Below are 111,385 nucleotides of genomic sequence, written 5' to 3'. Positions count from 1 at the left end.
GTAGTCCAAATGCAAGCCTTCAGGGGTGATTGACATGTTGTTTTGTTTAGTGATATAGCTATAATAATAATAAAAGTAATGCTAATTTTTGCGCCTAGAATCCAACGCGATGCTGTTCTCTGGCGTTATTATTACCCTGACGGAATTGTACTTTCAAAGCTGCTTCTAAGCGCTCAGCGCGCGACCGTATAGGTCCGTACATCCGCTTTTCAGGTACCCATTTTAAACAGCTGGGTGGACTGAGTGCAATGTGGACGAAGTGCCTTGCCCAGGGACACAACACAGTATGAGACCCAGGTCACAAATTTGGGTGTCTCCATCGGGATTCGAACCCGAGCCTTTGGCGTGAGAGGCCAGCATGCTAACCACTACACCACTGTGCTATGAGTGACATATCTAATGATATGGCATTATACATCAAACTGATTCAAAGTGACCCTATAGCTAGCTCTCCATAGGGCTTCCATGACAGTATGTGGAGCAATACAGCCAATATAAACAAAGGATAAACATGCAAATAGAAATATCTTTTTATGTTTTTTATATCAAAATGTCATGGCAAGTATTTTTCTGAATATATGAGACTCATAAAAAACAGATGAATTTGAAAAACATGCAATATCTTGAATGAATTGTAAAAGATGTGACAGTACTTGGCTGGTTGCAAGAACTCAAGGTAGGAGACTGTTCTGGTGCATGACTGGCTTCATACAACTGGCCCACATGGGCACAATGTGTGAAGCCCATTTCTGGTGTCCCCCGCCGTGATGTTGCTGGAATATTGCTAAAAGCGGCGTAAAACCAAACTCAGTCAGTCAGTCATACAACTGGGGCAGTGGGGTAGCCCAGTGGTTAAAGCGTTCGCTCATCACACTGAAGGCGCAGGTTCGATTCCCCACATGGGTACAATGTGTGAAGCCTGTTTCTGATGTCACCAGCCGTGGTATTGCTTGAATATTGCTAAAAACCCAACTCACTCACACATACAACCGATGAATAGTAGACACTGACTTTCTCTTTGGCACTGGTAAGATCATGCCTAAAGCTAGTTATTCTATACAGTGCCTGGATTTCTGTTGTGCTGTGCAGAGCTCTATGGTTTGGTTTGAGAATTAAAAGATATATGAACAAAAGATATGACGAAGTGTTTCGTGCTGAACCATCAACATCCTAGTCTATTTGGGATCATACCTTCTCAGTTTTGTTTTAAACATATTTTATTCATTAAAAGGATTGGGCACTAGTTATCCAACTTAGAAAAGCCCTCTCCAGATAATTACACAATTCATCTAACAACAAATTACACAAGTGACAGACATAGGCTAGGATATGTACAACAGATGTTAACTGAGAAAGCAATTTGTTTGAGAGATATACATATGTACATATTTGAAAACATTCTGGTTTTCAGTGATTGAGAGACAGACCTGCATTGCCATGTAAGATAAGATTAATATCAATCAGTGTTCTATTTTTGACAATATGTTCTAAAGATTTTAACAGTTTATGTCTTTGAATAGTATACAATGGACATTCAAGGAAGTATACTATTCAAATACCTTCTCAGTGATGTACAGGTGCTAGTACTTTTTTGAGTCCCATCCAGGTTTCAAACCCACATTGTCAGGGTCAGGCACCTAATTGCCAATTTACAAAGTTAATGATCCAACCTGCTCTGCCAGCCATGATGGCTTCCTGGTCTCAACACAAAGAGTGTTAGAATTCTTGGTAGTTTTGTGTTGTATAATGTTTGTGCAAGTGTAGAGATGGATCATTTGGTTTCTATTAATCAAGTTTAACTTTCTTTTTGTTACACAGGACATCAGGTTATAGATATTTTCAAAATTAGTGACAGATCAAAATTTTAGAGTTTGTAATTGTGGTTGTGCACTTATCAACATGTACAGATTCATATTAAAAAACATGGACCTAACAAAATTGTTGTATTGTCAACATCAAACATGATCAAGGATTAAATTGTATTAAAATGTACCATTTCATTGTGAAATGGCTGACTGATCATTGCATTCACCTTCCATCAAGAGTTGACCGCCTCCGTGGTGTAGTGGTTAGAGCGTCCGCCCGAAGAGCGGAAGGTCGCGGGTTCGATCCCCGGCCACGTCATACCAAAAGACGTTAAAATATGGTACTTGTTGGTCCCTGCCTGGCGCTCGGCATTAATGGGTACAACAAGGACTGGTCAGCTCGGGAGTCAGTATAATGTGTCTGAGTGGGGTATTCATGCTTCACTGCGGCATGGTATCTCAGTGAGCTAGCACTATAAAACCAGCCTAAGTCTGGGCTAGTACAAGCAGCCGCACATACACATACACACGCATGCACGTCGTCATATGAGCGAAATATTCTCAAGCACGACGTTAAAACCCAATTCACCTCGCCTCACCCATCAAGAGTTACTTCCCTTTTATCAGTAATTTGAGATGACCATCAAGTGATCAACATGTTCATTGGTGTGTCAGCCATGATTGTCCTACTGTTGGGAATCAGAAAAAACCCAGCTAACCATTTGTCCATATAGAGCATTTTTCTAAGTATTCTTCATGTAAACATATTAAGTACTGCAGTAATAGAATTTGAATGTTATATTTTCATGTCCCCTTCAGCACCAAAGGCATCTGCCAACAGTTTATCGTCTTTACATTCAATGTTGTTATCGGCCACAAATTCATTAGCTGAACTGAATGCATGATTTTATTATTTGGTTTGAATGGATCAGCTAATTGATTGGAACAAAGTGTCACCAGTTTTATGTTTACCATGTTTAGAGTTAAACATCCAACATGAAATTTCTCAATTCTATCTGTGGTTTGAACATTTTCTTTATGTTATATAAGCATGATAAGCAAATTTAGTATGGCTAAGCTAACATGTCTTATCAGACCAATAAAATATACATTTGGGTCCTCTCAACCATCAGTTTGACAAACACGTCAAACCCATTTTTATTTATTTAACAAGAGCATCTCATTTCACTTGTAGTTCACTGCCAGTAGGACTTCAACAAGGTAGCCTGCCTGCCATTGGACTGAATTCATCGATCACAACTCGTTTTTTGTCGGTCAGTCGGTAAGTTTCCTGTCTGATGTTTATATTTATAGTTTATTTTTAACAAGTCACAAATTTAGATTTTATTTTCATTTCAGATATATGGAAGCATGCGAATTTATGTCATCCATTTGTTGTGTTTAGCTGTTTAGTTGTATATGATTGTTGATAAGCTGTCAGTCTGTTTTGTATACTGGTAACATGTGACTACCATTATAACTTTAATCTAAATATTACAGTATTATGATGATGAAGTCAGTAGATAAGGGAAGAATGAAAAATTAATTTGTTTGAAAACTGAAAACTTGTAGTAGCTTACTCGTCACAGTGGATGTAATTGACGTGTAGATTAACATGCCATCTGGGCTCATGTTAACAAAATGGTAATTTGTATTTCTATTAAATAGCTGTTAAGTCATCCTCGATAATCTCCAGGGTGTACGTTCCGATAAATCTCCACTATACCCTGGATAGATCTAAGGCTCGAGCCGATGATTTTATTACCTCCCTTGGTTGGCTTTTTATCCAGGTGTCTACGCTGGGATGTTGAGCGTACCAATCACAACTCACTTTCGCTTTTTAAATTATCTAACCGATTAAACTTGGCAACACAATAATATATTGTTGCAGAAGTACTCTGAAAGAGGTAGGAGTTCTTGCATATTTTTTTTTAAGGTTTTAGACCTGTCAATTTGTCTGTATGTTTTTTCCCCCAAATCTGAGTCGCACTGCGAACAAACTTTCGCGGCTGCGACCGCTATCTTTGTTGATAGTGGCATGCTCGGTTGTAACAGTGGCTTATCTGATTGGCTACCGTGAGAATGCGGAGCCAGCAAAGGGAGGTAATAAAATCATCGGCTCGAGCCTTAGATGCATCCAGGGTATAGTGGAGATTTATCGGAACGTATACCCTGGAGATTATCGAGGATGCTGTTGAGTATGTGGAAATGTAATTTTATTTGCAGGTTTTGCTCTATAATTGAAAAATATTTTTAATCATAACTAATTTACAACACTTTGGTGTATTATCGGATACATTTTATGCATCTTGCTATTTCCATCATGAAAACACTGTGTTGGCAAGTGATCTTGTCCAGCTACAATAAATGTGACTTTTATCAAAACAAACAATATACAAATCAATGTCACTTCATTTCAAGGAGTGAGAGGATGCAACGTGATGTGAATGGAAGGTGTTAGTATCGGAGGGACACTTGCTTTTGTAGCAATTAATGTCAATATTATTGAATGACATTTTGAGTAAAATTAATAAACTACATTAACAATGAGATGATGTACGAAGGTTGGTGGTTCGGCTTATGTACCAGACATACCATTTGATACTGATTTTAAGGGTCAAGTTTGGACCTTGTCTTATCTATGAGATCTGCTTATCTACAGTCATATATGATAAGCTATTGTGATGATATTCTGTTTTGATTTACACACATAATACACAACAGTGCATCTTTGTTCAGGGGATGCTTCTGTTGATCACTGGATTGTCTGGTCCAGACTTGATTATTTACAGGCTGCCGTCATATAGCTGGAATATTGCTGAGTGCTGCGTTAAACAACCAAACCAAACCTAAAATATGTTGAAAACATTTTAGTCATCCTTGCATGAAAATGTCACCACTCACCAGTGACGTAAAATGTGTTGACATTTTTTTTTCACTTTCAGAGCTACAGATAACTTTTTGGGTCATTGAGTTATGTACGTGCGTGTGTTCATCTCAGTTGGGTATACTAATTTTCCTTTGAGTAACCAAATAAATTGTACCCACCTCACTCAAACTCAATTGGGTATTTTGTCATTTTCCATTAATTGTAAAAATATAACAAAGTTTAAATGTTGGTTTACGTGTTTGTTGTTTATATTTGATCAGTAATATGAGAAACGATATGAAAGAGTTCATGCGCGCTGAAATAGAACCTCTCAATATGCCTTAACATTTATGTGTGTACGCATGTAAGATCAAATGTATTGAGTATTTACAAAAAATAAAGCGTACATGTACGCAATAGACGTAATAGGAATTGAGTTTTCATATAAATATTTGCGTAATTTACGCAGATACGCCACTTATCTGTTCCTCTGCACTTTTAATCTTTTTTCAAAGTTACCTCTTTAAAATGTATCAGTAATTGATCCATACTTAGCTACCTGTTGTCCATCTCTATCATCTGAAACCCAGCCCTTGTTAACTGAAAATTGCTTCTAGCTTATGGAGGCTTTACTGGTAGGGCATAAATAGGTTAGGCGTCTCTGACATAAGTATTTATATCTCTCTTGTCTGTCCTGATTACCTTCTCAACATCATGGCAATACAGGGTCATCACTTGTCTCGGAGGTTAATGTTTCTTCATGTTTTGTGATGAGTTGTGTCCCTTGGTTGCCAACTATCATCATTCTCACTTGGAAGAAAAGTGTGGAAGATTGTCAGGAAATCTATACTTGTCTGCTATAAATGTTTGGATTCCAGAAAAAGGTACTGCTTGGTAGCTCAAAATTGTTAGAACACACAAGGATTCCAGTTTTAGTTAATTTGAAAGCTGATTTGTTAATCTGTGTCTAACATTACTAGGGGTCCTGAAGAAATTAAAGTTTGTTACCATAGTGGTAATCTGGGATTCCACCAACTCTTCCCTTTTAATATTGGTAATATGACATGGTTTACTTGACTTTTATGTTTAATTTTGAACACTGTTGGTTATGATATACTGTGTTTTTGCAAGAGACTGATGGTATCAGGATATTTATGTAAAAGGTTTGAAAACATCTGGGGTATATTTTAAGTGACAGTCATTGACCTAAAAAATACACCAATCAGAAACCATGTGTATGATGGCATTTTGAGTTTGTTACTTCAGAAATTAAGTGTGTTGTCGTGTAAACGTTAATTGACTACATCGCAGACACTTTATTTTGGGTAGGGGGCGGCGGGTAGCCTAGTGGTTGAAGCAATTGCTCGTCAGACTGAAGACCCTGGTTCGATTTCCTGGATACAATGTGTGAATCCCATTTTTGGTGTACCCTGTCGTGATTTTGCTGGAGTATTGCTAACAGTGATGTAAAACCATGCTCACTTACTATTTTGGGTAGTATGACCAGTTGTAAGAGTATTTATTGTCAGAAGCTACTGTGACTTACATTCCTCTCGGATATCTTCAGGGGATAATTATGAACTGTGTCCAAAGTTAATGATAAGTGGAGGAGTTTGGTCACAGGTCATTTCATCTGTGACAACTGGTATATTAAGACAGAAAGTGAAGTAAAATATCAACCCAAAACTGAAGCTGCATATGGTTTTGATTCATCATGTGTCACCATACCCAGACTATTTGCTTGTAATGTTAAGCATTGGCTTGTTTGGTCAAGATACAGTATTTACAGTAGAAATGACACACCTGAGAAGATCCGTGTTAAAATTGGTCTTCAGAAATGCTTGTAATTAGAGGCAAGTTACGAGGAAGGGTGGTCAGACTCACTTACTTGGTTAAAGCATGTCATCATATCCAATATCAGTGCTCATGATTTCAATCACTGGATTGTCTAGTCCAGACTGGATTATTTACAGACTGCTGTCATATAGCTGGACAAATGCTGAGTGCAGCGTAAACAATAAACAAACAAGGGAACAGAATGGACAATCATCAAAAATGCCAAACAATTCAGAAGTGTAGCATCAACTTACATTGCAGCTCTCAGGAATTGACCAAAACCTGCTCAGACCCAATGTGGTTTCAAGGCTGCAGGAAATGTCATTAAAAATTCCAAAATTTGAATGTAATTTGTAAATTTTCTGAATTCTTGTAAAAATACCTATGAATTTATGAAAATAGAACTTCTTTCTAAAAAGAATTCTATATTTTGAGCAATATAATGTTGTCCTTCCTACCTACCTGCAACTGACAGTTAGTTTAGAGAGCTTCATAAATCCTCAGTTTCACATTGTCAGATAGTTATGAAAATGATCGGCCAGGTCTGGAATGGAATTCCAGTACGAGGGGACTATGTCAGCTCCAGATAAGATTTAGCTCATGTGGGTACTGTACCCACTGTATTTTTTGGGAGTGGGTATTATGAATGTTGAGTGGGTATTTCATTTTCCGTTACCCACTGCTTTCAAATATGTGCGTATTTGCTGTCAGTCATTTTACTCACCTAAGTATTATGTCATTGAGTAAGTTTACTAAGCAGGTATGTTCTGCCTTATGTCAGACCTAATCAAAACCAACTTAAATATAATGGAAATGATTTCATTAAAAAATCACCCATCCTATACTGACAGTACAACACTAGTCCTATACTAACAGTACAACTTTATAGCAATCGATGTCTTTTTCATTACGCAAGCGATTTTTATAAATATATTCTGTATGCATTTGTTTTAAACTTTTTGCGTATCTGCCTATATATTATAAATGCGTAATTGGTACACAACAATTATTTTTCAATGCGTAAATGGAAATTTTCTATGCATATTTTACCCGGATACGCAGCTTATCTGGGCCTCTGCTATGTTGCTTGGAAATGTAAAATCGTTTGGCTTTCTTTCATGTCTAAATGAGCTGGGGCAATCTGAACCACTTTTATACAATACATTGTATTCTAATAGCCATGTTATTGTCAGAAGTCAATTGAAATAGCCATTTTCAGTGTAAACATGGATAAGGAAGGACCATGTTGAAATACTGAAAACCATCAAGCTTATCACATCCTTATCCCGTACTGCAGAAACAGACGTGATCTTTAGCACTATCTTGATTTTATTCAAGTGAGAGGTACAGAAATATAATGGAAGAAAAAGGTGGATGGCAGTCCCTGCTGATTGAGTGAGCCAGAGAGTAGGGGAAACCAGCCTGTTCTTTTGAACACATGTGGTTTCTTTCATATTTACCAGCTCCAATTACTGGGGTATGTGTTTTGCCCGGCCTCAGATGTATAGAAAACAAACAAAGCTTCTGCCAAGAATTTCTTTTCTTTCATGAATATCATTGGAGGTGAGCTGGTCAGCGGGGTTTAATGCAGGTTTTGTTTGGAAGATATATTAGTAAAGTGTTTTCTGCTGTGGTTCTGCGTGGAACATGTCGTGGAACATGTCGAGGTACACTCAGTGTTGTGTTATGAAGTGTCATTTAGGTGAAATCTTTGACACATTTTTAGATCATTGTTCAGAACTCCAGTGATCTGGATAAAACTTAACAGAACATAGGTACATTACTTGGGGACAGTATCAGAGACAATGCAACAACTCACTCAACGTTAGAAATTAGTGTTTCAGTTAACCCTGAAAATGATCTACACAGTTGTCATTTATGTAATAGTGGAAGTCCACAGATTTGTATGAAGCAATAAGATGAAATGAGAATCAGTTAATTTTGTTTGATATATTTCATAGGTGCCCATGAGGATAATAATGTTTCATTGAAGTGTCAATATAATGGGAAAATGGACACATTGTAGAAGATTAACCTTCTGAGCATGCACAAGTATAATCAACCAATGGTCTCTGAAATCATCTGCATTAAAAATGTAAAAAGTTTCCTTTGCTTTCCATGACAATTATTTTAGGTGGTAATTTATCCAGTGTTCATCTGTGTAGACGATAAAGTTGTTAAGTCTTCTTGTTGAGGCATTATGTTGTCATGGTAAAGACACAGGATCTGTTGCCCTCATGAGTGCTGTTTGCTGATGGCTATTATCAGTGCCCCCCACAATGTCATATGGCTGGAATATTGCTGAAAGTAGTAAACATACCTACATAACCCAACTCACTCATCCACTTTCTTGTAGACTATTTTGAGCAGCCCCATGAATAGAAACTGCTTCAGGTTTTTCTTAAATTGGCAGCCGTCACTGGTAATTTTTCTTACGACTGCAAAGCAAAGGTTATTGACATCAGTGGTAATTCGTCCATCAACATCTTTGAATGCTTCTGGCTAATTTTCTTATATAACATTAAACCATCAAAGGTGATGCAATTATCATATAATTTGATACATAAACACATTCTCCAGGATGGGGTCTTTTCATAATAAAGATTTATGCTACAGTAAGTCTGAGGTCAAGGTCACCTTTAAACCTTTTATGAATGCACAGTGCCTTTCAGAAAGTGTTAAATGTGCAACATGTTATAACTAGGTTTACTCTGAGACCTGAAAAAGTACTGGAATCTGTACTTTACAGAGAAAGGGTAATCCCAGATATTACATATAATGCTTTCAACATCTTGTAAAACATGACCATGTCATTGTCAGCTACAGTTTCCTCTCTAGAGATCCGGGTTAGAATTGGTCTTCAGCAACCCATGCTTGTCGTAAGAGGAGACTAATGGGATTGGGTGACTGGACTCGCTGACTTGCTTGACACATGTCATCGTATCCCATTTGTGTAGATAGATGCTTATGCTCATGCTGTTGATCACTGGATTGTCTGAACCAATCTAGAGATTTGCTACTGCATGCTTGCATATAAGTTTATAAATCTTGTTTCAATTAATGCTTTGTCTGTCCAAAGTTGTCAGTGAGTGAGGGACCCAACTATTTCCTTGGTTTGTTTTTTTTAATTACTGTTAGTATGAATAAGTCATGACATACCCTTTCCAAGTCTGTACTGTTTGTCGTTCTTTGCAGTTCTTTATTCTGATGGTTTGATCTTATTTGGTTTGTAGAGGTTCAGCATTGTAGCATGCTTTCCAGTATTTGTCATATATTTAAAGAAAGACTCAGTCTTTAACGAACTTAAGAACCCAAGGCTGATGTTTTCGAAATAAATTCCAAATACAGGCATCCCTCGCCATAACGCGGGTCTTGGGGTCCATGGATGACCCCCCGCGTTATTAGACACCCGCGTTATAAGTAACGATTACATAACGCGGAACAAAGGCCAAGTAAAATCGTATTTTGCCATGGACATAACAAAAATGCTATTTCGTGTATTGTGCCCAGTCAAAACTATATCGTATTGTTTGAGGTGAAAAAAACAACTTTGTAAATAAAAAATAGATGTATGTACATGAAACTTGCAATCAAACACCACAAGACATGATAATTCAATTGTTGTTCCTGTCATGCTACCTGTTATTCAACTAAGCCGGAAATAGCAATCAGCTGGGCACACATCAATGTTTTGGTCCAATGTACCGGTGATTCATTTAAAAACGATCCGAAATATAACATCCAAGAATTGCTATTCCATTATCAGAATAATTGATATGTAAAGCAGTTATTCTAACAGAGATCTTATATATTGCTATCGTATAAGAATAATGCATGTTTTCTACGAACATATTTAACATAATAATAAGCATTGCTAAGCACTTTGGGTTACCTGGCTGGATACATTTTACGTAGGAGACAGTTTGACAAGTCACCGCTGACTACCCGCGGTACGTGCCACTTTGATTGTAAAAACAAAATGTTGGCAATTAATTGTCACATATGACTTCAACGAGTCAATAACGCGGGTCTTGGGGTCAATGGATGACAAGGCTGTAATCTGATCGTGATTGCTGAGAAAAATGTGAAATTGGTGCTATCGCGGTAGGCGCGAAAAACGGACCCTCACGAATGTGGTAAGCGGGTGTTGTATGGAATGAGGTAATGCCATTTCACTCACAGTTTCTCCGTTGTTATTGTAAACAGTTTTAATGAATGAAAATGGGATTGAATTTAATCAAATAAAATGTGTTTTCTGACATCATACATTCTCGGATGGTCCGTGTATACCCGCAAGAATTACGCTGATTGTGTTGCATCATAGCAAACGTTGTAAGTACTTTCGGCTGATAATCGACATGTCTTTATGATAAAGTTATTACGATGTTTAAGCTGTTCATCAATTATTATTGAAAAAGACCCTGCATGTTTTAAGCATCTGAAAAAACATGGATATATACGATAAACACTGTTAATTGCAATCCGCACTGAATTTAGCTAAGATACATAGCGTTCACTGACATGTTTATGTCAGTGAACGCTATGTATCTTAGCAACACTGAATTTCACTAGTTTACCACGTGATTAACCAGAGCTCAACAGCGGATTTGTTGATGTGCTATTTTCGATCACGTGAATATGTGTGATCACTGGGCAACTTTTTTTTATGGGAGCCACGGATTACCCCGCGGTTTAACCGAATCCGCGGTATCGCGAAGAGCGTTATTGCGAGGGATGACTGTATTAAGATTTAATGTTTTCACATGACAGCATTAATCTTCATTATGGACCAGTCTGACTAACAGTCACATGAAGGGCAATGGAATTGCCTGGTGGTTAAAGCATTTGTTTTCATGCTGAAGACCCGGGTTCTATTCCTCACATGGGTAAAATGTGTGAAGCTCCTTTCTCTTGTCCTCCGCCTTGATATTGCTACAGTAGTGGCATAAAATTACACTCACTCACTAACAGTCACACAAAGAGTGAGTGAGTTTAGTTTTACGCCACACTCATCAATATTCCAGCTATATGGCAGGGGTCTGTAAATAATCGAGTCTGGACCAGACAGTCCAGTGATCAACAGCATGAGCATCGATCTGCGCAATTGGGAACCGATGATGTGTCAACCAAGCTAGCGAGGTTGACCACCCAATCCTGTTAGTCGCCTCTTACGACAAGCATGGGTTACTGAAGATCATTTCTAACCCGGACCTTCATGGGTCAGTCACACAAAGAAGAAGAATTTAGTGTAAAATTTGAAAATTGACAAATGTTTAAACTGTAATTTTATCTTATGTTTTGATTACTGTTAATGAATACCTTTAAATGGGTTTTACGTGATGCACAATTGAGCATCCTGTCTGCACAAAATTAGGAAATGGATGCAGAAAAATCCAAATACCACATCCGGAGAGACACACAAAATACATACAGCGCATCAAGAGTAGTTACCTGTGTCTCATCAGTCACGTGACTGTCTACGTGATCACTGATTCATTCCAGGCTCTGAAGTCATTATCTGAACGTACCATTTCAATACTTTACAGGACTCTCATATTACTGACAATGACCTGTAAAACGTATTGATGGGGGCCCCTGGACTCCCACTTTTGTAAGTCAAGGTACAACCCTGCTAAAACAATATGTTCGAACAATTTTAGCTGCACATCACCTTTTGGGCAATAAACTCCCATGCCTTATCTTACATTTCTAGTATTATCCATTTGTTCCATTGTGTATTGAAATTGCGAGTAGAGATTGTCTTGAAAACAGAAACATAATAAACTGTTTATGAAAAATGTAAACTTGTCTCCTTGGAGAGCATATATCTTTTAAGCACTAAGAAACAGAAACATGGAAATAGAAAATTGCTGCATTACAGATGTGTAAACTGTTCTGAACTACTGCCAGGGAGATCTTATCTGTTTCTTCAAAGCATTGGCGACCTGCACAGGATATGGATTCAAATTATGCTTGGAAAATATCACAATTAATGGGAATCCTCCTCCTAATATATACAGTAAAATTGATCAGTAAAATAATGAACTACCAAAATACCTGTTGGTTGTTTGAGTTCGGAGAATATGGAGGGCTGCTTTCGAGGTAAGATGGGTGTAGAATGTCTAAATGTGTTTAACAAATGTGTGTGATGTACCGGTATGTATTACAGTACTGCCACTGATGTTGGTTGAATGTTGGAAGCAGGAGAGAATGTTTGAGTTTGGTGAAATGTAGGGCTCCACAGGCTGTTGTGGCAATGTATCATAGATGTGTGTGTTGAAGGGAAAGAGGGTCCCCAGGCTGTTGTGGCAATGTATCATAGATGTGTGTGTTCAAGGAAAAGAGGGTCCCCAGGCTGTTGTGGCAATGTATCATAGATGTGTGTGTTGAAGGGAAAGAGGGTCCCCAGGCTGTTGTGGCAATGTATCATAGATGTGTGTGTTGAAGGGAAAAGAGGGTCCCCCAGGCTGTTGTGGCAATGTATCATAGATGTGTGTGATGAAGGAAAAGAGGGTCCCCAGGCTGTTGTGGCAATGTATCATAGATGTGTGTGTTGAAGGGAAAGAGGGTCCCCAGGCTGTTGTGGCAATGTATCATGTAGATGTGTGTGTTGAAGGAAAGAGGGTCCCCAGGCTGTTGTGGCAATGTATCGTAGATGTGTGTGTTGAAGGGAAAAGAGGGTCCCCAGGCTGTTGTGGCAATGTATCATAGATGTGTGTGTTGAAGGAAAGGGGTCCCCAGGCTGTTGTGGCAATGTATCATAGATGTGTGTGTTGAAGGGAAAGAGGGTCCCCAGGCTGTTGTGGCAATGTATCATAGATGTGTGTGTTGAATGTGTGGGAAAGAGGGTCCCCAGGCTGTTGTGGCAATGTATCATAGATGTGTGTGTTGAAGGGAAAGAGGGTCCCCAGGCTGTTGTGGCAATGTATCATAGATGTGTGTGTTCAAGGGAAAGAGGGTCCCCAGGCTGTTGTGGCAATGTATCGTAGATGTGTGTGTTCAAGGGAAAGAGGGTCCCCAGGCTGTTGTGGCAATGTATCATAGATGTGTGTGTTTGAAAGGCAAGAGGGTCCCCAGGCTGTTGTGGCAATGTATCATAGATGTGTGTGTTGAAGGGCAAGAGGGTCCCCAGGCTGTTGTGGTAATGTATCATAGATGTGTGTGTTGAAAGGCAAGGGGTCCCCAGGCTGTTGTGGCAATGTATCATAGATGTGTGTGTTGAAAGGCAAGGGGTCCCCAGGCTGTTGTGGCAAAATACAAGCTAGTGTGCACTTTTATGGAAGGCTACACAGGGGTTGGTTACAGACTGAATGGAAGATGGGAGGTAGTGCCACAGAGTAGTGCTTGTATGAGGGAGTTAGAGAGTTGTTGGTCTCAAACTGAAGTGAAGGTGGGGTGCTGTCAGACAGGTGTGACTGTGTGTGTGAGTGAGTGAATTGGCTTTTACGCCACTTTTAGCAATATTCCAGCAATATTACAATGGGCGACACCGGAAATGGGGGCTGTGTGTGCCATGTGGAAAGATGTATTGTCAAACTTGGGGGAAGAAGTGAGAAGGAAGGATGGTTAAGCAAGACAGTACGACTGTCAGTGAGGTTTGGCAGTTTTGCCTCGGACCATGAGAAGGTTGTCATATGGGGCAGATAGTGCTGCACACTGGTGATGCATGAGTGAGGTACATGGCTGTATGCTAACTGTCAGACTGCAGGCAATGTGAAATTAGAAGTGCCACTGACTGATGTAGTAGCGTTTGAATACAAGGGGAAAATAGGGTTGTAGGAAAAACGGTCGTTCTTGCCGTCTTTCCACAGTGTGTAGTAGCGTCCTGCCATTGTTTGAGTGATCTAACAAGTGTTGAGGTTCTCTGTGGGCGCTTCTTCCTGAAACACCCAAATTAGAATCAAAAGATGAGAGATATGTACTGTGTATCCTGGCACTAGGCATAGGTAGTTCCTTGTGTTCCTTTGAAGATTTTTAGCATTGTTTAATGGCAACAAGGCCATTTGCTTGTTTTTGTTCACCACCAAACAGTCATGAAGATTACAGCTGAAGTGACTCATAAACATTCATGGCATGCTTTATACGAAAGATGGTCATTAATCTCAGTTTTTTGGACTCATGTTCTATTTTCTGCTAAATAATTTATCATCAAGCTGAACTAGTGCAGACAGAGTTATTCCCCTTTGATTACCTGTGAAAGATGTTTGGTATTTTCTCATAATCAGCTAATCTGAGACAGGCCAAGCAGTAGAGCATGACAGGAAGGGTATGGTTCCAGTTGTGCTGAGTTTATGTAGCAGGTTTCATGGTTACAGAACTGGTAATGAATGTAGGTGAACATTATGCAGCATGCGGTATAGACCATGCAGACTTGCAGTGAAACGTTTATTACCTGAAAGATTTGTGTGTAGTTGTAAAGCACCACTCAGCAATATTCTGTCCAATTATGACAGCCTGTAAATAAACAAATCTGGATTAGACATGCTTGATGTTTTTAACGGTAAAGCAATCTATTCAGGTACAATGATTTGCTATCACTTAATCACAAGGCTTGACCACCCTATCCATTATCCTCTTTTTATGACAATCATAGGTTAGTGTCCAGTTCTAACCCAGAATTTCCACTGAAGACTCATGCAAACTGCACCAGCCAGATGACTGCTTTTAGTTCTTGGATTAGCACAGTGGTTAAAGCTCTGTCTTGTTATGCTGAACTTGGTTTCATTCCCCACTTTGGTACAATGAAAGGCAGGGACTTACAGGACGAAATTCCTGCATTCTATACACATAGAAATTGACAATGGACGCAACAAAATATATTAGTGCGTCCACAGGGACTTTTTGTAAAATTTCCAATCAAGTGACAATACATTATCACTGAGTTGCTACTAGCTGGGTTATGGTATTATCTGCAATTTAATTACTGTAACAATGTGATGATCATGATACAGTATTAATAATAATATTTACGTGTCTGGCACCCCCAGTTTGTTGTCCAGGACCCTGAAAATTATGAGTATGAGTCCCAGGGACCCTCAAATACAGGGCCCCGTTCCTCAAAGCGATCGTAGCGCGTTAAGGTGATCGTAACTCCCATACTTTAACATAGACTTACGACTGTCGTAGCGCTACGATCGCTTTGAGGAACGGGGCCCAGGACTCCATGTAAATCCCTGGAAAGGAGCCCATTTCTAGTCGTCCCTGCTGTGATGCTACTGGAATATTGCTAAAAGTGGTGTTACTAACAAAACAATTATTTTGTATCAATGCGATGAAGTAATGGGGTGGTCAAGTATCCTTCTCCCTTTCACCCCCCCTCCCTCCAAGTCAATGGAATCCTATCTTCTTGTACAAAGTTTTATCCCTTTTGCATTTGGGGCATGATAGAAACCTATGATCACTGGTTCGAATCCCAATGGCTAATATTGTGGTTTGCCAGGACCACACTTGGCTCGTACAAACACTTTGACATATACTGGACAAAAATAGTCGGGGATATATGTAAATTGTGAAATTATAAATAATGAATATTCATTGACACACTGACGAAATAAAACTCATTCTGAGTCTGTACTTACAATGTTTATTAATGCAAACTTGTTCTCGTCACAATATGGCTTGAATAATGCCTATGTGACGTAAAGCCCAACTCAACCCAACCCACTGACAAAATATCAATCATAAAAATACCAACATCGCTAACTTTGTTTGTCCAGTTTATATGCTCCCACACCACGTCTGACACACTCTTACATGGCAGAAATGTTGCTCAGTTATAATTCATGTTCCCTTGTGGAATGTTTAAAAATAATGCTATTCCTTCATTCTACTCAACAGAAATTGATACTGCTGGAATATTGCTCAAAGTGGCGTAAAACTAAACTCACTCATTCACTTTTAAGACCGCCTCCGTGGTGTAGTGGATAGAGTGTCCGCCCAGAGAGCGGAAGGTCGCGGGTTCAATCCCCGACCGCGTCATACCAAAAGACGTTAAAATATGGTACTTGTTGGTCCCTGCCTGGCGTTCGGCATTAATGGGTACAACAAGGACTGGTCGGCTCGGAGTCAGTATAATGTGTCTGAGTGGGGTATTCCTGCTTCACTGCGGTATGTTATCTCCGTGGGCTAGCACTATAAAACCAGCTTAAGTCTGGGCTAGTACAAGCAGCCGCACATACACATGACACACGCATGCACGTCGTCATATGAGCGAAATATTCTCAAGCACGACATAAAACCCAATTTCACCTCACCTCACCTCACTTTTAAGACCTTTTCAGTGTTATATTTCATATATAATTATCATGCATGTAACAAAGCCATCAATACAAATGGTTGTGAACTTTTAAGAATTTGTGATGAGTTATCAGTTAGGATTGTCTTTCCTAGTTCAGGACAATCCTTCATTGGCTGTTGTTTTCAAGATGTTTGCCCACTCTACTGACACAGATTCACACATGCTGCTTTGTTTCCAGGTTGATCCGAGAACTGAGACAAGACCAGTGGTGAGTTAATTTTACATTTGATCACACGTACAGGATCTATCAGTATGTGTGTATGTATATATATAATAATGTACAGAATGCTGTGTCTTAAACTCCAAGGTTTTCTATAAATGTGACTGTTGTTGTTCAACAATGTTGTAACCCGTGAAGATCCGGGTTAGAATTGGTCATCAGTAACTCATGCTTGTCGTAAGAGGCGACTAATGGGATCAGGTGGTCAGGCTTGCTGACTTGGTTGACTCATGCCATCGTATCCCAGTTGCGGAGAACGATGCTCATGCATCATCAGTGGATCGTCTGGTCCAGACTCAATTATTTACAGACCACTGCCATATAGCTGGAATATTGCTGAGTGAGGCATTAATAAATGTGTTGTGTATATACAATGAAACCTTTTTAGTCGGGACGCTCATAATTGGGACATCCTGCGAATATGGAAACCTTGTTATGTGGAAACACATGTTAATGTACAAATTCCATATTAATGTAGAAATCCTATTTATTTGTTGAAGCCCAGACTTTTGACTTTTGGACAATGACTGCTGAAAATGTATACATTCACACGAATTGTTATTGCTTCATTTCCATGTCTCATCACCTACTCTAAATCCATCTGTCAGTTTGTGACATGACTACTTGAAATGTTTCTTTTGGAATTCTACAGTTGCAATTTTCAATGTAATAATCTCGTGATCAGAGTTTTTCAGTTGTGAATTGGTATCAGTGCTATCACATTCAAGACAAGTTTGAGTTCCATGTCATGATGCTTATGTTTTGACCTGCACATGTGTAATATGTTTACAACAGTTCATTATTCAAGATTTCCTCAAAGGTATAAACAAAATGCTGGTGAATATGCAGGTCGGCATGTCTTAGAAGTGCATCCCAGATTTACCCACATTATAGATCTTGGTTTCTGTGAAACAATGCCGGTGTGTGTGGGTGAAATATCTTGGAACTGCTCCACTTTTTGCTTTCATCCCACATCAAGCTGAAACGCTGTGGTGTTACCAACATACTGTTCAAAGCGGCATTAAACCTACACACTTGCTAACTCTACCTGTGTAGCACCAGTGGTATGAGTTCCTCGTTCGTCTTATTACGTGCGTAGTCCGGGCTGTTTTATATGTGGGACAGTTGTTACATGTTGCATCTCGGCAATACCCTCCCACCTTGAATCAATAAAGATCTACAACTCTGGTGCTATGTCTTCAATCAAGGTGGCGAGGGGGGAGGCAGGAGAAACATCAGGAGGAGGGGTAAAGACAGGAGCAGGGGGTGAAGACTGGAGGAAGGCGGTGAAGACAGTAGTAGGGGGTGAAGACAGGAGGAGGGGGTGAAGCCAGGAGGAGGGTGAAGACAGTAGGAGGGGGTGATGATTGGAGGAAGGGTAGGGAATGAAGACTATTGGGGTTGAGGTAGAAGAGGATCAGTAGGCCAGACAAGAGTTGATTGTTGGGGAGACATCAGTGGGAGACAGAATGGTGGTATAGGTGGGAGAAAGTGGTATGTTTGTGTGCTGGGTGGGAGGTTAGGGGTTGAGTGGTTTGTGGTATATGATTTGGGAGGTGGTGCTGGAGGATGGATGGGGAAGTCAAGGTGAGATTGAAGCATGTGCTCAGTCAATCACAGTCTGTTCCTCTCAGGGATACTTCACAACAAAGCATTAGCATGTTGGCAAATGAGGATGTGAATGAAAAATGAGGATATGAACCCTCACATGCATGTGAGCTATGCACTAAGGAGCCCTCACACAAGCAGACATGGTCTTAAATCCATTGCCTCAAGACATGGAGATATCTGTACAGTCGGATGTCTTGTTTTGTCATCTGATCCTAATCTTAACACAAGTATCTTACTTGATAAACATTCTTATTTCATAATATACCATTTAAAAAAAGTAGGGGATATTCCATTTTGCGAGCATACCACTAGCCAATACCAATGCATATGAGAAAAAGTAATATGTATCCATACAGATCTAAAAAAGAACAATTCCTAAGAATTTTCACAAACAGAAATCCTGAAACAATTTCCAAAACATGTCACCATCTTTACAACTTTAAATGAATTCTGTATATTACCATAGTCTCCTCATATATTATTTACATGTCATTATACCACATGATTTCTAACAATTGTTATAATGTACATCTTTTATGTGTGAAATGTATCTGTATTTCTTGTACCTGCTGTGTTTATATTTGTAGTTTGTAGAATATTGCCACTGTTTCTTCATGGAATGCTATGCAATAAATATTTTATCATTTCCAAAGGAATGGAATAAATTGTCACATTTTTCCTTAATTTTTCTTTATCATCTGTTTCCCCCTTGGCTTCAGAATTTGCATCTTATCAATCTTGTAAATCCAATATCCCCAACTTTTTTTTAATGGTATATTTTTATGTTTCAAAGATGTATGGAAATTAGCCATATGAGTCAACTTGATTTTGAAGTTACCTTAAGTGTCTTCTACAACTGGAAAGGGGCAGTGGGGTAGTCTAGTGGTTAAAGTGTTCGCTCGTCACGCCGAAGACCCAGGTTCGAATCCCCACATGGGTACAATGAGTGAAGCCCATTTCTGGTGTCTCCCGCCGTGATATTGCTAAAAGCGGCATAAAACCAAACTCAGTCAGTCAGTCTACAACTGGAAAGGCAGTATTTAAAACTTTTAGTGTGGTAATGTAGCTACTGGTTTTGGAATTGTCCTCTCAGTTTAATATGTTCGGTGACAGTGATATACACCGCTCAAAAGAAGATGAACTTTAAGAACACCTGATTCCTTCATATCAGTGTAGTTAATCTGTCATGGATGGTGTGAGTGAGTGAGTGAATATGGTTTTACGTGGCTTTTAGCAATATTCCAGCAATATCACGGCAAGGGACACCAGAAATGGGCTTCACCCATTGTACCCATATGGGGAATCGAACCTGTGTTTTAGGTTTGACAAGCTGATGCTTTCACCACTAGGCTACCCCACCGCCCTTCAAGGCTGGTGTGTATTGCAACATAAACATTTCAAATTAAGGGTGTTCTTTAACTTGTTAGTGGTGTATATGGGACAATATTCTGAACAGTTCTTACTTGCTGTTGTGATGTAGATTTTACAAGGTGTTAATCCATTCATAAGCACTGCATTTTTGCAGTGAAGCTTTTCAGTGTTCTTTTTTGTGCAGTAATATATGTGTCAAGATATGTTTTCCACATTTATGATGTGATAGCAAGCACAAGTTATGTTTAAAAACCTGTTTGAATATTGAATGAATCACACCTAAAATATTTGTAGTAAATAATGCTGACAGATACATAATTTAAAGTTAGAAGTTTGGGTAATTTTATGACTTTGTGTGGATACCAAGATGGCTGGCATGCATCAAAACATTATTTTTCCTGAAGTTTCCATGGAAGATGTAAAATCCTGAACATGAAATGATCACAAAACAAGCTCAGATACTTCTTTTAGCCATTAATTATTTACTCACATGTTGTTACTAACATCGAGTGTTGATAGTTTTCTTAGGGTAATCTGTATGTTTTACTCTCTTGGGTTCAGTCAGGTTTTTTACCTCAATGAGAAGGCATTTGGAAAAACAGAATTCTGCTTGAAATGCTGTTTCAGGTGTCTTTTAGTTTATATCTCAGGGCTCGAGTTAGTGCTTTGTTACTTGCACTGGTGCAACCCAATATTACAAAGTGCAACTTAGTTATTAGTCTTACTTGCACCAGATGCTTTGAATAATTCAATAGCATATTTTTTTGTTTACATATTGCAAAAAAAGCAGTGCAACTGGAATTTGGCTGGTGCAACTAGGTTTTTATCTCAGGTTGCTCCTGGTGCAAGTAGGTTAACATATCTTAAATCGAGCCCTATATCTATTTGTGTGCTGCCCCAAATGTGTAACATGGAGCATAAACTCACAACAGTGATATATATTTAACAATCAGTGAGATGTAGCATCTTTTTCATGCATTATTCATAACACTGGAGTTCATGTATGCACGATATCTGCACTCGATCAGTAAATATAGATCTGTAAGAAATACAGGTACGCAAGGTAAAGGGAATACTTTGAGTAATTACGCAGTGATGTTAATCTATTTTATTATAATTTTTTATGTGTATTTTAGTGATCAACCCAAATTGATATGGTTACAGTGATTTATTTGTGCATTTTACTCAACTATGCAGTTTTACAACAGAAGCGATGACAAAAACTTCAATATGAAACCATGTGATGAAGAACATGAACTTCTGTTCAAGTCCACACAAGCCCTTAATTTCGTTTTGATCATGATAAGTATGTTATCTAGGGTAGGGACTACTAACTTAATAATGTGTGATGTAAGTACCATATTTTGTTAGATCCCGAAATCCTTGACACTGTAACACTAGCAGCCGTATGAAAGAGCAGGCAAGTGTTACTTTCCCCACTGTTTCATGGTTCATAGTTAGTGTTCGAGAAATTAGGCTACACGTTCCGAGAAGAAAGATAGAGATAAAGCCTGTGTCTGTTGTCTTGTTAGATCATGCACTTACTCTTTCTACCTAAAAATAGTCCTGTCTCTACAGTATTTACTGCAAGACCAGGAAAACTGGGCTCGATTAGTGACTGATGTATTGTTGCTGAGTAAGCAGAATTGTTTATTTGCACCTATAGCCCTTGCTGGACAATAAATCATATGGACAGTTTGTTTGTTTCCGATTATTCTAGTCAGCAACTGTGGTTAATCACTCAGTATCAGATTTGCCCAGTTTTTACCTGATTCAGGGCAATCTATTGTCCAGTGTGAAACTGTGTTGTCTGCAGGCCTCTTAGACAAAAGGGGTCCACAGACCTATTTGATCCTGAGTGACTGGCAGATGATACCTGGATCATAAAGGTCACTATGATCCTCAGTGTCATAAAGTGGTTTTCAGACATCTATGATCCTGAACTCTTTGATCCAAGTGTCTTCTGCAGGGTCTGATCCTCCATTGACCTAGGGGCGGTGGGGTAGCCTAATGGTTAAAGCGTTGGCTCGTCACGCCGAAGACCCGGGTTCGAATCCCCACATGGGTACAATGAGAGAAGCCCATTTCTGGTGTCACCCCGCCATGATATTGCTGGAATATTGCTAAAAGCGGCGTAAAACCAAACTCAGTCAGTCAGTCAGTCCATTGACCTCTTTGATCCTGAGTTGTGATAGACCTCTATGATTCAGGGATGATCTGCAGACCTCTATAATCCCCAATTGTCTTCAGACCTCTATGATCAAAGTGTCATCTGTGGACTCTTTGATACAGGGATAGTCTACAGACTCCATGATCTCTGTTGGTCTGCACACTCTATGATCCCACAGGACACCTTGATCCAGAGGCAGTCTGCAGCCGTCCACGAACCAGGGGTGGTCAACAGACATCAATGATCTAGGGATTGTCTACAGACCCTTATGATCATGGGATTGTCCACACACATCTATGATCCAGGGGTGGTCTGCAGACCTTTATTATCCAGGGGTGGTCCTGAGGGTCTGTTATTCAGGGTTGGAATCATGTATTCACATGACAGTCAAGGACAGTTGAGAAGGGCAGTCTTATTCAAAAGCACATAACCTGTGTTTCAAAACATTTTGGGGGGCGGTTGGGTAGCCTAATGGTTAAAGCGTTGGCTCGTCACGCAGAAGGCCCGGGTTCGAATCCCCACATGGGTACAATGTGTGAAGCCCGTTTCTGGTGTCCCCTGCCGTGATGTTGCTGGAATATTGCTAAAAGCGGCGTAAAACCAAACTCAGTCAGTCAGTCAGTCAGTCTAAACATTTTTGCACCAAGAGTCCCAAGAAATGTTGTTCTCAATAAATAACGTTAGACGTCAAAACACTTCCAGGCAGTAATTTATGGGTGCCTGGAAATCTGGGCAACAATAAACAATGCATTTTCATATTTATGTGAATTGTCAGAGCTGTGAAGTAACAGCTACAGTTCCATGACTGAAACACATAACAAACCAAGGGAGTCAGTAACATCAGGTTAGTTACGATTCTTATTGCATTAGAAGGGTTGTGTTCAGACACCAGTCTCATCCAGGGAATTGGTTGTGGCACCGGTTGAATGTGATTGATGTGGCACTTATCTTGGATTTTAACCACTTGTCTGAAGGATGTCAATACAAACCGCAGTTCTTTTTTTCATACATTACATGATACAGCTTATGTAAATGAGTCTGTTGGCAACTGGAGCATGATGGCATTATAGTGTACACCGTTATCCCTGATTTAAAATATTTGGCTGGTGCTGTTAAGACATGATTTTGACAGTCATGGTTAAACTGCATGCAGTTGTTATCAGGTATTCCTGGGGCAAGAAACTCTTCTGTGTCTTGTGAGATATGTCCTCAACAAATATGATGTTGTATAGAGATTAGTTATATAGCAGAAAGAAACACATCAACAGTGGCACCTTTTGCCCTGTATGATGTAATTAAACATTTTAGAGATCTGGGTTAGAGTGAGTATGGTTTTACGCGGCTTTTAGCAATATTCCAGCAATGTCACGGCGGGTGACACCAGAAATTGGCTTCACACATTGTACCCATCTGGGTTAGAATTGGTCTTCAGCAACCTGTGCTTGGAAAAGGACTAACGGTTTGGGTGGTCAGGTTTGATAGCACGGTTGATGCATGTCACTGTATCCTAGTTGTAAAGATCAATGCTCATGTCAACAACTGGATCGTGTGGTCTAGGCTTGATCATATATTGATCCCCATTATATTGCTGGAATATTGCTGAGTATCTTGTTTAACAAAAATCTTGATTGAATAATGAAGAAATAACATCACATGGTCAAGAAATATCATGACATGGTCATAATATGTAGAACAAGTAAGAAGATCCTGATGGGTAAGAACAAATTTTCAGATAGATAATGTGTAAACTTCAGAGAGGCAGGTGTACCGATGAGGCAATGTGTGTCTTAGGTAGGTTGTTAGTGTTTGGGACCAACAAGGTAGTGGTGTGAAGTCTGCCAGGGTGACAGGATTGGCCACCAGGGTTGGGGTAGACAGCAACGGAGGGAACCACTTGTCGTAGAAGTGATCGGGACATGAAGCACATCTAGTAAACACTCACCTAACAAACACTTGTAGTTTCGTCCACTCCTTCCTTCTCAAACACACTATGTTTGCTGGCGTGGCAGTCTGTCAACAAAAACAAACAAGCTAAATGGTGTTAGGCCTGACTCTCGATAGGGAAATGTTAAATTTTTGGGGGTATAATTTTATAGACTTGCTTAGAGCTGAAGCATCAATACCATCTTTTTGGTTTGTTCTCCAGGGTGCTGTGTTCAAAACAACCTTAGCACTAAGACTACCTTAAGTCTAGGATAAGGTATGGCAGTAACGGTCACCTTAGTACTAAGATCACTTTGTACAACAGCGTCCTGGTGTCCTTAAAGTGTGGTTTACAATGTGGGTAAAGAGAATACATATTGCTTACATGTGTTCTGGAAGAAAACATTTGTTTTGCTTTCTGAGTTACTTTGAATACTTTTTTTTTTCTCAAGTGACAGTTGAGTTGAAGGTTGACATTAATGAAATTAAAACACACTTAAATTTAACATTTATAGCAACGTAATCCAATTGACACTTAGAGGACAGGGAAAAGTTTCTTGTCAACATAGTCTATGGTGACTATCAAAGTTTAGCATTAGTCAGAGGGGAAACAACAGCATACACTGGTGTGTATCGATGCAGTCATGCTCATCAAATACCTGAAATGCTGACAATTTTTTTTGAGAAAGATATGAGGGGTTATTACAAAGACTAATACTGTTTTGTAAGTCAGTATTTGAAAATTCGAATTAATTTCAATTTGACATTTCATTAATCATATTAAAAATTAATGAGGGACCCTAGATCAAACTAGTCATCAGAAAACCACAAAGATCTAAGGACCACTGTTTATTTCACCCCAAGCCAGTGTTGCCAAACCATGCATGACATACTTCAGCTTGAAAAAAACATGAAGGGTTATTACCAAGACAAATACTAGTTTGTAAGTCTGTATTTGAAAATGAAGAATGAATTTCAGCTTGACATTTCATCAATAGTATTACAAAGTATTTAGGGACTAAGAAAGTCATCAGAAAACCACAAAGACCTAAGAATGATAGGTTTTTTTTACCCCAGCCAGTGTTACTGAACCATGCAGCTTGTCTTATCAGGTCGGTGTGGCAGTAGTAGCTCTAATCCTCTGCTATGACAGCAGAGTCAGCCTTCCATCCTCCACTCTGGCATCTGTTTACAGGTAGCAGGCACTTCCAACTAACACAGCATGCATAAGGAGGACCAGTCAAACATTTTACTCTCTTCGGGACATGTGACATAGATTTGTGTTAAACAATATGTCTGCCTTCAGAGGCCATCTTGAAGATTAGAGCTGTTCACTGATGAGCTCCCCTAACATTTATTTCAAGATTTCCAACATTTGATATCAGCTGTTTGTCTACAAATTATACAACTGTACATTAGTTGTACGTTTTCTGTCCTTAGCCCTGTTGTTCTCTGAAACTTTCAGCTAATTGCCTCTGATGTAAACATGTTGTGTAACTTTGTCAGGACTAATTGGTGGTGTCTTTATGGTGTTGAAACTGGATTCATCATTGTTAGAATCACGACTGAAAGTCATTAAGCTGATTTTATATCTGGAAAAAATACTAGTTTGAAAGTTGACAATTGAAGAAAGGGCATGTCTAATTCAGCTGTTTTACGAAGTGCGTCTGCTCACACTGCTAATTTCCGCAAGGCACCAATTGCAGATTGTCTCTACCACTAAAAGAAAGATTTCAGAGAGATTAGCTTTTCCGCACATAATATTCATGTTTTTGTAGGTATAGCAAAACAAATGTCTTTACTGCTCAAAATCAAGGGTGACAGTCATGCGAGAGAATAATTTTCTTTAGGTGAGAATCTTGTACCAAGGAAATATTTATGGGTATCCCTGACTCTCAATAACCCGTTATTTCCCATGGAGTTATTACACAGTTATTGTTGATAATATTGTTAAAGAAGAAATCTGTTCCCTCACAGGGATCCATTGAATGTTTAAAAATCTCATTTGAACCGGTAAAATGTACTTATCTATATCAGTCATCCCATTCATTACAATTGGGTCTGGTATTCATGTAGTGTTCCTGTATGTGTTGGGATGACTCGGATCCAGGCAGTTGGTTGTGTTTATGCTAACTGGAACATGTAGAATGTTTGTGTGGAAGTAACACCCTTGTGGTATCACTGATGGACACTAGTTAGATTAGATTCACTTTGTAGGAGAGATTACTCTGCTATAAATGACATTGTTAGTAGAATGAAGACCACCCATGTATCCATGGTAGCTGTTGGATGGATATAGAGTAAGGTGAAACAGTCTCTGTGAGGAAATAATAGCTTGTCCAGCTTGAAGTTCATAAAGTATCTAGCATTGCAAGTCCCTCTTTGCGATCTGGGTCTGAATGGTCTTCAGTAGACTTGCACAAGTCTCTAAGGTAAAAATTAATAGTTTAAATGATAATTTCTAAATAATATTAAATAAGAGACCAGGGTACTGTCCGCTAATCTAGACTTGCCTCACTGAAGGAAGGAATTACTATACATCCATGGGCTCAGCATTCAGTATAGCCTTGGAGCAAGGCTAGGTCTTTAGCAACCTCTGTTTGTCCTAAGACTCGACTAATGTTGGGTGGTGGGGTAGCCTAGTGGTTAAAGCGTTGGCTCGTCACGCCGAAGACCCGGGTTCGAATCCCCACATGGGTACAATGTGTGAAGCCAATTTCTGGTGTCCCCGGCCATGATGTTGCTGGAATATTGCTAAAAGCAGCGTAAAACCAAACTCAGTCAGTCAGTCAGTCAGTCAGTCGACTGATGTTATCTTGGTCAGGCTCTGTGACTTAGTTGATGCACATAGCGGTATCCCAGTTGCGCAGGGTTATGCTCATGTTGTCATCCTCTTGTATCCCAGACTCAGTTATTATCAGATCATTGCCAAGTTTCTGGAATATTGTTGTGTGTTAAACAACAACCAAACCAATTTGTTCTAGAATCAGGATAGACCAGTTTCATAGGGTTAGGCTCAGCCATTCCTGGGTCTGAATCCCAGTTTCTCCTCATCAGTAGTGTCATTTTCATCCCAGCGGGTTTCACCAGAGCGGTATGTACCCTACAACCACATCACTGGCATGCTGTTGTGCAGAGATTATAATATGGTTCCATGCGTTAAACTTACTTAACTGTTTTTCATTCGAAATAGGGGCGGCGGGGTAGCCTAGTGGTTAAAGCATTCGCTCGTCACTCCGAAGACCCGGGTTTGATTCCCCCATGGGCACAATGTGTGAAGCCCATTTCTGGTGTCCCCCACCGTGATATTGCTGGAATATTGCTAAGTGCCGCGTTAAACCATACTCACTCACTCACTCAATTCATTTGAAATAATCCACTGAATTAGAATGCAGTCAGTTTATGCAGATTTATCAAATGCATTTAGTTAGAGCTTACTGCTACCAAGGGCAACGAAACTGATAAAGCTTTAAGTCTTTGAAATAGCCTTCGTTCACTGAAAATAGATGGTTGTCTTAATAAAATATAGAAATGACTGATTTACATACACACATGAAATGTAATTCTTATAAGTTACAGGGCCCCATTTGTCAAGCATGCCAAAGCTTTGAAGGTTAAACATGGCAGGGAAGATTCCAGCCAGCACTCCTAATGAAATGCTTTGTTTTTCTAGCCAACTGAATTTACCACGAAGCTGTAGCCTTTCCGAAGGTGATCCTTTTCCATTCTACCCAGCAAGTGACATTATGTATAGCTTCCTCCTAAACCCAGAGCTGCTCAGCAAAAAGGCCAATAAGCCAGTTTTTGAAAAATTAATTATCCCTCCTATTTACCTATTCGCCACCCAGCTGCAATGGGTGATTTGTCTGTCAGCACAAAGATCTGTAGGTGGTATTTACCACAGGGGATATTGATGTGCTGGCGCTTGCAGGCGTTAGCTCACAGATATTTTGATTGCTATTCCATACCTTCGAAGCAAGTTAACCACTTGATAAGTTTGGTCCTGCCTTGATTAGAATATTGGTTTGCCCTGACGCCTGATGAAATCGAGGTGTTTATTACCAACGGGAGAGGTGTGTGGACCAGCGATATATGAACTTCTACTGCAGGTTTTGGCATAATGTGCAACCGATTTCGTCTATTTTTAGTTTGGAAAAACATGTGCATGTGGGATGATGGGTATTTGGCTGATACGGAACGGTATTCTGCAACAACTTTGTCATATTTGATGCAGGGAAAATAGGATTTTTTGTTGATTTATTGCACCAGTGCCATGCTTCTATACTAGACTATTTATCTCAGAGTCGTTATCACAACACTGTTGATCTTGGTACCTGGATGCTCTCAGAGCTAAAACCCACCACAGATCATTACAGCTGTCAGAAAGGTGCTATGATGGAGACTTGAGGAAAAATTGTGGATAAACGAAAAACCAGGTTTTTGTCCTGTCATATCTTGATGACTCTGTGTGATAAGGTATCGCTTTGTGATACTCACGTGACCTTGCATAAGATAAGTTTGTGAGGTAATGGTATAGCCTAGTGGTTAAAGTGGTTGCGTAGGGCCAGGTTTGATTCCCTATAGGGGGGACAAGGCATAAAATCCATTTCAGATGTTGCCAGTATGATATTGCTGGAATATTGGTTGAAGCAGTGTTAAGCCTAACTCACTCACACACTCACTCACTCACTCACTCGGGTTTGTTGAAAGTGTTCTGTTTGCCTTGACAAAGAACTCTTAAATGTACCAGAAAAATATCAGGGATATAATCATCTTTATATCATGGCTTGTAACAGATATGCTGCATCCTATTTGACATGTTGTTTATGTTGATGAAGTATGTGTTAAGGAATATATTGTGTTTGCACCTGATTAGGTGATTATGCAAAGGATGTTTAGTTAATTGTACATCTTTTCTGTTTTGTGATAGCATGGCTAATTGTGTATCTGTGAGTCAGTTGTTTTTTTAAAGAAACATATAAATAATATCTGCTTTGGATCTAGTTATGAGATACACTTGTTGCCACATACCTGTAATTAGTTTGTAGGCCTTCATCTTGAGGTAAACAGTTGCATAAGGAAGTTATATAATCATATGAGTGCAAAGTGTTTATGCAAAGCTGAAAATTCCTGTGTGACACAAACGAAGGTTTATCACCTAAGACAAAGAGCATGTTAGGGATTCACACAATAGATGAATAGCAGAGGAAATGTCGTCATGTGGTTCTCATTAGGACAATGATAGCAGCAACCAGGCATGTTTGTAAGTGCATAAACAAGATACCAGGTTAGGACCAACCATTGATATTCTGGGGGGTTCTTGGGATTTTATCATAAAATATGTATCGTCATATTAATTGAGTAGAAAAATACCCATGCTTCAGACTGATAAAAAATGTGGGATATTTTCTGCTACTGAACACAAAAGTTTTAATGAAAAAAATATTTCTTATTTTTTCCATGGATGATGAAGAAATGTCGTGGGTACTAACAAATTTCCTCGGGCCCTCATCCCTAGATTATCAAATGGTCTGTCCCGCAACAAGATTAAGAATCTAGGTGCTTTAATGTACATGAAATGATTCAGGAGATAAACTTTATTGAGAAATGCAAGTCACGAATTGTAATTGGAATCGATGATGCCAAATTTTCCAGGCATCAAGTACTTCATGGCATTTGGAACCTGTAAACTTTGTAAAATACAAAAGATATCCGTGATTTTCTTAAGCATGCTCTCTCGGCATGAATTCTTAAATCCCATTTAAAAATATTTCTCAACCGAGCAGTGAATCCCACCCTTCCATTCATTTTTGAATGTTGTATTGTTCATTTCCTTTTATCAACAATATAATACATGTAGTTCAAACTCTAGTGACCGCCTCCGTGGTGTAGTGGTTAGAGCGTCCGCCCGAAGAGCGGAAGGTCGCGGGTTCAATCCCCGACCGCGTCATACCAAAAGACGTTAAAATATGGTACTTGTTGGTCCCTGCCTGGCTCTCGGCATTAATGGGTACAGCAATGACTGGTCGGCTCGGAGTCAGTATAATGTGTCTGAGTGGGGTATTCCTGCTTCACTGCGGCATGGTATCTCAGTGAGCTAGCACTATAAAACCAGCTTAAATCTGGGCTAGTACAAGCAGCCGCACATACACACGCATGCACGTCGTCATACGAGCGAAATATTCTCAAGCACGACGTAAAACCCAATTTCACCTCACCTCACCTCACCTCAAACTCTAGTGTGTGAATGACAGAGTCAGGGAGTTATTAGGACTGCATTATATCTTTCTGCCCCCAACCTGTTTATGTAGCATTGCTTCATGTACCCCAAATATGAGTATCTAATTTGAAAATATAATGGAAATTTGTTATTTTTCATGACATACATCCCCAGCCCTGTTTAATAGATTACCAGTCCCAAAGACATCCCTTGTGAGTGTCAGTCTGTGTTTCATGAATAAGTTGAGTTGTAAATATACGTCTGCTTCTCCAGAAAAAGTTTTATTTGTCATGTAGTCTACCTTACACTAGTAACTGTTTTCAGCTTATAGTAAGTCTAACCGTCTGTGAGAGAAGTGCAGTGTATGAAGGATAGTGGTTGACCTCCTTCATTGGTTCATTCTTGCTCAAGACAGGGAGATGCCAGATCTTGTGCTGCCCTTTGATGTGGTAGCAATCAGCTCCTCCAGTTGTGGAGAGCTTGACAAGGCCTACCTGTAACAGCATTGATCAAATGGCACTCTGCACACACCCCTTGTGTCTTAAACTACCAGCCTGATGGAAAACAGCCTGCCTAGATTGTTGCAGTCATAACATATTAAATTTGTGAGAACCTTTGATGGTATAAAATGACACTGGTTTACTGTAATATTTATGGACAAATTAGATAAGTAGCGCGTAAACTGTTGTTTCTTGTCTAGTTATGGGGAGGAATGTGTTGTGTGGTTACTGTCTGTGTTCAGGAAAGTAGTTTTACTTCCTTTAAAAGTGTGGAAGTAGAATATATGGATAAAAAGTGCAAGTCTCTCCGAGTTGAAAAATACCAGATCCAAAGATAAAAGCATTTTGTTCCTTCTAACGTAACAGCAATGACAAAGAAACCTTTCTGAACAAAAATGGCTGACAGAAATTTTTAAAAGTAGTGATGACAGATGAATCATTTGTTACATGAAGTTTAGAAATTCTGTCTTAGTTTTATTGTGCCCAAACCTGTTTAACCATACTACATTTATGACACGCTCTGTCACACAATTACACATTTCTTGATTGTAAGGTTGTGGAAATATACAGGACAGTATACACAATAGCTTCATGTGTCAGGTGGGGCAGTAGGGTAGCCTCATGGTTCAGGTGTTCGTCACATCAATGATCCGGGTTTGATTCCCCACATGGGCACAACAGTGTGAAGCCCTTTTCTGGTGTCCCCCGCTGTGGTATTGCTAAAGGCAGCGTAAAATTAAACTCATTCACTCACTCATGTGTCATGTTGTCATGGTAAAAGCTGTATTCCTTTTTTCTAATGATTTTAGGCATAGCAAAGAAATATTATTTCGTCTTAAGTCTTTCACCAGTGCTTACGTCTACCTTCTTTATCTTTCAAAATCATTAATTTTGTGTTGCTGGTTGAAAAAGAAGGTTGGTAGTATGTTTCATTATTTTTTCAAAACATGAGATACAAACATGACACGTAACATTCTAAAAGCAGGAGTAACATTTTTTCCTCAGCCTATTTTGAGAAACATTTAATCTCACTTAGCTGATACTATGAATGGGTTACATCACAGTGTTTCAGCCATGTTACAATTTGCCCTGACTTCACCATGTCCATGCATCATCCAGAGCGGTGGCGTCCAATTTGTAGAATTCTGGAGGAAGTATTTGGCAATAATGTCAAAACATTAACTACTCCAATAAACACGGTAAATCAAAGTAAATAGCTTACTGCCACAGTTGAGCCTCAGGAAAACATTGCACTCTTTCATTAATCTTCCTGTCACTTCTCCTAGAGCGTTATGCCTTTCCATTAAATCAGTATCGGGTCATGTGAGACGCAAGGGTTGTGGACATGGGTAAAGAAAGTATGTGTGTAGAGTATTCATTGCCATCTATACTAACTCTGCATTCACCTGATGAAGGAGCAGGAATAGGCTCTGAAACGGTGTATAAGGAATAACAAAGAAGTTGTTATCCATAAAAACGTGTCATGTATTCTTCTAAATGCCTTTCAAGAATGCCATCTATACTACTCAAAGTTAACGACTACCCAATTCTTTCATTTTATGATTCAGTATATTTTAGCTAAATCGGTTCATAGTCGGTGCTGCATAGTAACTACCAGTCACTACCAGTCACTACCAGTCACTACCACGACAACAATTTATTGGAGATTACCACTACCTACTTCACATAACTTAATTATTCCCAAGTACCAAGTCCCTGAACCACATTATTTCCCCTACTGCCTAGCCCTCCTTGCAATGCAAAATTAAGCAAATCTAGATTTCGTAAGGTCTGAATTTTCATTTCACTGGGACTCCTTTTCAGTTAAATGAGATTATTTGTTACTGTCAAAATTATATATATTCAGAGACTAAGCGTTAGTCTACCAAGTACCAACCGGCAAAGAAAAATGCCTTCTTTCTTGACAAGGAGATACATTTTCTTACACACCAGTCAACAACTACTGTACACAGATACCTTGCACAGCTGAAAAAAATTAATAAAATAAACAAAATTCTGCTTGCTAAAAGTTAAAAGATAACTTTGCAATCTAATAATGAATTTATTGTGGACTTCTAGTACCCATTTTTGGAGATACACCTCCAATGATTACTAATTCATCTTCAGGCTACTTGTCAACAATTTAATGTTTTCTATAGAGCATTGTTTCTGAAGTGTGAATAAGTGGCCCTTTGTGTGTAATACATTCAACTCCTGTGACTTAGGAGCCTTGCACAGATTACACTGTTGGCAAGCAAAACTGTAACCTTTTGGATTACCTTTCTTCAACCAGCCATGTTTTATTCTCCATTTTCTGTTTATTTTCCTGTCTATTAGTTCCCTTGCCTCTATATTTGACACATATAACAAAATATTGTCACCCTTTTGTTTGAAATCTAATCCGTACCATTCGTCTTTGGTGTACAATATTTTTGACCATGTTCCTGCTGGTGGCCCTTGCTGCTCATTATTATCATGAGAGCCAGCACAGCATGAGGTCATGGCAAGGTCTCTGTGAACTGTTGAAAGATGGCGTCTGCTCCTGCATGTAGCAGTCTGCACACTCATCACAGCGGGGTGGTCATGAATATTGCCTCCATGATGGACACTGGAGGTTTACAAATTTATGGCATTGAGGACAAACATAGTTTCTCTGATTTCTGTTTTCTTTGGAAGAAGCGTTAATGACTTTGCAGAGAAATGTGACCCTCATTTTCAAGTAAATGAGCTGCATTTCTCGATACTCTTTCCCTCCCTCTGTCTTTGGTACCGTTCACTTTTTGCCTTTGTAGTTTGTTGTTGTGTTATTTCTTGAAGTGTTCATCTCGGTGCAGCTTTCTTACATACCTACATGTCCTTGGCCTGTCAAACTTGCAATTGCACTGCTGGCAGACATGTTAAGTATCATCACAGATACATCCATATATTCCCAACTCCAGTGGACTTTATGCTGATGTTATCAATTGAACAATGTATTTTGGATTAATACCTCTGTACTCTTTCATGTGGACAAGCTTTATTGAAAATGAGGGTAGTGCTTGTGTCCGGAGCAGTAATCCAAAACTTTACTCATGAAACTAGCTTTACAGATCAGTTTTTTGGTGAATTGAAAGTTTCCAAAATACTTGACAACATTATTTTTGTCTTGATTGAACTGAAGGTATCCAATGGCAGTATGTCATAAGGGGGATATAACTAGCCAAACACCACTTCCTAATTGGACCAAATTGCAGGAAATGTCACCTGACGACTCTTGTTGATATGAAGACACCATTGTGACACCAGATAATCTGAACAAGGAACATGCCAGAAACATTTGTGTATTTTTCCAATATTTTGATAAAGTCGATATATTAGAGACAATAGTGCTATAAGAACGTAATAAATTTACTTCCGCAGTTAACATCACCGCAATAATGGTTTGGTAAAAGTTAGTTTAGAAATGTGCTGAATGTAAGGTAAGAACAGGTAAGCTTTGATTAGAGGCAAGTCTTGACTGTTCAAACACTGTGTCCAACATGCCGTATTTGTGTATTACCAGGCAAATTAGCAAATGACTTGAGACCCAACAATAAAGTGTTGACATGTCTGTTCTCAGTTTAGCTTTGGTGCACAAGCAACGTATTGGCTGCCAATGTTTGGTTTGATGAACACGACATTTTGGCTAATGAGACGCAAGCAAATTTGTTTAGTTGTCTTCTGGAAATGAGGTTGTAATGTCCCGGTATAGGAGTCGGCAGTGGGGAAGAAAGCACATGTCAATATTTTGTCGTGAGGAAGAGTGACCTTTGAGGTCACACGTTCAGTTTCCTGTTGATTTCTTTGCAACGTTTACTAGTAGAAATAAGATTTACTTTCTTATGTGTTTTGCTTCATGCAAGTCCAGAAGAGACTGACATTGGATTGTATATACTGAGTGCCCTTGGCAGTCAAACTGGGAGAATATTGGTGTTTTGTTTTTGATTGGATTTTTTATTTTAAAGTTTTATTTTGGGTCATTTTAACATTTTTACACAGATGATGAAACTAAACATTGATGGCTTTTTATGTTTATTATTGACATGTTATCAATAACAAACAAGCCACCTTGAGAAAGCCATCACATCAGTTATAATAAAATAAACTGAGAAATTTTAATTCATATTTGTAAATTTGTACTGACAAGTAGGTGTAGATTAATCCCTTGTGCAGTGTTTCCTGGGATCCTCCAGACTGGCTGATGGTGTTTCAATCCTGACGCTCCCTGTAACATTGGGGTGATGACAAGGAGCCCAGTACATTCAAACATACAAGTGTAACATGTTTTCAGTGAGAGGTCATTTGAAATATATTTTCTAAAGTCAGACAGACATTATTTGGCTTGTCATTACACAATGTCAAGTTTTGTTTTGCATCAAGTATGTTGTCAGTTTTGTTTTGTGAAGATTTACAATGTGTTTCTTTAAAAGTTAGTCTGTCACCTGATTCTGTATATTTGTAGTTAATGTCCATTTGAAAAATATACCAGCTTGGTATATTCTTGAAAGCTTTTTAATTTCCTAAGATTAATTAATTATCTAAACACTTTAATTTGATTGGCTTAAAATTGCAGTCTACTTTATATTCCTTGTTGTGATTGGCTGTAGGTGTTGAGGGTTGAGGAGTGTGCCAGTCTATTTTTAGCTGGGCATCTGATTAATGGAGACCACATGGTGTGTGCGAGAGAGCAGAGCGGCAGCACTGCTGGCTACCTCTGACAGTCAGACAGAGAGGAGCATCTACACATTCCACTGCTACTGCAGCTAGACTGGTGCTTGCTGGTTGCAGGTCCTCTCCCCCACACACCATACTGACAAACTAGCACTGCAGAATAGCCGGAGCTGCCTTACTTTTATACATACACCGGCTCAGTAGTGTTGGGATACACCTCCTCCGCACCCTCCTCTCATTGGCTGACAGTGACGACAGTCCTCTCAGGGCAGCCCGACCATCTCAGCAGCTGTAGCAGTCAGCTGTGGACTGCCCATCGGGATAGTACTGTGTTCAGCATCCATGTGTTATACAAGCGACTAGCCTCACCGGCTTGTCCCCACCGCCCTGGACAACCTGGGTTATGGTACTGTAAGCTGGCCAGTGCTAGTAGCCTGCTGCTGCTACTGCTGCAGGACAGTTCACGCTGTCACCCAGGACACCTTCCACCATTCAGGCGGCGTCCACGGCAGGCAAGTCGTCACAGCAGCGACGGCGACGGCAACAACAACGACGAAAGGACACTGCTAAAAGTCTGGCTGCTGCTACAACCGTCAGTAAAAACATGGCCTGTCTTGTCCAGAATACGTCTAATGTGGGTGAGTGGATCCTTCAGGCCGGCTACTGGCTTGCTACATATCACTTTTCACAACATTCCTAATGGCTTCTGGAGGTGAAGCTGACTTCCTCTGCTCTGCTCATCTTCATCCCGTACATCTGTCCATGTCCGTCTGCAGTGTTACAACACAACTTCTTTAATATTTTACTTCTAATTTCATATCACTTACTACATATGTGTACCAAGTGATAGGGATGTCAGTGATTGGAAGTTTCAGTATCAACATATCCCCCAAAATGTTTTCTGATGTATTGTGTCAATAATAGCAGGATATTACAGACTGTATTTCTAAGAGAAGAATATATGTGTTTTCTTGTGACAAAGTTTAAGATTGTTATTAATATTTTATGATTACCATGTTTCTTTAACATATGCCTTTGCAAACATGTCAGGAGGCACATTGAATCAATATGTTGATATGATATTTATTGCATAGCTATCCATGGAGAAACAATGGCAATATTCCATAAACTACAAATATATGCACATTAGGTACAAAACCACACATATATATTACACAAACAGCTGAGGTTCATATTGGTTGAAGTTGATATTTTAATATTCAGGGAATTTCTTATTTGAACAAAAAGTCATTATTCTAACATTCGAAGTTGTCTTATTGATCATCACTAGATTTGTATGACACATATAAAGATCTTATTCAAATATGAATAATGACACAACATATAAAACTGCATGTCATGCATAAGTTCATCTGTATTTGCCATGCTTGTCTCACAAACAGCAGGGATTTTTAAAGAAAGTTTTAACCTAGTAAACTGAAGTAATAAAAATGTGCCTGTTTGCAAAGCACCGAGGAACATGACACTCTCCAGCTGTTGCACGAGTTGTCCGAGACGATGGAGTTGCTACTGCTTCAGTAGATAACCTGTAATATTTAGGGGGAGTTACGCAGGTTTATCACCTCCCCCACCCAAGGGAGATGATGCTGTGTGCTTACTATTCATTATGCCTCTATCTGCTGTTTATAATGTCATCTTCACATCATAAACACAGAAGTATTGGGACGGGTCTCGCTGAGTGATGAATGAGAAAGATGCTCTGCTTCATAAATCAGATACGGGTTCAAATGGTGAAAACATTATTTTTCCCTAGTGAATATAGAGTTATGTCAGTTTGATGTGTATAGATGGTAGGATATGGTGCACCTTGTATCAAGTGTAGAAGAAAAGTAAAGAAATGTTTAGATTAATGACTAGGAAGAGTCTTCCTGTTTCCATCATTTCTACCATAATTCATTTGCTCTTGTATATAAGTGGTATCTTTCATCACATGGACGTAACTACAGTGATGCACTAGGATTGCAAATGATGAGATTTATATTTGGTGTGATGTAATCTTATTTACACTGTCTGAAAGAATACAGTGAATCCAATACAACATTGTTTTTCTCCATCTTACATCTTGTAATCTGTTTTACTGGATAGTCAAGATAGGATATTCTTGTATTATGTATTATCAAAATATGTACAGGAGTAGACTGGAAGTTTTCGACGAGTACTGTACATTTTTGTCTGTCATTTCCGTAGAGACATTGGTAGTAGCTACCAGACACTGGGTATTAGTGGCTTGGTTCTGCTGACTAGCATGGGTTTTGAAAAAAGGCTGCTTGGAGCTTGATCATGACAGGATTCCTATACTTATTTCATGGATAGTTAGGTTTTGAAGTGAGCATGTCTGTTTGATGGTACCTTTGAAATTACTATAATTGTTTTTAAGAACATATCATAAATGATGTGGGTTTTTTGGAAGGGAAGCACATACTTGGCACCTAGTCAGCTTTTGGAGGGCTACGTATGTGTGCTTTGATTTATCATGAGTTCCAGAGAAAGGAATGGTACTATGTTTTATCTGTCGGCAATGTCAAGACCACTCTGACATCACTGGAAGGCTTCCACAGACAGTATCATTAAACCAGAGTTTATGATTAAGATTCATCTGCATTAGGAGTTGCTTTTTGTGACTACCAATTAACAGATTCAGGAGCCATCAATCATGTGGATATGTTTTTGTGGTCACTAATGCATTCATGTTCCTGCTCCGGTTCAAACTGGATGTGTCAAGGAGAAGGATTCAGTTTCATGCAGTTTGTGTTGAAAGCGTTGAAAAAAATGGTTTGATTATTCCGACTCTGGTTCCAGAGTAAACCCTGGCTTGCTCCCTTTGTGAAAACCTATGCATTACTAGTGCCAAGTTGATGTAAATGGGGTCAAACTTTATCACAGTGTTCAATGTATTTATCCTAAAACAACCTCGACATGACACGCGACAGAGATCATCCATCTTCTGACGTTTAGTTTTTATGCCAGCAAGGATGTCTTCCACATTCATGTTCTGGTTCATACTCCAAATGTCAAGACTTCACTTTCACCAGTTTTCAGTTTTAAAAAATGTTATCTCTCTGTAACGGATCAGCTGAAGGGGAAGATGACATATGTAAGCAAATCCTGGATGAACGTGACACACTTGCAGGGAAGGGATCTGGCCATGATAGTTTTACCAGGGAGAAGGCTGGGAGATGAGATCAACTGGGGACAGGGTGTAACGCACACGCACAAAAACACATGCACATGCATTACATGCACTGGCAGAAGAATCACTGGTCCCTTAATACAGATGCAGGGTGAAGTCATTTCGTCCAAACAAAGGCAATTTGGTGATGTTTCTGTCAAAGAATGTCTTCAGTATGTGAAATTTGACTGATTCTGTGATGTATTGATGTATAAAGCTTTACTTTATTATGTGTTGATGTTTCAAATTTTACTTTTGCATTTGTTGTAGCAAATTCTGCTTTTGGGATGAGAAATGTTACAAATAAATGATAAGGATAGTTTAAAATAATTTATAGAATATATTTGTGGTGGAGACTGAGCAAGCAGTATTCATGGTCAATAACGTTCTCTTTAAGTGTTCGTCAGGTTTTACATGTGTGTTATCAAATTTTGCTTTGGTACAGGATAATATTACAAGTTCTACTAGCACATTTTGATGAGATGATAAGTCAAGTGTTACGTCTTGGTTTGTAGTGTCAAGCATTTCCATAATGGTGCATTTTAAACAATCATTTTTTACATAAAGCACTTTTTTATTTACCATTTTGTCCATATGTTCCTATATCCATACTGTTTATAAGAATGCTATATTTATAAAAATCGGTTTGTTTAGAAAACAAGAATTTCCATAAGTTTACTGCAGCATTTGAGAATTAAATTTAAAAGTTACCTTTTTTAAATAAATCTTCTAAAATTAACTCCAATTCAAGCAAAAGGTTTAATGTTTATTTGAATGAATCATATTTCAAATAACACACAAACAACAGTCATTGCAATGTGTTGATAATGATTGCCTAAGAACAAGCTGTGGTTATATCACAGTATAGCTTGTGGAGAATCAGTCGTGACAGCCCCACCAGCTTGACACAGATGGAGTAATGACTGAGCATCACATGTCAAAGCTCGTATTACACACAAACCAATCAGCTGATAACACAGAATGAAACTCTTGATTCCACAGAACCTGGTTACACACATGCTTCAACTCTATGACTGTATGATATGATGTGTGGGTTATAGACACAATGTGTGTGTGTGTGTGTGTGTTTCGCAGGCAGCTGTGCATGTGAGCAAGAAGATAACCCTTGAAACAAAACACACTAATATTAGACTGCAATCATCTATGTTTTGAAATGGATACTGCTTCCATTCAGATTACTACTGCTCTTTCTCTCCGTAACTACAGGAGTTTATCAGGGCTTCAACAGTGGGTTTGTGTGCTGGGGGAGGTTGTGATGACTTCTAGCGGGTAGTAAAGGCAGGATTGGCTCATTTAGCAGCCTTCTAAACATAGCAGTTCAGATTTAATCAAATCTCACTCACCTCAGTCACATTACATCGTCGGGATCAATCCAGGAAATCTAATTTGGCAGCAAAAGTTTTGTTACTGCATCTTATAAAATAAAAAATAATCATTAAAAATTTTGTCATGGGTTGGCGGAGTTTATCTGACCGACTTTCCTGGAGGGTTATTCTTTGTTAAAGGGAGCGAGAATATGGCTTTGTGCTGTTTTTGGCAGTCTTGTGATAAAATATCATTCAGTTTAATGTGGTATTGGGAAGCTTGCATTATTTGAATGAATTTCTTTGTTCACACTTGTCAAGAGTTGAAACTACTAAAGTCATAACACAGTTGGGTGTGTTATTGGGTGTTCTGGTGTGTTATCACCATTGAATACTGGTCCAGGAATTGTATCTTCTATAATCGTGATGACAAGCTGGGATGTATTACTGGGTGTGTTATTGTGTGTTCTGGTGTGTTATTACCATTGAATACTGGTCCAGGAATTGTATCTTCTATGATCGTGATGACAGGCTGGGATGTATTACTGGGTGTGTCTTTAAGTTATCTGTATGTAGGTAGTTGTTAACATTGGTCCAGGAAATGTTGGAACTCCCCATGCCAGGGTCAGCTGTGTTACCGGAGGTTGTTACTGGAGGATGTTTTGACCACTCCTGACCAGAAGGACATCCACAAGTCAGCTGCACAGTTTACTACTCACAGCCTCATTAATTAACATGGCTGCTTGATTGGTTTCTGTGGATTATGTTCTCCCTGTGCTTTGATCTCTGTTCCTGGTCTAATCTGAGGGCATGGGACTTCTGGGGTGGGAGGGGGGGAGGATGGGCTCTCCTGGTGGGAGAGGGTGGGGGGCCTTCTGAAGCTCCTGGGTTGGGAGGAAGGGTGGGGGGAGTTAATGCCAATACAGGATGTATGGACAAGGTTAAGTGTTCTGTGTTAGTGGAACAGTTTAAGAGTGACCAAAAGAAATGAGTACAATTGCAGCTGTCCTTGTGAAACCAGATGGTTGAAGGAGAGTTTTGTGAGTATTAGATGAAGTGCCGTTAGAGCTATCTGTAATGGTGGGAAACAGAAGGTGTTTCTTTCCAGGGGATACTTAAGAAATTTTTGCTATTATATCTGTGATTCAGTTTTCTGAAGGGATAGTGAGAATTGGAGTCATTTATCGTTATTCTTGCATGTTGTCAGAGGCTCATTCTGAGAAGTAGCAGTGTCGTAGCGGTAGAGATGGTGTGAAGATAATAAGAAGGAAATACAAAAATTTTCCTGTTGAAATTTCACAAACACAGTCTTCTTATTCCGGCTTATGTCATTATGCATGATTGTAAGTAATTTGAACAAGAAGGAAATGAATAGCACTAATTAACTCTTTCAATATTGTTGGTGGCAAGAGCATCTAGTCACTGCAGTCCACAAAACTAGCCTTGGCTAAATTATGTATAATTTTATTAATCTACCAGTCATATGACAGAGTTATTAAATCTGTCACAATCTGTGTATTTAGTTTCAATATACCATATTTTATCAATAGATTTATAAAATTATTAATTTCCAGCAATGTTATTGATACAATTGGGCAGGGACATATTAAAGATTACGTTTAAAAAAGTGTCCTTTGAAGGCAATTTCATTGGAATTTATTTGCAATTTACGACTATGATAGTATCTGTGGTGAGGTTATTGTATTCTTGTTTATGTTCAGATCTCTCTACCGTGCTGAACACAGGATGAATCTTTGCACATCATTCATGTAAACTTTCAAAAACGGATGTACTTTTTAGCATTTTGTCATGTTACTGAGCTTAAAATCACATTTCTGGGGAAATATGTGGTGAAACGCACTTACAGTATCACTTCACAATGAAAATAAAGAAAAATACTTCAGTGAATGTTATGTAATTTTAAATTTTCTGAAAATTACCTTAATTTCCTCTTCCTTGTTGCTTTATCTGTATGTTATGTGTGTGTGTATGTATTAGCATAAATTGTTTATTAAATATAAGTTAAATAAAGGTTAAATGTGTTGTATAAATAATGCAATAAACATGGCTTTCCTTATATATAAACAGTAGGATTAGACCTTTCGATTTGTGACTTACAGTAGACAAAATCTTTAACAAGCCTGATAATTTCTATTATTAAATGTAGGCTTCATCTCTTATCCAAAGTCTCTGGGAGCTCAGGGTGATAGCAGTTAAAAGCTTCTGGTTGGCTGGTGTTGAAAGGGTTAACAGAATAGGTCGGCAGTAACAGAGTACTGTTGACAATGAATGACAAACGGCCTTGTTTCAGTCAGAGAGAGACTTGTTGATAGTCCTTGTAGGAGACACAGCTTATATTGATGATGTAAGTAGATGCAAACACGTTACTCTTACTCAGTAAAGATGTGATAATTACTGATGCTGATTTGAAGTTGCACACAAGAAAAGGTGGTTACTTCTATAAATATCTTGAGAACTGATACATGCGATGTGTGATATGTTACCTACTGTGTTTATATTTGTGGTTTATAGAATATTGCCACTGTTCCTTCATGGAATGCTATGCAATAAATATCTTATCTTTTGACTTGTTTTGACAAACACTATTGGATCATGCTGATGCAACATGCAATATTGCATTATATAACCCAGACATTACACAGAGTGAAACATGATTACCAGTGCAATTATAGCCAATCCTTAGGCTTGATGTCTGTGATAATATTCATTAGTAAAGTATGTAGGATAAGATGATCTGGTTGATAATGTCCTGAATGACATGGACAAAAACTGTAGAATGTTAATATTGTGCCATGGTGTTTCTTTCATCATACTGCAGAGGTGATATTTGGTGTGTATTGAGTGAAAACTGATGTTTATGGAGGAATAATTGGATCATTGGAAATTATGTTTGGCCATATGGTGTTAGCATTGAGAGCTTGGTGAAGTATTTGAAGTGACAGGGTCAGTGATAGTAATTGACAAACCATATGGTCAGTGTACAGTTTGATAATTGGACATGATGACCCAGCTGTAAGGTGTTGATACTCAAGCTGGTGAAGCATGTCTTTGAACTGGATGGGTCAGGGACCAGGAAATAGGTATTTAACGAAATAAATATTTAATTTGGTGGAAGTTATTTAAGTAACAAGTTTAATTATTTAAAACTTTTCTTAATCTGAATTTTTCAGTTTTATTGAGAAACTAAAAACAGGATGTGATTTAAATAGGTTATTTTGATTTCATGTTTGACGGAATGGCATTAATTTCACGTATGTTCAGTGTGATGTCAACTGTTTAACTCATTATGCACTCTAATTAATCCTGCCTCACTCACTCACTCCTTCATTCACTAAATAGAACATTTTGCTGGTCAGCAGAAGTGAGATAGGTACAAGATGGCCGCCAGTGACTTCCTTCAGGAAGGATGAAGCCATCTGCTGATTCCACCAGATAAAACATCCTGTTCTCTGTGTCAATTGATCAGAGAGTCCATTCCACTTACAGCCAGTTGTCTCTTCCACAGAGGAAGACATGGGGACATTTATAACATACTTTAAATTTCCTTCAACCATTAAATAGTTGTCAGAAACTCTTACAAGCATTTGACTCATCAAGGTCGTATACTGAACAAAATAAGCATCATTTAATGCCACATCAAATATAAAAGTCTTTGGCTCTCTATGGTTTGCTCACTGCAGAATTTGTCTAATTTGGTTTTAATTGTTTTTATTTGTTAATCATTTCAATACTAGTTATGAGACGTGCTAAATGTTTACTAACTGTGATATCAGTCATAAACACATTTACCATGAGGAAAGACATCAGTATATAGCTCCCACACTCCCAAGATTAACAACATGAAGGAAGATAGAGTGTGATACTGTGTTGCAACAGGACGTGAGTCAGTGTCATGTAGTTAGATAGTGTATGTGGGTAATGTGGTTATGAATGACTAAATGTACAAAGATAACCAAGATACACAAACTGACACTCATGAACAGCGATGCTGATACGACATACACATGACGTCCGCGTTCACATTTCGTAAGAAACGCACACTGTGTACCTGCTTAAGTTTATGGATTGTTGACTGCAGACATAACTTGACCTTTGTGAACAAAGTTCCGCATTCTAACTCTGAAGTGTAAAAGGTTTCGACCAGTTATTAACTCAACTGTGTTGTAATTTGTGATTTCTTGGTTGAAGCACAGTAACTACATGATAAAGTAAGTGCACTGATTAATATTAGTCAGATGGTTGGCTGTGGCGTAGTGTATCACGAAGGTAGGCTGATGGCCACAGGAGAGCTAGGTTGTGATGTTCTCCTACTGGTAGTGTTGATTAACAGCACACATGATGCTGTAACTACTATACCTCACATCTGAGGCATTAGTAGCTGCCCGGGCTGATTCATGTCAGAACTTAATGGCCAGGACATGCTGGCATGTACTTGAGTGCACCTGTCACCATACAGGATTTCTGGTTCCTTCCTACAAAGCAGTCGTAGGTACGATGATCTTAAGTCTGTGTTGGTAGTGAATGGGAGTTGTTACAGTTAAACACTTTGATCCCTCAGTGTAACAACTCAAATGCAGGTAACCTAATCTATCTGTCTCGAGGTGTCGTAGTCGTAGGTACGATTATATATGTCTGTGTTGGTAGTGTCTGGGTGTCGTTACAATTAAACACTTAGATCCTCTGTGGAAGGAGACCTATGATTACGGTACACATTCTAATCCACTGTACATGGGGAGCTAGGTATCAGTGTTTCCTCTGTCACACATATGCTAATCTATATCTTGCTCTGTCACTGTAACACTGACATTTGACCGCCTCCGTGGTGTAGTGGTTAGAGCGTCCACCCGGAGAGCGGAAGGTCGCGGGTTCGATACCCGACCACGTCATACTAGAGACGTTAAAATATGGTACTTATTGGTCCCTGCCTGGCGCTCGACATTAATGGGTACAACAAGGACTGGTCGGCTCGGAGTCAGTATAATGTGTCTGAGTTGGGAATTCATGCTTCACTGCGGCATGGTGGGCTAGCACTATAAAACCAGCTTAAGTCTGGGCTAGTACAAGCAGCCGCACTTACACATACATACGCATGCACATCGTCATATGAGCGAAATATTCTCAAGCACGACGTTAAACCCAATTTCACCTCACCTCACACAGACATTTCCTCACAAACACTGCATACAGGAATAAGGACATGATAATACACTTAGATATGGAAGTAGAAGTTTGCCCTATCAGTATATGAATATGTACGACGAATTTGTTAACAGAGTACTTACAGTTGTCTAACTATGTTTAGTTTGGTCTAATGTATGCTGGTGTATGTTAGTTTCACACCAATGTGAAATACTATGGATCAGACAACATTTCCAAATAATTATTTTCAGAATGCTCCAAGTTCTTTACTTCTTCAGCCTGTACTCCCATATCAGTCTGACAGGCTCTGATATAACCAAAATACTGTACAGTGCATCATCCTCACTCACTCACCCACTCACTCACTCACTCACTCACTCACAACTCACTCACAACTCACTCACTCACTCACTCCACCAACCAACATCTGGACACTTCAGATCCCAATCACAAGTCTATTAGTATATTACAAGGCAACCTACTGTATTGCTATGAAACATTACACTGTTGTGTCTCAGTCTTTTATCTACATCATCCCCAAGTACCACTGGAAGCCCATCAGGGCTGTAAGCACTTCGCCTGCTAGCCTGGAGTCAGCCAGTGCATGTGGATATTGCCCAGATGGTATAGCATAAGATGAGGCAGGAAATTAACATGAGGCTCTGAATCTGATTATCATGCTCCTGTGCCAGGCATGGCTTCTGTGTTGTGACTCCATTCTCAGTTTCCTGTTTAAACTTCGCATAGCTGTGATGTTTGTTTTTGATAAGCAAAGCAGTGTGTGTTCAGCAAGGTGAAATATCTACACAGCATTGTTGTATATTCAGCATAAGAAAAGTGTCTTTGTTCAGTGGGTTATGTAAATACGCTGGTGAAAGGTTAATTGAAGAAGTGGGGATGGGATATTATTAATAACTGATACGAAGCTGGTGTTGATGAAAATGTACTCACTCACTTACTCACTCGTAAGAGGCGACTAACAGGATCAGGTGGTCACTCTCGCTGACTTGGTTGACACGTCATCACTTCCCAATTGCGTAGATCGATGCTCATGCTGTTGATCATTATTTACAGACCATCACCATATAGCTGGAATATTGCCGAGTACGGCATAAAACTAAACTCACTCACTCCTCTCTCTCTGCATTGCCATACATTTTGACTTAAGAACTTTTGGGCTAACATGGATATTCTGAAGCCGGTTAATGGTTTTGATTTGATGCCTTTCCAATCACTTGTACCTACTTACAAAAATGGTAATGAATGGAAACTTGATCTCGTCACTATATGGCTGGAATAATGCCGATGTGACGTAAAGCCCAACTCAACTCATATCAACTTGTACGTACAATGGTTAGCTGAAGAGTGTAATGGCAAATATGTCTGTGGCAGCATCCAATCCTCACCATCACAGTGAGTGAACATGTAAAGAAATATAGCATATGGGTATATGGTGTTTATATCACATAGCTCTCATAAACAGATAAGATGTTTCATGCGCAAAAAAGAAGGCTAACTTTTTACATTCCTCACCAGACTTAAAAAACATGATTGAGCACAGCGCCTGTTATTGTGTACATATGGGGGGGGAATATGACTGGGATAGGTCAGTCTACGTCAGATAGCATCAGCTGGTGGGGTAGAGGAGGGAGGGGGGTGATCAGAGAGCTGGGGAGGGGTTTAAGGATGGCCTCTATCAGTGGACTCCAGCTGTCCTCCCTATCTCACTATACCCCAGTGCCCACTTCACTAAATTCAAGGCAGGTTTGCAATGAGCTGTTGCTGCTGATGAATGAACTGGTTCTTTGTTTACGAGCCCTAGCAGGAACTAGAGCTCCTGTGTCCATGTTGAGAGATTGCTCCCCTCCTACACACCTGGAGGATCACAGGTCACATTGATTAAATTTTGTGTAATTTTTTCCAAGAAAATCTATCTAAGATGATGAATGTTTTATGTACAAAAAATTGCAAACGACTGTTTGGAGTAGAGTTTGTTTACAGCACTCATATAGAGATAAGCTTGATAAATCATATGAATAAACAGGTGTAAAAACAAAGATAATATTGAAATTCAGTTACGGAAGTAGGAATGCACCTAAGAACATGAAAAAGTCACTCCACCCATAATCTCCTAAAATCTCATCACAACTAAAACGAATATTTTTTCTGGCTACAGTTCACTGTAATGAATAAATAAATAAGGCAGTGGATATAAATGTTTTGTTACCAGCATGATGAAATGTTTATTTTATCTAATTAGTCATCAGTGAAATATAAAACCATTTGTAGCATCATGTAAGCTGTAGGGACCTGCAGATTCATGATGATGTAACTGTGTCTGGTGATGGTCTCACCAGCTCCACCCTGGAGCAGTGGCAACTGCTGGAGGTTCTCATGGTGGCACATCAGGTGGTCTTGGCACATGCTGGTTTTACTCATTCCTTATCATTTGCACATGCATTATCGTTATTTGTTATTTCTGTGATGTACTTAATGATTTGTGGCGATATGGCTTTTTGTTTCTTCCTTCGGTTATGTTTTGATCGGAATGGCCTCCTTGTGGAGAAAGATTCATCACAAAGTTCAACTGATAAACAGCAGAAATGTTTTGAAGAGAAAATTTTAAGAGTCTTTGTCTGTGCCCAGACACATTTGAGTTTCCTTTAATGAGGAAACAGCAGACGCATCAAAGTGTCTGACCACGTTGAATAAAGATCAGTGTCATGGTCTGCTTGAAGTACAAGATCTAGGCACCATGGGACATGTTCTACATTCAGTGTTTGGATATCCAAGTGTTTGACCTGAGCGGGCAGGATCCCCTAAACAGATGGACATTGGTGTGTAGTAAGATGCCAGTCCAGATGTTTGGTAAGGTCATCCTTCTGTTGTGCAAACTCCAACCGAGGATCAAGGTGTTCCTAAAACTGGGAAAGGTCAGCCAGGATCTGGCAAGACTACTGATTGTTGTCTGGCTGAAAGGTTAGCAACAGCCAGTGGGTAGATAGACTTGCCGTTACCTACACCTTTGTGTTTGGGAAGAATGCCTCCCAAGTTCCATGTTGTCCGTTTCCAGGTCAGCAGGCTATTTGTGCTGGGTCTTGTTTGTCCAGGTCCAGATGCAGATGTGGATCTCGGGGAAAACATGTACTTTTCCACCAGATAGTTTCAGTTGTTCCATCTCTTGCATGTCTCCTACACTTCAAATGTCAACGCATGCTCTTCCAGGAAAATAGGTCATGTGTATTCGGGTAAATGAAACCAAATGCATACCAACCTTTAGGTTCACACCGGTAGGTAGGTATCAGCATGACTTACTTTCAAACAACAGAAGAAACCAATTTTGCAGACATATCTCTACAGAAGATACTCCAGCAAATACTGAGGATGACCTGGACTTATGCTTAATCACTAAAAATAAAAAAAGTTTGATATGAAACAAACTCCATTTATATGGTGTCTGTGCGAGATAGGATATTCAGGACCAAATCTGATAAAAATCATCATTGCCTTCATATATGGCTATAGGTACAATGTATGAAGCCCATTTCTGGTGTCCCCCACCGTGATTCTGCTGGAATATTGCTTAAAGAGGTGTAAAACCATAGTCACTCACTACTGTTACATGGTAATGGACAGAAGTTGAAGTGAGATATTTGGGTGTGGGAGAAACCTAGTGGTTAAAGAATGGGCTCATCAAACCATTGAACCTGTTTGATAACCCACAGGGGGTACAATTACTCCATTCTACCATGACATATGCACCATGAATAAAACGCGTTTTAAATATGCACTCATTACCCTTGCGTAGTGTTTTGACACTACGCGCAGTGAACCGGCTCTCAGAAGTGGTTATTAAAAAATTTTCACTTCTAATTTTTTAGTAACAGCCAATCAAAAACGAACATACTTAAATGTCATGGTAGAATTTAAGATCCATGTTTCTGGTGACCCTGCTTTTACTGATATACATAGGAACGAGAAAACCCACCACCGACCTTTGTTTGATGCATGATATAATTTGTAAACCCATTCATGTTCCCCTGTGTAGCAGTGTTTCAGATATAATCCTAAGGCTGTATCAAAACCTCACTCGCACTCCGAAAGCAGCTCCTTGTGGAACTGTTCTGATGATGCTGGTCTTTTATCTGTTCGTTTTTACATTTATATTCTTTACGTCAAACTATGTTTTTATGAACGGATTTTAATTTTAGATGCATCCTGAAAAAGAGAAACAAGATTAAGAATGAATTTGATTTGCATTGGTTGCCTTCAAATAGCTGCCATTTGATCAGGGATTATATGTTTTATATAAACTCAGTGACACATTAAGTCTCTCAACCTTTGGAATTTCCAAATGGCAGCTATATATACATGTACAGAAAAGTATGATCACGTTCATCAGATAGTGGCCGATAAGATTGCACTTAGCCGTAACATTAGTAAGATAGCTGTATGATTACACACAACATGACTAACGGGGAAGACGGTGTGCCTGCATGGAGGAATGTGTGTAGGAAGAAGATGGCCAGGCAGGAATATACAGGAATGTATACACACATCGGCTGGAGTCGTACATGCAGGTGGAACTCGCCCTCAAGCCCGTGACATTTATAACTGAAATATAGCTAATAAGTTGCAGCCAGATTGCCTATGATTTGCTGGAGCTGTATTTCAATTACCTATATCCAGGTTGACTTCTAGTATTCTGTGTACACACACCTTCAAGCTGTGGTGGCAGGCGATTAGAAGTTGAGAAGCGTACATGCTTCTCAGTCAGGAGACATGATAGTTTTCCTGTTGCTGTTTATCTTCAAAGCAAAAAAAAAATGTTTTGAAATTTTGTTAAAAAGTTTGAAGGCTTGGAGTAATTCATGGTCTTATGTTTCCGTTAATTTACTGAATGTCTTAGGGGATGACATAAGAGCACAGAAGTAAACTGGGGAAAATATCATCTTGCACTTATTTCCACTGTACAGATGATTCATATGTCAAGTTAATTGATATTTGCTGTTTCTGTGTTGAACTCGTGTTTGTGAGACATGTATAGTTAGAATCTTGCTGCTGAAAATAGATGAACAGGAATAACGTCTTACATCAGTCATGGTTCATTTGCGTCTGTTAGTTCAAAACAAGGAGCCCATAGAACATAATGCATTCCTCTGACAGAAGATGCGTGAGCTGGTAGCTGGGGTATTGGACACTACACGCGTCCTGCTCCTGCAGCCATTCCTCGGCTGCATGGTTCAGGGAGAATATTGTTTTTTGTGGCAGCAATGGTACACTAAGTGCTGTTCATTGGAAGGTGCTATGTTGGCGGATACCATGAAATTGCATCTCAGCCATCTGTAAGTTGTCTGCCATGAAAACATAAGCGCATTCACAACAAACAGGAAATGTTTGTCATAGTAAGGGCTGTAATTACTGGCTGCTGACCACCAGACTGGCCATCCCAACTGACCCACAGCCTCTCAATCGGCCACAGCTGGTGGCCAGCCATCAACAGCGTCCATGTGTACCAGTGGTGGCCAGCCATCAACAATATCACTGTATAGAGATGGACAGCCATCAACAGTGTCCCTGCATAGAGATGGACAGCCATCAACAATGTCCCAAATATAAGATAGACAGTCATCAACAGCGTCCATGTGTACCAGTGGTGGCCAGCCATCAACAATATCACTGTATAGAGATGGACAGTCATAAACAGTGTCCCTGCATAGAGATGGACAACCATGAACAGTGTTGCTGTATACAGGGTGGCAGCCATCCCTGTATATAAGATAGATAGTCATCAACAGTGTATATAAGATGGACAGCCATTAACTGCATTGCTGTATACAGGGTGGACAGTAGTCTGTCTCACAGTCCCTGAACCACATTAATTTCCCTACTGCCAAGCCCTCTCTGCTGTGCTAAAGCCCTAAATAAAGCAAGTCTAGATTTCCTAAGGTTCTGAATCTCTGGTCTCCCTAGGGCTCCTTTTCAATATAAATGGGCTTGTTTGTTACTATCAAAATTATATATATTCAGAGACTAAGCCTTAGTCTAGGTGGACAGATGTGAACAGCTCAATGGCACATTTTTTTAACAGAAGTAACAGAAACTTTACTTAATTCAGAATAGGACTTGAGGATAAGTTCTTTTTCTTTCAGAAGTATAATTCATAAAGTTATTGATACAATCCATATATATATGGTGCACATGATGCAAGGTAACTACTTCCTTCAGCCACTCCTTGTCAGTGAAAGTGTCCTGTAGTCCCTCAGCGTCTGTGGAAGCAGGTAATGAGGCCCAGCAGCCAGTGTTAGTCACTCTGCAGGCTTGTTAGATCCCCAAGATAACACCAACTGGCCAAATGGTCAAGTAATAACCTGGAAGGGAAATGAGCCTTCTTGAATGCTAGTCATGCCGGAGATGGGAGGTGGTGGGTCTGGACATTGTTGTACTAACCCTAACCATGCACGCTCACAGAGAAGTATTCTTGCTCTGAGGGACAGCTTGATCCTTGATGGAGACAAAGATGTGTTGTCTTTCACCACAACAAATAGCCCCCTAATTTTTAGATAGACATCAAGAAGTCTGTACCAAGTCTTTATCAGAAACTACTGTGGGCCTGGTTAGAAACTCTTAAAAGTGCCACTGCTTTAACACAGAAAGCTCATAGAACATTGACAGACAGACAATCAGTAATAGGTCCCTGGACCAAAGTACTGACATTCTTGGATAACAGATGGTTCGCCCAAATGGGGTTTGTGGTCATGATTGATGTAGTGATGAAAATAACAATATCTGTAGCTCAAAGTAAATATGCCCACAATAACATCATTTGCTCCAAAGGATCATTTACTCAAAAACCCCACAATTCGTGGAAGTCCTGCAATAGTTCGTGGAAATCATTCTGCTCAAAGAAGTCTATTTCGAAACCTTGAAACAATCCTTCTGTGCTTCATCTTCTGACATGGGTTTTTCTCATGCATATCTCAGCTTATGTGTACTGATGAGGAGAAGAAGAAAGTTTGATGAGTGACTCTGAACATTTAGATGCTTAGGGCTGATGGTGGTTGGATTAGCATTGCTTCTAACTGTGGCGGAACAAGCCATGTTACCATCTGATATGACTGAATGTGTGGTAAAGTCTTACCTTGTAATGTTGGCTTGTGCCAAGAGGTATCGCGAGATCAATGAATGCTAAGTGTGGGACTAATCGGTGGCTGATTACAGCCGGCATGGCATCCTCCCCTGTGTGTATTGGCACCTCCAGCACCGTCGGAACACAAGACAGAAGAAACCAGCCATGGAAACACACACACAAATGCTATTAAAATGCTTTTGGAACACTTTCAGAGTCTTAAAAAGTGAAGGCATTAACATTTATAAACTCTTAATGAGCATGTCTTACTTATTAGTACTTTGGTCTGATTGATTGTCACATCTTTCGGCAGCTTGGTGATGGAGGGAGCTAAGTAGGTACTGCTGTTCACTGTACAGATTTACCTCCCTTGATAATGGGTTTGAATCCCGATCCTCCAAGATTTTGATTCTAGCTTTGTCAGCACCGTGCCCATGCTGCTTGGTTTCACCAATGTGGTGAATGGCAGTCCTCTATCACTTTGGGCTTTACTCTGCCATCAAGCTGGTATATTTACACTGATATTACTGGAATTATCTTCCAAGAGTATCAAACCGTACTCACTCATGTCATTAGTCTACACATATGTTTGTAATAGTGAAGGTTTAAGAGCAGAATTGGTCCAATCATTGTCAGTTGAGACAGGAGGTGGGGTTTTGAAGTTTGCGTGATGCTTAGGTTGACTTGTGTGTCATTATAACCCAGATGTTGTGTTCATGCTATCATGAAGTAATAATTAATGATGAATTTTGTATAGTCACTGTCCAAGCTGAAGAATAAAAGCCACTGTGATTTTAACCTCTTGACTAAAGCCGAAGACAACATGGCATAATTACCTCTTTTCTATTAAGATTACCTTATTCTGGTCCATATACTAAGCTGAAAATGTGGGACTGCAGGGTAGAATATTGTTAATTCATTCTGTGGAGAGTAGGACCCCTTGGAAATTAGATGACCTCTGTTGGCATTGCTATAAACTTAGCAACCTGTAACAGCATAGCACTCCACTACATATATTAGAAAAGTCATTTCAGAAGCCTAGTGGTAAAAGTGTTGCTTACTACACCTGGTATTGATGCTTTCAAAGGATGCAGTTTCTGATGTCACTTGTAAATACCTTCTTTGAGAACAGCATGGATACGAGCAGCAGAAATCCTACTTATTTACCGACTGTATGATATATACTCTTAATCATGGTAAAGAGATGCCTGTGTCTGGAGTGCTCATCTCAAACCAAGGCATGGCAGTTACATCAAAATACACATACTGGAGATGACCAGGGATGGCTTAAATATGCCTGTGGGTATTTGCTAGCTGGCTGGCCAGTGCTGGTGACGACAGCTCCAGATGTTCCAGAGGACAAGATAGATGTCAGATACATTACAGGAACTTTTCGAATGCAACACAGTAATTGTATCACACAACATGTTTACTTTGAAATTCTGACTCCTTGATAATGTCTGCAAATATCATGTCCCCCTGCGCGGGAGGTGTAAACACGCTGCTTCTTAGCCTTGCTGCTCTTCCTGACTCGGATCTCATAAACTTCACAGAAGGAATCTGGGTGGGTTATCAATGTGCTCTTTGAAATTATGGTACACAGAATTGCAAATATCAGTGGTATTGTCAGTTCCAGGTTTGATGCATTTCATGGTTTTGCATTCTGTTGTTGATGTTGAAATATCAAAGGCTTGTTGTTGAAAAACATGATGTGTTTGGAAAAGATCACTTGATAGACATTTATTTCCAACTTTCACAGATTAGAGGAATTATTTTGGATCTGGTTCCAGTGGCATTATCAGCTTGTTGTTTCTTTTCTACTGGGGACAAGTTGCCAATATTATCAAATATTTGTGCGTGTTTTTTGTTTTCTTTTTTTGTCAGCAGTGACTGTTTATGTGAGTCACTTGGGGAACTGAGGTTATGTAGATACATCTGAAAGATTTTAATGGCTTAATGTTTTCAGACTTTGGACGCTAATGTATCATTGCACACAAACACACACATGCATGGGCACGCACGCATGCACACACATGCACGCGGGCACACGCACACACTAACACACACACTGCTTGGGTTTCAGTCACACAGTTTGTCCTCTCCAAGCCATTTCTCTGGCTATGTTTACCTTCTGTTTTCAAGATATGAATTTAAGTAATCATACATAATCGTAAGAAGTCTGTTTGCCTGATACAACAGGAAAATCTCCATAACAGTGAGTACCTTCTTAAAGTCCCTTCAGTACCATGTCAGGTACAATACAAATTATGAACTGTAGTCGTAAGAAGTTTGTTTGCCTGATACAACAGGAAAATCTCATAACAGTAGAAACCTTCATAAAGTCTGTCAGGTACAATACAAATTATGAACTGTAGTCAACATTTACTGATCAGCCTTTGCTTGCACTGCCATGATATTGCTGGAATATTGCTAAAAGCAGCGTAAAACTGAACTCACTCGCTCACTTTGCTTGCCTGACTGGCCTAGATGAGTACCCAAACTGACTCTCATGCATGTATCAGTTCATTAATTAGAAGACCTGATGACGTGTGAGAGGATGGGCTTACACAGAGTAACGTACAGTATGGACTCCAGGTGACATACAAGTGTTCTCCCTCAGGAAGCATGTGTAACACTATATTGCAGCCTGGCATCAGTCTTGCCTTCATCTCCTGGAACGTGGGTATCTTCAGTTTCAAGACAAGACACAGGGATAGAATTAACCCAGAAAGTCAACTTGCCTGAATACTTTGAACACAAACACTCCCCCAAAATACTTGAAATTCTACTAACCCTTTTGATGCTCTTTGCATTGAAAAAAACCCCTGGTCTGGGCTAGTTTCTATCCATTTCACAGTGACTGGTTGTTCAGAATTGCATGCTTCAGTGTTAATCATCAGGGATTTCTTCCAACATTGAGTTAACATGCCATTATAAAACTGAAAAGCTTGTAAACTAACAAAGCAACACATTATCCAACTATGAGTTTCTAGAAATCTTTACAATGAAATCTATCATGCAGAAGAAAGTTTAATGATTTGAACATAAAGCTTCCTCCAGTTTATGTTTCCATTCGAAAATGTTCATATACACATATTCAAGATGCACAAGAGAGATTTAGTGCTTTGAATCACATAGGTTTCCTTCAATACATTTTAACATTCATAGATGTTCATGTAGACATGATATTCATCATGCTGAAGGGGCTGAGTCTGGTGGTTAAAACATTTGTTCATCACACGGAAGGGGTATGCCACTTGCCACATAGGTAACATTTTTGAAACCCATTTCTGGTGTTTAGGCAGTGACTATTGCTGAAATATGCCATCTCTCTCACTCACTCACTCACTCACTCACCCTCACTCACTCACTCACTCACTCACTCACTCACCTTTGTTCACAGTGACCTGACAGAAGTGCTGCTTGTCCCACGTGGACAGATGTAGACAGGCTAGGCATCAGTGTTTTAGTACAGTATTACTATCGTTCGGATCTGGTTCTCATTTATTCCCTAATTATGATCACCTGGAGTTTGAGATGAACAACATTCGTCACCTATAAGCTCTGTGAGGCTAGCACCTCGCCCAGGAGCATTTTTAGTCCCCAAACCCCTTGATACTTTAGATAGCCTGCTTCCTCACCTGGGTTCCACAGACTCCTGTCATCCTACTAGTGGGTCTACACTGAATGAATTCCCTTAACTAATACCTCAGTATCTGTTTCTGTTTGGTAAAGGTGCCCAGGTACAAATTTCTGTTTGTTGTCTTTAACGAAATCCCTATGTTTTGTGGTTGGCCCTGTAATGAATCAGCCATGGTTTATTATCCTGAAAGAATGTGTCATAGCTGCTTCATAAAACCAAACATACAAACCATGGAATATTATGATTTTTTTTTGTAATAAGTGGATGAAAGTAAACAGTTCTTGACATGTGTGATTGTGCCACTTTTGGCAGGTCTGTCTAATGAAGGTTTTGTTTGTAGTTTTGATGAAGATAAACAATTATGAACACCATATTTCTTCTCTAAGATGCCAAGCCTCCAGTAGACATTGGACTCTAATTAATGCAAGGTCAAATGCTGTCCAAAAAACATGAAAGCCATGTCTCTAATAGTAGTAAGATATGCTGGGGATTAGTAATGGACGTTTCCTGCATATTTATACTTTGTAGAATTTGGGATTCGGAAGTTCGTAAGTTGTCACTATGTCTGCATTAAACAGAATAGATGCTGGGCCTCTTACAGACATCTGGGGCCCGTACCACAAAGCGATCGTAGCGCTAAGATGATCGTAACTCCCATACTTTAACCTAGACTTATGACTCGCGTAGCGCTACGATTGCTTTGTGAAACGGGCCCCTGGTTATTGTTTTTTGTTTTGTTTGTTTGTTGTTTAATGCCGCAGTGGGCAGTATTCCAGCTATAAGGCTCTGGGTGCCGTTGTTCAAAACAACCTTAGCGCGCTAAGACTACCTTAAGTCTATGTTAAGGTATGGGAGTTACGGTCACCTTAGCCCTAAGATCGCTTTGTACAACGGCACCCTGGTCTGTAAATAATCGAGTCTGGACCAGACAATCCAGCAATCAACGTAATCAGCATCGATTGGGATATGCTGACATGTGTGAACCCAATCCCATTAGTCACCTTTTACAACAAGTATTGGTTGTTGAAGACCAGTTCTAACCCATCTGGTTAATGTAGATAGAATTAAAAAGTAGATACCTGTCCGTCTAAATCAAGGTAATAGAGTAACTGCTGTGTCAGCATTATATGTATCCTGTTCTGTTCAGACAGACTTGAACAACAGGATCTTATAGTGTCAGTATGACCCCAAAACCATGTAAACAGCAAAATATAACATAAATGTTGTGTCCGTGAACGTGTGATGAGTCAGATTTCATGTTTAACATCCTTATGTCTTTTTGTGAAATATTCAACTGGGGATATTTTTCATTGTTACAGGAAGAAAACATGTCAGCTTTGAAGACGTCAACGATATTCAGTGAAATGTATTCTTACCCAAATATACTTGAAACGTGACTCTTGACCTTTGATTCAATCTTGAAAGCTGATTAATGGTTGTCTCCAATATTAGGGCATGTGAAAATAGAGATATTTAAAATGTTTTATTTATTTTCAGATTCAAGTAGCGGGGCAAGTTGGTCCCCCCTGTACGGGGGCAGGTCCAAACTTGACAAGGACGCTATCCAGATAATCCATTGCATCTATTGCAAGGACTGCCGAATGGAGAAACTGGCTGCTGAAAGAGCAAAACAAGCTGGGGCGGGGACATCTACGGACCAAGACCCACCCACACAATTACCTTCCAGCCCTCACACCTTGCTGGACGAGATCTCTCTTCAGCAGACCATGGATAAAAACAAAGAATGTAAGTCATTTACAAAACATGTGATATGACTGTTTTGGTTTTGCCCAGATGGTGATGTAGGATATGCTACATAAGTGAAGAATAACCCAATTCTTTAATAATACCGAGGGGTGGTAGGGTAGCCTAGCAGTTAAAGCATTTGCTTGTCACGCTAAGAACCAAGTTCTATTCCCCAAATGGGTACAATGTGTGAAGCTCTTTTCTGGTGTCGACTGCTGTGATATTGCTGGAATATTGCTAAAAGTGGCATGAAACCATACTCACTCATTCATAATACCGTAGTAATGCTGTCGTTAATCTGTCATGGCATGACAACTTTATAATAGTAATATGAAAGACAGGTGTCATGTTGGCTCTAGTTTTCTTCTTGTGAGAATACAGAGGCCCAGATAAGCTGTGTATCCGGGTAAAATAAGCATAGAATTACGCTTTGAAAAATAATTGTTGCGTACCAATTATGCATTTAAAATGTTAGATATCCAGAAAGTTTAAAACAAATGCGTACGAAATATATTTTTAAAAAATCGCTTGCGTAATGAAAAAAGACATTGATTGCTATCAAGTTGTACTGTTAGTATAGGACAAGTGTTGTACTGTCAGTATAGGATGAGTGATTTTTTATGACATCATTTCCATTATATTTAAGTTGGTTTTGATTAGGTATGACATAAGGCAGAACATACCTGCTTAGTAAACTTACTCAATGGCATATACTTAGGTGAGTAAAATGACTGAAATACGCACATATTTGAAAGCAGTGGGTAACGGAAAAAGAAATACCCACTCAACATTTTTAATACCCACTCCAAAAAAATACAGTGGGTACAGTACCCACATGAGCTAAATCTTATCTGGTGCTCTGAGAATATGTGTCTGAGAGATAGTCTTCCATAGTAATTTATCATACAATGGATAGTGTTCTCGGCAGGATAAGGCCAACGGATATTTTTGGTATCAGTTGGGGTCATATACGGATATCGATGCAAATTAGTGAGGTCATATGCAAATTTCAGGGACTACTTTCACAGCGTAAACAAACATGGCGTCAAGGGTCGGCGGTCGTGACCGGATTGACGGCCGTGGTTACGGTAGTGTCAGTGCTTTGATCCCAGAAAATTCATGCCTGGTTATGATAGATGGAGTATATTTCAAAGCGAAGATAGAAATTCATAGGCTTACGAAGATACCAACATCAGTTGCCCGACCGACTGTCAGTGTCAGCGAGAGAACGGCATGAATCCAGGTGCACAATGTCTCATGAACATTAAAGCGTATTTTGTTGTTAAAAAGGTTAATTGAAGGTTTCTGAAGTTCCACGCGAGTTTGTTGTTATTTTTCAAACGTAAGCAAACATTTGTTGACAACAATACGTGCTTTAGCAATAAAGCTTACTGGGAACTAGATGACCTAACGCAGTCAGCTGAGTGATCAGGAGAAAATTATGTCACCCGGGCTTGTGACGTAACATATTACTCCGCACATATTTGTGACGTCATAGACATTCCACGAAGTTTAGTTTCATGATTTGTTGCATTTGAAAACACTTTTTTTTTAAATTATAAAGCAAAAATGACGTATGATAAATAGGTTATCACACTCGTGTGTTTTGGGATGGTTAATATCCTGCAATAGGAATAAACACTATGTATTTAGCTTGCCAAGGCTTGCGAAATACAATGTTTATTCCTAATGCAGGATATTAACAATCCCAAAACACACTCGTATGATAACCTATATATACCAGCAAAATGGCAGCAAAACCTTGCCAATCCTGTTCAGGATAGTCCTTCTTATGGTGTACAAAAGTTGTTAGACTTTCATGCCTCGTGAATGATAATGGCAGCTCCTGCTTGTTAAGACCATCCCTCCTTGCCAGGGACTGTTGAGGCCCAGTGGGAAGTGTGTTTGTCAGACACTCACAAAGCCTGGGTTTGATTGGAAACATGGCTACAATATGTGAAACCCATTACTGGTGTTCCATGCTGTGGAATTACTGAAGCAAATTTTTGTACTCTTCTTGATCTCCCACTTCCTCACCCTGTTACTTGAGGGAGACAATGTGACAGTCAGGAGCTGACATTACCTACTGTGGGTTACATTTATTTTTTAGTAGATTGATAATAAATCATTAATACTGCGCAAGCCTCATACTTATACAAGTGTCGATTTATACAGAAACTACGCAGCACAGTTCCCCATAACAACTTCCCCGCCTATCTGCCTCAGGCAAGTAATGTGCTCCACAGAAAAGATGTTTTTAGGTTTTATTGAAAGGCTTAAAAGTTTTGAGATTATCTGATTTGTATGGAAGATTATTCTGCAGGTGATTGCCATTGTTACCGAAAGATTAGCTTAAAATATAGCCTTCTTTTATTTTCAAGATATTGAATTTGCTTGACATCTCTCTAAGTAATAATGGGGGCAGTGGGGTAGTCTAATGGTTAAAGCGTCCACACATCAAGCTGAAGACCTGAGTTCGATTCCCCACATGGGTACAAGGTGTGAAGCCCATTTTTCTGGTGTCCCCAGTCGTGATATTGCTGGAATATTGCTAAAAGTGGCGTAAAACCATACTCACTCACTCACACTTCTAAGTAATAATGATATAGGTTTTTATTGTTTTTTAAAACTTTGGTCTGTCATCTGTTTCAAGTGCTATTATAGAGCCTCAATGAAACCAAAACAGCTGAGCCAGCAATAAACGTTCTATATTTATCCAACCACAAGCTGATCGGTACATTGTTTTGTACCAAATATCTGTCATTCTCTTCATGTTTCCTCTGCCACTGAACTGGCTCCTACCGGTACGGAGACTGACTCCAATACTGACAAAAGTATGTGTCCTACACTACAGTCATTGAACATAGATATCAGTCAGGTAGCACTGTCTCAGACGTTTTTGCAGAATAGCAGAAATATTCACAGCTTTATTTGAGAACAAAGATTAGAAAACATTAGTCTGATGTTAAAACCGATCAAATATGTGTACTGCAATGTAGATTATAAACTCTCACCCTATGGTGATTCTTGGACGAATAAGACCACCTCCGTGGTGTAGTGGTTAGAGCGTCCACCCGGAGTGCGGAAGGTCGCGGGTTCAATCCCCGACCACATCATACCAAAAGACATTAAAATATGGAACTTGTTGGTCCCTGCCTGGCGCTCGGCATTAATGGGTACAACAAGGACTGGTCAGCTCGGAGTCAGTATAATGTGTCTGAGTGGGGTATTCCTGCTTCACTGCGGCATATCTCAGTGGGCTAGCACTATAAAACCAGCTTCATTCTGGGCTAGTACAAGCAGCCGCACATACACATACACACGCATGCACGTCGTCATATGAGCGAAATATTCTCAAGCATGACGTTAAACCCAATTTCACCTCACCTCACTTGGACGAATAAGACAAAAGCCATCTCATGCCAATTATCTACTGGTTGCAGTGTTGACCATTGGCCCATCAACCACTGGTTTTGTCTGGTTGAGACTGGATTATCTATGGACATTAACTGCTGTGTTTACAGCGCCATTTAAACATTCATTTACACCCTCCCTTGCTCTAATCTCCCAGAAAAGCATTCTAGATATCAGGTTGTAATAAAAACTCTGTCAGGAGTGGGAAAAAAATAATTTGATTTATTTAAACCTGAGCCGTCTTTCACCATAAGACTGATAATCATAGGAGTTCCACTGGGACATGATTCTGATGCTAATCTTATCATAATTACCAAGCTTTTTTTCATTTCTGAAAGTATTCTGTTTGTCAAATAGCTCCATTTTGTCTAACAAGCTTTATGAAGGTGAAAAAACCTGGCATGATGTTGTGTGGGTAGTAGGTTCCCCCTGAGTGGGTCGCTATCAGGTGACGAAATTCTAGCTGACCCTAGACAGGGGTGCTACACTCTATACTATCTCCTACCACCATTATCAGTGGCCCTTTCTCCTTCTGTCCACTGCTCCCCTTCAGTATCCAGTCTTGCCGTATCCTCACAGAAAGTGCCAACACAGCACCAACTTATGTTGTGTAGCAGTTAATTTGTACCTCTGTTCATTGGCAGCAAGGGAATCCTTCGGGATGCTCAGCCTACATAGATCTGTGGTTCTGGCTTGGTGCCAGCTGTATACTGAGGAATGCAGAACGAATGCATGAACAAGGAGGAGGGCTCGGTGCCAGGTTTTTTTCACTGAACACTTTACCAGATGGTGCTGCAAGTGTTTCACTGATCTAGTACCTGTGTGGATGGCCCAAGGTGAGATAGGGAACACTGCCAACTGATGATGAAATCACCGGCCTCTTCCTCATGGCTGGCCAGTTAGTCCGGTTCAGAACCACTGTCAACACACCAACACTCTTTTTGTCTGCTTACACCTGTTCGACTTAGTACATATGATTCTTTCAGACTGGAACTATTGCCAAGTCTGTGACCTTGTGTAAGAACATACTAATAGATTTGCCCTAGATATCCTGGCCTTGGAATACCACTTCCTGGAGCCCTCCTCATCTATGAGAACTGTTGCAGGATACAATGAAGTGTGAAATGGAAAGAAGTTCCTATCATATGCCCCTTTAGTCCACATAAATAGTATATTGCCCATGAATTACCTGTGATAATTGTGAAAGCAGCATGAATGGAGTCCAATTAAGTAAAAATGGAGGATCACTTTACCTTCAAAGAAATGTGAAATTTATGCTACGTTAGAAATACATGAGTATTTTGGGTACTGGTATCTAAACTCAAGATCAACTTTTTCATTAGGAAAGTGTTTTTAGATTTGATAGTCCAAGTTTTCGCAGCCGCCATATGAACTCATGACTCCTGGCCAGATAATAGGCTGCTGAAAGCTTTCATGTCTGATTCAGTGTGGGGTCAGATATCTTAATTGCAGAGATGTTGTTAGACATCATGCCTCATTAAACCAATTACTGCTGTTAGGAAACTACCCACTTCAGACTTCTCCAAGGCTGTCTGAGTGGTCATCAGCCTGCTCCATATACCAGAACACATTCTCGGTTCTGGTCATATCAAGTGAATGCTCATCTTGTACAAGTGTTCTGTCCCCAGAGCTTTTCCCTAATGCTTTCAAGATGGTTATGATGGCTAGAATTCCTCTCCTGTTCTGGACAAACAGGTCTGTCATGCCAAGATAAGGTTCTGTCATGCTAAGATAAGGTTTAGTCATGATATGCACTATCTGTCCTTGCCTGGATTGTCATGCCATGACTCCTGTCTGTTATCCTGAAATGGATCTGTTGCTACCTCGATAGGCTTATGTCATGCCATAAAGAAAATCTGATACTGCCATGGCACAGTTCTCTTGAACTGTGAATGTCACGCATTGGTGAAATCATTTCACTGTCATGGCATGGATCTGTTGAACCATGAATGTCATGAGGTGTTGAAAATGGTAACTACATCTGCCACTGATGTGTTTTAAAACATGTTTAATCATATCCCTGTATCATATATGGTTTGAGGATGCACACTTTCTCTGTTGTCTGAGGTCACACAATTTGTTGTGCAAAGTTGGATCCTATGAGCAGGCCAGAAACCTGAGATTGTGAGTTTGAATCCCAGTTTGCCCAAATTATGTTTCCAGGGTATTTAACCCTATATCCATGCTCATGGGTTTCACCAACGTACGGGGAGGTGGGGTAGCCTAGTGGTTAAAGCGTTGGCTCGTCATGCCGAAGACCCGGGTTCGAATCCCCACATGGGTACAATGTGTGAAGCCCATTTCTGGTGTCCCCCGCCGTGATGTTGCTGGAATATTGCTAAAAGCGGCGTAAAACCAAACTCAGTCAGTCAGTCCCCAACGTACATTACATCAGGCTCTCCTCTCACATCAAGCTGAAGTGCCATGATATAACCGGGATACTGTTCCAAGAAGCTTGTAACCCAGTTCTTTCACGGTCATATGGTTTGAATTGGCAGGGTATCTGCTGAAAGAGCCAATGAAAATGTTTTGATCAGTCTTGAGCATTTAGACTTATAGTCTAATAGTTTATCACAGCAGTAATGAGAACACTTGCAAAAAAACAGTCTTAGGACTTTCAAGAAAAAATGTTTCTTTGAATTAGAATGATTTAAGACAGATTTATTTCAGTAATAGGCAATAGTAGTTATAGAGCAATGTGTATTTATATAGGAGGCGAAATCTTTGGGTGATGAGAATGGTAGACAATTTGTACTTTAAGTAGCGCTAAGTATATCTGATGTATTGTGAAGTGAACTGTGTACAGTACAGTGTCTTGAGATTTGTACGACTCGTGAAGGTCCGGGTTAGAATATTGAATATTATCAGTAACCCATGCTTGTCGTAAGAGGCGATTAACAGGATTGGGTGGTCAGGCTTGCTGCCTTGGTTGACACATGTCATTGTATCCTGATCGATGCTCACTGGATTGTCTGTCCCGGATTTGATTATTTCAGACCGCCGCCATATAGCTGGAATATTGCTGAGTGCAGCGTAAAACTAATAAACTCACTCACTCACAGGCAGTGTGTAGAGATGTATACTATGTGTAGGGAAGTGTACAATACTGAGATGTGTAAGCTGTGTACAGACATGTGTACAGACAGATGTTGACATATGTCCAGGAGAACAGCCCGAGACTATGTGGGGAATGTATCTTCTCCTCCATGCTGCTGGGACTGACTCAGTTGTTGACTCTACTGGTAGGTAGTGACATAGCTCAGCTCCCCCAACAACAGCTGAGGAAACGGCTTGGAGGTGGTACAGCCTCCATCAAAAGATATGCCGGATATATAAGTGAATTAAGCCAGTGATTCAGGAGAGCCAATCAGCTGAGTTGAGTGATTGAGGCAGATGGACCCAGTATCTGGACCATCTTCCCCATGCCGCACTGTTATGCTAGATATGTACCACTCATCTCTGTATTAACCAACCCTGAGGCCTGACATAGCAGCTTGTCAAACAGATTACAATTAGAGGAAGACACATCTATCATGGCCAAGAAACTTGGACAATAGCATATCCTGTTCCCGGTTGGCCTATGTTGTTGTAATAAATTTAAAATATTTATCTTGTAACATCTTTAGAAATTAGAATCACTTCTCCCAAAGCAGACAATGCATTTAGTCATGCATTTTCATATTTTAATTGTGCCTACCCTTATGGCCGAGTGGATAGGGTCTGGCCATAGAGCAGAAGATCCAAGGTTTGATCACTATTGGCATTATACCGAAAGATGTTAAAACATGGTAATTGTTGTTTCCTTGCCTGGCTCTAGGAATGAAGAGGATAATTGTTGGGATAAAACAAAGGCTGGTTGGCTTGGACAGCGTGTGAACTTTTAGTAATGTTGTTTGTCAAACAGCCTCCAGTCATTTTTTGGTTACATTCAGGGGTACATATCGATACATATTGCACTGTTAGAGTCATAGTATGATATGTATCATGATACACAAAATGCTGTTTTTACCTGAAATTCTCCAGCTGATCGCATCTGTACATTGTTGAATGTTGTACAACCTGGTTGTGTTTAATGGTGTGATCATGAATGTCCATGAATACTCATTAGCGAGTTCAGTATGAAATCTGTGCCATCTGGAATAAAAGTAGGTTTCACACCTGTGGCCATTTCTCTTGCTTATGACAGCAGTCGTCATGCCCGATGCAGCCATCAGAATCAGACCATGGACATGAGCATCTGATTGGAAGTTGCATGAAATGAGGTTATTATTTCTACTTGTAATGTGAATAGTACCATGAATAACATATTCTTTTTATCTGTTTCAGCATTGAAAAGAAAGCTTATGTTACGGAGGTCGGTCAATGAACTGGTCGACAGGGGAATATATCCACGTAAGTTGATGTTCAATTTAGTTCTGACAATAATAAGGCCGTGTAGGTTACGAGGGGCTATCAAAAGGTTTTGAGCCTAAAATACTTCTGATATGTGCATGATAAAGATAACTGTATGATATTGAAGAATGGTTTATATCCATAAATGTAATATTGACATGCACGTGTTGCTAGTTTCCTGTCACATGACATCTAATCACATATACCCCTATTGAAACCGCTGAAATGGATAAGCTTGAGTACAGAGTAGTCATAAAGTGTTTGGTCCTTGAGGTCCTCGATTGACTGTATATACTGCCATATAGTTACAGAGGCTCTGTATATACTGCCCAATGCCATATAGTTCAGAGGCCCAGTGTCATATAGTTTCAGAGTCCCTGTATATACTGCCCAGTGCTATATAGATATAGAGGCCCTGTATATACTGCCCAGTGCCATATAGTTTCAGAGGCCCTGTATATACTGCCCAGTGCCATATAGTTACAGAGGCTCTGTATATACTGCACAATGCCATATAGTTCAGAGGCCCAGTGTCATATAGTTTCAGAGTCCCTGTATATACTGCCCAGTGCTATATAGATATAGAGGCCCTGTATATACTGCCCAGTGCCATATAGATACAGAGGCCCTGTATATACTGCCCAGTGCCATATAGATACAGAGGCCCTGTATATACTGCCCGGTGCCATATAGATACAGAGGCCCTGTATATACTGCCCGGTGCCATATAGATACAGAGGCCCTGTATATACTGCCCGGTGCCATATAGATACAGAGGCCCTGTATATACTGCCCAGTGCCATATAGATACAGAGGCCCTGTATATACTGCTCGGTGCCATATAGATACAGAGGCCCTGTATATACTGCCCGGTGCCATATAGATACAGAGGCCCTGTATATACTGCCCAGTGCCATATAGATACAGAGGCCCTGTATATACTGCCCGGTGCCATATAGATACAGAGGCCCTGTATAGACTGCCCGGTGCCATATAGATACAGAGGCCCTGTATAAACTGCCCAGTGTCTATAGATACAGAGGCCCTGTATATACTGCCCAGTGCCATATAGATACAGAGGCCCTGTATACACTGCCCAGTGTCTATAGATACAGAGGCCCTGTATATACTGCCCAGTGCCATATAGATACAGAGGCCCTGTATACACTGCCCAGTGTCTATAGATACAGAGGCCCTGTATATACTGCCCAGTGCCATATAGTTACAGAGGCATGGTATATACTGCCCAGTGTCTATAGATACAGAGGCATGGTATATACTGCCCAGTGCCATATAGATACAGAGGCATGGTATATACTGCTCAGCGTCTATAGATACAGAGGCATGGTATATACTGCTCAGCGTCTATAGATACAGAGGCCCTGTATAAACTGCCCAGTGTCTATAGATACAGAGGCATGGTATATACTGCCCAGTGCCATATAGTTCCAGGAATGAGGGAATTGTCTTCATGGCCACTGGCAGGAATGTAGACACATCACTCCATTTTCTACAGGGCAGCTGATGAGGACCAGGAATTCAGTGCAGCTTTGAACTCCAAGTGCTTGAGATGAAACGAAAACAGACATTAATTATCTAGGGACAGAAAAACACTGATTACAACCCTGAATGAGAGGCATGCAAGAGATAAGGATACTTATTATTGTGCTTCTTCTCAGCAGTGATGGGAAGCAGTATCTATATGTCAACACCTGTATAACCAGCCATATTGCAGGTCACCTGCACTTCAATAAACCCTCTTCTAATGCAAGGAGAAGCATTCAAGATAACATTTATCTTCTAGGTGATATTGAGATCTCAATTATAATGTGTGTCTTCAGCACTTTTTCTAAGATAAGGTTCAGCATCCCTTGAAGTTCAAGGCAGAATTGATTCCAAACGGTGTTAGAGATTTACGGGGATAAACGGGATACATACTAAGTCGGACATGATTTTACTGCAACTTATTTATTATATGATTTATTTTTTGAGTTCCATCACTGATCTGATACATCAGTTCAGAAGTGTTGTTTATTTATTGTTGCAGGTGGGGCAGATCTTTCTGTTTAATTTTCTTATGATTAGAAAGCTGTTTGTTTTGTGGGGAAAATACAGAGAGGGAAGTCCCCGGACCATGGAGAAGGTCTAAAAAAAATAATCTAACAGTAGTGTAGAATGACTTGACAAGTCCAGATTGGGGTGATATTACGTATTCTTCTCTGGGCTATGGGGGCTATGGGGTATATAAACTTTCAATTTAGTTATGACTTAAAAATAATATATTTGAAATTGTTTTTTTGTGTGCTGAAAGATTGTTTTTCAATTAGATTGATGATCGGGTTTAACTTGAATATTAGTTATTATTGGAGTGAGGCATGTTGTGCAGGGGCTGCATTGAGAGTGACCCTTAGCAATTACATGTTAAACAATGGCTATGATAAGTATCCCCCATACTGATTCCATGTTGTGTGAAGGTTATAATGAGAGTGTCTCATTTTAATTACTTGTTAGACAAAGACTGCAATGAGTGCCCCTATTTATTACCTTGTTTGAAGGCTACGATGAGTGCACTTATCGCATTGAACCCATGTTGTACAAAGGCGTTATGAACATTATACAAGGGCTACGATGAGATTGACCCATATTAATTATTTGAGTGAAAGCTTTGATATGAGTGTCCAGTTTGTTACTTTTTATATGAGAGTGATGCTTTCAAACTGAAGGTTGTACGAAGTCTATAATCAGAGTAACAGTATCGAGTTCCATGTCCAAAGGCTGTTGATGGCGTGGTGACTTACGCTGTACTTTGTGTTACAGCACTGAAAACCCCTCCTGCATACGCTGAACAGAGGAAGCAGTTGGAAAGGGCAAAGGTAAGCTTCAGCATTAATCAGGAAGCGTCCAACATGCACATACACACAAGCAGCTGATGAGGCGTGGGAGGATACACGCTGTCACCTACATTATCATGCGCTAGAACACTCTCTGAAGTCAAAGCTGCATTAAATACATTTATTGGTACTGCCAACTCAGCTTAGTGCAATGAAGCTTGAACCTGTCACCTTTATAGGAGGGGGGAGGGAATGGTGCCCATTAAGTTTTCAAGAGGCTTGTATGTTTGTATTGATACAGCTAGCAGGAAATTAGCATGGCACACGTCAAGGTGATAAGTATCTCATATCGTTCTTGAAACTAGACGGAAAAAATATTTATGGAAATGGAAACTCACTTACTTGAAATTCATTCCTTTAATCCCTTTCCTGACTACAGGAAAACATTACCATGGAAACAGACAGTTGCACAGGTGCTGTGATGAAATGCAGCTGCATTAACCCTTTATCCCTGCACTAGCTGACAGCATACTTTTCTGACTGCCACATGGGCATTGTCAGCACATGAAGTGTCAAGTCAGTGCACATAGACACGAACATGAACAGGTTGGGGTTGCAGTGTGGTCTTTATTCAGGGCTTCTAAGTGCTCGGTTGGAGACTGCAACATTCATGCCGTAAGATAAACAAACATGGAGAGCATTGAGGCCATGCCGGCAGATAGTAATGTGACCATCAGAGACAGGGCTACATCTACCTGCATCCCTGGTTTCTTCTTCACGGAACACAGAGTCAATGCTCTAAGATAAATAATCAGGTCTGCATTCTTTTAAACACACTTGTGGCATCAAATTTGCATCTGCTCTGATGAGGCCGTTTTGGATGGCACTGTACAGCTACTTGTATCATAGCCTGCGTTTGAAGGTGGTAGTCTGAGCCTGGCCCTCTCACAGCTGTATAATGTCAACACTGGTTGTTTTAACCAGGGATTCTTGTTTACTGCACTCAATGGAAAGATGGGCCCTAAATGTTGAATAATGTTCACGGGTGTTTGTTTATTGAGCTTGTCCATATTGCTTTGTGATGAGAGATAACTTTAATATCCTTGCTAGATCTGGTGGAATATGACTGATGTGATATCACAACAAATATGGCTACCTGTGAAAACATGGCTCATGCACAGGCAGCTACACAATACAAAGGCAAAGCCGGTTTGCCAGGATATGGCTCATCTTCTTCGTCTTCTGGTTTGCTATCACTGGCTATCATCATGGTACACACCTCCTGGTGGACTGCTTGTTGAGGGAGGCTTGTCCAGATGGCATTTACAAATGTTACTGACAAGAAATAACTCAGATCCCTGTACATGTCAGTGGGAGTCATTTTTCTGGCATACCGCAGCGAGGAAGGGACATAATGTATTGCATAATGATGTTTTCAGTCAAATTTGTTTGCTTCCATGAAACTGTTTATGTACAAGAAGTAATGGAGAAACCATGATAATCCAAGATTTTGATTCCAATGTGTCGATTTAATTCTTGATTCTTCTCTCACAATCATCAGATTTAAGCGATATCTTTGACTTATACTTTGTAAAAGTTAATGGTTTTTTCTCTATAATTTCCATAATTATCAATAGTTGTGTCAGTTTTGGTTGCTCAAAATTGTCAGGATGGTCAGTAAATACCTGGCTTAAAATGAACTTCAACTATGTGATCATATCTTCATTAGGAATTTGGGTCACGTGTTACTCTTCTCTTTCTTGACCTTGAGTAGTCAAAGTTTGAATATTTGTCTTGGAAGTTGTATGTTGTGTTCAGGGCGATGGGTAGCCTAATGGTTAAAGTGTTTGCTTGTCATGCCAAAGACCCGGCTTCATACTACAGTAAACTAAGTTAATAACTCAAAGGGTCCACTATGTTTGTAACATCAACGATTAGTCTGCCAAGACCTGGTTACATACAGGCTGCCATGATAGAGCTGGAATGTTCATGTTATTATTCCAAGAATGTCTTCTAAGATTACAAAATGCATGTTACTGGGAATGTGTCATGAAATTAGAGCATGTTTTTGCATCTTTAATCAATGGATACATGCTCATTAGCTTCATTTAAGCTGGTATTAATTTAGGAAGTGCATACACTCTTAACATATAATTGCATAATAGAGATAATTTGCAGATCATCCAGCATGTGAGTAAGGTAGACAGTCCCACCGGGGGTTGTAGTAATGGAGTTTACATACCAAGGCACTACCTCCTTAGGTTCACACACTTAATTAGGTGGCGTGACTTCTCTGTGTACACCAACCTTTAATAAATGGTCGCTCAGCCTTTGAAGTTCACGCACCCACCTTCCGTTTGCTCCTTCTTCGGACACTGTTTTTCAGGAGTGAGGAATAGCAGGAACTATTTGTTTGGAGATCTGGTGCCAGTCAATGATTTCAGTGATTACCCGGACAGTAGACTACCTGAACTGGAATCTCAACCTATCTGGGGATCTTTAAGTGTAACAGCTGGCCATATCTTGTTTATTTGTGGTCACAGATTATCTTGGTGAAATTACCATTCAGTGAGCTTTTGTAATTAAAGTGTATTTTTTCTTCAGAAAATGTGTTTATTGACAGTAAATGAGATAATAATTACCCTGTGTCAAGATAGACCCACTCTTTCTCTAAGTTAAAAATGATTTTATCAAAATCAAAGTAGACAAGAAATCTGTTTTTGAAAAATGTGATATACAAGTTATCATTATAATGTCATAAGGTGTTTCGAGAGGCGACCAACACACTCTCACAATTATGGTAATGCTTTTATAATTCAATTTCATGTTAGTGATCAGTGAAATTATGCAGCAGGCTGTTCCTGCAGTGAAAGTCAGAACTTCTGTCTGCGATGTTCTCCAGAACACACGGAACTATCGCTGCCATTATGTGGCATGCAAGTGGAAGATAACAAATTGTTTTTGGCATTAGTTCAGCATGTGCCAGAACTACAGACATTACTTTAAGTGAATGTAGAGATTCCCAACCATAATGCTACTTGACTTTGGTGAGGGTGAAAGGTGATGTATTAAATACATTTCCTGGTTCTACTCGAGATTGGCATTCTATACATACACACTTGTAGGTGAAAACATGGTCAATACTTTTAGGAGAGCAGAATAGTTGTCATAAGTAATGGATGGGCAATTCTGTCCATGTTTTTTTCATAGTGCAGACTTGATTTCAACATTCATTTACTTCCTTTTTGACCTGGATCTCCATATTGCCATGAAAATCTGAAAATTGTTGATTTAATGTTACTTTAGCATTCAAGCATGACTTTGGAAATTATTGAAATCTAATTAAGCTGTGGTTAATTAGAGGTAACTAATTACTTTCACATGCCTGCTTACCTGCCAACATTTAACTTTAACAAGATTGTTTTTCAAAACCCTGACTGCATTTTAAGGGTAGAAGGCAGTTTCAAATACTGATTAATCTTTGATTTTTTAAAACTCCAAAACCTTCAGAAAAATAGAAAATTGTTTTAATTTATGATTGGAATAACAGGAAACAGTGTTTTTAAATTTCCCCCTTTAAGAGTTTTTTTTATGCTATTAGTTTGTAAGTTAGAGTGACATAGAGAAAATGATTAGTTTCCCTAATGCTAAGTTTAATTGGTCTCTCACATGCTGGGCGGTGGGGTAGCCTAGTGGGTCAAGCATTAGCTCGTCATGCCAAAGAGATGGGTTCGATTCCCCACATGGGTACAATGTGTGAAGCCCTTTTCTGATGTCCCCCGCTGTGATATTGCTGGAATATTGCTAAAAGTGGTGTAAAATCATACTCACTCGCTCTCACATGCTTGTATTATGAGACGACTGGAGTTTGGATTCATGGTCACAATGACCTGGCTCATGACATTACTCTTCCCTGTGGATGTTGTCTTAGTTTGACTTTCCCAGACTTGACTATTTACAGACTGATATGAGTTGTGCTGTAGTCACTTACTCACTTTCACTGAGTGGGATGGTACAGTAGCCTAATGGTTAAAGCATTCAATTTGGGTTCAATTCCACACATGGGCACATTTTCTGGTGTCCCCGCTGTGATATTGCTGGAATATTGCTAAAAGCGGCATAAAACCTCACTCACTCACTCACTCACTCACTCACTCACTCACTCACTCACTCACTCACTCACTCACTCCACTCACTCACTCACTCTCACTCTCTCTCTCACTCACTCACTCACTCACTCACTCACTCACTCACTCACTCACTCACTCACTCACTCACTCCAACCAGTTATTTCTGCAACTAAATTTTGTAAACACAGTAGTCCTTCCAGGTATTGCAACCACAAAAAATCGTTCAAAGGATGTGTAGTATGTTCAGAACAAATAATATGCCTGTCTCACCCCAAGTGGGAGGACATGCTCCTATGGCATGCTGGTATGATGGTAGTTATGCATGAAAGTGGGGGCAGGTTTGCCAGGATTAGGTGCTGCACAGATTGACATTAACTGATAGTAGTTTCAAGGGTCAGTTATAGGTCATTGACCTTATAACCAGGCCATGAAGGGGAAAAGATGTTGAGAACACAGTGTAGAATTTATGTGTTTTGTTAATAAGAATGGATTTGTTTTTTAAGGAACTGAAGCCTGTTACCTTTTCTTACATGGTTTGTGACATTGAGCATTTTCCAACTCATTTCTCCTGAACCAAGTTAAAATCTATCCTAATGCTACTTTAGACATGTGTTTCATTAGCCTTGCAGTGTAGTTAAATATTTAAGTGTTTTGAAATGGTCTGGATGTTGCTATGGAGGTAATTCCAATCTGAAAAACATTGAAGTATTGGTGAAATGGTTTTATATCTGTGGTTCTCTGCTCACTGTCTAGCTGAGTGTTTTAACATGGTGGTGCATGTGGATCCAAATCTGGTACACACAAATTAGACCAGTGCTCTTGGACATGTGAGTCAGACCAGTGCTATAGGGCATGTGAATCAGACCAGTGCCCTACTAAATGTGAATCAGACCAGTGTCCTTTGGACATGTGAATCAGACCAGAGCTATAGGGCATGGGAATCAGACCAATACCCTACTAAATGTGAATCAGACCAGTGCCCTACTATACATGTGAATCAGACCAATGCACTAGGACATGGGAATCAGACCAATACCCTACTACATGTGATTCAGACCAGTGCCCTACTACATGTTAATCAGATGAAAGCCCAAGGACATGTGAAACGGATGAAAGCCCAAGGACATGTGAATCAGAGCTGTTGTACATCTATATCTATGCAGTGATCCAGTACCCTTGAATGTGCTCTTCAGACAAAATGGAAATCTTTCTGTGCAATATAAATATTTACATTTGTTAATGCATCATTCTTTTCTTTTTTCCTTGTTATTTTTTTACATAGGTTGAAAAACACCATTACATATTTTTGATGCAATGTAAATATACATGTAGTAAACCTAATACCTGATAGAAGTAAGCTTGGTATGATACCATCACAGTAGTAGGCTCATGTTCCGCAGCATTACACATATGCTGGAAACATGGACCCAAGGGCTCTCTGATGCCAAGATATGCTTTAACCCTCCCGATTTGTTTAGAAATTAGGTGCATGTTTATCCAAGAATAATTTTGAACGATCTGTATTTGTGTAGGCAGATGTTTTGCATTGCAAGAGCATGTGGTCATGAGTCGAACACTTAGATGACTTGACCTACCTCTTGAAGGAACTAAAGCAGTTCTTATGGAAGCACTTCTACGCTTGATTATCTAGACATAAACTGTCATATGAAGAGTCCAAATGAGATTGTGTGGAAGCGAAGAAGAATATCACTGCCATCTTGTAATGTTTCAGGATGGAACATTGTACACGTTGCTACCACTTGCATTTCAAATGTTTTTTTCAAGTGTCGGTTTCAAGTTTTTGATATTTATCTCTTGAATAGGGCTACACACCTGAAGAAGATTTTAAAATGCTTAATGTTGATGCCATGTGAGTTTGAAGTGTGTCTATGCTTGACATGGCTAACATGGTTTTGTGAAGCAGGCATGATCAATCCCATTGGAGTCCAGTGAGTAGTATCTCATCTGGAATGAGTGTTGTGGTACTTGTGAGATTGGATGGGACTTGCCCCGAGGGATGTCTCCCCCTCCCCTTGCCCTACAGCGGTGTATGTGTCTATGAAGTTACATCACGCCTAAAGCTGAAGCAGCTGATGCCATGTTGCTGTCAGGGTTAATTTTTCATACCGGCTAAATGTTCTGTGACTGACAGAAGTTGAATACAGATACTGATGTAATGGAGAATGTGAGGGCCAACTGTTGGAGCTCCCTGAGGCCAAGCTAACAGGCAGTCATGGTCTACCAGTGTTGCAGAGAGGGGCTGGTATCTCTGCCCCCCAGGTGTAACAACTATGCATCTCTGGTGGTTGCAGCAGTGGGTAGGGTGGATGTACTGTCAGAGGCGAGCTTGTATCACTGTCCCCAACTGTGCATCTCTGCTGGTTGCGGCAGTGGGTAGGGTGGATGTACTATCAGAGGCGAGCTTGTATCGCTGTCCCTAGGTGTAACAACTGTGCATCTCTGCTGGTTGCAGCAGTGGGTACCGGTAGTATTGATGTGCTATCGGAGCATAGCCTGTATCACTGTCCCCAGGTGTAGATCACTACTGGTTGCAGTAGAGGGTGAAGGTGATGTAGCTATGCTGCAGCATTGGAGAGGAGAGGAATCTTTGTCCTGGGTTTCAACAGTGCATCTTGTATATGCCTCTTGGCGCATTTCACTGTTTGTGTCACATTGATGCACACTCTCCTACCCAGAGTTCCACGCGGCAAGCCAGCATAGTACCTCTGCCACAGGCCAGAAAAATGTGACGATTCGTCACATCTTGCAATGTCCATTCAATATAATGAACAGATTTCTTTTACTCTTTTATTTTTGACGAGTCTACACATCTAACTAAACATCTTTAAAAGAATGGTTTAGTTTCACTGAGAAAATATCCAAAAACATGTAACACTATTTCGATTTGCATAGCGATCCTTTGTTTACATAGGTTGTATGGCTCCACGTGCTCATCGATGCCGACGGAGAGCAAACGATGCAGCCAGTTTGATATCTAAATATGTACTGTCATAGACCTAACTGTCGCAGTTAGAATATATATGTAACAATGTAAAACATTATGAAGAGAGCGCTGAAAAGCTTTCCTGAGTCCAGTCTCTTCTTATTATGAATATGCGCGTTTGATTACAAACAAGAGAAAAGTCCGGTCACGTGATATGCAAATTAGCCTGTGGCAGTGATGTTATGTTAAGTCATCGCTGTGCCGGAGTGTGATTGATGCAGAGGGTGCCTTGCTACCCATCGATGGTCTTATATCACTACCTGGGTGCCAACTGGGTAGACTGTCTCACTCCTCCTGACACCTACTAACACAGGCTTACAGTTACTGGTTTACTAGTCACAAGTTTTCAGCTGTGTCGGATTAATCTCTATGTTAAACCAATCAGGTTGTCTGTAACACAAGTAAACATGGCATACTAAATATGTCAACAGGTTTTTACAGAAATAAACTTGTAAAAAAGGTTTGTTGTAGCGGTCTTTTAAAAATCTTTCCCTTTCTGGAGAGTTGGGTAGTATTAGATATGGGTGGTTTTGTTTGTAGGGGTAGAGGTTATGTTAATGGGTAGGGATAGTGTGATAATAGGTAGAGGATTTGTGGTATTCGTGGGTCTGTGGTGTTGGGGCGGTGGGGTAGCCTAGTGGTAAAGGCTTTCGCTCGTCATGCCGAAGACCCGGGTTTAGTTCTCCACATGGGCACAATGTGTGAAGCCCATTTCTGGTGTACCCTGCTGTGATATTGCTGGAATATTGCTAAAAGCGGCTAAAAAATAAGCTCACTTACTCACTTACTGATTTGGTGTTAAGGTGGGATATGTGGTAGTGGTGGTATAGTATAGGGCGTGATGTGGCTCTGGATTGAGAATGATGTGTGAAGTGGGTAGGGAGGTGGATGGGGTGGTAGTTGGTGTTGGGTTCATTGAAATTGGTAAAGTGATTGGTACAAGGCCAAGCTTTTAAAACACTACTAAAATGCAAAGAGAATATGTGGGGTTACCATACAACACAAAAATAACACAACAGTGTCTGGTGAATTCCATCAAAGATGTGGAGAAAAACAGACAGGGACAAGTATAGAATCTATAATGATTGAATGTAAACAACATCAAACCAGTTATCACTAATTAAGTGTCAGCTTTATCTGAGTAATTAGTTCCAGGTTGTTGGCACACATACTATCTCCCCATGTCCCAGTGGGTGGCAGAACACTGCATGTGTAACACTTGTCCCTCCAGCGTGTATAGACTCAAGCTTACTCTCTCTTGTGATAGAAACAAGCAATTCCTTTTAAATTGAATAGGAGCCCCAGTGAGATGGGTGATTCCTGAGGAAATCTAGACTTGCTTCATTTAGGGCTTCAGCGTTGCAGAGAGGGCTTGGCAGAGGGGGAAATTATGTGGTTCAGGGACTGTGAGACAGACTACAGCGTATACAGCGTCTGCTCAGATTTTTCTTTAGTTGTACTCATGCATCTTTCTTAAAATATTTACGTCGTCATATGAGCGAAATATTCTCTAGCACGATGTTAAACCAAATTTCACATCACATCTTAAAATATTTAATTTAAATGAATTTAAACCCAAGAGTTATGAAACTCATTCTCAGTTGTTTTCAACATTGTTGTTTTAAGCTGATATATTTTGAACTCTGTGAACTAATGTTTTTGCAATTGTTATTTTCAGACTGGAGACCTATTAAAACACAAAATCCAGTCTCGCCCTGACCGACAGTTGCTTGTTCAACAACACATTCTAGAAGGTGGGTTCAGTCTTTCTCATATGTATATTATATCCTTGTTTTCACCTTTATCTCATATTTATTCAATTATTTGAAGACAATTTTGAGCTTTTCCAGAAGAAAATACTGGAAGAAATGTTACATGTTGTGTGTATTTCAAGTCAAAGAGTAAATGCAATGCCTCATGGACCAGATATAATTTAAAAGATTTTGTCATAGACCTCACTTAACAAAAGCAATCTTACGAATAAAACTTTTCTCATGATACACATTGACTTCTGATTGTCCCAGCGCTGAAGCTGTTGGTATTCTCATGCTTTGAGATACGTTCTAGATACAGTTTGTGTTATGGTGATAGCTGCAATGTTAGAATACTGCTGTGATTATGCTTAAACTTTAACAAATACTTACAGTAGTTAATTCTAAAACCGTGATCATGTTCGTGTATTTATATATACTTAGTATGGTGAAGATATGCCCATAATTTTATATGCTAAGCCAGTGACTTTTCTCACATTTTGGAATATGCTTTCAATATTCAGAATGTTAAAACTGTGATTGAAATTTTATCCATACATATACTGACTGTAGTTGGAATGTTAAGATTGATTATAGCCATACATTAACATACTTACGATAGCTGTAGTGTTAAGACTGATTAAAGGCACACATTAACATGTACTTACGATAGTCAGTAAGTTGAGATTGATTACAGCCATACATTAACATACTTACAATAGCTAGATGTTAAGACTGATTAAAGGCATACATTAACATACTTACGATTGTCAGTAAGTTGAGATTGATTATAGCCATACATTAACATACTTACGATAGCTGGAGTGTTAAGACTGATTGAAGGCATACATTAGCATGTACTTACGATAGTCAGAATGTTATGCCTGATTATGGTCTTATCATAAGATGGACTTGGTATAGTCATATTGTTAAAGTTATAGCCATACATTAACATATACTTACGTTAGTTGGAATGTTAGTTCTGATTGTAGCCCTACGATAGCGTATGTTTAGGATAGTCATAATGTTTATTAGATAGATAGATTAATAAGGTGGGTGGTATAATGGGTTTTTACATGGTCTTCAAGATTCTATCACTTACATATGACTTGCATGCATGTGTAGCTGCTTATGCTAGTTCAGACAAAGATCTTTTAATGCTAGCTCATTGAGACGCCATTCCAGCAGTCTGAAGTACATAACTCGTTGATACACAATATACAGATTCTGAACATCGACCAGTCAACGTTTAGTCCCCATAATGCTAAATGTCAGGTAGAGTCACAGCAAGTGCACTTTTTTGACGTGACCTTGAACCACTGACCCTTCTCTCTATGGGCAGACAACTCTACCCACCACAGAGTCAATTCTGTGATGATGGTTGTACTTGAATGCATGCTTATCATAAGAGACTGCCTTGTTAGGGCAGTGGTGGTCTGGTTCTGAGAGAATCAAACACATCAGTCACAGACTGTAGCTTCATCATTGTGGATAGATGAAGAATTTGGCTGGAACATCTAGAGGTATAACAATGTTGTAGGGCTTCCATCTTGGTGCACTGTAGTCAGTACTATTATCATACAACTATAAACTTGAATTGGATAAATGTGCACATGTCGTAACTTGAAAGATTTGGTGGGACAGCCTAGTGGTAAACCTGTTCGCTTGCCATGCTGAAAGTGCAGGTTTGCCTACATTGTTTCCAATGTGAGAGGCACATGTCATGCTTCCCCTGCAGCAACTGTCAGAGTAATATTGCTTGTTACTTGCTAGAGATGGCTTAAAACCAAACTCATTCTTTCTAATTCTGCATGATCATGCATGTGATGTGAATGGTACAGATTCACATTTATGCTTATAAGGACAGGGGATTAGTTTTACTAATTGTGTCGATAAACATTCCAAAAATTGTTGCAGTTAAATACGTAATTAATAGCCTATATGCTGTCTTCTATTGCATATATGCTTATTTGGATCATCTATTTTTGTGCAAGAAATTGTTAATTTTGGAAAAAATAAAAACATCTCAAAACTCAAAACACATGTTGACATGAAAGTATATGTCTTTAAGTATCTGTTTTTGCCTCTTGTATCCTTGGCGTATTGACCAAGAAAACACCAAAAACAAGAAATGTATACATGATGTCTTGAGATAAACATGTTGTTTCCAAAGCTGTACATTAACTCTATGTTTTTATTGCACGATATTGCTTGTTGTGTGGAATGACAGTTTGAAATTGACTTGCTGTTTAATGAAGCCCTTATTATTGCTTGTCATGAAGATGTAATCTCTTTATGAAATTCTAATGTCTTGTCATTTCACTTCTTGGAGATGATACTGTTTACTTCAAATTGTAATGACCTCTGATATTTTTAATGAACAGCTTTAGTCCACATTTTTCAAAGCAATCTTAGTGTTACAATTGTCATGAGTACGTTTGGTGTTCGAGAATCCTAGTGGTTAAAGCGTTAGCTCGTCATGCCGAGGCCCGGGTTCGATTCCCCACATGGGTACAATGTGTGAAGCCCATTATGTCCCCTGCATTGATATTGCTGGGATATTGCCAAAAGCGGCGTAAAACCATACTCACTCATCTTAACGTTCAGATTACTTTGTGGATGTAAGTAACCTATCTCATGATCAACTTAGCAAGTTACGATTGTCCTAGCACTAAGATTGCTGAGTGGAACATTGTCCTGGGCAGTATATGAATTATCTCAAATATAAAGCATGGCTAAAATGAATACGAAAAATATTTTCTTTAACAAAGAAAATTATTCATGAGTGCTCTGTTTGCATGTATTTTCATATTAACCATTCAACTCTAGTGAAAACCAAATAGTAAGCTCTGCTGTCAGTATTAGCTGGCATTCATTAACACATTTTGAGACAAAACAATTTCTAACAGCTTGTCTAAAAATTAAAACAAATATTTGCAAATTTTTTTGCACTCTCTAACTTATATTAATCAATAACTATTAACTATGTGAGAAATGCATTATTTTCTATTTTTCAAATTCCGTTTGAAAAATGAAATTTGAATGTTTTCTCCAATTTGGTTTTCATGTGTGGTATTTTACTAACTGGATTCCTTATTTTCCAGACACTAAAATTGACCCATCGTTGCATGAGAGACAGAGATTGCTTAAAAAAGCTCGTCTGACTGATGGCCTCAACACCAAACTTGCCAATCGACCAGGGCCATTGGAACTGGTAGAAGGGAACATATTGAAAACAAGCGAAGAGCTTGTGGAAGCCATTAAAGGTACCACAATCTAGGCTCCAAGCTTGCATAACATATAGCACATGTTTCTGACAAATACCACATACGTGGTTATGCTATTGAACGTGACGGAAACCTTCCCGAAATAATTCTTTTATGTTTACTCATCTTGATAGCTGATTTCATGGTCAGTTTTCAAAAATTTGGCTTTGTGATTCTGTTGAGAAAAAAGTTGTCTTGAGTAAGTGTTAGCCCAGGTGGAAAGGTTTACATTACATTTTGAGACAGTGCACGGACTTGCAGTCACAAATAAGGAAAGTGGTGGTGTGCATTTTGGTGTTCATTTGTTGGCTTGCTTTGCTCATTACATTGGTGGGTGTGAGTACTATACAGGGCCCCGTTTCACAAAGCTGTAGTAGTGATACGACTGTAGTAAGTCTATGTTACAGTATAGGAGGTACAACAATCGTATACCTACAATAGCTTTGTCAAACTGGGCCCTGAATCTCAGGGTTCTGATTGGACGCTGCCTATGATTATTTAGTTTCATTCTTCAACCAGTGAAACTGTAGTTTAAGCATCTTAACAGAACACGGTTGTTGATGGTTTTCCTGAAGATTAAGTGGAAGATGCCATTAGGTTAAATGTTATACAATTTGATCAGTTCTATACATTCTGTTGTCATGAATTGTTATTTATTTGTCTTGTGCGTGACCTTCGAATGTAGAAGTACGATATTGCAGCGCTTCACCACCAGGACATAAATATTCCTATTTTTGCAGATGTTTTCGCAATTTTTTATCAGCATTAGATTTGTTTTGTAACCCCTTCAGCGAATGTCTACAATTTCCAGATTCTGACACAAACTATAGGAAGCGGTAACATTTACCTATAATGTGATGCTGACATTTCCACTTTATAAAGTGCAAAAGAACACAACAAGAATAGCAGGTGCCATTAAAAAACAACAATAGGCAACCAGATCCAGTTTATGTGAGTTCTAGTTAAAGGATTATTTATTCAAGCACAGATAAGTAGCTTTATCAGACTGGATGGGCTCATCCATGTTGAGGGTCACACAGGCCATTTGGGAACAAGGAAAATACGAGATCGTATCCCACAGGTGCTATGGAGGATAATTGTTCAGTAGACACCTAATGGTGGATAACGATGTTGTGGCTTTGCCCAACTGGGCAAATGTTTCTGCACTTGGTTGGAATGGGGATGTGTAATTCTGTGTGTTACTGGAGTCAGTATCTTCATCTCCAACTGTTTCTATCCCCGGGTTCCGTACTTCTTACGTGTTTGTTGGTGATGACTCATGTGGTAAATCAGGGGATAATAATGAACACACACACTTGTCATACCTCTGAGATATAGGCTGTTTATTTGTGTAATTATACATCAAATGATGTGTATAATGGTTTGATGCAAAAAGGAATTCAGTTTATTTTGAACAAAACGTATCAGCCCAAAGAAAAATGTGTTTGTAAATGGTTCAGAGCTGTGATGATACTGTTGAAAGCAGTGTTAGAAAATAGCATGTTATCAAAACAGAGAGAAGTTTTATCATGGTATGTATGTTGGGTTGTGTGTGTTGGTGCATGAAGGTGACTGATGTGCTTGCTGTGGGCTGTAGACATATCAATAAGAAGGGAATCGGGACATGCCAGGGGGGATGAAGGCAACACATGGCAGGGTAGGCAACCTGGAGCTCAGGGGAGGTACTGTATGAAACATGGCAGGATAGGGAACTTTAGACATGTCAGAAGGGCTGAAGGCAACATGGCAGGATAGGGAACTTTAGACATGTCAGAAGGGCTGAAGGCAACATGGCAGGATAGGGAACTTTAGACATGTCAGAAGGGCTGAAGGCAACACAAGGCAGGATTGGGGGACAAAGACATTAGTTGATTTACTGTAGGCAACCTGGGCATGTCAAAAGGGTTGAAGACAACACTTGGCTGGGTAGGGAGCTTGGACCTTGGGGGAGCTACTGTATGCAACATGGCAGGGTAGGCAACCTGGTCATGTCAGAAGGGTTGAAGACAACACTTGGCAGGATTGGGGGACTTGGACCTTGGGGGAGCTACTGTATGCAACATGGCAGGGTAGGCAACCTGGTCATGTCAGAAGGGTTGAAGACAACACTTGGCAGGATTGGGGGACTTGGACCTTTGGGGAGCTACTGTATGCAACATGGCAGGGTAGGCAACCTGGTCATGTCAGAAGGGTTGAAGACAACACTTGGCAGGATTGGGGGACTTGGACCTTTGGGGAGTTACTGTATGCAACATGGCAGGGTAGGCAACCTGGTCATGTCAGAAGGGTTGAAGTCAACACTTGGCAGGATTGGGGAACATTAGTTTTGAGGTACCGTAGGGTAGGAAACATGGACATGTTTGCAAGAAGGGCTGAAGACAACACATTCCAGATAAGGAACCTGTCGGCTGTAGATAGTTGAAATTGTCAGGCATGTTTTCAAGTCAGATACAGTGAATTCCAGGCTGTTTATTTTGTTGTAATCTGTGATCAGCATCTCGTTGTCATGAGGCTTCCATTTATCCATGTCATGTATTGAGACCCCCATTAATTCCAGCCAAGGATACTCACCACCACTTACCATCACTCTCGTAGTTGTGACTGTTGAAGTGCCATCCCATGTGATGAAAAACAAGGAACTGATAGGGAGAGGCATTTCCAGATAAGATGGATTTTGTTACCAATTGTCGTTGGATTTTGTTTAGAGTCAACTTAAGGAGTTTATTCGGCTTCTGCATAAGAACACATCTGTGCACTCAACTTGTTGCTGTACATACCAAAGCCTGTGGTAGGGTTATCAGCAGGTTTCTGATATAATGGCTAGACTTACTGCAGAGGTTGTTAATGAGTAGATCATCTTTTCAATTTTGGAAGAGATAGGCTTGATGTTTATGTACTGCTAGCTATGGCAGGGAAAAACTGCTAACTATCTTTGAATTCTGCTGGAGCCTGTTATCAGAGTTGTAAAGATAATCTTATCTTTCCTGCCACACCAGTTTAATGTTTTGTCAGAATAAACCAGGTAACTGCATTCTTACAGGCCGACACAAGGCTAGATATTTCTTCTTTCAACACTCCAGAAATAGTTACGTTTTATGTAGAGTAATTCAATTTTCTTCAACTTTAGTATAATTTCAAAAGGCAATGATCATGAGAGAACATACAATTTTGATGTAGTTGAAATAGCCATTGGCTGCATGCCAAATTCCTGGCAGCCACTTGTCTTATCATGGCTGCATAATTGAAATACCTGTTTGTATTTATTAGATTGCAATTTTAGCTCATTATGTGGAGTTTATTATCTTACCATGCCAGCTTTATGAGTAACATCAGGTGTTCTACTTGTATTTTGACAGGTTTAGTAAGTCACACCCTCTTGATCAACCTAAGTTGAAAATTTGTTTTTTTTCTGTCTGTGATTTTAAAGAAAACAGTAATACTGTCCATATTCATCGTATACTATTGTATATTTCATCATAACCACTTGCATACATTGTATAGGTGTACATGTGATAAACATTTTAAACTCACGCTTGTCATCATGTTACAGATGGATCAATTGCCTTCAATAAGACACGGGAGAATGAGGATATCCTCATGCAGCCCCAGCACTTCTTGTTTGACGAAGAGAGCATCAGTGATGGAGCGCCATCGCCCCCTCAGGATGACTCCAGCTTCTCGGACATCAGCAGCCCCAATTCCATGCCCCCTCCCCCTCCTGAACTCCCGGTCTCCATGCAGAAGAGTCCGCCACCACCTCCTATCATCACCAAGGTTTCATCAAGTGTGTTGAGCAGCCACCCAGTTACATCACCCAAAAATGGGAATTCCAGCAGCAATGGCAACAATAAATCAAGACCAAAGAAATCCAAGCCAAAGACTGCACCTAAAGCTAAAGTTATCAAATTCCATGAGTACAAGGGTCCACCAAACGTTGTTAAGAACCAACAGAGTTCCCAACAGAACAACAACAATGAAACTCCTTACCATGTCATGCTGCAGCAGCAGCAGCTGTTCCTTCAATGGCAGCTTGAGTTCCAGCAGAAGAACCTGCCATTCCTCCTGCCATCACAGAAGCTGGGTGAAGGGCAGCTCCCTCCTGCCTCTGTTGGACTCCAGCCTCAAGGCAATCCCCCGAACAGCATGGTAGTCACAGCACCGATGGTGTCCACAGTTCCCAAGACTGAGACGACACAGGCTGTCATCCATGCTCCCACTGTCCTCCAAACACAGCAGCCACAACAGCCGCAGATTAAACAAGAAATTATTCAACAGCAAGCCTCCCCACAACCACCATCACCAGTTGTGCAATCCCATCCTCCTCCAAGTAGACATTCAAGCAGTAAATCAGCTGCCATCAATGCTGTGGCTGCCTCCCATCCAAAACTGACTGGAAACCTAGAGGAGTTAAAGGTTGCTGACCTAAAAGCAGAGCTGAAGAAGAGGAACTTGCCTGTGTCTGGTTCTCAAACCACAGCTCATTGAGAGGTTAAAACCATACACAGAAGTAGCCCCAGTGGCCGTCTCTCCTGCTCCAGTTGCAGTGAGCCCGGCCAATTCACCAAAACCAACTGTGACAATATCTCTACAGAGTCCAACTCCTCAGGACACAAATGTGGTTTCACCGCCACCCATACAGACTGTGAATGCCATTCTAAGTGTACAGTCAGTAACATCCAATGATGAAGCTAGTATTAACAACTCTCCACCGACCTCACCATCAATGATGGAAAGTGTCCTAACTCCACTGTCTCCTGATTCAATGGAAGTGTCCACTGCTGGTGTGACATTAAGCCAGTTAAAAAATCATAATTCGGTACCTATGTCCGTGGACCACCAGTCACGACCACCATCAGTGGTGTCAGCAATGTCCACTGAGGTGGCAATGGATGTGGACCAGGTACCAGGTGAATCTGGTCAGAGTATTAACACTATTACCACTCTCAGTCCTGCAGTTCAAATGCAGATCCAACAGGCACAGCTTCAGCAGCTGCAGAAAACCCAAGTACAGCTTCAGCAACTGCAGCAGCTTCAACAGCTGCAGCAGATACAGCAGGCTCAGTGCCCGGCTCAGGCTCAGCAGCAGGTGACCCAAGAGGACATCCTGAGACAGCAGCAGAAGCATATAGAGGAACTGCAGAGGCAGCTCCAGGAGTCACAGATCCGACTCCAGCTGCAACAGCTGCAACAGGCCCATCTCCAACATCAGAATCAGCAGCTGCTGCAACAGTCCGTGGTACAGTCTACTGCTGCTTCACCAATGATGAACACCATTCAGATCAGCATAGCTGGCAACAACAAGCCTCCTCAGCTGCAGACCACTGCAGCCAAACCCATTCATATTCCAGCTCAACTGCTGCAGAATGCACAGACCATCCAGACTACCAGCAATCAGGCTGTTCCTGCTGTCATTGTTACCAATAGTGCTGAGAAGAAGCATGTTATACCGGACTTTCTTAAGACTTCTTTAAATGAAAGTCTGAACATGGGTACGAATAAGCCCAAAGCGTCTGTTGCTACTGCACCTGCCTGTGTTCAGCAACCCTTTATCTTCACTGCTTCTCCAGTTAAATCATCTAGTGCTGCTGTGCCTCCTAACGGGGTAACTCACACAAGGTGAGTGGGTCATCTCGGACAGGAATTGTGTACTGACCAGGGTGTGGTTTTTGTAATTTAATGCTGTGCTTCAGATATATACTACTCACACTTTGCTAAGGATCACAAGAATTTGCAACTTTACTTAAACATACATTTATAATTTGAAATTGTATCCATTTAAAACTGGATAAATATTGATCTTTAAGAAAACAGTCACTTTAAGCTAACCTTATGCACTTGATACATGTGTAACCATAAAAATGGTTTTCATGGCAACCCATTTTGCAAATCATGGCACAGGTCATCGACAAGTACACAACACCTGTCAATAGCAGGTATGGGATCCACAAGATGCAGTGACATACTGAAAACTTGGATCCATGTTTACAATAGGCTTAGATATATAAACCAAATTTGACCCCACATCATAGTTTTCTGCTGAATCAATGATTTGATCCTTAGCAAAGTGTGAATAGTATAGATGATTCTGGATCAGACTCCAGTGATTGATGTTAGGATAACGATTTAGTCTGTGCAAAAAGCTTTTGAGACTACTAGTCAGATATACTTCTATGAACTCTTATAACTGAGCTTATTTGACCACTTAGATTATAACTAGTCTCTTGCCACAGACTAGTGATGATCTACATTGTCAGGGAATGATTGTCAACCAACCATCAACCTTGCCTGATTACCTGACCCATTAAGCCATCTCTTGTAAGCAGCATGGGTTTCTGGGAACTTAATCTACTGTGTACCAGGGGTGTAATCGTATAGAGCAGTCATGTTGTAATATGACAATTCGTGCAGATTAAACATTTGGTCTTTACAGTATCTAATCCCAATGGGTATTCTTTGGCAAAAGAGTTCCTTTGCAAGCCATGTGTGTTTTATGAGATGAGTAAGGAGGATCTGATGGTTACAATGTGTGATCTGACTGATTGTGTGTCATTCCCTGAACGCATAGAAGGCATGTTTGCCAGGTCAAAACTTACAGGTCACTGTGATATAACCTGGAATATTGCCCATCGTGTTATAAAATAACGGTCAATTGCTCTATGCTGGAATACAAGGTCTGAAGGAAATGATTGCCCCATTTTGGTGCTCGTTCTGGATGTTTATTCATTAAAACAATTGGTATTTTGTTCAAATCTGGAATTTCTTATTTTCTTAAATTCAGGGATGTTTAAAATATTGTATTAAGTGCAATAGTATCCATCTAGGCAATAAAACCTCTTCCTTTTGGTCCTCTTTTGAGTGAAATACCGGTTAATTCTTCAAAGCCATGAAGTTACTTGTTATACATGAGTTGGATATTTAAAATTTTAATTGAGTTTTTGGTGCAGACTTTGGGACAAAAATCGGGTTCTTTACAGTTCTAGGTCCTGTTTAGGCCAGGTTGTTTTATCTTTGTGTGTTGATTCCTCAGCATTGCTGGTCGCAACTCCCTGCCCAGCTCTCCACTGGATGGCCAGAAGGTGATCACTAGGAGTGCTTCCAACCCGTTCTTCTCTCTCCCCATGAAGGAGCCTCCCAAGTACGATGATGCCATCAAACAAATGCATAATCAACCACAGGTATGTACAGTCATTATGATTGGACCAGTTGGAGTTTCTGGATTCGTTTATGTTGATAACATTTAGCTGCCTCCTGGTTTTCTACATATGCTGAACAAAAATGTTAGGGGATACATCAGTATTTGGGGGGATGTTTTGTGCTCAAGTCTTCCCTACAAAATAAGACCCCTTACATTATTCTTGGTTTCTTACAGTTTTGTTTAAGTATAACAAATTCTTGTTTCAACCATTTTGAGATTATCAAAATATAAAGTAGGTAATAATATACCGACGCCAAGGTTATATTATTTGCCTTGTATGAATGTATAAATGGGAGATTCTTTTGTGTGGTAAGATCAAATCTTAACAAGCTGTCAATCTGCCTTTTTGTAGTCTAATGCTGCGATATCCCATTCTGACCGTGGATCATCTCCGAACCCACCTGACCCAACAACAGTGTCACACAAGAGTCCTATGATGGACGATGTTCTAGAGATTCTTATAAGGCATGGAGGTAGGTCAATGCAGCTGTGTTCTCAAGAAGTTACTTTTGGGTTTTGCTGATAGCAGACTTTTACAGGATGCAGAAATGTCCCTCCAGTACATGGAATAGATATCGAAAAGCTCCAGTACATGGAATAGATATCAAAAAGATATAAAAGGTATATTGTGTCCTGACATCTTAAAGTTCTCAGGACGGTGGGGTAGCCTAATGGTTAAAGTGTTCACTTGGCCCGCTGAAGATGAGGGTTCGATACCCCACATGGGATACCGCCTCTGTGGTGTTGTGGTTAGAGTGTCCGCCCGGAGAGCGGAAGGTTGAGGGTTCGATCCCCGACCGCGTCATACCTAAAGACGTAAAAATATGGTACTTGTTGGTCCCTGACTGGCGCTCGGCATTAATGGGTAAAACAAGGACTGGTCAGCTCGGAGTCAGTATAATGTGTCTGAGTTGGGTATTCATGCTTAACTGCTGCATGGTATCTCAGTGAGCTAGTACTATAAAACCAGTTTAAGTCTGGGCTAGTACAAGCAGCCGCACATACACACGCATGCACGTCGTCATATGATCGAAATATTCTTAAGTACGATGTTGAACCCCATTTTACCTCACCTCACCAACATGGGAACAATGTGTGAAGCCCATTTCTGGTTTCAACCACCATGATATTGCTGGAATATTGCAGAAAGCGACGTAAAACCAAACTCACTCACACAAAGTTCACTACACTACAATATGTATTTTGTTGTGAAGAACACTTGAAATTAGGAATTGGGATCTCATTCAATCACATTACGAATGTTGTTGAGTTTCTAATTATTTGTACCGTTATTGTCGCGATTGTTCCAGATCTGCCTCCAAGTGCAGCTACAGAACCCCTGTCAACACCGAAGACCACGGAGGCCATGACACTGCCCAGTGTAACATCATCTCCCTCTACGTCTCTCCCAGTCAACTCAGCACAGAGCTCCGGTGGGTTGATGTTCTCTAAAGGAGACGCCATCATGTCAAACACTGCCACAAGCACTGTGACTGTCAACTCCTTGGGGTCTGCCTATGATGCGCCGATTTGCGTGATAAGGAACATTAAGAAAGAAGCACCTGATTTTGTTACTCCGGTTGTTGTGACTTCCCCTCTGCCCCCCTGCCCAGCAGACACTAACACAGAACTGCTTGATCTCACAGAAATGTTGTCTGCTGGCGAATTAGGGGGAATGGATTGGACAAGTGACCATAATTTCTCTGGTCTGGATTTGACAGACCCAACACCGGTCTCTCTGGACACCAGGTTGACCAATAGTGACGCCGGTCTCCTCAGTGTGCCTACTAGTTGTGCTCAAAAAACAGGCAGCACTCACGGATCTGAGCCCGACTTGGCGTCTCTGGGACTGAATGACAATGATGGTAACAGCAACATGCAGATAGACGTTTCAGATTGGCTGGATGTTATTGTCCCGAGCACTGGGCTGACTCCGCTCAGCACCAATGCCCCAGTATCATTCTCATCCGACCCTATCCTAACTCCCAAGACACAACAAGAAGTGTTAGACCTGTTTAACTTTGACGAAGCAGACTTCAGCACTCCTACAGATTCTCACTGTGGTTTGAACTGGGAGAAACTGGCAGAACCAAGCTCAAGTTAGTGGTCATATGTGCTGCTGCTGCTGCTGTTGATGTGAACGCTGATGCCAGCCCGAGGGCTGCTGTGACCAGATAATGCCGATGACTTCTATTGGACCAAGTGCCTCCTCAGCACGTAGGTGGACTGCCCGACTGACAAGCTAGAGCCAGTACACCTCAAGTGTAGGATGCGTCTAGATCTAGACTGCCCAGTGACTAGGAACTGCCAAAAGATGATGTTTGTGATATCGGCTCTCACTGTGTGTTGTAGGGCTGCTACAGCTGATAGTCTTCACACTCTTGTACCACATGTATTACAAATCTACTTCCTAACAGGTTTTGTATATGCCTCTTATGGTTGCCTATGGTTTACTAAAACACAGTGTGTCCCTTATGTACTTCTGACTTTGTGGCAGTTTGGTTCACTGTTTATTGGGTCCATCAAAACGGAATGTTGTTATTTTTTCGTATTTTGCATATATCTGTGCTGTAGACACGTTCGTTCATCGTGAGCAGTGGTTGTCACGGAAATTGTGTCGTACTCGTCATTCAGTCAGTCATCTGCCTCTGTAACTAAGCATTCCATTCGTACGTCACTCTCCCTCTGTGTCAACTGACATGCACAAAGTAGAAGTGAGGGCTGGACAATGTCACTGTCATCAACCTTGAGGGGACCATGTAGGAAGAATCACACTAAGCTTTATCACACAGACAGGAGGGCCTTGATATGGCAGCAACACTGGTTCAGATTTCATTAAGAGTTGGTCTGCCATCACCTCATTTAAAGCATTATGCAAAACCAATAATGGTGAAGGAGAATTTGAAGCACATACTTCTCATAGCTTCTTTTTTCTTATATCATGTACATCTCATTGAGTCCAAGACTCCAAGCATTTCTGTCTGTGGTTTTGATACCCATCACAGTTTATAGCAATAGTACTACCTGTTTGGTGTAAGTCAATTGATCATTTCCATAAAAGCCATTTCGTCACAGCATTAATTCGTTCCAAGATGCTGGTTTGTAGATAAATCCAGATTATGTTCATGTTGTCAGATATCCCACCATACTTATCAAATTAAATTATAAAGTTAGAACTCTTATGAAATATTTGACAATAATTTTAGCATAGTAAATCTACAAGATTCTAAGTGAAGACTTGTCATATGATGAATATAGTCACATTGCTCCTTCCCTCTTCCCCCATACATTCCTCAAATGGACTCTTCTACCACTGTTAGGCAGATGCCTTTAAGGGGAGTTAGGGGTGTTACCAGTACACTATATCCATCATCGGTGCAATTCTAACATTCCCCAACCAGTATTGTCACCAGCTGCAACATCTTCTACTTTGTGCATCATCCATCATAGCATCCATTGTCACGAAAGTGGTAGAATCTACACTACTGTACCAGTTCGTCATGCATGTCATCTTCACAATGCCTTGTAAGCTCTACGTCACGTCAGATCACCCATTCACAACTCACTGGAATCTTAATATGTTCGTGACCAGTCAGTGCTCAAAACTATCAATTCCATATAAATTAACTTTTTCTGGTCTTATTTTCTTTATCAGTATTTTTCCACCTTTATGGCTTTGGCCTAAAAATGTAATACTGGTACTAATATAGAGATTGTATACTATATTCAGTCATATCAGTCAATGATCAATATATGTGGCATAACATCAGACTATGAATAATGACCTGAGATAAACTATGATATATAAAGTCTGAACTTCAGAAATTATTGTGATTATGATCTTTTCAGAAAGTCGAGTTATTTCGTGAATTTTTATATTTCATCTTTTGGGAGAAAGAAAATATATTGTGAGGATAAATGTTACTTTTGGGTTTGACTGTCACAGATCATTCGTCTTATTCCCTGTTGCTGTGATAAACAGATGTGTGGTTGTTACTGTCCTCCAGCCTCTACTATGTAGTACTGGCTAGTGATGTTATGCCATGTAAGACCTTGTTGTCTAGGTAGTATACTACTCAAAACAAGTTAAAGAAACCGTACATCAAGAAAAATATCATACCATGTCTGTATTTATCCTCCATTGCTGTGACCAAGGTGCTACAGACAGCTCAATGGTATGGTCACTTTGATGTGTAAAGCTATATAATGCTCGTCCCTGTTGCTGTTGCAGCGGTATATCTGTTTAATTATACTATACCGTATGTAGAGCAGATTGAAAGGCTGTCATAAGGACCGTTTGTTCTAATTTCGAAATAATTTTCGTCACAAACCACAGAAAAGTCTGGTTATGATATAAGCCATAGTGTAGTCACTAGAGAAATAACATGGGTGAAGTATTGTAAGCTCAGGGGTTATTGGCTACTGTTTACAAACATTGTTTCAGAACAGTCCATGTACTCTCCTTTTCTAGAACATGAGATTAATGCAGATTTTGACCATAGTTATATGCAATGGTTACGGGATATTGTATCACACACCACTTGTGAGTGTTCTTTAACTTGTGTTGAGTAGTATACAATGATATTGTCCTACATCTGTTACTATGTGTAGCAGGTTAAGACTGTGTAATACATGATCATACAGTGTAATACATGATCATACAATGTAATACATGATCACACAATGTAATACATGATCATACAGTGTACTACAGGTTACTAGTGCTCAGAAGGCTCAGTACGTATATGGACATTGTTGTAGTGTATCAGTGTATATGAACTGTACTGACGCCACCTGCTGACATCAGTCGGACCTTCATGTGTTCTGGTGTTACTATGGTAACTAGGGTATGTTCAGTGATCAGACATGGCCGGAGTGCTACCTTTGTGTCGGTGTTTCTCCTTCATTGGTTACAATGACTACCTATCATGGACCCCCTTGCCATTCATACTGGCATCTTGTGCACATCTGTGACTGTGAACACTTTGTGTCAATGTACGGTGAAAACTCTGGAGCTGATGCCATTCAAACAGGAACAAAGTTGATGTTGGCTGATGTAGAAGTACCTACACTAGATATATTCTGTCAATCAGAAAGCCAACCTGTTTAAGTGAGTGCTAGTAAATTGGTGCATGTTATTGAATTCATGGGAAATTCAGACCATCTCACCCATCACCTTGACCTTGAAGGTCACAAGGGAGATAACTCAAGACTGGAGGTATACAAGCACCATTGTGAAATAGTTCTGTGATATAAGCTTTTGGTGAACAGTTGTTACGTAACGCAATGGGTTCGTAAGGTAACAGTGAACGATCTGTTGTGTAGCAGTCACTAGTTATTGTCTGAGGTGCCTCCAGAAGACTTTGAGAAGCCCCAGTGAAAACCAGCAACTGTAGAGATACGCCCGGCGGGACAAGTCCGGGAGAAACATGTCCTGATGTGATTCAGTATGCAGAAGTCCTCTCTCATTTAGCTGTATGTGTCAAATGAGTTGATTTTGTATGGTGTATTTTTTCATTGTAATTATTTATTGTGATTGATGAGTATATTCGGTTGTATAAACCTTTATTAATTGATAACTTTTGCATGACTTCTTGAGCGAGATATGTCTGTACATTATGTGTGTGGTTTGAGCTGAGTTTGGTTGTACCCATGACATACTAAAACCTTCATTATTCTCTGGTCTGTCATCCTTCATTCAACATTGTTGTCTGTCTGTAGTAGTTCTGTCTAGTATAGTCTTAGTTGCTGAAAGCCGTCCACTACGTCACTGATGAGACAGACATCGACCAAACGTTTCTTAAACATTATCGTTAGCTCACTTCACAAAGTGCATTGTCATTACTTGTGATAAAGTCAGCCATCGAAAAGCGTGTACATTTGTACCTTGCTGTTGCTGAACTTTCAGTCTAAGGGACCGTTCATTATTTATGGCAAGGGGAGTAGATGATGATTTTGTGGAGAAGCATGTACAATGTGAATGAACCCCCCTAAGATTTATGTATAAAGTAAGTGACACCAACTCCCCACCCCCAAACCCCACCCCATTGTCATGTACAAAATCAATATATCACCCCGCCAACCCCCTTTCCCATAATACTAAGCATATTTTTTCAACATTCATATGTATAAAATTGCTGAACCTAACCACCCCAGTATATGTGTACAAAATTGATGCCCTTACGCCCTTAGAATCATCATCACCCCCTAGCCATAAATTATGAACGGTCCCTAATCCAGTCATACCTGTGATCTGCAAGATCGACCTTTTGACATTAAACATCATACAGTGATCTGCAAGACCACTGACCTCTTGGCGTCATATCAGTCATACCCTTGACCCAGCTTGATCGTCAAATTGAGTGGGTCAGTAGCATAATGTTAGGCCTGGCTTGCAAGTCTTTCATTGTTACGGGAAAGTTTCCCACGCAGAAATCTACTTAAATAATGTGTCCTTGAATATTGTTCAGGTAGCAGTTCCACACAGCATTCACTCTCATTACCACAGAGGTTATCTACAAGAATAACTGGTATTTGTTAGTTCTATTGGACATGATTGATTGTATTTCGCTTGCATTCTACTCTTACAAGATACTTTCCTGTGTGACTGCATCCTTGATTATCCAGTATTATGTCTCCCTAATATAAGTATGAATACCGTGGACCATGATGCTACAAATTGATGTCCAAATCGCTTGCAAAATGTTGGGGTGATGGTGAAAGTATTGAAAGTGTTCACTCGTCACACCCAAGACCCGGGTTCGATTCCTCACATGGGTACAATGTGTGAAGCCCATTTCCGGTGTACCTTACCATGTTATTGCTGGAATATTGCTAAAATGGCGTAAAACCCAACTCACTCCAAAACGTTCTTAGGTTATAAATGAGTCCAAGGTATTTATTACAATAGAATGGAGATATACTATCCTGGATAACACGGGTGTGACAGTCAAGCCTTCATTTCCTCATGATCACCCAACTTCCATTTTAGAGATTATGTTAACTCTACATACAGTCAAACATGGTTATGTCAAAGTTGAAGGGATATTTGTGAATATTTTGTCTTATGCCACGTTTGACACGATCAGTGAAGAAGGAATATGCAGGAATGAAGCTTGTATTTTTATGGTTTATATAGTTTGACACATCAAAGTTTGGCACAATGATGTTTGACTGTATGTATGTAATTCCTTGTTCATACTGATAATGTGATTTTCAGTGTTTCATCCTCACTTGCAAACCATTGCTGTGTTCAGCTAGAATCTCATATCCTCCATTCTGTCTACCTCTTTAAACTGTCTCCTTCGACACCAACTCACAGTTCTGCTTACCAGTTCAACCATTGGTTTATTTTGGAACTGATTAAAATAGGATACATCTTTCCACTTTTGCAACTATCTGTTATAGCTGAAGGTCAGTTAATATTGGTAAATTTATAATTGAATATTTGAAACAGTCTTTTCTGTGAAGGAGCATTAAAGTCATTCTCTGTTCATTTACATCGCGTTGTTCAAGATGGTTGATCAAGATGTCCCTATGCCTGACTCAGTCATTACTCTGTGTGCAGACTGTTATCACACTCTTACTTATGTGATACAGATATAACCACATGGACGTATTCCATCTGATGTCACCTGACAGCAGTGACACACAGCTTGCCAGTCCTTCTTGAAGGTAGAACACTTCACAAACACAGATTCAATCCAGGTCACCATTATACGAATTGGTCTTAGCGCTAAGGTGATCGACTGTCCTAGCGCTAGCCTAGCTAAGGTTGTTTTGCACAGTGGCACCAGCACCAGTATGATATACAGTGTAAACCATTACTCATTCCATCAAGGTGAGGTGACCTTGATCCCCTTCCTGACCTTCTTGTAGCGCCCTCTAGGTTTATGTTGTTTTACATTCCACAAAACATCGTCAAATATGGAATATTTTCCTAAGTTATCAATATTCTCACCCAAGAATAACCCTACAGAATCAATTAATATATAAACATTGTAGTGTGTATTAGAAGTTATAAACATCTGTATAATTCTGACATTATTTATCAATGGTTCTTATGTCCTTCATGCTGTTTCCCTTTGCTCTCACAGCACTGTATGTATAGATATATGTATGACAACATGGACACAACAAGGAGTTGCTCCAGTGTCCTAGGGTTTCACATTGTAATGGAAGACGTACATGATCTAGCATGGCTGTATCACAAAACATTAGGAGACTAACTGTGCGAGTCTGTGTTCTATCAGTCATAGCACTAGGATTGCATTGTGAATGTGGTGGATGAATAGTCCACTGGTTGAAGCATTCAATCAGCACGTCGAAGACACAGGTTTGATTCATCACATGGGCACAATGTTTGAAGCCCATTTCTCGTCCCCCACTTTGATATTGCTAAACGTGGTGTAGAACCTTACCCACTCACTCATTGTGAAATGGATATGAGGTGTGAAAACAATGCAGTTCTAGTGCTGTGATTCGTGAACACTGAAGCACCGTGTTTTCTTTGAATGTTCGGACAAGACTTTGCAAGCCAATTTGCATGAAATTTAAAATTCAGTTTTCATTTTGTCTGCAGGGCATTTTGGTGTTTGCTGTTGAGGAGTATTTTGTTTTAGATATTTAGAGCAAGCACATACTAGTACGTGTTATCAAAAATGTTTGAAATTTCAACATTGGAGTATCTCTGACCAGTTGTCAAGTCTTTGTTTATCTGTCAGTGTTAGTGCTATTTATCCTGCATGACGTAGACAGTGCTTTTGTTGATATGTGGTTGTGTGTTGACATCTGTCAGTACCTTGCGCTCACAGTTGGACTCCATACAATCAAAACTCTCTTTATGATATGGTGCTATTATCCAACCTTCTCTTGTAGCTGTGGTCATGTGTTTCATTGGATCAAAGTAAGCTTATTTCACTGTACAGTACTGCATCATAATGTCACATTGTGATCATTCAGTAATGCAACATTGCATCACGCTGTGATGATACAGCTTTTAGCTTATACCAGTGAATATGTGATAATACAAGACTAGCCTTATATGCACTATATACAGAATAATCCAAACGTGATGAAATAATGGTAACATTTCCCTCATAATCAAACAAGTATTTTCTCTCAATGGGAAGACTTAGATAATTCTGATTAGAGAAAATAATTATTGGTGTTGTGGATGAGTTAAATTAAGTGGGGTGATCATGTCGATTTGTGCATTGAAAGCCCCCGGTTGGTTGAATGTGGCTGCCTGATATTCCTCCCTGTTCATATGGCTCAGGTCTACAACACCAGTATTATTAACCCTACATTTTGTAGACTAGTTAGGTTAGGGTTAACCAAGGCTGTAGTGCTGCACTCTGTTGTCACTTGTTATATGACTTGCACATTATATATGCAGCCTCTTCCAGTCTCGCCTTTCCTATGCCAACACGCCATTGTTGAATTTTAAAGTTTGGTTTTTCGATACTGACTTGTTATTGTATCTAGGATGATAAAAATATTTTGTGAACAAAATTAGATATTTTTGATTGTTGAAAATGAGTGTTTTAGTGATGCACCTTCTTTGCAATTTGGCCAATTTTGTATCACCAAAGTATGTTGGGTCTCGTTTGTGACACTGTTTCTAGATGAGATGTTGAGATCGTTCTAATGTCAAGTGTGTTATTTCAATCAAGTCCATACCCAGTCAGTCTGTTTGAAGGCCTGTCAGCTTTTGTCATCTGCTATTTAGACTTTCGAAGATGCCAGGTAAACTCTTGTATTTCATTTTATGGTTGCCCAACACAAAATATTGCTGTGATATGACAGGATAACTGTTTAAAGTGGCATTAAAAATATTCTTTCAAAACAAAATAGTTTTCATACAGTAACAAATGTGCTTAGAATTATTTTGGAGCATGAACATGAACAAGAAAATTGTAAAATTTGTATTTTCAGAATCGGCATCAGTTATTTCCTTCTCAATGAAAACTGTTGAGATCTAGAATTGTTTTTTACTTAATTTTTTTTTTTACTTTTACGTATACAAAATTTAAGATCTTGACTCAAAAGAATGAGTCTTGAGTCTGGCCTGATCCTTTGAATTTTAAGGTAGACTAAATGTTTAATTTAGCCAATAGTCCTTGATATATAACTGAATGACATTTTTAGATTAGTTGTTAGATTTTTAGGTGCTAGTTGAGAAGTTGAGTGGAACAAAAAATGTTTTACAATATTTGACTACATGTGTAACTCTCCATAATTAGTGATATTAGACTGGAAACAAAATAGGGCAATTTTCTGTTGCAATGACTGGAACAGCATCCATTTCATAGATTAAACGTGTAGTAATTCATAACATAAGTTTCTTTCAAATACTGCAGTATGTTCACAGAACTACTAGACATTCACCATTGTGTTTCATGAACAACCACTAAATAGTTCACAAATGTGTTGTCATTGGACATTTAACATAAGATCAACCTAATTCGTTATCATAATTCATTCATTATCACCTCATACAAAAACTAAGATTCTTAAATCTATTTTGTGTATTTTGATACTGTTAAGCCCTTGGGATTAGTATTAGCTATTTGAAGAGCACCTGTAGCTGCTGTGTACTGCTGTTCATCACCACACTGGCTGTGTCTGTCTGTCTGCCTGTCTGTCTGTCTGCAGTTGTCATCTTCATGAGACTGGGCGACAGCCAGCACATGCCTTTCCTCAGACTGTTTGTGTGACTTGTACATATGTTAACAGTGCAGTTGGCTTTGTATATGCATCCAGATGTGAACACTATCTAGACCTTATGAAATAAATGCTTGGTATGAAGTACTGGAGTTGTGTTGGATATGTTGTTTCTGGTTTAGGAATTGTGCTGTACATTCAGCTGCATCGTGGACAGGGAGTGTTTATTGCAGGTCACAAGGTTTTCATCACATACACAAGGCGGTGTCTTGACCATAACAAGGGTTACTGGATCTGTATATCATGGCTTGGCCATCGGATGGTGTCTTGACCATTAAGGCTACTGGACCTTCACATTGTGGCTTGACCATCAGATGGTGTCTTGACCATTAAGGCTACTGGACCTTCACATTGTGGCTTGACCATCAGATGGTGTCTTGACCATTAAGGCAACTGGACCTTCATATCATGGCTTGGCCATCAGATGGTGTCTTGACCATTAAGGCTACTGGACCTTCACATTGTGGCTTGACCATCAGATGGTGTCTTGATTATAAAGGCTACTGGACCTTCACATTGTGGCTTGACCATCAGATGGTGTCTTGACAATTACGAGGGTTACTGGGTGTTTATATCATGGCTTGGCCATCAGATGGTGTCTTGACCATAAGGGCTAATAGACCTTCACATTATGGCTTGACCATCAGATGGTGTCTTGACAATAACACGGGTTACTCGACTTTCACATTGCAGAGATGCCAACCCATACTATCGTATTCATTACGAAAAAACAACACAAACTACTCGACTACTACGATAACAGTAAAAATATACAAATTTTATAAAAACACATTAAATTTCGACCACATATTCAGTATCAAGTTATATGTAGATACTGACTACTGATTTAGGTGCATACAGTGTTAATTACAAGAATACCTAATATTTCTTTATTAAATATGAAAATTCTTTTGAAAAGTTAATACTAATTTTGGTCCAAAATATACTAATTATTGCATCAGTTTTTGGCCAAACTACTAACTGGGCTAAATTAGGGTTGGCATCTCTGACATTGTGGCTTGGCCATCAGATGGTGTCTTGACTATTAAGGCTACTTGACCTTCACATTGTGGCTTGACCATCAGATGGTATCTTGACTATTAAGGCTACTGGACCTTCACATTGTGGTTTGACCATCAGATGGTATCTTGACTATTAAGGCTACTGGACCTCCACATTGTGGCTTGACCATCAGATGGTGTCTTGACTAGTAAGGCTACTGGACCTTCACATTGCAGCTTGACCATCAGATGGTATCTTGACTATTAAGGCTACTGGACCTTCACATTGTGGCTTGACCATCAGATGGTGTCTTGACTAGTAAGGCTACTGGACCTCCAATTGTGGCTTGGCCATCAGATGGTGTCTTGACTAGTAAGGCTACTGGACCTTCACATTGCGGCTTGACCATCAGATGGTGTCTTGATTATAAAGAGGGTTACTAGACCTTCACATTGCGGCTTGACCATCAGATGGTGTCTTGACCACAAAGGCTACTGAACCTTCACACATTGTGGCTTGACCATCAGATAGTGTCGTGATCATAAAGACTGCTGGACCTTCACATTGTGGCTTGACCATCAGATGGTGTCTTGACTAGTAAGGCTACTGGACCTTCACATTGCGGCTTGACCATCAGATGGTGTCTTGACCATAAGGGCTACCTGACCTTCACATTGCGGCTTGACCATCAGATGGTGTCTTGATTATAAAGAGGGTTACTAGACCTTCACATTGTGGCTTGACCATCAGATGGTGTCTTGACCACAAAGGCTACTGAACCTTCACACATTGTGGCTTGACCATCAGATAGTGTCTTGATCATAAAGACTGCTGGACCTTCACATTGTGGCTTGACCATCAGATGGTGTCTTGACCATAAGGGCTACTAGACCTACACATTGTGGCTTGACCATCAGATGGTGTCTTGATGATAAAGGCTATTGAACCTTCACATTGTGGCTTGATGATTAGATGGTTTCTTGACCATAAAGACTGCTGGACCTACACATTGTGGCTTGACCATCAGAGGGTGTCTTGACCATAAGGGCTACCTGACCTTCACATTGTGGCTTGACCATCAGATGGTGTCTTGATTATAAAGGCTACTGGACCTACACATTGTGACTTGACCATCAGATGGTGTCTTGATTACAAAGGCTACTGGACCTTCACATTGTGGCTTGACCATCAGATGGTGTCGACCACAAAGGCTACTGAACCTTCACATTGTGGCTTGACCATCAGATGGTGTGTTGATTATAAAGGCTACTGGACCTTCACATTGTGGCTTGACCATCAGATTGTGTCGACCACAAAGGCTACTGAACCTTCATATTGTGGCTTGACCATCAGATGGTGTCTTGACCATTACGAGGGTTAATAGACCTTCACATTGTGGCTTGACCATCAGACGGTGTCTTGACCATAAAGGCTACTGGACCTTCACATTGTGGCTTGACCATCAGATGGTGTCTTGATCATAAAGACTGCTGGACCTTCACATTGTGGCTTGACCATCAGATGGTGTCTTGACCATAAAGGCTACTGGACCTTGACACATTGTGGCTTGACCATCAGATGGTGCCTTGACCATAACATAGGTTGCTCGACTTCGGCTTTCACAGCTGCTTGTCACAAGAAACGACCAAATGAATCAGATGGTCAACCTCAGACAGTGTGTATCTTTGTTCACAATGTCAAAGAAACAAATAACCTGTGATATTACTGTTACATGACCAGCAGCAGAGCTGTCCGTTACATTAACAGATGGGTACCTACACCATGAGATACGTCTGACACAATGTGCCGACAATATGGAGGTATGAAGTGTGTGTAGTATCTTATATGTCTGGGTAATGTCTAGATGTCCAGATGGTAGGGTCAGGTCTGCATATGACTTCAAGCTAAGTTGTTACTAAGTCAGTTTAGTTACATCCCATGCTGATGCAAATGCAAGCGCTGATGCATAAGTCCGAAGCCTCGCATAAGACTAGACTAACAGTGAAATCCTTAGTTGCAGAAATTAATTACATAAACAATCATGAAGTAGAAAAAAATTGTTTCGCTATGACAAGTTAATAAAATAAACATGTGTCTGTGACCTTAGGAAATGGACAATCATGATGATCACACAAGGATCACGTTCTGGCAGAACCAAAGGCCCCCCATGGACAAATGAGTGCTGTCGAAGGATGTCTCTTTATATGCTACTGTAAGGGGATTAGCATGAGAGTTTAAGCCTGGCAATGGCGCCATGAAATTGACCCCTGTCCTGGAAGACCTGTCACGTAAGCAACACCAGAAGTGATCAAGACAATTTACTAAATGGAATGACGGACCGGCGAATGACCGTCACATTGCTGGTATAGCATTCATTTCCCAGGAGAGACTACACGTCCTTATCACAGAAACCCTGGCAATGAAGAAGAATCAGCTTGATGGGTTCCAAAACTGACATCTGATCGAAAACGCACCAGGCGCAAGAGATAGTCTACCTCTGTTTGAAGCAGGGCCAGAAAGATTCCTCACTATGGGTAAAATCTGGTTTCACCTGAGTTCCTCATATGTTGACTTAGAACTTATCAATCAACACTCGTACCTTCACGGTTCCGCGAAGGAACTGCATGTTAGAAAGGCCGTGCGTGGTGGCGCGTCATCGTACCTCGACGGCGTGGATCCTTGGTCACAACATCAGTCACTGGATTGTTTGGCCCAGACTCGATTATTTACCGTCGTCATATATCTGGGATATTACTGAGAACATATAGCATACAAACAACCAAGACCCGTAAAGATCCGGGGTAGAATATGTCTTCAGCAACCCATGCTTGCCACAAAAGGCGACTATGCTTGTCGTAAGAGGCAACTAACGGGATCGGGTGGTCAGGCTCGCTCACTTGGTTGACACATGTCATCGGTTCCCAATTGCGCAGATCGATGCTCATGCTGTTGATCACTGGATTGTCTGGATCCAGACTCGATTATTTACAGACCGCCGCCATATAGCTGGAATATTGCTGAGTGCGGCGTAAAACTTAACTCACTCACTCACTAAAAACAACCAAACCTTCATCATGGTAAGAAGAGCGGTTCCGTGGGTTCAGCGTTGCCCTGAGAGAACGAGATCTGATTGAGAAAATGAATAATTGATGCTTTTTTCTTAGCTAGAGGTTTATACTTTGGAAGGCTGGATGTTATGAAGGCAACGCTGTCCTTGAGAACCTTGAGACTGCAATACATATTTAGCTTGAGACATGTGGAATTTACATAGGTAAGAAAAACGTTTACAATCTCTTTTTCTTATAATATGGAAAATGATCTTGAGGATGCAGATGTATATGACTCGACACATTTAAAGCAGCAGCACATTCACACACTGATTGTTGGTAAGATTAGGTTTACTAGGGGTTATCTTGAGTGCAAACACATTTCATAATGACATCATATCCGTATACAAATATATCTACACATCAATCTTACAAGTCAGTCCCCGTATATTATGCTAGTCGGTGCATGTTGTACAAAACAGAAGAATGCTTACAGGTTTTCCATCTCAGGAAGAGATCTGCAAGACATGAACTACAAAAAGTTACCTTCATTTAAAAGATCGTGAATATAAGCACTTTATGTTCATATATTTATATTCTTCATTCCAAAGCAAACAAAAGCTTTTCGTTAGTAAAGTTATGAGGCGATATTAAAATGGTTTGGGGCTGACTCACACGGGATGTTATGTTTACGTGATACATATATCAGTATTGGGTATTCACCATTTGCGGTTCTTCAGTCCTGTGTTGCCGTGAAGATCCGGGTTAGAATTGATCTTCAGTAACCCATTATGTCGTAAGAGGCGACTAACGGGATCGGGTGATCAGATTTAGTTCACATGTCATCGTATCCCAAATTGCGTTGATCGATGCTCGTGCTGTTGATCATTGGATTGTCTGGTCCGGACTCGATTATTTACGGACCACCGCCATGTAGCTGGAATATTGCTGAGTGCGCCGTCAAACCAAACTCACTCTTCAGTCCTGCGACTCTCTCCCTAGTATGTCTTTAAGGTTTCATACTCCTTTCGTATTGAATTTGACAAACCTGAGTATAGTGGCATGATCAAAGTTTGTTTTCACCCTGGAGAGTCAATCGCCTAACAATACTGAAGAATATTTGCGTGCTGTTTAAAGAGGTTACCCATTCGGGTGCCATAATTAAACGGTGGGTGAGGGAATTTCAGCGCGGGAGAGCGTTTTGGCAGATTTTCCTCCGCTCCACCACCAGCACCACAAAAGAAAATATGGATTCCGTCCAGAACCTTGCACTAAGCAATACATGTTTGCACATTGCACTCAATGACTTACATGAGACCACAGGTATTTCGTATGGATCAATAGTAACAATCCTTTATGGACATTTATTGATGTACATGGTGGAATAGTGCCCGGGTTCCTAGATGGCTATCGCATGAAGTTTATGTAGATGACCACCTTCATTCAGGATACTTTCATGTTATCAGATCTGGATCCATCATTTTGATCCCTTGAGCAAACAAGAGTCCTTAGAGTGGAATCACATGGGTGTAAAATAACAAAACAATTAGTTTTAAGCAACCAGATCCACTAACAACTTGTGGTCTCCTCTGGGTGCAGCAAAGGCATGCGACACATTCGATTATTTAAAGAGAATATCTTTGATTTGAATATTATGCCAGCTTACCGAAAAGATTCCGCGATTCAACAGGGAGCCTTGCGGAAACCTTGCAAGCTGTGTCCATGGACAAAGCTCCATTTGCAATGGCTACTGCGCGTGGATGCCTCGACCATCGCATTCACCAGCTCTGACCCCCAGTGACTACCGCCTGTTCCACATTTGAAGAAAGACTTACATGATCAGAGGTTTAACGAGGACGTAGAACTGGTTGCTGCAGTGGAGAGTTGATTGACAGACCAGGAACTGACCTACAAAACAGATAACTTCAGCGGATTCGTTTGCTTTTATGATGTTATTCCACACAATTGGGATACGATGACATTTCTCATGCGTGTATCGGGAGTGATTTGTACGGGTAGAATAAATGACAACAATGACAATACTAGGATTGCGTAGGCTTTCAGCCCAGACAGTGAGGAACCAACTACACGCTGCATGTAGTCGCCCTTGACCAGTCCGAGACGACGTCACATTCAGAATAATTAGGATCGTCCGATGCGACGTCATTGGTGTCAAGTACATAGAGTATGGTGACAATGGAGACGAGTATTTTTTCTGCTTCTTCGTACAGACGGTTCCAAGACGTCGTGTTTACAGATGTCCTGGGGAAGCTTATGCTCAAATCTGCGTACAGGCAGAGGAACGGGTTTGGTGGCGCGTATGTAATGATGCGGGCTGCCATCTCCCACACTGCTTGAACAAATTTGGTATTCGTCCAGGACAAATTAACGGCACAATATTGCCTGACCTCTCACAAAACTGACTGAAGGTTATGGTTTCTGTTGGTGAAGGCGATTGTTACTGTTCGTGAAGGTGATGGTACCTGTTGTTGAAGGTGATGTTTCGTGTTGGTGAAGGTGATGGTTTGTGTTGGTGAAGGTGATGTTTCGTGTTGGTGAAGGTGATGGTTTGTGTCTGTGAAGGTGATGGTTCATTGCTGTGAAGGTGATGGATCCGGTTGTTGAAGGTGATGGTTCGTGTTGGTGAAGGTGATAGTTTGTTTCTGTGAAGGTGATGGTTCGTGTTGGTGAAGGTGATAGGTTGTTTCGGTGAAGGTGATGATTCGTGTCTGTGAAGGTGATGGTTCCGATTGGTGAAGGTGGTGGTTTGTGTCTGTGAAGGTGATGGTTCATGTCTGTGAAGGTGATGGTTTGTGTCTGTGAAGGTGATGGTTCATGTCTGTGAAGGTGATGGTTCATGTCTGTGAAGGTGATGGTTCATGTCGGTGAAGGTGATGGTTTGTTTCTGTGAAGGTGATGGTTTGTGTCTGTGAAGGTGATGGTTTGTGTCTGTGAAGGTGATGGTTCATGTCTGTGAAGGTGATGGTTCATGTCTGTGAAGGTGATGGTTTGTTTCTGTGAAGGTGATGGTTTGTGTCTGTGGAGGTGATGGTTCATGTCTGTGAAGGTGATGGTTCATGTCGGTGAAGGTGATGGTTCTTGCTGGTGAAAATGATGGTTCGTTTGTGTGAAGGTGATGGTTTGTTTCTGTGAAGGTGATGGTTCCGGTTGTTGAAGGTGATGGTTCCTGCTGTGAAAGTGATGGTTCGTGTCTGTGAAGGTGATGGTTCATGTTTGTGTGAAGGTGGTGGTTTGTTTCTGTGAAGGTGATGCTTGTTTCTGTGAAGGTGATGCTTCTGTTTTGACGAAGGGGATGGTTCTGTTGGTTAGGAGATGTTCCTGTTGGTGAACGTGATGATTCCTGTTGTCGTTCCTGCTCAACATATTTATAGATTCACCAATCGCCTTCACCAACAGAAACCATAACCTTCAGTCAGTTTTGTGAGAGGTCAGGCAATATTGTGCCGTTAATTTGTCCTGGACGAGTACCAAATTTATAGATTTCCCACTTTACTGATATGTTATATACATATATTTTGGAAATTTGCAATATTTCAATGGAATAAACGTATCCCTAATACCTTCAAGGGCACTAATGACAGCAGGAAATCACACTAACCATACTTTTCCTGGTTGCCATTCACGGCAGTTTCTCAAGGTCGCGTTTATATTATGCCATAACTTCATTATATAATATTTAAGCTCGTTTTTGAATCTAACTAAGATGCATCTGCATTTAACTTTATTACAGTAAGATAGCACACAGGATCAGACAGACTCAGATTATTTCATAAACAAATTATATCTCGAACTTCAGGCAAATGTTGATCTCCAATTTTGAGGAAACACATCAAAACACATTCTCGAAACAGTTAAACAGTTAAAGGATATGTTTATGATTACCGACTGTTATTCAAACACCACATGGAAAAAGGCAAATACTTTATTTCGGATGCTCGTGTTAAATATCCCGAGTTATCTAAACACACTAACACATTACAAGCGTCCTTATGTGTGTTTCATGCACATTTAAAGGACGTGGTTCCTGTTGGTGAAGGTGATCGTTCCTTTTGATGAATGTGCTCGTTCCTTTTGATGTAGGTGATCGTTTCTGTTGGTGAAGGTAATGGTTCCTGTAACCGTAGGTTTTAGTTCCTGTTTTTGGAGGTGACATGTCCTGTTGCCTAATATGAGAACCTGAAACTAATCTGATCTGATGATCCCTGGATACACCTTCTTTACATCTCTTCATTACTTTGTATTTCGAACATTTTAGTGAACAAACACAACCTGGTAAGGGCTGAGGAATCGCGAATTGCGGTTCAAAAGGAAAGAATTATCATAAAAATGTAACCTTTGAACCTGGCTGCTATTTGTTCTATTGTTATTTGACGTCATTGACGTCACGTTTCCTGTTTGTGACGTCGTCCTATATATGTTCTGTGACGTTACTATGTGTTAATCAATCCGTCGTTTGTTTTGTATTGTGCTATAGTTGTTTTTGTGTGTTTTTCTCTCTAAGATAAGACGGTGTTATATGCCCTCGTACGTCTTACAGACACCGTGCAAACCTACCCTATATACACTAGGCTATATCAGACCACAAGCACACTTGTGTTATGCTTACTTTACCTGATATAAGTCACATCAGACATTCAGTATACATTTTGTACCCATTCCCTACAACCAATATACAACACATCAGACATTCAACACACTTATAGTGTACTTCTCCTTCTGCCCTGTATACACCAGGTCAGACATTACACACATACAGTTTTCCCAGATATATTGAGAAAATCTTTGTTTCCAAATATTCATAATAGATTGTTAAAATAGGTGTTACATTATGTAGTAAGGTACTCAATATGGGAGGCAACGCTTGTAGGCCTACGAAAAATGAACCTTGTGTTACTACATCAAGAAAAGTTGATTCTGACCCCTGGTGTAATGCAGACGACTTCCTTTGTTGACATGGCAGGAGTTTTGACAGCAGATTGTGAGAAAAGAAAAGCTGATTCTAGAGGAATCCTCGGGCATGTAATGAAACCCTTAGACAAGAATTACAAAAAATTAACTGGGTGAAAAAGCGCGGAATTTCCTCACCATTGATGAAAGATGCACAAAAGAAATACGTTTAAACTGGTGTAGGGCTCACGAAAAACACGAAAATCAAGATTGTGATAATGTTTTCTTTTCTGATGAAAATTCTGCCTGGCTTTTTCCGAACTGTGTGAAAATTTGGATAAAAAATACCGTGAAACCTATCTACCAACGCCCCAAACATGGCCCGAAATTTCACATGTGGGGGTGGGATATCATCACGTGGAGTGATACTGTTGTGTATTTTCACTGGAAATCTGACGAAGGAACGATATGTTGACATCTTAAATGATCACCTCCTTCCAAAGGCCCGAACAGAGTACGAAGATGATTGGATTTTCCTGATAACTACCCAAAACACACTGCGGGCTACACAAAACAGTGGTTGTCGGACGAAAATGTTCAAGTTTTAGACTGGCCCAGCTACAGCCCAGTTCTGAATATGTGTGGGGACTAATGAGGGACAGAATAAACCAAAAAAGGACTTAGAAATATCGAGGATATGAAGAAAAAATAATAAGTTGAATATTAGGATACGCTGTCACACGATTTCCTACAAACTTTGATCGGTAGTGTACCAAGGCGCATTCAAGAGAATCATATCTCAACATATTCATTTAGTAAAACTTCTATAGTTTATATACATATATTAGAACTTTCTCAACAATTTCTGGGAATACTATACATTGCATATATACAATATACCCTAGTTTCACATCAGACATTCCACACATACGTTGTATACAATCCCTAATAGACATTCAACACATATTTTATATAAATTCCCTGTAATCTATATATACATCAGACATTCACCACATACTATGTATACATTCCCTATAATATATATATACACCACATTACACATGTCATATATTTTTGTATACATCTGATCTACCCGACATCAGACATTCAACACATGTCTTTAATACCTCTCGCTTTTTAAAATACAACACATTAAACATTCAACAAATGTAATATTCCTTTTCTAACCATAACATACATTTTTCAATCTATATGCAACTAAATTCACCCACGCTCACACTGAAACAAACGTAGCATATATCTAAATGTTTCATAACAAGATGTTAGCTTTAACTGTGAATGTGATCCTTGTTAATCTATACATAGTCATTGAATATCACATACCTTAAGTACATCTGGGGCGGAGGGGTAGCCTAGTGGTTATCGTCACGACGAAGGCCCGGGTTCGATTCCCAACATGGGTACAATGTGTGAAGCCCATTTCTGGGGTCCCCCGCCATGATATAGCTGGAATATTGCTAAGGTTGCGTTAAACCAAACTCACTCACTCACTCTTTCACTTTGGTACATGGATAACGATACAACTTTTGGTTGAGCACAGTAGTGTATTGGTTAGCATGCTGGCCTCTCACACCAAAGGCCCGGGTTCGAATCCCGGTGGAGACACCAAAATTTGTGACCTGGGTCTCATACTGTGTTGTGTCCCTGGGCAAGGCACTTCGTCCAAATTGCACTCAGTCCACCCAGCTGTTTAAAATGGGTATCTGAGAAGCGGATGTACGCGACCCATACGGTCGCGCGAAGCGCTAAAGTACAATTCCGTCAGGGTAATAATGTAACGCCAGAGAACAGCGTCGTGTTGGATTCTAGGCGCAAAAGTTAGCATTAATATTATTATACTGCTGGAATATTGCTAAAAGCGGCGTAAAGCCATACTCACTGATTTACTTACTTATGTAATCTGTACATGTCTTGGTTGTTGTTATTATACTGTTCGCTCAAACAGGGCCATGCGGATCCATACAACATGGTATTTCTATTGTGAAGAAGAAACACGAGGAAACAACCAAGTAATGGCAATACCATCCAGTTTCCCTTCCAAAAATACATAAGAAAGTAACCTAACCAATATCATTTCATCAGACGCCTTCGTGGCAGTGTCGAATTTCAGTAAAAAGTAGACTTGGGAATTTAAATTAAGGCACTTTAATCTCTTATATTTGCTAAGAAATCAAGGTATTGTTTGTTGTTGCTAACAGCTATATGCTGTAGAATGCATCTAAATATACCCGCTTGAAAGGAATGACGGCAGGTGCGAGGCACACTTTTTCAGCTGGGAGCATTATATGTTTGTACCTGCTTATCTAACTTCCTCAATTCCTTTAAGCCAGCTCAGAGAAAATGAGGGAGAACAGTTTAATGATGTTAAATAATTAATTACAAGGATTAGGCGCAGTTGATTTTAATCAATTAATCTATAAAACTGTAGTTTTGTCAGTACACTTAACGTATTTAATCCTATTTAATAAGGAATCGTGAGTATTTTCAAGGTTCAATGATTACGCATTTTTGTTAGTATTCGAGGTTTGTCTATGTTTCTCAAATGCAAACCATGGCGCCATGGTCATTACAAGTTACGTCTTAAGGGCGTAGCCCCACCATGGCGATATGGTCATTACAAGTTACGTCTTAAGGGCGTAGCCCCACCATGGCGCCATGGTCATTACAAGTTACGTCTTAAGGGCGTAGCTCCACCATGGCGCCATGGTCATTACAAGTTACGTCTTAAGGGCGTAGCCCCACCATGGCGATATGGTCATTACAAGTTACGTCTTAAGGGCGTAGCCCCACCATGGCGATATGGTCATTACAAGTTACGTCTTAAGGGCGTAGCCCCACCATGGCGATATGGTCATTACAAGTTGCGTCTTAAGGGCGTAGCCCCACCACAAGCGGCGATATGGTCATTACAAGTTACGTCTTAAGGGCGTAGCCCCACCGTGGCGATATGGCCATTACAAGTTACGTCTTAAGGGCGTAGCCCTACCATGGCGATATGGTCATTACAAGTTACGTCTTAAGGGCGTAGCCCCACCATGGCGATATGGTCATTACAAGTTACGTCTTAAGGGCGTAGCCCCACCATGGCGATATGGTCATTACAAGTTACGTCTTAAGGGCGTAGCCCCACCATGGCGATATGGTCATTACAAGTTACGTCTTAAGGGCGTAGCCCCACCATGGCGATATGGTCATTACAAGTTAAGTCTACCCTGGCGATATGGTCATTACAAGTTACGTCTTAAGGGCGTAGCCCCACCATGGCGATATGGCGATATGGGCGTAGCCCCACCATGGCGATATGGTCATTACAAGTTACGTCTTAAGGGCGTAGCCCCACCATGGCGATATGGTCATTACAAGTTACGTCTTAAGGGCGTAGCCCCACCATGGCGATATGGTCATTACAAGTTACGTCTTAAGGGCGTAGCCCCACCATGGCGCCATGGTCATTACAAGTTACGTCTTAAAGCCATAGTCCCGACTATTGGTGTAGACATGCAAGAACATTCACCGACCGATGAATATACTTGCTAAGCCACAGTCCAAACCAATATGCATACAATATCATTCACTTATTTACCTCCGACACATGTCATACTATCCCAATAGCGTAGATAAATGCCCATGTTGTTGATCACTGGAGTTTTTACAGACCGCCGCCATATAGCTGGGATATTGCTGAGTGCGGCCTTAAAGAACACACAAACAAACAGATCTAGTTTATTACTATACCTCGCTCAATGACAGTCCATACAAGGAGAATCTCAGACCTGCTGCTACATGCCGAACAGTAATCCCAAATCCCTAATGTTCATTGCTACATTTGTATCCTTTGCCTGGATCAGTGAGTGAGTGAGTGAGTTTAGTTTTATGCCGTACTCAGCAATATTCCAGCTATATGGCGGCGGTCTGTAAATAATCGAATCTGGACCAGACAATCCAGTGATCAACAGCATGAGCATCGATCTGCG

General features: G+C 40.1%; 1 protein-coding gene across 1 annotated transcript; it reads left to right on the top strand.

The window, feature by feature from the left end:
- Window positions 1–35,547: 35,547 nt before the first annotated feature.
- LOC124275068 (myocardin-related transcription factor A-like) lies at window positions 35,548–98,517 on the top strand. Its single transcript, XM_046710541.1, is given in 11 exon segments — window positions 35,548–36,149; window positions 57,456–57,704; window positions 65,466–65,531; window positions 68,349–68,404; window positions 77,175–77,250; window positions 80,352–80,513; window positions 84,064–84,980; window positions 84,982–86,129; window positions 87,541–87,688; window positions 88,061–88,181; window positions 89,019–98,517. Coding segments are annotated over 11 exon segments (3,771 nt in total). The 5' UTR covers window positions 35,548–36,115; the 3' UTR covers window positions 89,813–98,517.
- The last annotated feature ends 12,868 nt before the right edge of the window (window positions 98,518–111,385 follow it).

Source organism: Haliotis rubra, unplaced genomic scaffold (genome assembly GCF_003918875.1).
Source record: "Haliotis rubra isolate DU_JTF1 unplaced genomic scaffold, ASM391887v1 Scf198, whole genome shotgun sequence".
Taxonomy (NCBI): domain Eukaryota; kingdom Metazoa; phylum Mollusca; class Gastropoda; order Lepetellida; family Haliotidae; genus Haliotis; species Haliotis rubra.
The sequence above is the reverse complement of the archived record's forward strand: the minus strand, read 5'-3'. Positions and strand labels throughout refer to the sequence as shown.